The 142,280-nt window shown below is 35.2% G+C and overlaps 13 protein-coding genes and 1 pseudogene across 26 annotated transcripts; 5 read left to right on the plus strand and 9 right to left on the minus strand.

Annotated features, from left to right (window-relative positions):
* The first annotated feature begins 17,861 nt into the window (after positions 1-17,861).
* On the plus strand, positions 17,862-25,716 carry LOC108991206 (plastid-lipid-associated protein 6, chloroplastic). Of its 5 annotated transcripts, none has more exons than XM_018965377.2 (4): positions 17,862-18,379; positions 18,953-19,189; positions 19,601-19,727; positions 19,846-20,208. In XM_018965377.2, the coding sequence occupies exons 1-4, from the start codon at positions 18,110-18,112 to the stop codon at positions 20,058-20,060; spliced, it is 849 nt and encodes a 282-aa protein (XP_018820922.1). In that variant the 5' UTR covers positions 17,862-18,109; the 3' UTR covers positions 20,061-20,208. The 5 variants fall into 5 exon arrangements, with proteins under 5 accessions (XP_018820922.1, XP_018820924.1, XP_018820926.1 ...); XM_018965381.2 differs by lacking the exons at positions 19,601-19,727; positions 19,846-20,208 and adding exons at positions 24,820-24,922; positions 25,618-25,716 and having other exon boundaries at positions 17,930-18,379; XM_018965382.2 differs by lacking the exons at positions 19,601-19,727; positions 19,846-20,208 and adding exons at positions 24,820-24,922; positions 25,528-25,580 and having other exon boundaries at positions 17,931-18,379.
* Positions 25,717-26,693: 977 nt separating this feature from the next.
* On the plus strand, positions 26,694-30,997 carry LOC108991185 (kinesin-like protein KIN-10A). The gene is made up of 6 exons (XM_018965348.2): positions 26,694-27,485; positions 28,184-28,339; positions 28,408-28,515; positions 28,618-28,728; positions 28,818-30,437; positions 30,613-30,997. The coding sequence occupies exons 1-6, from the start codon at positions 26,850-26,852 to the stop codon at positions 30,889-30,891; spliced, it is 2,910 nt and encodes a 969-aa protein (XP_018820893.1). The 5' UTR covers positions 26,694-26,849; the 3' UTR covers positions 30,892-30,997.
* Positions 30,998-33,358: 2,361 nt separating this feature from the next.
* Positions 33,359-36,271, plus strand: LOC108991210 (polyubiquitin 11-like). Its single transcript, XM_035691976.1, has 2 exons — positions 33,359-33,533; positions 34,873-36,271. Exons 1-2 carry the CDS (start codon positions 33,468-33,470, stop codon positions 35,977-35,979), a joined length of 1,173 nt encoding a protein of 390 aa, XP_035547869.1. The 5' UTR covers positions 33,359-33,467; the 3' UTR covers positions 35,980-36,271.
* A 607-nt stretch (positions 36,272-36,878) lies between these two features.
* LOC108991211 (CRIB domain-containing protein RIC7) lies at positions 36,879-38,795 on the minus strand. Its single transcript, XM_018965389.2, has 4 exons — positions 38,254-38,795; positions 37,807-37,904; positions 37,560-37,638; positions 36,879-37,434 (listed from the first exon to the last, which is right to left on the minus strand). The coding sequence occupies exons 1-4, from the start codon at positions 38,309-38,311 to the stop codon at positions 37,052-37,054; spliced, it is 618 nt and encodes a 205-aa protein (XP_018820934.1). The 5' UTR covers positions 38,312-38,795; the 3' UTR covers positions 36,879-37,051.
* Positions 38,796-45,982: 7,187 nt separating this feature from the next.
* On the minus strand, positions 45,983-49,873 carry LOC108991212 (glycolipid transfer protein 1-like). Of its 5 annotated transcripts, none has more exons than XM_018965392.2 (8): positions 49,669-49,873; positions 49,389-49,576; positions 48,914-49,043; positions 48,490-48,545; positions 47,694-47,824; positions 47,081-47,216; positions 46,744-46,875; positions 45,983-46,369 (listed from the first exon to the last, which is right to left on the minus strand). In XM_018965392.2, the coding sequence occupies exons 3-8, from the start codon at positions 49,029-49,031 to the stop codon at positions 46,334-46,336; spliced, it is 609 nt and encodes a 202-aa protein (XP_018820937.1). In that variant the 5' UTR covers positions 49,032-49,043; positions 49,389-49,576; positions 49,669-49,873; the 3' UTR covers positions 45,983-46,333. The 5 variants fall into 5 exon arrangements, with proteins under 5 accessions (XP_018820937.1, XP_018820938.1, XP_018820936.1 ...); XM_018965393.2 differs by having other exon boundaries at positions 45,998-46,369; positions 48,914-49,040; positions 49,553-49,576; XM_018965391.2 differs by having other exon boundaries at positions 45,998-46,369; positions 49,553-49,576.
* A 552-nt stretch (positions 49,874-50,425) lies between these two features.
* On the minus strand, positions 50,426-51,294 carry LOC108991197 (dCTP pyrophosphatase 1-like). Its single transcript, XM_018965363.2, has 2 exons — positions 51,134-51,294; positions 50,426-50,772 (listed from the first exon to the last, which is right to left on the minus strand). The coding sequence occupies exons 1-2, from the start codon at positions 51,266-51,268 to the stop codon at positions 50,548-50,550; spliced, it is 360 nt and encodes a 119-aa protein (XP_018820908.1). The 5' UTR covers positions 51,269-51,294; the 3' UTR covers positions 50,426-50,547.
* Positions 51,295-58,500: 7,206 nt separating this feature from the next.
* Positions 58,501-60,824, plus strand: LOC108991213 (60S ribosomal protein L14-1). Its single transcript, XM_018965394.2, has 5 exons — positions 58,501-58,602; positions 58,750-58,851; positions 59,530-59,659; positions 60,281-60,393; positions 60,529-60,824. Exons 1-5 carry the CDS (start codon positions 58,600-58,602, stop codon positions 60,583-60,585), a joined length of 405 nt encoding a protein of 134 aa, XP_018820939.1. The 5' UTR covers positions 58,501-58,599; the 3' UTR covers positions 60,586-60,824.
* Positions 60,825-65,420: 4,596 nt separating this feature from the next.
* Positions 65,421-67,957, plus strand: LOC108991199 (putative protein phosphatase 2C-like protein 44). 2 transcript variants are annotated; one of them, XM_035691979.1, is made up of 5 exons: positions 65,421-65,595; positions 65,830-66,117; positions 66,383-66,641; positions 67,123-67,256; positions 67,703-67,957. In XM_035691979.1, the coding sequence occupies exons 1-5, from the start codon at positions 65,563-65,565 to the stop codon at positions 67,838-67,840; spliced, it is 852 nt and encodes a 283-aa protein (XP_035547872.1). In that variant the 5' UTR covers positions 65,421-65,562; the 3' UTR covers positions 67,841-67,957. The 2 variants fall into 2 exon arrangements, with proteins under 2 accessions (XP_035547872.1, XP_035547873.1); XM_035691980.1 differs by having other exon boundaries at positions 67,142-67,256; positions 67,703-67,784.
* Positions 67,958-68,423: 466 nt separating this feature from the next.
* Positions 68,424-77,498, minus strand: LOC108991201 (COP1-interacting protein 7-like). Of its 2 annotated transcripts, XM_018965367.2 has the most exons (13): positions 77,086-77,493; positions 76,502-76,681; positions 76,137-76,257; positions 76,018-76,057; positions 75,688-75,740; positions 75,550-75,605; positions 74,814-74,966; positions 74,513-74,721; positions 72,194-73,809; positions 70,875-71,831; positions 69,753-70,158; positions 68,798-68,860; positions 68,424-68,681 (listed from the first exon to the last, which is right to left on the minus strand). In XM_018965367.2, the coding sequence occupies exons 1-13, from the start codon at positions 77,142-77,144 to the stop codon at positions 68,614-68,616; spliced, it is 3,981 nt and encodes a 1,326-aa protein (XP_018820912.2). In that variant the 5' UTR covers positions 77,145-77,493; the 3' UTR covers positions 68,424-68,613. The 2 variants fall into 2 exon arrangements, with proteins under 2 accessions (XP_018820912.2, XP_018820913.2); XM_018965368.2 differs by lacking the exons at positions 68,424-68,681; positions 68,798-68,860 and having other exon boundaries at positions 70,002-70,163; positions 77,086-77,498.
* A 14,828-nt stretch (positions 77,499-92,326) lies between these two features.
* Positions 92,327-94,215, minus strand: LOC108991196 (clathrin interactor 1). Its single transcript, XM_035691981.1, has 3 exons — positions 93,687-94,215; positions 93,364-93,525; positions 92,327-93,134 (listed from the first exon to the last, which is right to left on the minus strand). The coding sequence occupies exons 1-3, from the start codon at positions 93,755-93,757 to the stop codon at positions 92,522-92,524; spliced, it is 846 nt and encodes a 281-aa protein (XP_035547874.1). The 5' UTR covers positions 93,758-94,215; the 3' UTR covers positions 92,327-92,521.
* A 6,188-nt stretch (positions 94,216-100,403) lies between these two features.
* On the minus strand, positions 100,404-110,185 carry LOC108991207 (casein kinase 1-like protein 10). Of its 2 annotated transcripts, XM_035691972.1 has the most exons (15): positions 110,010-110,185; positions 109,395-109,686; positions 109,239-109,279; positions 108,605-108,674; positions 108,306-108,454; positions 108,079-108,174; positions 103,144-103,214; positions 102,523-102,584; positions 102,364-102,427; positions 102,193-102,277; positions 101,870-101,996; positions 101,648-101,721; positions 101,488-101,548; positions 101,064-101,197; positions 100,404-100,967 (listed from the first exon to the last, which is right to left on the minus strand). In XM_035691972.1, exons 2-15 carry the CDS (start codon positions 109,468-109,470, stop codon positions 100,686-100,688), a joined length of 1,392 nt encoding a protein of 463 aa, XP_035547865.1. In that variant the 5' UTR covers positions 109,471-109,686; positions 110,010-110,185; the 3' UTR covers positions 100,404-100,685. The 2 variants fall into 2 exon arrangements, with proteins under 2 accessions (XP_035547865.1, XP_035547866.1); XM_035691973.1 differs by lacking the exon at positions 109,239-109,279 and having other exon boundaries at positions 109,395-110,167.
* A 10,083-nt stretch (positions 110,186-120,268) lies between these two features.
* On the minus strand, positions 120,269-123,183 carry LOC108984696 (uncharacterized protein At4g14342). 2 transcript variants are annotated; one of them, XM_018956737.2, is made up of 4 exons: positions 123,017-123,183; positions 122,593-122,678; positions 122,330-122,453; positions 120,269-120,528 (listed from the first exon to the last, which is right to left on the minus strand). In XM_018956737.2, the coding sequence occupies exons 1-4, from the start codon at positions 123,020-123,022 to the stop codon at positions 120,481-120,483; spliced, it is 264 nt and encodes an 87-aa protein (XP_018812282.1). In that variant the 5' UTR covers positions 123,023-123,183; the 3' UTR covers positions 120,269-120,480. The 2 variants fall into 2 exon arrangements, with proteins under 2 accessions (XP_018812282.1, XP_035547884.1); XM_035691991.1 differs by lacking the exon at positions 120,269-120,528 and adding an exon at positions 121,742-122,026 and having other exon boundaries at positions 123,017-123,174.
* Positions 123,184-124,899: 1,716 nt separating this feature from the next.
* LOC108984697 (putative pentatricopeptide repeat-containing protein At3g23330) lies at positions 124,900-130,094 on the minus strand. 2 transcript variants are annotated; one of them, XM_018956739.2, is made up of 6 exons: positions 129,748-130,094; positions 128,888-128,957; positions 126,197-128,736; positions 125,993-126,106; positions 125,844-125,891; positions 124,900-125,196 (listed from the first exon to the last, which is right to left on the minus strand). In XM_018956739.2, exon 3 carries the CDS (start codon positions 128,682-128,684, stop codon positions 126,411-126,413), a length of 2,274 nt encoding a protein of 757 aa, XP_018812284.2. In that variant the 5' UTR covers positions 128,685-128,736; positions 128,888-128,957; positions 129,748-130,094; the 3' UTR covers positions 124,900-125,196; positions 125,844-125,891; positions 125,993-126,106; positions 126,197-126,410. The 2 variants fall into 2 exon arrangements, with proteins under 2 accessions (XP_018812284.2, XP_035547855.1); XM_035691962.1 differs by having other exon boundaries at positions 126,197-128,957.
* A 7,048-nt stretch (positions 130,095-137,142) lies between these two features.
* The window catches only part of LOC109007172, a 9,904-nt pseudogene continuing 4,766 nt past the window's right edge, over positions 137,143-142,280 (minus strand).

Consider the following 142,280-nt stretch of genomic DNA (forward strand, 5'->3'; position numbering starts at 1 on the left):
AATATTATAATAGAATATAATATTATTAGAATATAATTTTTTTAATATTATTTTTGTTTTAAGATTTGAAAAAATTGAATTATTTTTTATATTTTATTTGAAAGTTTAGAAAATTTATAATAATTAGATGAAAAAATTAACTAATTAAAATTAAAAAGTGTTTATAATGAAACCAGCACATCTTCCATAATCCAAACAACCATTATACTATTTACAAGTTGGGGTGTAATTAGTAAATATATTAATTTATAGTTGGGGACATTGAGGGTGCGTTTGGAACTTAAACCACTCTCAACTCATCTCAACTCATCATTACAACTTTTTCAAATTTCAACACAAAATATAATAAATAATTCAACTTTTTCAAATTTCAAAATAATAATAATATTAAAAAATAATATTCTAACAATATTTTATCATCTCAACTCAACTCAACTCAACTTACTTCAACATCCAAACACAACCTGAATCCCCAAACTTAGACACTCCATGATCCCTGGGGACAAGGGTGGTGCCATTCAGCCCAAGGGTTCATTGGTGCATGGATGACTTTTTCAGCTTGAATAAACTTTGAGATTAAGGTTCGTTTAACAATAATTTGTTCTAAAATATTTTTAGATAGTTCATTTTCAAATATTATTCAAATATAAAATACTTATTTAAAATCTTTAACTTTTTTTTATTTAATCATTACTTAGCTAATCATTATCTAACTAATCATTACAACTTTCTTAAAATGTTTGAGTGAATCTTTTTTAACTTTTTAAGACTCTCATTTTCTAAAATCCAATAAAATATAGAAAATGATAGTATGATTCTCAAAATATGCCCACCAAATGTGTTCAATCATATATTTTTATTTTTATTATTTTTATTTTTTTCTTAATAGTTAAGGAATTGACTATTAGTGAATTTATATATATCTTTATTTTTTCTTAATTATTAAAGATATTTAAAAAATGCTTAAAAAAAGAAAAGAAAAACAAAAAACTAATTTGCACTGGTGTGCATATTTGGTATGCACTCTAGCATTGTTTATAAAATATTTTTACTTAAACAGTACTTTAATTAACTACTATTCACAGACATGTCGGTTTGATATATTCTAAAGTATTCAAACTGGCCTTGGATTACCTAGAAGTAATGTAGTGGACAAATTATGAGTATTTTCCAGCGGTAATGCTTGTTTTAATGTGTAGTGAAGAAATTACTTGAGAAAGGGAACGAAAAAGCCCCGGCCAATCGTAAGGGGATGGGGGAGTGCCTAAGAGGATTAGTGGTGGGAAAAAACATATCTACTATTCGAAGAGTAATACTACATACAATCGTGAAGCATATAAGTATAGTACAATTATTTTGAAAAAGAGTAGAATCTATTATTAAAAAATTAATTTATTTATGTAGATTCTGTATTTATTTATTTTTTTAAAAATAATTAGACGATGTTTATACACTCACAACTACAACTATTATTTGTCATATCCGAATTGTATATCAGTCGGCAAAGTATCATTATTCCTATATATATGATATCCTTCAACAGAGTATCATTGTTGGCTGTCGCAAATAAACAGCATTTGCAACCCAACGCCATTATTAATCATTTATAATTAGGGTAGGTTTGGAGGGTGAGATGAGAATTTTGTGTTTTGTTTTAGTGTTTAAAATATTATGTTTTAGTATTATTATTATATTGGGATTTGAAAAAGTTGAATTGAGATTTTAAAAAGTTAAATTGTTTATTATATTTTGTATGGGGATTTGAAAAATGTGTAATGATGAGATGAGATGAGATGAGATGAGAATTTTGTATCTCATCCCACCCCCAAACCTGCCCTTAGGAAGTATAGTATTTGTGACGAATTGTTAAAAAAGAAAAAACAGCTTAATTTGATCACTATGCGCTATTTTCCACAACTTTCTACAATGTTATTCTTGATCATGGCCGTGAGATGTCCCCAATTAAAACGAGACACGTCAATCAGTAGCACTGAAGATATGATATTTAGAATTGAATAAATATAGATAGAAGTTACTATTGGGAGCATCCATTTTGCACACATGATGTGGCATCATCTAGATCACACATCTCTCCAAGTGAGTGTTGGGAACAATCAACTAGAAGCAGCCACACAGTGAGTGCAAAGTGTGTGTACTGCTACAGTGGTTTCTCTCTAGTATTACTCTTTAGAATTAATAACAATATTTCTCTTCTTAAAAAGAGCAGTACTAGTCTTCGTTATGAATCTTTCATTGCAGTACTCGCACAAACTTAATTCGTAATATATCAGGTCGCACTTATTTTCCGTTTGAATATAAGTAGTGTTTCATCTCATCTAATATCATTTCATATCATTTTATTACTATAATTTTTTTTAAATCTTTACATAAAATATAATAAATAATTCAATTTTTTTCAAATTTAAAAATATTATTACTATTATTAATCTTTAATTAATACCAAGATATAAATTTCGAAAGTATCATCACGCACTACAAGAGAATTATTTATTTGCGATCAGTTAATAACGAAATAACTATTTGAAACTACAATTGATTACAAATAGTCTTTTAGTTGCAATATATTAATTATAAAAGTCTGTTTTTCTTGTAGTAAGGCAGCAATAGATTATGGGATCAAAGACCTCATGCCATTTGATTGTATTCCAACTAATTAATTAGTTAACAAGTGGGGTACGAGCCAACTGAAAGATAGATTGTTGCATAACCTTAATATATAATAACAAAGTTGACAGGTGGAGGTAGCATTACCTCTAATCCTTGAGAGTTGGCTTTAGTGGTAAGGATATTAGTCGACTTAGTGGTATACTCCCACAAAGTTTAAGATTCTAGTCCAAATTAAAAAACTTTTATATTGAATTATTTGATATGCACTTATAAAAATTCTTTATTGAGGACCTATACACCGTCAAAATTAATCAAAATTTTATTCTCAAATACCCAAAGCCAAGAAAAAGACAAAAACCTTGACTAGAACAAGATTATAATAATAGTAATAAACAAGACAACAAATTACAAACTAATTTGCAGCTAAAATTCTCCATAAAAGGGAAGAATGGTGTAGTGTATATGGTGGATATGTTTGTAGATTCAAATTGACATTATTATTTTGATTTAATGATAATAGGGAATGTTGGAATAAATCATTTCCATCTCATATATTCATATCTTTGATGTATCAAATCGTGTTTGCGCGATCGCATCTTAGATTACAATTGTAAATTCATAGAAGTAAAGGATCCGTGGTGTTGGGCGTGCAGCGTGCCCCGTATGATTTGATATAATTTGAGTATCATTAATGTAATTTTAGTAACATTTTCCTTTATAATTAGATTCTTTCCTTTCCAACTAGATATATACATAACTATGTAAATACTTATCTTATATAGATATTAGGTGTTGGAAATCTGGCATCTATTGTATAAAATTCCTTCAATATAATGAAAGCAAACCCTATGGAAAAGGATATTCAGACCAATTTGACATGGTACCAGAGCCCCTACTCTGATATTCATCTTTGTGGTCTTAATCCTTCGTGTGTGACGGGAAAATTTTTTTTTGCCTCTGTTTCTATAACAAAGGAAGTAACAACCCAGGTGTATGAAGAAAGTTCTTAAAGAAGATGACTCAAAATAATACTCTCTGTTTTTCTCATTATCTACTGTACAAGGAGTGACTATATTTATAGGCGTAAAACAGACTGTACCCACACTATGTGCCAGCTCATATTCTCTTACACAGATCTCTTCTTAGGCATCTTTATTTGATTCTTCTAGAGTGTGCTGCCGTAGGCTGTTCTTTGAGTAGTGCTTGCGCATAGTAGCTGTAGATGGTGTGCGCATAGCAGTAGCAGATGGTGCTCCTGTTGCTTCTGTCGATGGTGCGCACATATCAGCAGCAGATGGTGCTCCTGTTGCTCCTGCCTTAACATCCCCCCGCGATGCAAGCGGCACTGGGCTAACGGTGAGGCTTGATCGAAGTTGTGCAAATCTGGCTGCTGACAAGGGCTTGGTCAGAATGTCGGCAATCTGATCTTTGCTTGGAATGAACGACACTTTTAAGGTTTTAGCTACAACCCGCTCCCAGACAAAATGATAGTCCAACTCCACATGTTTTGTACGAGAGTGAAGAACTGGATTAAGAGTCAAATATGTGGCACTTATATTGTCACACCATAATGTAGGGGGTGAAACCAGAAAAATGCCAAGTTCACTTAATAAGGACTGCAACCAAAGAAGCTCACAAGTGGTGTTAGCAACTGATTTATATTCGGCTTCCGTAGAAGACCTAGCAACCGTAGGTTGTTTCTTGGAGCCCCAAGAAATTAAGTGATTACCAAAGTAGACACAATAACCACCCGTGGATTTACGATCATCAGGACACCCGGCCCAATCGGCATCAGAAAAAGCTGATAAGGTAAAAGTAAAAGATGCTGAAAAATGTAAACCAAAATGACAAGTGTGTTTAAGATAACGCAATATGTGTTTGACAGCCTTCCAGTGGGGAAGACGGGGGTTGTGCATATATTGACAAACACGATTCACAGCAAACGAAATATCAGGTCTGGTAAATGCTAAATACTAAAGACTTCCTACAACACTACGATACCAGTGTGGATCCTCAAATGCACAACCATCAAAGGCAGAGAGTTTTTCAGATGTGGACATTGGAGTAGTCACTGACTTGCAATTATTCATATTAGTATGATGAAGAAGATCATTAATGTATTTACATTGAGAGAGAAAAAGACCCTTAGTATTACAAGTGACTTCAATTCCAAAAAAAAAATGAAGAGGACCTAAATCTTTGACAGGGAAGTAGGAACCGAGAGACTGAACAAACTCATAAATTAATTTGGAACAAGAACCGGTAACAATTATATCATCAACATATACCAGAATAAAAATGCTAGTAGAAGCAGTTCGAAGAATAAACAATGAGGAATCAGATGCAGAACACCGAAAACCTAAAGAGAGCAATTTATCACTCAACTTGGCAAACCAAGCTCTAGGAGCCTGTTTTAAACCATAAATCGATTTTTTTAACTTACAGACATAGGAGGGCAGATCAGAATGCACGAACCCGGGAGGCTGCTTCATGTACACATCTTCATCGAGGTCCCCATGTAAGAAGGCGTTCTGTATGTCAAGCTGATGCAAAGGCCAGTTAGAAGAAATGGCAAGAGAGAGTAAAAGTCGAATCGTCACTGGTTTGACAACAAGACTGAACGTCTCTGTGTAGTCAAGACCATGTTGCTGATGAAACCCTTGAGCAACCAGGCGAGCTTTGCGTCGCTCAAGAGAGCCATCAGCCCGACGTTTAGACTTGAGGATCCATTTGGATCCGAGAAGATTATAGGAAGGAGATGGTGGAACAAGATCCCAGGTTTGATAGTGAAGAAGAGCTGTGATTTCGGAGTGCATGGCAAGCCGCCATTCATGATGTTTAGAAGCTTCAGAAAAGGACGAGGGCTCTTCGGGAATAGGAGGGAAGGTCTTTGTTTCTGTGAGAGACGAAGAGAGATTGGACGGAGGCCAAGGGATAGTGCCGTCGAGACGAATTTTCGGACAATGTATCTGAGATTTTGACCGAGTGATCATATGATGATGAGGGACTTCAGTGATCGGTAAAGAGGAAGCTGAAGGTAATTGCTGAATGGAGGAGGCGGCAGATGAAGTAGAACTGGAGCTCGAAGAAGGAGATGAATCCCTAGAAGTAGAAGTTGGGTCGGGCATGGGGTGAGGATTATGGGAAGCTGGGCCGGACGAAGGAGAGGAAATACTTGAGGGGACGCCAGAAGTCAAAATGGGTTGAGGAGAGTGGCTGGAAGGTGGGCCCGATTCATTTAGAGAGGAGAAATATATTGGGCTTGGAGTAAACGTATGCTGAGAGGAAAGGGGGCCTTTGGCGATGGATGGAGGCTAAGAGTGAAATGGGAAAACAGCTTCATCAAATGTTACATCCCTAGAAACATAGGTACGACCAGACTCAATATGAAGACATAAATAGCCCTTGTGATCTGGGCTGTACCCCATGAAGACACAAGGCTTGGAACGATAATCCATTTTATATTTGTTAAATGGGCGCAAGTTAGGCCAACAAAGTGACCCAAAAACTTTTAAGAAATGATAATCTGGAATTCGGCCCATTAGCACTTCATATGGGGATTTATTTTGTAAAATTGGAGTAGGCATGCGATTTATGAGGTATGTGGCCACTTGAAATGCTTCAGCCCAATATTTATGTCCAATATTTATGTGGAACTGAAGCATGAGATAAAAGTGAAAGGCCCGTCTCGACAATATGTCAATGACGTCGTTCAATGCTCCCATTTTGTTGATGAGAATAAGGGCATGTAATTCGATGTGTAATTCCATGAGATTGAAAAATGGGGCAAAGGGGACGAAATTCCCCTCCCCAATCGGATTGAACAGAAATAATATTTTTGAAAAAAGTATTAGCCACAAACCGCATAAAAGCTAGCATGATAGATGTAACATTTGACTTACATTGTATTGGAAACAACCAAAGATACTTTGAGTAATCATCTAAAATAAAAAAATAAAACCGAGAACTATTGGTAGAGAGTAATGGAGCTGGTCCCCAAACATCTAAAAACAAAAGGTGAAATGGACCTTGAGAACGTGAGGGGGAAATGGGGTGGGGTAATACATGAGTTTTTGATTGGGAGCAGGCCGAACATGGATGAAGAGAATTCTTGGAAGATAGAGGTAAATTAAACCGACGAAGCATTAAGGTAGTGGTGCAAAACGACGGATGTCCCAACCATGAATGCCATAGTTGAGGAGATGTACGAGTGCCTATCAAAGCTTGAGGAGATTTGTGAAGAGATGGCTGAGAAGCTATCGGCAATGCATATAGTCCGTCTTCAACAAGGCCCCGAAGAAGATTTTCCCGAGAACATGAATCCTTCACAAGAAAAAAATTAGAGTGAAACTCAAAAAAACACATTATTATCATGACAAAACTGACGAACGGACAGTAAATTGCGAGAAATAGATGGAACATGGAGAATAGAATTTAAGGAGAAATTGCCAGTGGGAGTTGTCATCTGAGAAGAACCGATGTTGTGGATGGGCAGAGTGGAGCCGTCACCAATGCTGACTTGGTCGGGTCCTTGATATGACATAGAATCCATGGTGAGATTATTGGGGTCTGCAGTGAAATGGTGTGTAGCTGCTGTGTCTGGAAACCAAGTATTATTGGTTGGAGGTGGTGAGGGAAGAGAAGTATAGTTGGCAGTAAAAAATGGTGGAGGAGAAGCCTGATATGAATGATCAAAACGATAGTAACAGGTAGTGGCATAATGTCCAGGTTTGCGACAGACTTGACGAACGGGACGTGAGGATGTAGGAGTTGGACCACGAGGACCTGAAAAGGCACCTCGGAAGCCATTGCGCCCACGACGTCCACCCCGAAAATTTCCACGCCCATGAGGAGCAGAGGAGTTAACAGGAGGACGAGGGGCAGAGGTACTATTGGCAGCAAAGGTAGTACCAGAGAGGAGAGAGGTACTTTGATGAGCGAGCCTTGACTCATGATTAAGAAGAAAACTATATAGTTGATGAATGGAGATTGGATCTGGACGAGTGGTGAGAGAAGTAATTAGTGATTCATATTCGGTGCCTAGGCCAGCAAGGAGAAACACAGAGAATTGAGAATCAGAGAGAGCATGGCCACCGACACCAAGAGAAGATGCGAGAGCTTTGGCTTTGTTAAAATATTCTGTGATGGATTCTGAGCCCTTTTTAAGAGTGGCTAGTTGATATTGGGTATGAAAGACATGGGTAGTGGATTTGGCTGAAAATAAAGACTGAAGGGTGGACCAAAGTTCAGCCGAAGATGTGCAATCAAGCACCTGCGCCAACACAGATTCAGCAAGAGATGAATTTATGGCTGAAATGATCAGACTATCTTGTTGAAGCCAACGAGTATAAGCAGGATTTGTCTTACCATCCAAGATGGAAGAAGGTTTAGGAGCAGAGTCATCTACAAACTCAAGAAGATGATGACCACGTAGGAAGGGCACAATATGTGCCTTCCAAAGTAAATAATTATCAATATTTAATTTTACGGTAATGAAGTGAGGAACAGAGGAGACAATGGAGTTGTTGAGAGAAGGGGTGGAGACTGGAGTTTCTGCCATGAGGTAGAGGATGAGAACCTGTTTGTAAAAAAAAAAAAATTGGACGTGAGTCCTTTTAGGCTCTGGATACCATAACAAAGGAAGTAACAACCCAGGTGTATGAAGAAAGTTCTTAAAGAAGATGACTCAAAATAATACTCTTTGTTTTTCTCATTATCTACAGTACAAGGAGTGACTATATTTATAGGCGTAAAACAGACAGTACCCACACTATGTGCCAGCTCATATTCTCTTACACAGATCTCTTCTTAGGCATCTTTATTTGATTCTTCTAGAGTGTGCTGTCGTAGGCTGTTCTTTGAGTAGTGCTTGCGCATAGTAGCTGTAGATGGTGTGCGCATAGCAGCAGCAGATGGTGCTCCTGCTGCTTATGTCGATGGTGCGCACATATCAGCAGCAGATGGTGCTCCTGCTGCTCCTGCCTTAACATTCTGCAAGTTCCATCTTATTGTTGGTGTGCCGGTCCTTTCTGTGGTGACCCACGTTGTGGGTTTACTGTTCTATGGTGGTTGAGTGGTGTTCGACCCTCTCTGTGGTGGTCTTTACTCTGTTTATGGGCAGCTATTCTCTCTTTCAGTGCTTACTTTGTGGAGGCTAGGTTGTTGTGGGCACGTTGGCTCTCTATATGGTAGATGGTAGGTTCTGTGGTGGTTGCGAGGAGGTCGGCAACTTCTATTGACGTCGATGCTGGTGCACATTCATCTCTGCGTGATCTCGACATTTTCGTTTGCTATTTTGTGCTAGGCATGTATCATTATTTGGGTCCTCTTATTTTGTTACTTGGGCCTAATTTAACTATGTTCGTGAGCTTCTATTATTTGCATTGCGTGTTTGGGCCTCTCTTTCACTTGAAGTTGTAACTGATTTGCTTTGGACTTGTTGTTTTTTTTTTTTACTGCTTGGGCTGATTTTATTTTACGTGACTTTCATCATGTCTGGAGAAAATACTATTATTCATTTTATTGGAAATAATTTTCCTACATGGGAATTTCAATTTAAAGTGTTCTTGAAAGGGAAAGAAGTATCAAATCATATTGATAGTTTTGTTCGAGTTTCCACTAATGAAAAGGAATTTACCCAATGGGAGGTCAAGGATGCTAAGGTGATCTCTTGGCTATTGGGAACGATTGAGCCCCAACTTGTCACCAATCTTTGGTATTTTACTACGGCTCAAGCTATATGGGAGTATCTGCATCGTATTTATCACCAAGACCACACAGGGCACGAAAATTTCAAATGGAGTTAGAAATTAGCAATTTCCATCAAGGTAATTTGACCATTGAGCAATTTTATTCTACTTTTATTAATCTTTGGAGCAAGTATTTTGCTATTATTCATGCTAAGGTTCCCTTTGCGACCCTCGTGGCTCTTTAAGCAGCTCATGCTGAGAGTCAACGTGATAAGTTTTTGATGAAGTTTTGACCTGAATTTGAGCATGTTCGAGCAAGTTTATTGAACTGTAATCCAGTTCCTTCTTTGGATACTCGTTTGAGATACTTATTGCGTGAAGAACAACTGTTATCAACTCAGATGAGTATAACTTCTAAAAATGTCTTTTTTGAGGTTGTGAATGTAGCCTATGCAGCACAAGGGAGAGGGAAGCATAAGTTGCAGTGCTTCAGTTGTAAGGAGTTCGGTCATATTTCTCGCAATTGTCCTAATTAAATTTGTAACTACTACAAGAAAGAAGGTCATATCATCAAAAACTGTCGAGTGCGGCCTTAGAATCACCAATCCCAAGCCTTTCAAGCTACTGTCCAGTCCTCGTCTTCTTCTGTGCCCCCCATTGTAAGCTTTGCCTCATCTGTTCTCATACCTGTCATGGTCCAACAGATAATTGTGTCTGCTTTTACTGCTTTAGGCCTGCAAGGTACAGGTCCTAACTCCACTTCTTCTTGGATTGTTGATTCGGGTGATTCTAATCATATGACTGGTAGTAAGACGGGTCTTCATGTTGTTCGTAAGTATGGAGGCATGCAAACTATTTATATTGTTGATGGCAATACACATCCTATTAATGATGTTGGTACTTTAGGATCTTCATTTCGAAATGTTTTTGTCTCTCCTAAATTATCTACCAATTTGATTTATGTTAAACAATTGGTGGATAATAACTATGATGTTTATTTCTCTCGTGGTGGTTGTCTTGTGTAGGATCAGGTGCTGGTGACGGTGATCGCAAATGGGCCTAAAGTGGGACATCTCTTTACTTTACAGTTTTCTATTCCTAATGTCATTTCTCTTGCTTGTACGGCTACTGCCAATAATAATGAAGTCTGGGGTCATCCTAATTTTGTTGTCTTGACTCATCTTTTGAAACATGATTTTTTAGGCAATAAAGATTCATTTCTTCTTCTCCTATATCTTTTGATTGTGCTACTTGTCGTCTTGGTAAAGTTAAAACTTTACCTTTTCCTGAACATGGTAGTCGTGCTTCTAATTGCTTTAAGATTGTGCATACTGATGTTTGAGATGTTAGTCATGTTATTTCTCATGGTCAATATCGTTATTTTGTGACGTTTATCGATGATTATAGTCGACTTACTTGGATCTATTTTCTCTATTCTAAAGCTGAGGTGTTTTTTGTTTTTCAAAAATTTGTTGCGCTCGTCGAGGCATAGTTTAGTACTTGTATCAAAATCTTACGCTCCAACTCAGGGAGGAGTACATGTCTCATTCCTTTTAGACTTATCTTCAACAAAAAAGGATCATTTCCCAGCATTCTTATCCTTATAACTCTCAACAAAATGGAGTCGCTGAACGTAAGAATCATCATCTTTTAGATGTCGTTCGTACTTTGTTGATTGATTCTTCTGTATCTTCTAAATTCTGGGTAGAAGCTTTATTTGCTGTTGATACATTCTGGGTAGAAGCTTTATCTACTATTGTTTATTTAATCAATCGTTTGCCTACTGTCACTCTAAATTATTATTCTTCCTATTTTCGATTATTTGACATATCTCTTGAGTATTAATCATTTCATATTTTTGGATGTATTTATTTTGTTAATCTGCCACCTGTTGATCTTCACAAGCTTGCTGCCCAGTCTGTCACATGTGCTTTTATAGGATATAGCCATACTCTAAAAAGGATTTGTTTGTTATGATGCTCATGCAAACAAATTTTGGATCTCCTGGAATGTGATTTTCTTTGAAAATCAATATTTCTTTCAATATTAGATTATTTCTAATCCTCCTATTGCTCTTCTTCCTGAGTTTGATGATATGTCTTCTTCTATAGAGCGATTTAAACCAGGTATGGTGTATCATCGACGTCTTTCCCCTTCTTCAGCGCTCCTTCCAGACACTGATCTATCATATGATTCTGCGATACTTCAATGCTCTACCCAGGTTATACATCCATCGGATATGTATGATTTTCCTCATACCTCACTTACTGTCATTCTCGACACTGTTTCTATTCATCTTTCTTATACACAGGCAGCCACCCAAGCATATTGGCAGCAAGCCATGCAAGAAGAAATCCAAATTCTTCAAGACAAGCACACTTGGGATATTGTGACCTGTCCATCTGGTGTCAAACCTATTGATTGTAAATGGGTGAATTCAATCAAGTTTTGGTCAGATGGCTCACTGTACAGATATAAGGCTCGTCTCGTGGCTCTTGGGAACTGATAGAAGAATGATATTGATTATGAAGAGACATTTGCACCTCTTACCAAAATGAATACTGTGAGGATTATCTTGGCACTTGCTGCATTGCAAGGGTGGTATCTTCGACAGATGGATGTGAAGAATGTTTTTCTACACAGGGATTTGAATATGTCTCCACCTCCCGGCATGTTTGCTACACCTTCCTGAGAGGTTTGTTGGCTACGTCGATCCTTGTATGGACTGAAACAGGCTCCGCGTGCATGGTTTGATAAATTTTCGCTCTACTCTGCTTGCTTTTCATTTTACTCAAAGTTAGTTTGATTCCTCTCTTTTTCTTGGCAAGACTTCTGGTATATATTGATGACATTGTGATTACTGGTTCTGATATTGAATTAATTCAGCAATTACAACAACATCTCAAGGCCTCTTTTCACATGAAAGATTTTGGTCCCCTGCAATACTTTATTGGCCTTGTGTTGCAGATTATTTCGACTGGTACATTGTTACACTAGCACAAATATACTCAGGAAGTGATTTCATTAGTTGGTCTCCAATCAAGTAAGTCTGTTCTTATTCCTATGGAGGTAAATCTCAAGCTTCATCAGGAAGAAGGCGAGCTTCTCTCAGATCCATCCTTGTATCGGCAGCTTGTTGGGAGTTTGAACTACTTGACAATTACTCATCCTGACATTTCTTTTGCTGTGCAGCAGGTCAGTCAATTTATGCAGGCCCCTCGAGATCTACATTTAGCTGATGTTCGTCGAATTGTCCAATATCTGAAGTGCACCTCTAAACGTGGGTTTTTCTTTCCTAAGGAATCTTCATTATAGTTGGTGGGGTATAGTGATGTTGATTAGGCCGAATGTGCAGATTCTCGTTGCTCTGTTATTGACTGGAGCATGTTCTTAGATAATGCACTCATTTTTTGGAAGAGTAAGAAGTAAGACAGAGTTTCCAAATCCTCCACTAAATCTGAGTATCATGCTATGTCTTCCGCATGCTTTGAGATCACATGGCTTTGTGGGTTATTGGGTGAAATAGGTTTTCCTCAGCTTCATTCCACTCCTCTTCATGTTAATAATACAAGTGTTATTCAAATCATCGCTAATCCTATTTTCCATGAGCGTACAAAACATATAGAAGTCGACTGTCATTCCAAACATGAAGCCTTTGACAAACATGTGATTACTCTTCCTCACATTTCCATCGGACATCAAACTACAGACATATTCACTAAAGCTCTTTCTTAGCATCGGCATCATTTCTTGGTTGACAAATTGATACTTCTCTATCTTCTATCATAAATTTGAGGGGATGTCAAAGAGATATGATTTGAGTATCATTATTGTAATTTTAGTAAAATTTTCCTTTATAGTTAGATACTTTCCTATCTAGCTAGATATATATATATATATATATAACTGTGTAAATATTTATCTTGTATAGATATTAGGTGTTGCATATATGGCATCTATTGTGTAAAATCCCTTCTATATAATGAAAACAATCCCTATGGAAAGGGTATTCAGACCAATTTGACACCGGGAACCCGGATTTCAAATCCGATTCAGAACCCAACCCGAGTTAGCCCAGTATGACCCGGTCCGAAACCCGGGTTGCATCCGGGTTCATGGTTGTAATTTTTGTTTTTTTTTAAACAGCCTATATGTTATGATTTTTTTTAATAAAACAACCTATATGTTATGAATCTGTTTTTTCAAGAAAAAGAAACTACAGATTGTTGGAAAGCATAATTTTTATACATAAAATTCTATATTTAGTTAAGTTTTTTCAAGAAAAAAATTGATGTTGAAAAACATTTTTTTTAAAATATATAAAAGCCTATACTTTATTACAATTTTCTAGAAAAAAGATGATGCTGAAAACCATGATTTTTTTTATATATAAAAGCCTATATATTATTAAATTTTCCAATAAGTATAATACTAATGCATTGAACATTGTACATATAATAAAAATTTATTAAACTGGAAAACTAAATTTATATAAAAAATAACAAAAGCTAGAATCAACTAATTAGATAAATGCATGTAAAATAAAGAATAAAATAATAGATTCATTTCGTAAAATGCATACAACACAATGTAATCTACAACGTACATATTACATTGTTTGGTATTTATACATTAGATTATAAAATACAAAATTACAATTTGAGTTATAACAGCAGCACCTACAAGTTCATATGATACATCCTATCGTCTAGATCCCCAAATCAACCATGCCCCAGGAATCGACAGTTCAAGAAGCAGGATAGCCAAAACTCCAAAAGCCACTGCCCAATAATTTTGTTGCCACCATGTTTAGCAATTCTCCAAAGGATTCCAATTGTGAATATGAAAGGAAAATGCAGGAAATATTTATTGAAATCCAAACTAGTCAAAAGGGAGAGAATGAGTATATAGTATTTCATAAAGAATGTCAACATAATTACAGATATGACAAGTATATAGAAGACTAGTGACCAAAAGCATGTAGCTAACTTGAACCAGGTTGCCAAATATGAAATTAGCATTTCAAAAACTGCAAGCCCACACAAACGTATTTACCAGTTTTTAAAACTTGTAGTTTATAAGTGGGTTTAACAAGAAGAAAAAAACTAGACAAAATGGCCTCAAACAATAAAACTACTTCAATTTAGGTATTTCATTCAAGATTAACACCAGACAAGATGCATAATCATCTTCCTAATATGTCCCTTAAATTGAAACTGCAATATCAAATAGTGACATGATTTGGAAAACATGTAACTATTTTATTGTGCAACTGCAATATCAAATAGTGCATCAGACCATAAATATTCCAGTCACTGAAAAGGAACTGAATGTATTTCATTCATTCGGCAATAAATCTCTCCATCTTATATATCTAAGAATATCTACATGTCACATGAACAACCCAAAACAAGATGTTTTCCTTGAAGGATGACTTCTGTGTGAATCAAAAACCTACCTAAAGTACCTAGAGCTCAAATTCTAGGTATCCTTTTGACAGCCTAAGTAGCAAATAATATTACTGGTACAACACAAATAATCAAGAACAATGGGAAAAAACTCTAAGAAATCACATTGACAGGTTCAATTCCAACCAAGTTAAAACTAGTCATAGAATACATCAAGTAATACTACTTGTAAAATGGTAAGACTATCAGATCCATAGACTGTATTGTTGCTTTATATCCTTCTTTATACATGTAATATTTGTTTTATTATGCGCCTATAACACAACAATATCTCTTTCTCGTATGTCCTCCCCAACTTTCCATTTCTGGAAGTGTATCAATTAATTTGTGGTAGGCATATTTCAAAATATGAATCTAACACAAAAAAAAAAAAAAAATGCATAAAAGAAACGTGAGTATCAAACCCAGAATATGAGTAAATTCAAATCTGGGTTTGAATCATGATTCATCATTCCCAAAACTAGAAGAATGAAAATTTTGGATCTGGGTCTCATAGCCTTTTTCATGTCATATATTAGACAGAAGCTCTACTTCCTCATTCATATTAAGTTTAAATAAACATACACAAACACAAAATAAAATTGGCAGAAAGCAAGCCTTCTCTCATTATCTCAAAGCTGTAGATCTCAGAACAAAGAGCGAGTGAAAAACGAACCATCTTAGGGTCGTCGAATGTAGATAACTAGGCTAACGGCAAAGCTAGTCCTTGCTTGACTAAACCTACAAAAGTACACACACACACACACACACACACACACCAGAACAAAGAGCGAGTAAAAAACGAATCATCTTGGAGTCATCGAAAGTAGATCACTAGGCTAATGGCAAAGCTAGTCCTTGCTTGACTAAACCTGCAAAAGCACGCACGCACACACACACAATCATGAAGAAGAAGGCAACAAAGCTTCATCAACAAAGGATGAATGGCTAGGAGGCTAGGGTTTCAGCACAAGAGAAGAAAGAGAGAGACAGAACAGAGAAATCGAAAGGCCGATGGTGACTCTGGTGCGTGAGAGAGAGAGAGAGAGAGACAGAGAGAGAGAGGGCTGCAAAACTTGAACCTAGAGTTTGTTGGTTCACACAGAGAGAGAGAGAAGGAAAATTTATTTCCTTATAAAACCCAGGTACAAACCCGACACTTGGGTTTAAACCCGTTATCCGGATCCGATATATCCGGATGTTCTTATGCGGGCCGGAACTCGAAACCGAAATCTGATTATCTAGATTTCGGAACGGGCCAGGAAAAAATCCAACCTGGTGGAACAGTCCTATTCCCAACGGATCCTTAAAGTCAAAAATGTCAAAGGTGTGTAATAATTATTTGGAATGCCCGAGTAGTTTCACTGCTGCTACCTTGGAGTATTAGATGACAAACGTCTGCACGCGGTCAACAAATTCAATAGCTCCGAAGATAATAACCACCGTAGACTTTTCAAAATGAGTTGTTGTGTTTTCAAGTCAGTCTATGGAATATATCATCTACGTTATTTAAATTATATCATCTATATTATTTAAATTATAAGATTTAATTTGTGAGATTTAAATTATAAGATTTAAATTTTAAAATTTATCTTTGAAATTAAACTTTATCACATAATAAGGATAATACTACTCCTCTCTCTATTTTACCACTCAACTCTGCCGCTTTGATTTTTTTAATTTTTTTAATAATATTATGAGTTTTTTATTTTTTTTAAACATATTTAAAAATGTTAAAAAATACATGTATCAAAAGTAAAAAAAATAAAAAAATAAAATCCTATAACTAACGATAGCGCCCAATGATAGCTGAGAGGGGTGACTGTAGCAGGATTCTATACATTTTATTAGATGTATTCTACACACCGACTTAATAATAAAATTTTCCTTTCAAAATATGATGGCTATGAAGAACTTACTAGTTGGATTTTATGTAAATTGGATACGAGATTTATTTATTTATTTTTATTTCCTGATTTAAACAATTTATACAATTCAGATAGAATAAATACGGTATACAAACTTCAAAATTCAGAAAACTATAAAGAATCTCAATCTTTTGGGTTATGGTATCAACTGTTGAAGGAAGAGGAAAATGTTATAACTGGGGTAGTCCTAAAGCTATTAAAATGTCTCGTTTATTTTTGCATATGGGATAAAAGTTAAAAGTTAAATAAAATATTATTAAAATATATTTTTTAATATTATTTTTATTTTAAGATTTAAAAAAATTTAATTATTTATTTTATTTTATCTAAAAATTTAAAAAAATTATAATGATTAGATGTTAAGGATTTGATAATTGAGAAGAATTATAAAAATAAATTAGATCAATTAAAGACTTTTCTGTACGGATGTGTTGGCATGACAACCCAACACACTCACGGTCCTGCAATTGTGTATGGCCCAACAGAAGTCCATCACATTGGAACCAAAGTTGTTTATTAGATATCAATTAGTTGGGTTTAGAAAGTGTGGTGATCTTTGATATTTCATGAATAATAATAAAAAAAAATAATAGAATATTAAATAATAATAAAAAGTAAATAATAAATAATAATAATAAAATAATAAATAATAATAAAATATTCTGATACTATAATTGCGTTGAATGTGTATACACAATAGAAGCTCAATGCGGATTTTCTTGAAAACATATAAGAAAATAAAAACAACTTCGGCCTCCCAACACCATAGAACCCAAAATCACATAAGTAAACATTAATAGAGAGAGTGAGAAGGGTTTTTTTGTTTTTTCTTTTCTCTATCTATTTCCAACTACAAGTCTACAAAAGCTGTTTTCTTTTTTTAACATTACCTTCAGTTCTGTTAGATCTGAGAAATATTTTTCATTATATTTTATTCTTTTATTGTATTAAATACTGAGATTAAAAAAAACATTTATTAATAAAAATATAAGCAAATTATAATATATTTTTTTAGAGTAATGCTAGAGAGAAGTCATTATAACAATGCACACTTTACACTCACTGCGTGGAGAGATATATGGTCTAAATGATATCACATCATGTGTACAAATAGATACTCTCAATATTGACTTTTATCTATATTTATTCTTTGTTTTAAACTTGTGTTTAGGAGGGCATTGGCTTCAGAGTGAGTTTAGACCGTTGAATAGAGTCCCCCAATTTCAAAGCATCCAAACAAGAAGATTCTATGACAAAGCAAAGAACACACCAAGATCTACAGAACCGTCCAGAATGAGATGGCAGATAACACTCCCTTCTCCTGATATCATTGGTTGCTCCTTACTTGTCTTCTTTCTATTCCCTGCTCTCAGGCCCAAAGCACGGACTCGCCTGCACCGTGCTAAGCCTCACAGCCATGGCCTCTTTGACTCTGACCTCTCTTCCTCATCTGCAACAGTTTTTTTCTCAATCATCATCTTCATCTTCTTCTATTAGGCATCTAAGTCCAAGCAAAACTCATCGAGTCACGACCCAGTCTCCAAGACGGTCTCGTTTGGGTAAGCTAAGCCCCGTCCCACGATCAGCTCTGGACGAGGTTCCCGTGGTTGACTCTCCACCCCCACTTTCTCCATCGTCTTCGGAGGGCAAGTTTGAGCTCATTTCGTCCTTGAAGCTCAAATTACTGGTAATTAGTTCAATTACTGATTAGCTATTTATGGCTTTTGTTTATTCTTGATCGTATATTGTTTTTTTCTTCTTAATTTCGCGTTTAGGCTGATAAACGGATACTTCGATGGTTTCGTATTTTAAATTGTTTCTTGTTCTGCTTGTGCATGCAATAGATCCCATTTTCGCTATTTGATTGGGTATTTTATTATGGCGGGTTTGGATTAAGATAGTTTTTAGTTCTTATCTCTTCATATTATTATAATTTTTTTTAAAATTCTATATAAAATATAATAAGCAATTTAACTTTTTTAAATTTTAAAATAATAATAATATTAAAAAATAATATTCTAACAATATTTTATTCAACTTTCAATTTTTATATAAAATATCTCATTATTCAAACTAGCCCAAATCTTCCGGTGCTGGGAAATCAAGAGAAGATAGTGTGTACTGTTTAGCCAAGTAGAATTGTTTATTTTTTGTTGCATTGGGTTCAACCAAGAAGTCGGTAATACAATGCAGAGTGCTGTTTTCCATATTCTATGCTTTTAAAATTTGTGCCTAAACATGAATGGGTCATCCAATGCAGAGTGCTGTTTCTGGGCTAAATAGAGGTCTTGCTGCTAATGAAGATGATCTGGAAAAGGCAGATTCTGCTGCCAAGGAGGTTGAAGATGTTGGAGGACTGGTGGACCTTTCAGTTGATCTTGACAAATTACAAGGGAGATGGAAACTGATATATAGCAGTGCATTCTCATCTCGCACTCTTGGTGGGAGTCGTCCTGGACCCCCCACAGGAAGGCTACTCCCTATAACTCTTGGTCAGGTGTGCTATCAAAGCTGCTCTGTTTTATTCTTCATTACTTTGGTATTATTATATATTTTACACCTGATGATAGCATTTACATAATTAGTAATGCCTTTTGGAAGGCCATATTATGAAGTGGCAAGTGACTTTAGGTGAGCCTTAGACCCAAGGCCAGGAATTTTCCCCCTATTGTCATCATAATCTTCAATTGATTAGATGATTAAGCTGAAGGCTGGCATGTTCTGAAAACAAATTACTCAATCAGGTGATTGCGAATCGGTCACATTGGATGCTCCAAAAGCATCTGAACTTATCTATATTTTCTTGGGTCCAATTCTTGAATATCCAAGCATCATGCATAAGGTTAACCTTTTATAGATTTCTAATGTTGTTATCCCTCGTCTAAATTTATGTTTTTGTTCTAATTAGGTTTTCCAACGGATTGACGTTTTAAGTAAAGATTTTGATAATATAGTGGAGCTTCAATTAGGTGCTCCATGGCCCCTACCACCTGTTGAAGTGACTGCCACCTTAGCCCACAAATTTGAGCTCATAGGTTGGTTCCCTTCTTAGCTCTTAACTTGCATTCAACGTATTGCAACTTCTGTATGATTATCTGAGTAGTGAACATGAAAATGGTATGGTGATTAAGCCTCCATTTTGTATGGGAATAGGATCCACAAAGATAAAAATCACATTCGAGAAAACGACTGTAAAGACAACTGGAAGTTTGTCACAACTGCCACCATTAGAGCTACCGCGGATTCCAGATGCTTTAAGGCCTGCATCAAATAGAGGAAGTGGTGAATTTGAGGTCACCTATCTGGATGAAGATACCCGTATCACTAGAGGAGACAGAGGCGAGCTTAGGGTTTTTGTCATCTCATGATACCCTGGCATGCCCACTCTCTTTACTATCCCCTGATATTCAATATTCGTGTGTAATATTCACACTTCCTGCTTCAATATGTTGCTTCACCGTTACTGTTATCTGTCTTATTGGTTTATCTTCAATGTTTCATGTACAAACTTCCTTTTTTGTGTTTTTTTTTTTTTTTTTTTTGGGTTAATGAAGAATTCAACCACCATGGTACAGTTGTAAAAAATCCATCCATAGATTGAAACTGTTTCTTCCATAGTACAGTTAGGAAGAATTCAACCATCAGTGTGCAGTTCAAGTGCACTCAACCTGTCAAATAATGTTGAGAAACTGCAAGATTTGAAGGTCTTTTGTTTTGGAAAATTATATTTTGCATACTTGAACTATCATTGTTTTCTCAATTTGCACCGCACTCTAAACTACTAAAACTGCCAATTCGCATCATAAATTATTAAGTTTTGGCCATTTTCACTTCTAGTTAGATTTAGTCATTAAGACTGTGCCATGTGTTTTAGATATCATCGACCTAAATGGTTACATCTTGAATTATGGTGTAGTAATTTAGAGTGTAAATTTACAGTTTTGGTAGTTTATGGTAAAACTTGGGTAAATGATGACCGTTTGAGGGCGTGAAATAAAATTCCGTCCCATCCCGAAAATGCAGATTTCATTGTTTAATATTTATGCTGCTTGAGTTGGTCAATCCCTGCCAAGTTACTTGAAGAACTAGTTCAGAATCAAAAGCTTTAGCTTTTGAGATGAAGGGTGTACTTCCTTGGTAAGAGGCTTACTACCATGTGTGCAACAATAATAAATGTCATTAGGAAGAGGACATAGAGTTTCAAGGAATGTCAATCCACTTTGTAATGAAAATATTACCTCTAAATTTGCCGTCATTCTCGATGAAAATCTCCTACAATTTTCGATTCGGGTTTACATGCTGCGTTTATTCGTTTTTGCTTGCACAAAATGGTTGTTAGAAGAAAATTATTGGGAATAAACATTCCTGTGATTTTTATACACGTGTCGTATGTACATTTACTTGATTATTTTGTACATAATATAAATACCCTGTATTTTACTTTACCTTTACTTTTATTTTGAATAGTTGATTCAGATCAATAAAATCATTTTCACAATTTCTCTCAACATTAGAGAATCTTCCTCTCCTAGGGTTTCATCTTTACATGGTATTAGACGTATTTTTCCATGGCGCCGACTCCCAAATCTCTCTGACGATGCTACGAGTTCGTTCTTTCTTCATCCTAGTTAAAATATTGGTGTTCTTCTTGTTACTTAGCCTCTCGTCGACGATAACTACCATACCTGGTGTTGCTCCATGACCATGGCTCTTTTGGTGAAGAACAAGCTAGGTTTTGTCGATGGTTCTATTCTCAAGCCTTTGGATTCGAATGATCATCTTCTCTCTCCATGGCTTTGCTGCAACAATATGGTGATCTCTTGGCTTTTAAACTTTGTTCTCTGATATCTCTGCTAGTATTTTGTATATCACTACTGTGCATGAGATTTGGCTAGATCTTAAGGAACGTTTCTCTCAAAAGAACAGTCATCGTATATTTCAACTACAAAAATCTATCTCTGCTCTCTCTCAAGGGAAGCTTTCGGTGAGTACCTATTTTACTCGCCTGAAGGTTTTTTGGGATGAGTTAGCAAATTACAAGCCTATTCTCGCTTGTTCTTGTGGAGATGTACGTACGTTGAACTCTTATGTTCAACATGAGCAGGTCTTACAGTTTTAAATGGGATTGAATTAGTCGTTTTCTTCTGCTCGTGCTCAGATCTTGCTTATGGAGCCCTTGCCCCCTCTTAACAAAGTATTCTCTCTTGTTTTACAAGAAGAACAACAACGAGAATTTTTTGTTATTCCTCTTCCATCTGTTGATTCACATGTGTTTGTTTCTAAGAGTGATGGAGCTAGATTTATTAAATCATTCTTCAAGAAGGAAAGAACAATGTGTAAACATTATGGAATCACTAGTCATGTGATTGAGAAATGTTATAAGTTTCATGGATTTCCACCGAGTTATAAACCAAAGCCGAAGCAACAGTCTATGGCCAATCAGGTTGTTCTTAGTGACAACCATTCCTCGACTACTTCTCCTTTCTCTTTAACTGAGGTTCAGTATCAGCAACCGTTGTCCATGCTTCATCCTCCAAACACTTTTGATAAATCTTCTCATATTGTTAATGTAGTAACTTCGAATTCATCGTTTTCTGGTATATTATTACATCACAATAATAGTCATTTTGTTTTCTCTTCCACTACATTTAATTCTAATTGTCGCATTCTTGATACAGGAGCAACAGATAATATGGTCCCTTATGTTAAGGGTTCGTGTTAGGGTTTGAGATTTTGACACGATAAGCTTAACAAGTCGAGTTAGGGTTGACCCATATAGTATAATAATGTGTCTTGACACGACATGAACATGACCCGTTAACACGATTTGACATCCCTACATCCTTTTACTTCGATGATGCTATTTGTGAATAAATTTGTTCCAAATTTGACTGTCCCAAGCAACCCTTGTATGGTTTGCCCATTAGCTAAAAAAAAAAAAAAATTCATTTTCCTAATAATGTTCATTTATATGATGCTCCTTTTAATCTTGTTCATTGTGATGTTTGAGGGCCATATTCTGTTTTTACTGTTGAATGTTATAGATATTTTTTTTTTATTATTGTTGATGATTCAACACGTGCCACATGAGTTTATCTTTTTTGTTGGAAAGTTTCCAAATTTATCCAATCAACTCTCCTTAGATTATAGAAGAGATTTCTGTAATTATGTAAATATTCTTAGGAGATATTCTAGGAGATATTCTAAGGAGATATAGGAGATTTGTTAGCAATTGTCATTCTTTCTTTTGTTATTCTTTCCTTTATTATTCTTTCATTTTAGTTTATCCTTGTAGTCTATAAGACATACATATTGTACCTTATTTTAAAAAATAAGAAATACTATTCCAATTCTTCTCCACTTCTAGATGGTACCAAGAGCCTGGTTTTCTTTTCCTTTCGGCAGTCATAGCCTATAAACCTAGGCCTTATTGCCTTAACCCTGTTCAGCCTCCATTATGTCTGAAATTTCTGACACTTCCACCATGGCCAGACCTTAACATGTGGTTAACACCAAAACTGAAACCAAAGTAGCCCATATCGAACCCCATTCAGTCCAAATCACAAATATCTGTCTCAATGAAGCCAATTTCTTGAGATGGTCTCAGTCAGTTCAAATGTATATTCGCGGAAAATGTAAGATTGGGTACGTTACTGGTGAAACCAAGGCCCCTGACAGAGCAGGCCCGTCATATGCTATATGGGATGCAAAAAATCCATGATTATGGCTTGGCTTGTGAATGCAATGGATGAAGATATTAGCGTTAATTACACGTGCTATACTATTGCAAAATAACTCTGGGATAATGTTAGTCAGATGTATTCTGACCTTGAAAATTATTCTCAGATTTATGAATTGCAGTAAAAAATCAGCAAGACCCAACAAGGGCAAGCAGTGTGACTAAGTATTTTAATGTTCTAAAGGAACTGTGACAGGACTTGGATCTATTCAATGATTAGGAATGGAATAGCCCTGATGGTTGCAATTACAACAAGAAGATGGTGGAAAATGCAAGAATTTTTAAATTCTTGGTTGGGCTCAATGATGAGTTTGATGAAGTCAGGGGTAGGATTCTTGGTAGACAACCTATGCCTCCAATCAGAGAGGTATTTTCTTAAGTGAAACATGAAGATTGTTGTCGGAATGTTATGCTAAAGAAAAAATGGGTTGTTGGAATAATGGAGAACTTGGCTTTGGCTGCTGCTAATGCCTCTGTACAGTGATCATATCCCGATCAAAAATCTCGAGTATGGTGTGACTATTGTAATAAGCCACACCATGCTCGATAAACTTGCTGGAAACTACGTGGAAAACTAGCAAATTGGAAGAGCATCAAACTAGGACCTAGAAACGACCAAGTGATTCCTATAGTAAATGAAGCCCGTACCAATTTTCTAAGTTCAGAGCATATGGATCAACTTCTTCAACTGTTGAAATCCAATCTGATATCTAGTACTTCTATTGGTTCCTTGGCCCAAACAGGTACTATGTCGAGTGCCTATTCTAGCTCTTTAGCCTTTGGATTATTGATTTAGGTGCATCTGACCATATAATTAGTATATCTCAATTGTTTCAATCTTATTATCCTTATCCGAGTAATAAAAATAGCCTCAGTGTCGGTGTGGGTTGGGATATCAAATTTCCAATAAGCAAATTTGGAATAAGGACGTAAAGTTGCCGCATACTGTTACAATTGAGCAGCAAATCCCACCTAGGAGTGATGTTAGGTTCGTGTATTCGTCCTACACCTGGGTCTATGCTAATGCGGTCATGACAGAGCTCGGTAGCTTCGGGAGTCCCCCCGAAAGAGGGGCATAGCAAGTTTTCAACCTGGCTCGCACTATCGTAGGCACTTGAACCTTATCAAATTCTTACCCTATAAATTCTCTAGAACTTTCTGGCTTACCTCCTTCCATTCCCACTGCAAAGGTGTCCCCATAGAAGGAGTTGGGATCGGATAACAAATGTTTTTCATCCATTGCAGGAACAGATTCAATTAGAATTTTTGGGAATATAGAATTAAAATATGCCTTTCATGTTCCTAAACTTGCAATCTTCTATCTATTAGTAGATTATCTCATGATTCAAATTGTTGTATCATATTCTTTTATTCTAATTGAATTTCAGGACCAGAGCTCGGGGATGATGATTGGCAGTGCTAGGATGATCGATGGCCTTTATTATTTTGATGATACCCTATTCAGCAATAAACAAGCTCAAGGGTTAAGTGGTAGTACTAGTTCAAACCTTGTGCGTGAACAAATAATGCTTTGCCATATTAGATTAGGACATCCTAGTTTTTTTTTATTTATTTAAAATATTTGTTGTCTAATCTGTTTAAAAATTTGGATTGCACTTCTCTTCATCGTGACGTTTGTCATTTATCAAAAAGTCATCAAGTTCCTTATAATTCAAAAGGCCACCATTCATCAAATCCTTTTTATTTTATTTATAGTGATGTTTAGGGTCCTTCTAAGGTTACTACCTTATCTCGAAAAAAATGGTTTGTGCCTTTTATAAATGATCATACTCGAATTTGTTGGATATATTTGATGAATGGAAAATTTGAAGTTGAAATATTATTCAAGAATTTTTATAGTATGATCGAAAATCAATTTCATACAAAAATAAGCACATTTCGTACGGATAATGGTACAAAAACCAAGACCAAGGCCAAGACTAAGAAACAAGAAACAATTTGGTTCTCGTTCTTAAGCAGAAGCTGAATATCGTTTGATGACATCTACTACCTGTGAAATTATCTGGTTCCTTACTCTTCTATCTGATTTTGGTATATCACATCTTAACAATGCTCAATTGTTCTGTGATAGTCAGGCTGCTTTGTACAATGCTGTCAATCTAGTATTTCATGAAATGACAAAACATATTGAGCTAGACTACCATTTCATCTGTGACAAAATTTAGGCGGGGATCATCAAGACTTTACATTTGGCTTCTCATCACCAACTTGTTGATGTTCTGACCAACCCTCTTGGTCATCAACAATTTCACAACTTAATCACCAAGATGTGAGTACATTCTATTTACTCTCCATCTTGAAAGGAGGGGGGTATCACACATATTTTATACACGTGTCATATCAATATGTACATTTACTTGATTATTTTGTACATAATATAAATACATTGTATTTTACTTTACCTTTACTTATATTTTGTACAGTTGATTTAGATCAATATAATCATTTTCACAATTTCTCTCAACATTCGAGAATCTTCTTCTCCTAGGGTTTCATTTTTACACAGTCCATGAATCAAAAATATTTGATTACTTTCGATAGCAATTGCATTTCATGATTCAATAGAGTGGTGATGAATATGGTTGCAGGGTAAATTAATACCATAAAATTGTGATCGGAAAATTCAAGATTAGTATCAATAGATCAAAGTCAAGAATATTAAGTGGTGCAAGTAGGAATTAACAATCCTGATTTAAAAAGTTGTATTTTATTTATTACAACAAGTTATTAGATTTAGCGTCCGAATCATAGAACCGAGATTAGAAAGATTGATCAATGTTCTACGAGAAATGATTTATACAATTATTAAATAGACAAGTTTTGTACAGTTAATTTGTAAAAAAATAAACTCTATTATAAAAAATATGAAATATTATTTTCTTTTTTTTTTAGAAGGATTCACATTTTTATAAAAGGTCTGCAACTTACCTATTTAAAATTCTTACGTAACAAGCTAGCATTATTGATATTGTAAAACTACATAAAACAGTGTGATTGGAAATTACAAAATTAAAAATAAAGAAAATCATTTATCTTCTAAGAATGGCGTCAACTTGGAAAGTTCTTTTTCTTTTGGATGAATGGGTTAAGTTGGAAAGTTGAGAAAGTAAAATCAGGTCAAATGGCTCATTTCAGGAAGAGAATCGTGATCGTCCCAGTACCCTCTGATACGAAAAAACTATACGTTAGAAACATAACGGCTAGATTTTGGTTTAAACTTCAAAGACCTCGTTTCAAATTCCCAGTTGTCTCCTTCTCTTTCCTCCAAGAATTCCCAAACCTAGCTCTCCATTTCTCTCTCATTCTTTTGCAAAACCTCTCATTCCTCATACTTGGCTTATCTCTCTAATTCTCCGAGTCTCAATCTAAATCTTGGACTTTCTGGGTTCTGTTTCATATGGCTCCCACGCCATCTTCTAAAGCAAACCAAACCCACCCGACCCAGATGAAGACCCCGCAATCGAAGCTTCGCATAAATTTCAATGCCGCCAAAACACACCCATCTCCCAATCCTAACGCGGCGCCCAAAGAAACTCCACAAGACCACCCAGTCGAAGTAATCGCCCGGATCCGCGACCACCCGGATCGAAAAGAAAAACCCGTTTCGGTTTTGCAAATCAATCCCAACAACCACTCTATACGGGTCCGAGCAGATTTTGGCTACCGGGACTTTAGCCTCGATGGGGTTTCTTTGTCAGAAGAAGAGGACCTTGATGTATTTTACAAAAAGTTCGTAGAGTCGAGGATTAACAGTGTGAAGCTAGGGGACAAGTGTACGATAATGATGTACGGGCCGACTGGTTCGGGCAAGAGTCACACAATGTTTGGGTGCTTGAAGCAGCCTGGGATTGTGTACCGGTCTTTGAGGGGTATTCTTGGGGATGAGGAGGAAGAAAGTGATTCCAATGGCTCCCGAGGAACGTTCGTGCAAGTTACGGTATTGGAGATTTATAACGAAGAGATTTATGATCTTTTGTCGAGCAATGGTGGGGGAGGATTAGGCCTTGGCTGGCCCAAGGGCAGCGCATCCAAGGTAATATTCTGCTCATTATTTGGGAATAATTGTTGTTGCATTGAAAGCTGTAGTTGCTTGATGATTCTTAAAAGTGTTATTTAACATGAAAAATAGACAATCGACTACGGTTATTGGAGGTTTCTTTAATATAGAAAGCCTTATTGCTGTAATTTTTTAGGCAAAATGAAATGAGAACCATAAGTGTTGCAGATACTAGGTCCGTGTATCTGTTAGAGTTATTGCTTCTTTATGATTTTGCAACAGATTAAATAACTGGGTCAGCTCTTTTTAGCATTTTTTGACCTTTTGTCACTGAATATTTTGCATGCACACCTTCTATCTCATTCTTATATTACTGGTAATGCTTCAGTTGCGGTAATTGGCTTTCAAGTAAGCGAATCCACTTCCATCATTTGAAAAAATGCAGAATGGTAACTATTATACATGTACTCTTGTATTGAACTAGCAACATCTTTATGGTCCATCAAATTTTTTGACCTTATTTGCATTCTTCAGATAACCAAAGAGCAGGCTGATGTCCGCATTATTTTATTTTAAAGCTGATCAACTTTGACGTTTGTGTAGAAGTGACTCACGTGCTTATTCTCATCGCTTTGTGTAGTTTATTGATGTTCATTTTATGCTAATAGCCAATTTCTTGAGCTCTGAGCCTATGAGGACTCTTGTTGGGAGATAAAATAATTATTTATTTGTAGGTGAAACTTGAAGTAATGGGAAAGAAGGCAAAGAATGCAGCTTATATTTCTGGTAATGAAGCTGGAAAGATTTCGAAAGAGATACAAAAAGTGGAGAAGCGAAGGATTGTTAAAAGCACCCTTTGCAATGAGAGAAGCTCTCGAAGTCACTGCATGGTATGGTTCTTTTGGATTTTACTTATCTTGTATGTGGTTGGAGTCACATGCTTTGCAAATTTCTACAGGTAATCCTTGATGTCCCAACAGTGGGTGGACGCCTGATGCTTGTAGACATGGCGGGATCTGAAAATATTGAGCAAGCTGGTCAAATTGGATTTGAGGCCAAAATGCAGGTAAGATTGGTCAAAACTATGTTTTTGTATCTTCACTGTTTGCTCCTCTCTTCCTATGCTTTCTTTAGTAATGATCTCAGAGGTATTCCCTCCCAATCTCAGACAGCAAAGATCAACCAAGGAAACATAGCATTGAAAAGAGTGGTCGAATCCATTGCAAATGGTGATTCTCATGTGCCATTTAGAGATAGCAAATTGACCATGCTTCTGCAGGTAACTACTCTTGATATTATTGTCAGTTACGGCCATTTAGATGGTTTATATGAAGTTTGATTAATGAGGTTTTATGTTCTTCTGTTAAGGATTCTTTTGAGGATGACAAGTCAAAAATTTTAATGATCCTGTGTGCAAGCCCAGATCCAAAGGAGATACATAAGACTATCTCCACCCTTGAATACGGAGCAAAAGCAAAATGCATTGTCCGTGGCCCTCATACACCAATTAAAGATAAAATTGGCACTGAAGATTCTTCATCTGCAGTCATTTTAGGATCAAGGATTGCAGCCATGGACGAATTCATATTTAAGCTACAGAGGGAAAACAAACTCAGAGAGAAAGAGCGAAATGAAGCACACAAAGAGCTCTTGAAGAAAGAAGACGAAGTTGCTGCACTCAGAGCTAGACTTGAACTTATGGAAGGAAGGGGATCCGGGGCAAGCGAGGAGGAGATAAACTCACAGGTGAATGAGCGCACTCGGATTCTGAAAGGTGAGCTAGAAAAGAAATTGGAGGAGTGCCAGAGAATGACCAATGAGTTCTTTGAATTCGAGAGGAGGAGAATGGAAGAAAGAATATTCCAGCAACAGAAGGAAGTTGAAATGCTGAGACAGCGGTTGGAGGAGATTGAGTCTGAGCTATGCCGTTCAAGAGACACAAGTGGTGATGAAAGTGCATTGAAGGATATGGATGGAAGTGGATTTGCCAAAAGGTTATTGGGGATATATACCAATGAGGACCCAGGAATGGTAAAATCAATGGATTTGGTAAAATCAATGGATTTGGACATGGATGACGAAGAACCAGTTATTCGTGAGGTGAAACAAGTTGGCGGGATTATTTATAAACCTGCTGGTATCCAAGGCGTTTTGGATCATTCTCATCAAGTGGATCATGATATTTTTGCAACAAGATTTGGTGACAAGGTTAGTCTGAGCACAGTGTTTGAGGAAGAAGTAGAAGGGGAGGAAGAACAGGAAGAGAGAGTGTTAGGTGAAGTGGACAAAGAAATAATAGAGGAGAAAGTCTGTATGGTTGAACAGTGTAGCCCTGTACACAGAGTTGAGCAGATGCCAAATCTGCATAGCAGAAGTCCAAGGGTGAAAGACTATCTGAAGGAAAGATTAGAGGATGGGTGTATAGGCTCAGAATCAATAAGCGAACCAGAAGATGGTAAGGATTCTGTCTCTTCTAGACGATTGAGAATCCAAAATATATTCACACTTTGTGGCAATCACAGGGAGCTGTCCCAACACATCAGCACCCCAGTACCTGCCAAAAAGAGATCTGGGACCATTGATCCTCAGACATCTCCAGTGATGAGAATTGGGGATACTGCAGTGAACAATTTCAGTAAGGAAAACAGGGAGGCCCCTGAACGTGGAGCAACAAGTCCAGCACTAACTGTGGAGCTATTTGGATCAATCAAAGAAGTGAATGAGCAGAAACTGATAGAATCACAACTGAACAAGAATCCAGTATATAATGAGATGGTTTTGGCTTCAAAGGAGAACTACAACCCCTCATATGATGGTAATGATGAACAGATTGACGTGTACGTGAAATGGGAGGCTTCCAAGGAAAATCCTGGCATTTTCATTACCACCCTAAAGGTTGTAAAGAATGCAAGCCTTGCTGACCTGAGGAAGTTGATTGAAATCTATCTTGGCGCAGACAATCAAGCATTTACTTTTCTTCTGCTTGGGGTATGTTAAATTTAGCTCAGCTTATTATTTAGAGCAATTCCTTTTTCTTAAAATCATTTTAAATTGGATTACTCACAGGATGTAGTTACACTAGTTACACTACTTTCTGGGGGTTTTGTTCTTTCATGCGAAACTCTTCTGCAATGTTACTATAATGTTTTGGATAAATATACAGGACCCCACTGCAGCTCCCGTTCCAAGAGAGAAGGAAGGATTGATACAGGCCATCAAACTTCCTCTTTGCAACAACCAGGCGAATGGCCACTTAGCTTGCTTGAGATCATCAAAGGGAATGCAATGCCCTAGTCATCTTCCACCAAGTCCGCTCCCATTGAGGCCACTGGAAAACAAACAGCCATTCACCCCAAATTCCTGCTGCTTGCAGCCCGGTGACAGTGTATCACCAAACTACACTTCTTCTACCCCCTATATTACTGTTCGAAGGCATATGTAAAATCTTTTTTGACTGGGCTGTATGCATACTTTTGTATTGAAAATATACTATACAGTATATTGATCTTTTGTGGCGCAGTGTGTTTATAGTTACATGTTCTTTTTCCTGTCTTGGCTGCCGCCTCTCTGCCACTACCTTTGAAGTTTGAACTCTTGCTTTCAATTTGGATATTATTAGGATTCCATATTCTTAAAAGAATTCCCAGTTATAGCTTATTGTCCACTAAAGTCCATTCTTGAAAGAAAGAAAAGTCGTCCCAAGTCAGATTCTTCCTTCCACTAGAGAAGTTAATAACTTCTGACAAAAATCACAACTCTTTCTATAATTATTTTACAACTCTTTCAAAGATTGGGGGTGTTTCGGATTTAAAACTCACTTCAATTTATCTCATTTTATCATTATAATTTTTTTAAATTTTTACACAAAATATAATAAATAATTTAACTTTTTTAAATCTCAAAACAATAATAATTTTAAAAAATAATATTCTCACAATATTTTATTCTATTATTCACAAACCATTTTAACTTATTTTTGAATCCAAACTACCCTAAGATGAAGATACAAAATCTGAAATTCAGATCAAATGAAAAACCCAATTTTCTCAAAAAAATATTTTAAACGAAATGACATTGCCACATTTATCGGTTGTAAAATAGTTTTCTTTTAATTTATTTTCATGATTCTCTAAATATAATTTCTTTAAATAAAAACAAATAGAAACTTATCTCTGATTGAAGAAGACATATATGTATGAATGTGTACCTATGTATTCTTTTTACAACGACTTTATAGCTTTATGTTTAGTTTATCCTAGTTTTATTTTTCACGATGTCCTTTTAATAGTCTGTTCAAATATACCGCATTTCATTTTTTGATTTTTTTTTTATATTTTTTTAATATATTTAAATATTTTTAAAAAATAAAAAATATATCAATATATTTAAAATTATTTCTTTTATTATTAAATAAAAAAAATTTGCGGTCAAATAGAGCCGTACATCTGGGACGGCAGAGTAGTCTTTTTATTTTTCTTTTGGGGGGGCATGTCATGTGTTTTAGTTCTCTCCTCTTAAAACAATTGACAAAGCATAATGGCCTTTTCTTTTCTTGGCAACGAAGCATTTGCTTTTGATCTACGCAATCCCACAAAGCACCACCGTCTTCCGGATGGAAAAAGAAAAAAAGAAAAGTCATTTAGTGGACTTGTAATGATTTTTTAAAACTAGATTTTATGAAATTAAATTAATTTCCTCAAATTAATTCTTAAAAATGTATGAGTATTAATGCTGTGTATTAATCATATCGTTCAAAATTTAGTTTTTTATATATAAATTTTTTATAAAAAGAATTCGCGAGACATTGGATCTATAACTACAAATATTCTTTATCAAAATATATATAGTCTGTATTTTATAATTTTTTTAAAATAAAAATTATAATAATATTAAAAATTACTTACTTAATCATTAAAAAAAACCAACAATTAAGATTGAGTCGAACTATTACGATAAAGTTGTCAGTTCAAACTTATCGCTTTCAGTTTTTGGTTTTTTTATTTTATTTTATTTTATTATATATATTTTTAATATATTTAAATATTTAAAAAAAAATCAATACACTTAAATTATTATCTTAATTATTAAATAAAATAAAATAAAAAAATTAGCAACTGGTTCATTTGAGCGGTACAGTTGAAGGCAAAATAGCTTTTTCTTTTTAGGATTTACTTTTCAACGGCTCACTTTACGAAGAGGGTGAATTATGGCCTTTGGATTATTCTTAGGGTAGTGCTACAGCCCCGCTGGGGGCTCCCCTGGGGCTAGTATTATTTAATATATATTTTATTTAAATAATTTTTATATAGATTTTTTAATATTTTTAAATATTTTTAAAAAATTAAATTAAATTAAAATATTATTAAATAAATATTTTTTTAATTCAAAAGTAAAAAAATATTTTTTTATAATTTTTTATTTTACTTCATGATTAAGAAAATATTTTTTAATAATATTATGATTTTTTAAAAATATTTAAAATAATCATATTACAGTCCCATTGGGGGCTCCCATTGAGCTTAACATGTACTTTTTTATGTGTAATTTTTTAATTTATTTTTTATATAGATTTTTTTTACATTTATAAATATTTTTAAAAAATAAAATAAATTTAAAATATTATTAAAAAATACTTCCTTAATCAGAAAGTAAAAAAAAAAACACTTCTTTAATCAGAAAGTAAAATACAAATCATTAAATATTAATTTTTATTCTACTTCATAATTAAAAAAATAATTTTAAATAATATTATAATTTTTATTTTACTTTTTAAAATATTTAAAATTATTAAAAGTATCTATATAAAAATAAATTTAAAAAATATATATAAAAAAATGCTAGAGGCCCCAGCGGAGCCCGCACGTAGCATTTTCCTTACTATAAAATATTGAAAGTAGGAAGAAAAATTTAAAAGGGCGTGCAGAATAGGCAAGCGTGTACAACTCCATGATCGGATACGAGCTCTAGGTTTTTTCATCGGAACGTCTTGCTCTTCTGCTTTACGTAGAATCCTTTTCTATGGAATCCCCGACAAATGGCAGTGGCTGTTTTCCGTCGAGCTCTGTGGACTCCACCGAAGAAGAGGTCCCTATTTTTCTTCTCCAATTCTTTCAGTTGGATTTGTTGTTTCTTATTTTTCTTACTTCTCTATGTCTTTCAGTTAGAATCTAACTTTTTTTAGATTCCTGAACTGCATGGATTGTTGAGAGTCGGAGGGTTTTGTTGGTTTTTTTATGTACCAAAACTGCGTCTAATATGCTGAAATGAAAATGGTTTTTTTTTTTTGGTTTCTTTTTGTTTTGAGGTGTTTTGCTTTGCTAGAAAACATAGAAAAGAGAAGAAACTGTGTAGTTGAATGTAGATGTTTTGAAAATCAATATTTAGTAGAGTTGAAGAGTCCACTTGGGAACGGAAATTTTAATTTATATTTATTTGGTAGAGATTTTCAATTGTGTTTTCCATTATATCATCAGGTAGTCATTTTCCCCCGAAACCCAGATGAAGGGTATTTTGTATAAAAGTGGCTCATATATGAGTTCCCAAACCATGTTAGCCAATGCGTTTTATTTTGAAACAGAGTATTTCAAAGATTCATGAATCAAATTCTAGTATTTTGGCCTTCTCTTTATACGGGCTAGCCAGGAACATTTCATATTTTCTAAGAGGGTAGGTGTATGATATTACTTGGCTATTGCAATGCAAAGGCAAAGTCTGTCTGATAGAAGAGTATGCTTTATGCTCTCAGAGCGAAAGATATATAGACTTCGAATTTCTCTCATCTCTGTGTGCCACGTGATGTGTGGAGGTTCATGGAACTGAGTGGCAGATGGTTAAATCATCCCTGCCACCTGCTTTATTTTTTAGATTATAAAGATCATGAAGTGTGTATATAGGGGGAAAACCAGTTTGAGGTTAGGTTAATATTTAGTTGACATTTTAGGAGAATGGTTAACGTCAGGTGACATGCTATACGGTATGAACAGATTTAAGGCAGTAAATAGACGCATAACCTACTTCCACTTGAATGTATTTGGTGTTTGTTTTCTTTTTACATAAAATACTACTTGGATTTCTGTGTGATGTTTATATTTTCGCTTGAAGTCTCTCCATGAGCCAAATATAATTTTCATATGTTGTGTTGTGTCTCGTAACACATGACATAAAGCTGCTGCTAAGTTTGGCTTCCTAGGTTTGTCAGATACCTATTAAAGACGTGTTTTGTGTTCCTGTTAAGCTCCGATCAACCTTCTATTATCGTTGTCACAGGAGCTTCAGCAGTATACAGTATATCCTTCCCTCCCCCCCCCAAAAACAGAAGAAAATCCTCAATAGCGTCTTGCCATTTTGAAGTTGCATAAAAAAGAAATCACTGCTATACAATTTTTGAGTGCTCTCAATAAATTATATTGGCTTTTGGTCACAGATAAGCATATACTTGAAGACAATAAATACAATATCTTTAAAAGTTAAAAGATATGAGACAATTAGCAATCTCAAATCAATGATATGCGAGAAGGCAGGCATTTCAGAGAATGTCCAGGAGCTCTTTTTTGTTGGTAATCAGCTCAAGAACGACCGGAGGCTAGTTGATTATGGTATCCCGCAAGGCTCCACTCTCCACCTTGTTCTCCAGAATCTAGTTGCAATGAGAATATATGTTAAAATACCATCAGCTCAGAAAATCATTGCAGTTGATTTAAGGACTTATGATACTATCCAAAACGTCAAATCAATCATTCAAGCGAAGGAGGGGATTCAACCAGATCGGTACACTCTTATCCACAATGGAAAAGTACTTGAGGATGACAGGATCCTAGCTGCACTCAATATTCCAAATGAGTCAACCATTCATTTGATCTTTAATACGAAAGATGTCATACCAATTTTTGTCAGAACAGTGACTGGAGAGATTTTGAAACTCAAAGCTAAAGTTTTGTATACAGTCCATGATGTCAAGGCAATAATTGAGAGCATGACAGGTTTCCTGGTGAATGATTTGGATCTGATCTATGCAGGAAAGCGAGTCGAGGATTCCAAGACATTGGCTTCTTATGACATCAAAGAAGAAGCCACCCTAGAGATGTTTCCTGCCATGATGCAGATATTTGTTAAGACATGGAGTGGGAAGACTATTACTCTTGATGTACAAAAAGCTAATACAATCACAGATGTCAAGGACAAGATTTTTCACAAACTGAGGATTTTAGCTGATCGCTTGAGCAATGTGAGCATTGTATTCGCTGGAAAAAGGCTTGATGAGGGCCAAGATTTAGCAAGTTATGGTGTCCAGATGCATTCCACTCTCCACATGGTCTTTTCGCCTTCAGCAAGAATCAGTCGCATGAAATTAGCTGACATCGGGAACCCGATACAAAACTTTACTACCATTCGCATTTTGAAGAGTATGATCGAGAAGAAAATGAAAGCTCCAGTGAAGGAAATCTACTTTCAGGGAAGAGCTTTGCGGGATGATCGTTCACTCGCAGATTACAGGATTAACAGTGATGCATCGGTAGAGGTTATTTTTTGAAGGATGTTAGACGTGTAATGAAATCTAAATGTGTCTGGAAAACATTAGAATAGACATGCAGTGGATTGTCTTTTAATATACCGTGTAATTCTGCAGATATAGAATATGTGACAAAAATGGAGTTGTGAAATAGATGGAATTCACATGGTTTGAAAGGCAATTTAAAGTTGGCCCAAATAGAACTTGATACTGCAGGGTCATAGAGTTACTACATGGATTATTTAGAAAATGGTCTACTCTAATTGGTAAATGAATCTCAGGGCTGTGTCGTCCTATGTGGTTTGGTTTGAAAGTATAATTTTCCTCACCGTACCACCTAATTTGTTTGGCATCGAATAAGGCATGTCTAGTTCCCCTAGTTAGAAACTTTTTTGTTTTTTTTTCCTCGAGTCATCTTTATTGTTTTTCTCTATAATATGTTCCTTACGAATTTTTCAGAGCCTGATATCAACATGCTAATTACTAAAGGAAAAAAAAAAAAAAAAACAGCAGTTTTTCATGTGCTACCCTTTTATATTGGTCAACGTTTCAGAAAGTTTCTGGAATTCGAGTTACGTTTTTATTACAGCTCTAAAATGTATCTCCAGGTGGAAAAGCTCCTCAGTCTTTTGAGCCTGCAGTGTCCGATATCATTCGTATAGGTATGGACATCAGTTCTCTTCTTTGAGTTCCCACCGCATGCAGCTTGAGAGGAACTTCTGAATTTGTAGGATATGGATATACTACCATTCGCATTTTGAAGAGGCATCCATGGAATTTGAATGTTGTTGGATTTATCGTTTTGGACATTCCATTCCATAATGCTTCTTCCTATTTCCTGGATGAGAAAGCCATGAATCTTTCGACTGCCGATCCATCATTAGCCCTTAAAAATCTAGCTACCAGCGTGAGAAGGAAACCAAAAATCCAAAGAAGAATATAATGACAAATAAGATCATTTGAGTCACATCTTCAACTAGAAGATCAGGTTAAAACCTCTAACTTACACAAATCACACTTTCCCTCTTGAGTTCCCATCAAACCCTCTACTCTTCCAAAATCTAATTTAGGCGTTTCTAAATGTTTTTCAGTCTTACACAGATCCAGAACCGGATCCCATATCTATGAAAGGGATGTCAGGTGAAGCATTATGGTCTTTTGGCCTCTGTGACTTTGATGAACCACCACCAGATGACCCCTTTGACTTCCTACGGCGAGATTGTTTGGGGACAGTAGGTAGATCTGGTGTTAGCGAGTCATTTCCAAGTTTCATATGTCTGCTCCGTCTTGCGTGTCGTGAACTGCCTGATGAATCTCGATTAGGGGAATCTGATGACACATCCGTCGAGTGGTGGCGCCTGGAGTGCTTTGGTGCATCACAACTCCATTGAGAGGAGTTAGCAGATGAGTCAGTTCCGGTTGATTTAGCATGTCGTAGCAGGGATTCTTCAATTCCAGTGCCAGTTTTTTTTATATCTATCAATAGTGGCAATAATACAACACTTGAGTGTTCTTACAGAAGATGTTCTAATAGATGATTAATCATCCTAACTAATACCAGCTCCAAATGTGTCATAGACATGATTTTAGAAGAATCAAACCTTTGGATGATAATTTATCTTCTCCAAAAGAGTCCAAAGACCTGGATGAAACTTCCCCTGAAGATTCAAACTCTCTCATCTGCACAAATCATATCATCACAATCATAGTTACCTAAACAACGCTCATAAATATGGTAGCTTGGTACGTAATCTTGGTGTCTATGAGGCTTGGCAACATTGATGAATTGGTTTACTTAATAACAAGAAATTGAGGAGGCAGAGAATTCAGAAAATGAGTGGGAGATACCCAGCTCGGCGTATTGGCAGAGGGGCCGTCCCATCCAATGTGCGCAACATGCTTTACATCAGTGGGATAACCAATTTGCATGTCCTGTTCTTTCTCATCTGCAAAATTGGCACTTTTGTCACCTCAAATCTCTTAAACCCAGATTGAGTAAATTACTCACTCATTGTTGCTGGATAAATGGAAGTGTACAAGACAATTACAATGGAAGCGCTTTGAATTTGTACACATTTTTCTCTGCAACCGCATGAAACATGGATGTGCCAACAAAAAATATAGGATTCAAAAGAGAATGCTAGTTTTGAGAAGAGCATATAAAGGATATAGAAAAATTGAAGAGTTCTTAGTTTTGAAAGCATAATAATCAAGACCAGAAGAAATTGATGATAGACCAAGTAATTTTAAACTTGTGGCAAAATAATGTAATCCATGAAAGGAAGCCTTGATTACCAAATATTTGTGAAATATATCTTAGGCCTTTCAAAAGACCCTTCACCTTCGTCGCCATTTGGGCTGAAGCACTTGGCTATATGCACCAGAAGAAACCTTACCCTGCGAAAGAGCATGAGGTGCGCGTTAATTTGGGCACCTCCTGATAAATCATGAGAAAGAAGCTTTCGACTGGGATTATGTTTTCTTTTACAAATGAGAAATGCTGGTGGGGTTTTGAGTTTTTGAATCTTCCAAAACTCTCTCAAAAAGGTTTAGATTAAAATTTAGGAATAAGGAAGAAACAGAAAAGGTTTTGTGGGGAAAGCATGCCTCGAGATCAAAAATGGAGAGATGAACAAAAATTGCTAAAAGTGCCAAATGTTGCATGCATGGGATGCTGAAATCAGATCACATCTTCCGACCGAATTTGATGACAAAAACCTCATTTCATCGGTATTACAGAGACAATCAAAATTTTCAAAGTAGTAAGAAAACCAAGAAAATATGTACTGAAAATCATTGATCTCTAGCGATATTGAATCAAGAAGAAGAGAAGAGAAAAGGAGGGGGGGACACTTATGAGGTTGAATTTGTTCGACGACGCGGTGTCGGTTTGGATTGTGATAGGTGAAATCAAAACCAGTAGCTTTAGCGGATTTTCAGGTACTAGAGCTAAGAAAATTAGAGAAAGAAAGAAGAAAAAACCATGGCCATAGGCTAAATATGGGCGGATCTCTTAAGTCTTAACGGTCATTCAGGGAGCGCGGGAAAAACGGTTGGAAGAAGGAAACGTATGGCAATTGTGGAACGACTTTTTTTTTTTTTTTTTAAGGCCTATATCAAGAATTTTGACTCGAGAGATATTTATAAATCTGTGTAAGAGCAATGCTATGTACAGTCTCCATTTTGGAGACTGCAATGTAAGTCTAGACAATTTTTTTTTTAAAATTTTTTAAAATTACAAAAATATCACTCTTAAAATAATATTTTTTCTCTTCTATTTAATTAGAATATGAGAATCCAAGAAATATGAATTTCAAGAAAAAATAATTATAAACGAAAGAGTTTTACTATCCAAGTATCATCATACAACTTATTATAGACCCATTACAGTTATCAAAACACTCATATATTTTCAACATTACTTCAATTGTGTGTTAAGTATATAACATAAGGAAGACTTTCACACATCAAGCTTTAACTGGTTCAACGGATAAGTCTTCTCTCTCGTTTTCTCTTTACTTGTGTGAGAATACAGAGGTGGAGTGCGTTATTGCCTTCTACGAAGGAAGTTACATTCGTGTAGGATGGTAGCGAATGGTGCAAACGGGGAAATAATGGAAGAATTAGAAAAGAGATGCAATCAACTGCAATTAACAAAAGAGGAAGAAGTCTCTTTGGAATTAAGTGGGAAGGAATTAGAGGATGTCCTCGAACGGTTGAAAAACGTTTGATAGGAAAAATCTGCATGGATCGAATAATCAACAAAGAAACTATTGAATCTACAATGGCCAAGATTTGGCGAGTGAGTCGGGCTACAACTTTCAAAGAAGCAGGGAAGAATGTCTTTATCATTACCTTTGCTACACATGTTGACAAACAAAGGATACTAGATGGTAAACCTTGGTTGTTTGATAATGCAGTTTTTGTTCTGCAACACTTTGAAGGTCTCACACAGGTTTCAAAGGTTAATTTTGATTATGAATGGTTTTGGGTACAAATTTTTAACTTGCCTTTAGGCTGGATGACAAGGGAGTATGGCATACAGATTGGTAGTTCTATTGGTGCTTGGAGGAGGTGGACGTTTAGGATGATGGGGTGGGATGGGGACCTTTTTAAGAGTTAAGGTGAAACTGGATTTATCTAAGCTTTTGGCTAGGGGACGAACTGTACTATAATGGATAAGAAGGAATGGCTCCCTTTGAAGTATGAAAAGTTACCCAAGTTCTGTTTTTTATGTGGTCGACTAGTTCATGGTGTTGAATCTTACCAAGAAAAAGCCAAAGGTAAATTGGGCGAGAAGATGGATGCCATGTAGTTTGGACCTTGGCTTAGAGCGGTACCAACTTTGAAGAGAAAGTTCCAGCCTCAAGATATGAAGTTATCTACAAGATGTAGTGAAGAAAAAGATGGAGTTTCCGATAGATAGCAATGGGTGGCAAGGAATAGCTCTGACATCGGTGCTAGTCTAGATTTTTCACAGTTCAATGAACCAGAACGATGGTTTTGGTTGGACAAGATGCTAGGCGAGAATGTAGGGGTGGTTGGGAAACGGAAGGAAGGTGGGGGAGAAACTATCAAAAGAGATGATGTTGTTTCTATGGCAGTTGAGGGGGAGGCAGCAGTTACACGGTTTCTCACAAATATAAAGGATAAGGCGAAATTGGACTTGACTGAGGATATGTTTCTAACTGATGGGCCCAATAAGAAGACGAGCCCAGTGTCAGTGAAGCCCATAGAAGAGGGTGTCCAAAAATATGTTGGGAAATTTGAGTATAGAAGGGAGTTGCCTCTTAATCTAACAACCATAAGTCCGTTGAGGGAGGAAAAATTGTTATAGAGGTTTGTCAGACCTTGGTCGAGGAACATGCTGCCGATTTAATTCAAGGAAGTTATGTCGTAGATTCAAACCCAGTGTTAAGGTTCCACATTGAAACAGAAGGCATTTCAGTGCAGTTGGCAGGTTTGGTGGATTCAACTGATGCTACATCCATCTAGGAGATATTGCCATCGGGCAGGTGGAAACGGCAAGCGAGGGACAAAGATGAGTGTTTTTATTCTGTTCAATTTGGGGTGGATAAAAAGAAGGTTTAAAAGGGAAAGATGGAGGTTAGGGATGCAGTGGTGTTTTAAAAAAATAGAAAGGTTCAGGGAAGAGGGCTGATATTAGAGATAATCATGAAGAGGCAGAGGCTTCTAGACAGCCCTACCTAGAGCAATGAGGATCTTAAGTTAGAACTGTCGGAGGCTTGAGAACCCTCAAACAATTTAAGACCTTTGCTTGTTAGTGAAGGAGAAGTGCCCCAATGTTGTCTTTTTTATGGAATCTAAGCTTAAATAAAAAAGACTTTAATTTCTGAAACGAAGAATTGGTTTTGAATATTATTTTGTAGTGGAATCTGTTGGAAGGAGTGGTGGGCTAGTGATGTTATGGCAATAGGCAGTACAGTTAGAAATTTTGAATTTCTCGTAGAGCCATATTAATGCTTGGGTGTGGGAAGGTAATGGGTAGTCAAGGTGGCTACTTACAAGGTTCTATGGACACCCAGAAACTTGTAAGAGAAGGGAGTCGTGGGACTTACTTGTATCGTTTAAGCCTTCAATTGAATGTGGTTGTTGTGTTCTTGGAGATTTTAATGAGATTGTATCACAAGATGAGAAACAATGGGGTGTCAAAGAGCAGAATCTCAAATGGAGGCTTTTAGGGATGTTTGATTTAGAAGTTAGTTATTTGATGTTGGCTGGTCCAAGGAAAACATTACCTGGAGTAATAATCATATGGGTCACTCTCATACTAAAGAGAGGCTAGATAAGGTGGTAGCAGATGTTCCATAGTCTGAACTTTATGGTGAAGTAAGTGTGGAGAGTTTGGTGGCAAGAACTTCTGACCACAAGCCACTAATTTGTCAGTTTCATACAATTACTGATAAACTATGCTTAAGGCGGAATAAATTCAAGTATGAGGTAGTTTGGGCTTTGGAGGAGGATTGTGGGCAAATTATTGGTGATGAGTGACAAGGGACTTCACACAATTATGATGCTATAGGTGTTGTGCTAAGTGGTATGAATAGGTGTCAAAAAGGGTTAACAAAATGGAATAAGGCACATTTCAGAAATAGAAATCAAGATCTAATATTGAAAGCTGAAGATCTTAAGATGTTAGAAGAAACAATAATGCAAGAAATTGGGTGGAAATCAAGAGAGTAAGGAAAGCTATTAATATTATGCTGGAACAAGAAGACTGGAAGTGGAGACAAAGGGCTAAAACATACTGGTATCGGTTGGGAGATCAAAACACTAAATACTTCCATGCATGTGCAAATCAGAGACAAAGGAGAAATATGATCAAGTCTATTTCAGATTCTAATGGAAGAGTACTAACAGATCTACATGAAATAGGAAGGGCTATTGTTAATCATTTTGAAACTGTTTTTACTTCCAGTAATCCAACACTCGCTAATATGGAGGGTTTTGCAAGCAAGTCAAAGAAAAGTTACAATTCAAATGAATGATGAATTGTGCAAGGATATCTCTATAACAAAAGTTGAAGAAGCCTTGAAACAGGTGTCTCCACTGAAATCTCATGGGCCAGATGGGTTCGGTGTTGGATTCTTTCAAGATCATTAGAGCATTGTTAGATCTGAGGTTTGCAAAGTTGTTCAAGAATTTTTTTTAATAACACATCTGGGTATGATGCTTTAAATTTCACTTTTATAGCATTGATTCCAAAGGTAACTAATCATCTGTCTGTGCATGAGCATAAGCCTATAAGTTTATGTAATGTGCTATATAAAATTATTGCCAAGATCTTAGCAAACAGGCAGAAGAGAGTTCTTCCTGTGATTATATGAAATACCCAAAGTGCTTTTATACCTGATAGGTTAATCACGGATAATATTATGGTAGCTTATGAAGTGTTGCATACTATGAAGACCAGACAAAAGGGAGTGATGGGAAGTATGGCTTTGAAATTAGATATGTCCAAAGCTTATGAAAGGATTGAGTGGTGTTTTTTGGAGGCAAGGATGGTGAAGATGGGTTTTCATGTGAAGTGGATTTATGTGATTATGAGGTGTGTTAGATCAGTTTCATATTCAGTTTTGGTTAATGGTATGCCTAGTGAAAAGTTTTTTCCAAAACGAGTGCTTCGACAAGGGGATCCACTATCTCCCTATTTGTTTATACTTTGTGCAGAAGGATTAAACTCTCTATTACAGTTAGCTGAAAGAAATAGGGAGATAAAGGGGTGGCAATGGCAAGAGGTGGGCCTAGAGTAAATCATTTATTGTTTGCGGACGATTGTGCTATCTTTTGTAGGGCTCAGAGGTCTGATTGGAAGAAACTTTAGTCCATTTTGCAACTTTATGAAAGATCCTCAGGGCAAGTTCTTAATAGCCACAAAAATTCCATTTTTTCAGTTCTAACACATCAAAAAATTTTAAAGGGTACATCATGGAGGAATTTGGTGGAGAAGCTTGTGGAACTTATGAAAAGTACTTGGGTCTTCCAGCCATGGTTGGTAAATCCAAATATAATATTTTTAGGGGGATAAAGGACAAAGTTTGGTGCAAAATTCAAAATTGGAAAAATAATTTATTATATAAAGCCGGAAAGGAAGTCCTTATTAAATCAATTTTGCAGGCAATCCCAACTTATACAATGTCAGTGTTTATGCTGCCACGAAATCTATGTAGAGAGATCACTACTTTGCTGGCAAAATTTTGGTAGGATAAAAACAAGAAGGAAATAGGTATTCATTAGAGTAAGTGGAGTAAGTTAGGGTCTTCAAAATCGAGAGGGTGTCTAGGATTTAGGGACATTGAAGACTTTAACATGGCTTTGCTTGCAAGACAGAGCTGGAGATTTTTACAGAAACCTAACACCTTGGTAGCTAGAGTGTACAAAGCCAAATATTTCAAACATGTTCAACTGCTAGATGCTAGGTTGGGACAGCAACATTTTCTAGTCTGGAAAAGCATTTGGAGGTCTTTTAGTCTGTTGAAAGAATGGTTGATTTGGAGAGTTGGGAATGGTAAACTAATTAAAATTTTGGGGGATAAATGGATACTACCATCTTCCTTCGCTATTCAATCTACAGTTAAGTTTTTGAATCCTAATGCACATGTGGATAGTTTGATCACAGAAGATTCACAAACTTGAGATGAGGATGTCATTGAAGCTGTTTTTAATCTGGAAGAGTCTCAACTTATTTGTTCCTTACCACTAAGTAAACTGGGAGGGGAGGACAGATTGATATGGAATTGCACCAGAAATGGGGTTTTCAGTGTGAAGAGTGTGTATAATTTGGCTCAAACTATGAAGAAAATGGATAAAGGGGAAAATTCTATGTGCAGAGAAATGGGTGATTTTTGGAAGAATCTATGGTATATGAATGTGGCCCTTGCAGTGAAATTTTTCTTATGGAAAGCTGCAAATGATATATTACCTACAAGATCAAACTTATATAGTCAAAAGGTTACTGATTCACCACACTGTAGGATATGTATGAGGGAAGTAGAAACTGTGATGCATGCAATCTGGTCTTGTCCTGCTGCAGGAGATGTATAGGCAGATAATGGTAGCCTTATCCACAAGATGGCTAGTCAAGGTGAAGATTTCATGGAGCTTTGGAGAATTATGTCTAGTACATTGAAGATGGAACAACTTGAGGTGACAACCACAATTATGAAAGGGATCTGGTTTAGAAGAAATAGATATTTATTTGAAGATTTTTTTTTAAGCCCCAGCTTGGTGATGAGAGCTGCACTAAATTCTTTGATGGATTATAAAGAGGCTCAAGAGGCTCAGGTGCTGAAGAAGATGACTAGAAGTACTTAAGAAAGGGCAATAGCTTGTACCTGAAGATGGTGTCTACAAAGCAAACTTTGATGTTGCAGTGCAGCGTAAGGAGAACAAGATAGGCATTGGTATCATCATCAGAGATAGCAAAGGAGAGTTTATGGCCTCAGCATATGCACAACAATCTGGTGGATACCAACCTGTTGTAGCTGAATGTTTGGCTATGTGGCAGGCTGTTAAATTGTGTTTAAAGCTAGGTTTTTCAAAAGTGAAGGGGATGCTCTTTCAGTGATTAATGCTATAAGCCAAGAGGGACTTAATATGGCGTATTATGGACAGCTTGTGGAAGATATCAAAGGGGTTGTTAGATCCAAAACAGGATGGTATGTTAAGTTTGTTCATAGAGAATGTAATGAATTGGCTCACTGCTTAGCTAAGATGGCTATGGGAAAACAGGGTTTTCCTTGTTGAATTGAAGATGTTCATCAATCTATTCAAAGTCTAGTGTTGAAAGAACAATCTTGTAATAGTTCTAATTAATGATATGATCTGTGTTCCTTTCAAAAAGGAAGACTTTCACACATATTTCCCCAATTCCTAGATAGGTTTAGATGACCGTTTGTACGAAACGCTAAGCATGGATCTTCTACACAGATGTGAATGTGCTACTCTAGCACCTGGGCTAAATGTCTATTTGAAATTGCATTAAGGGCAATAAAAAGTATTTAAATAGCCTCAAAAAGCTCTTTACTGATGAAATTAGATTGTTTAGTTATTACTTATTAAACTACTTTTTAATCTAAAAAAACTAAAAAATACTGTTAAAGAAAATTTCTTCAAACACAATTTTTTGGATAATGTATAACGTAGTTTCAATTTTAAAGAAGACTATTATATAGTGAAAATATCTTTACAACTTTAAGATAATTACATCATTGTCTTGTGATCTTATCACAAGCACGATACTACCTCAAATGACCTTTTATGTCATTTATAACTCAAAAGCCAATTTTTTATATTGTTTCCTAATAAATATAACATGTTTAAAAGTGGTTTAGACATATAGTTACCAAATAGTAAATAACTTTTTCAATATACTAGTGTGTTTGGTTGTTGAATCCATTTCAACTTATCTCAAACTAATCGTTGATGTGACTCATTACTTTTTCAACTTCTCATAAAAATAGTTAAACTCATCTCAACCTAAAAAGTTAAACCCATCTCAATGGGATCCACAAAATACTACCATTCACAACTCAACTCTTCATCTCAATATCTAAACGCAGCAGTAAATCTTCATGCCACTCTTAAGTACATACTGAATTTCTAGAGAATCGTTCAAAGAAAAATTAATGTTAAAAAAAAAATACAAGATTCAAAGGAGTAATTTGCGTAATGGTTTGAAGTAACTTATTAGTAATTACTTCCCCGCCTGCCCCAATTAAAAAAAAAACTACTTGGAATTTATGAAGTCTTAAACTTTAGAACCCAAGACAAATTATCCAATAACTAAAAGAAAAGGATGGTAAACAAGACAGGGTAGCCTGAAGCAAGAGCCACTCATCCAGAGACATTTTCCTCATGAAGCCTTCAGATCGTCCAAGCCAACACTAGCCTGTGTCAAGAGAGGAACTTTCATGAGCCTCTATAGCTATCTAAAATTCGTAGTAATCTTTTTTTGTGAAAAAATCATGGTTATTAAAATTCAATGCCACCATTGATGCTCAAAATTCTGTCCCTCTCGGCCCCATTAATTTAGACCCATCCCTCAAAATTCTCAATCTCACAGTTGCTTTCTTCCTTTATCCAGAAGAAGCTTGAACATCGTTTCAAAAGTTACTAAGGATATTATGACCAGCCTCATCACTAAGGATTCTTTTTTCCTCTACCTTCTTCTCAAGTTTTTACAATCAGTCACAAACCACAAATTTTGCAAACAAAATATGGCGAGGCTCAAAGCAACAATTCCAATGTTACAAGACATCTTACCAGAAACTTGTGATTCTCTTCAAGAAGAGGGGAAAAACTTGTGCAAAATTTCTCTATGTCAGCATAAATATCACCGCTGCCCCCTAGCACCTCCATGAACTTCTTTCTATCTGGAGCAAGTTTCATTGCAACCTGCAAAGTATTTAATAAGTCAAAACGAAATTACTCCTGTTAGCTAATATGTAATTCAAAATGTCTGAATTAAAGGTCAGACCAAACAAAGAAAAAAGTCTGCAAAGGAAAATCAGAACTTATTCTAAGAATCCGAGTGAATTTTCCATTTCCATCAATAATTTAAGAATTATTGGGGTGAGGGGGTGGGCATTGAAGACATTACAGTGAAACTTGAACCAGCAAGCCAGCCATGCCATTTCTTCAGGGTCTTTCCATAGGCATCTGCACAGGCCTGTGACATTGTCCAATCCTTGTGCTCAAGTAAGTTGTGAAACAAAGCCACCAAGAAATCCATTGCTCTGAAGATTTATTGTATTAACATCATAAGTACAAAGGAATCACATTTTCAAAGCAAATAAACGATAAACATTCCCGATAACAACATTATTAAGCATTACATTTCTCATTTAAGCCAATACTCTTTGGTTAGAACATGATTACAATTTTATCACTAAGGAAAATTACAACTTGCTGTCAGATTCATAGAGCACATTGACAAAGTAGACATGCAAATACCTCAAAGTGGGCAAGGACACGCATTACACAGAGAGAAAGAGAGTAATGTTCCAATGAATTTCCCTATTCTGCTTCATACCTATAAAAAAATCCATATTCTGCTTCTTTTACTTTCCTCTATTTTATTTTTGATGCAATCCATGTGTTAGATTGAGTTTAGTGATATCTTTGAAGTACTTTTCTGGAGATTGAATGCTATAATTTTCCAAATAAATTATTTTTTTCTAACCCTATGACATACTACAGTTAGCATCATTTACCTTGTCAACCAAAGAAGTCCGTTGGTGCAACTGGATGATGCTTTTGCTGTTTTAGCTTCAACCTCTGCTCTCACCATGTTATACAAGTGGTTGAAGTCGGATGGATTTGACGAATGTTTAGATTCCAATCTCTACAAGAAAAAATATCACAGGCGGAATGGGAACACAAAAAATACTTTTAAGTATATATTTTAAAAATTAAAAAAAAATATTTAGAAAATAGAAATTTAAAAAATCTTTTTTTTCAGTTTTTTGGGAAAATCATTTTTTTAGTTTTTAAAAATTTTTAAAGTAATTTTTGAATTTTTAAAATTTTATCAAGGGTATTTATGTCAAGTTTTTATACAGGGTTACATTGCAATTTTTTGTTAGTTTGAAAGGCAATTGCCAAAATTGATAGTTTAAAGGGTGATTGCAAATTAAGTGGTAGTTTGAGGGGGCATTGTGTATTTATCTCAGATTATACTATTCAACTCATTTTGATGTACTTTGGAAGATCACTTTTATTTATACATGTTTAATAACATAACAGTGATATCCAACATTACACAAACAAATTTACTAGTTAAGCTAGAACTAGATAAGCAAAAGTAACTCAATAAAAATATTTAGCTCACTAGCAGAAATAGAAGTACAGCTCACAATCTCCATCTTCACAGCTTCTTACAGTTTAATATCACAGACATGCATTGTATGACATATCATAAAGACATCTTCACAAGCAAGAGAAAATAATTTGTCTCAAACACAAACTAGTGAGCTTGACTGTGGAAAATACACAATGAGGACATCTTACCGATATGTTTCCTCCAATATCAGATTTAACAAGGATCATAGAAGCTCCAAACTTATCTGCCATCAGAAAGAATTAATTAATAAAGTAATTAATCAAGGAAACAAGCCCAGATTAGCATGCTGTAATATTGATATTTTACAACAATACTTTATTACTATATCATGAAAAAACACTAACACCATAACATTGAGTGAAAATCGCATGGGGCGTGAAGTTGCACAAGTTCATATTCTAGAATAGTCACGGTACCTAATTCAAATCGAGGATGGGTTTTGAAAGTTTGAAAACCCGGCTACAATGGATTAGCAACATTTAAGACCAAGTATGCATTTGCCACAGTATCCATGAGGACGCTGCCGCCGATGGATATAGTTTCATGATCCATCCATTACTGTATTCAAATAATGGAGGCAAGAGAATGCACCTATTACAGGCAGTATGTGCTTGCAGACTTCCAAGAAAGGAGTGGTTAGCATGTCCCCCTCCTCAAGCTTCACATGCTGTATTCCTTCCAAAGCGGGAGTGAACGCTGTTCCCTCCATTTCTATGCTCTACTGCATAAAGCACCCGAAGTAAATAAATTTGTCTCAGATTTCAGAGTGAAAGAGGGAAAAAAATTATCAAGCGAGGTTAAAAGTGTTAAAATTCATAAACTCAATTTTTTGAAAATAAAGCTTAAAGATGGGAAATTAACCAATCCCTATCAATACTAGCTGAATTATACCCGTTTATATACTGGGAAAAATTATATACATATTTTTCAATATCTCATACATGGAAATGAATCAATCCATGCGAAGTATATAATTCAAAGCTATAATCACAAGTGAAGCATCTCATTATGAAACACACACGCATTTGACAGGCATCAGGATATAAGATCTTCCCATATTTCGTACATCGTATAAATCTCAAACAGAGAGAGAGGAAAGCAATTCGATCAGATCCACCAACAATCACAAGGATCGGAAAAGCAACAAATTTGGAGAGGAGGGGGGGGATCCAAATGTAAATGGATATTGTGGATAAAATTCGTGCGATTCAGGAGCTCGGAGACGCTTACTGAGCTGCTTAAAGGCGATCTGAACTGCAGAGAGAGAAACAACAATGAATTCGGTAAGAGAAAAAAGCAAAATAGAGTAGAGGAAAGTGAAGGTTGGATCCGACAGAGGAACGAACCTTTTGGTGATGATGATCAATGGTCGGAGACTGACTGATCGACAACGCATCAGATTCGATCCGTTAACGATTGAGCTTTTTTATTTTTTTGGTGGGACGCGAATTGACGCTGCACTTTACTAATGGCAATCGGAGGAAGCGAGAAACGGCTCCCGTCGGTGACTCCGTTTGATTCCGTTTCCAACGGATTACTAGGCTTTTATTTTTTAGTTCTTTTTACTCGTAATTCGTAAAGCACACTATTCTACACTTATTCTGTATGACAAGATTACAAAAAAATGTAAATCTATAATTATTTTTTACTTTACATATTAGTATAACAAAATTAATTAATTTTCACCTCCAACAATTAAAAGTGAAAATTTTCATTTATTTAAAGGTTGAAATATCAATTATAAATAAAAATTATTATATATATAAATAGATTATATAAAATAAATTTATAAATTGATATGATTTCATGGGATCTATTAGATCTATTTTAGAATATAAATAATTTTACAATCTGACGAACCGTATCAATTTATAAATTTATTTTTATGTAATTTATTTATAATGAAAATATTTCTCACTATAAATAATCTTTTTTGTATAGTTCACGATGTAAAGTCAAATTAAGCGGTGGTATATACGTTAAAAAATGCCAGCTTTGATAGTCATGACTCCTGATTTTTTTTTTTTTTTTTAACATCTTTCTATTGCACCTCTAGGCCTCAGTAGTTGTTGAAAAAGAAAAAGAACTGTCAATATAGCATTAATCATAATAATTCTAGAACGGAAAAGGTTAATTTATTGTAAACTCTTCATGGGAGTTTCATTGTCATAATGTTTACTCTAGCTCGGGAAACAAAAAGAAAATGACCTAGAAAAACAGCTTTTTCATAGGATTTTGGGTGGGTATTTGGTTGCATTCTTGACAATTTTCTTGGTGGCAGCATCACCAAGATCAATGCCACATATATCAGCCAGCCTGATGAGGTATAGCAGGACATCAGACAGCTCCTCTCCCAGATGCTCCTTATCTGATTCCTCCCAATTTGGCAAACCTCTGTCCACCTCTCCCCTCCATTGGAATATTTCTGATAGCTCTCCCACTTCTCCAACCTACACTTGAGATTTGAAGAGTTCAGAGAATCATAAGGGAAAAATTTTAACATTTTTGTTAAATTACTGAGACCCAAAATCAAGAGGATGGTAGAAAAAGAAAACACATGTGTGAGCATTAAGGGATCATGATGGCTCAGGCAAAATAGCATTTCAGATATAAATACTTTTCACATTCAAAAGAAAGAGTGCTTGTCTCTTCAAGGGCCTCTGATCAAATTGGACAGAAAAGATATTTTTGCATGGATGGGACCCAGAAACTGATAGGAGTATTCCTGTAAAATAGGATTGGCAAGATTTTTGCAAAGGAAACATCGATGAATGAATCAGCATTGGATACATATATGCATGCTCAGATTACCATAGCAAGGAGTAGATTCCGGGGACTATGGTACTTCTCCCAATCTCTGGCCTTTGCAAATTCCTCGAGCTTTACTGACAGATCTTTCAGACTGATGTCCGTGGTTTTCTCTTCCAGCACGTCTTCTCCACCCATGATTCAGTTTCTTGGAGTGTCTGCATGGAGAGGAAGAGGAGGGGTTCTTATATATATATATATATATAGCTTTAAAGAGACCTAAATGCATATTGCTTAAGAAGGAATTTTGTATCTAATATGGCATGAAATTGAGAGTAATTAAGGGATGATAGTGGGAGAAAATACCTTTCTTATGGTAAATATAGGAGATTCCTCACGGCCACCACCATGCAAAATGGCCAACTTCAACTCATTAAAAATTGATAAAGAAGATTCCATTTTTACCATTCCAAATTGGTTATCTTTGAAACACAGCAACCGAATCCAGCCATAGGGTATAAATTTGCTACCATATACACTCCCACTGTATCAGAATGACTATCTTGGAGTGAGAAATGCCCATCAATGTGAATTGAGGAGATACACGCATTTAGTGATCTAACAACTCATTGATTAGGTGGCTCAATGAGTTGGCCATTTAAGGATAATTACAGTTTCAAATTTCAGCACAGAATGAATTAATAAGTTGATCCTAGAAGAATACTGATTATTGATGGCACAAAACAAGCACACAACCTCAATCTGGGAAAATATACTATACCGTTCTCTCTTTTTTACCTTTTTTTGATACTATTCCTTTTCAATGGCTGCTGCACATGAATGCCCCCCTTGCCAATTTTTTGGTTTATAAAGACAAGGCTGAAAAGTTACTAACTTTGCAACTGCAAATTAGAAAACAGAAACATATATGGGCCATGAAATCCATCAGTATACCGACCATATCACGGGCATTCACATCCAAGTCAAATGGAAATATGCCTGATTCCTCTCTCTCTCTCTCTCTCTCTCTCTCTCTCTCTCTCTCTCTCTCTCTCTCTCTCCTCGTATGCATATCAAAGATTCTAAACGAAGTGCCACCCATTCTGTGATTGCTGCATATAAAATATCTAGAATCAAAGAGGACCAGATGTCATCCAACTGGACTCAGCAGTGTGTATCATGCAAATGATTGTCATGGCAAATTAGAAGTGGCATACAAAAAATTATTGTGTAGAACATATGTTAAGATAGACATCAGAGAATATTTACTTTTCAGATTGTGATGAAATTTGGACTAAAGGAAGGGAAAAAAGAGATCACTATATGGTACTGTATAAAAAGAAAATTCATTAGTGTCGGATGATAAAATATAAAATGGACTTCTAGTTACAGCAGGCATAGATTCTCCATGTTAATGACAGACAGATGATGCCGTAGCTAACCCCACAGCCCATTAAGAAAAACGCCCATAAAGAGAAATACCTGTGCCTTTTAGCAAGTGGATATGGGCATATCTAGAGCATTAGACCAACAAAAGATTTAAGATTTATTTTGATGTAGTAATCGACAGAAATACCCACTTGTTAAAACAAAATTAAATTGACATTAGTGAACTTAGTAAGATGAATTTATATATAAAACCTTAGTGTCATGGGATACAATGAGTAAAAATAAGTAATGGCTTAGTCCCACCATGTTTGTGGTATTGTGTTTTATTTTAAAAAAATTATATTTATAAGTCGGCGTGGAGAACACATCCTCTACAATGTTGATATGAAAAATTCGATTCGTAAAAGAACTCAATTGTATAACTTTAATGCAAATCAAATCTTAAAAAATTTCCTCCCTCAACTCACGAGTAGGGGCTCTCTGTTTTGCAAACTCTGTTTTGCTAACTCTATTTTGAAAAATTCGATTCGTATAGGCTTTTAGCAAACTCTATTTTGCTAAATTTTCGTTGCTATGGATGATGAGTTGGAGCAAATGTATGGATCTTTCTCTGACGGAGACTAAGCAGGAAGCTATTCATGTTGAGGTTGAGGTGCTACAGGATAGCATCGTTAGAGGGGAGAAATGTTTGATGGTTCAACTGCTAACAAACCAGTACTATAAGAGGGAAGCCTTCAAACAAACATAGAAGAAAATTTGGCGTCCAGTGAAATTTGTAAAGATTCAAGATTTGGATTCAAAATTTACTATTGCTGAATTTGAAGATGTTCGAGATAAAGAGATGGTCATTTGTGAAGGGTCGTGGTCATTTGATAAGCAATTGGTGTTAGTCAAAAATTTTGACGGATTTCAACAAATTCATCATATACAATTGACTGAGGCCTCTTTCTGGGTAAGGATTCATGATTACCATTATTGGCTCGAAATGAGTATATTGGTAAACTAATTGGCAGTGCAATCGGACGGGTTGAGCAAGTGGATCTTGTTAAGGGGGAGATGGCTTGGGGTGAATTCATGAGAGTTTGAGTATGCATGGATATTACCAAACCATTGTTGAGGGGGAAGAAGTTGTGTATTGGATCCAGTGTACCATACTAGGTTTGATTTTTATATGAAAGATTGTCGGATTTTTGTTATGGGTGTGGTAAAATAGGACATGGTCTTCGGGAGTGTGAACATGCTTTGAAAGTTTTCGAGAAGGACGGGAATTTTCCATATGGTCAGTGGTTTCGTGGTGAGGGTCGAGGATGAAGATTTGGGAAAAGTAGGAACAGTGCTACAAAATAAAGAAAGAAAGAAGACGAAGAAGAAGTCGTTGGAAACAGTCACCGAAAGGGACGCACAACCACCAATTGGTGGCAAGTTGGTTACAGCAAAAAATCAAGAAAATATTATGGATGAATCACACCCAACAATAACCGTTATACTAGACGTGAATAGTGGATTAGATTCAAGGAGCGGATGTGATAATGGACGAATTGCAGTTATGGAAGATTCTTTGCAGGAATCATGGGATTTACGGTTCGACAAGGAATTTTGAACGAAGGTTGGAGATAAGGACCTGGATGGTATGATGGGCCAACGTAGCAGGAAGGAGGTTATGGGCCAGGAGAATGGGGGCTTGGTAGATGGGCAGCAGACAAAAGGTTGGCCTGATAAAACTATTGTAGGCCCATGCAAATGGAAAAGGAAACTGAAGAAAGTCTCTGCTAATCCGTCAAACAAGAAAGAGGGTGTTAGTGCAGAGAAGAGGAAATTGTTGAGTCTAGAGGTGGAAAGGGAGACGAAGTTGGATTTTCATGGCTGGCAAATCCAACCCTACTGACAACCATGAAAATCCTTTGTTGAAATTCCTGTGGGCTTGGGAGCCACAGGAAATTCGATCCCTTCACGATTTGATCAAGAAGGAAAATCATGACCTAGAGTTCCTCTAGGAGACGAAGTTGAAGGCATGAGCTATGGAAAAATGTAAGTCTAGTACTGGTTTTGTTAACTGTCTTTCGATTGATTGTATTGGGCGAAGTGGAGGTTTAGCTTTGCTTTGGAAGAAGTAAATAAATATGTTTGTTGAATCTTTCAGTAGATTTCATATTGATGCAGTGATTAGAGAGGGTGTTTCAAATGAATGGTTTTTTACGGAAATTAATGGGAACCCTGATACAGTTTGTAGAGCTCAAACATGGAATTTGATTAGGTCCTTAAATTCGGGAGAAGGATATCCTTGGTTGTTATGTGGGGATTTCAATGAGATACTGGACCTATCAGAAAATAGAGGTGGAAGACTAAAACCTAAGACACAAATGGTGGAATTTAGAGTAGTGTTACAAGATTGTTCTCTGCGAGATATGGGCTATAGAGGTCCTAAGTTTACTTGGAGTAATGGGCATGGTGGTGGTTACGAAATTAGTGAAAGGTTGGACAAGTTCTTAGGAAATTACCAACTGAATCACTCATTTCCACAAGTTGTGGTTACACATGGGGTTGCAGCATATTCAGACCATTTACCAATATGGTTTGATACTGAGGTGAGTGATGTCATGGTGAGGAGGAAAAAACCTTTTAGGTTTGAGACTATGTGAGTAGGGGATAGGAAAGTTGCTGGAAATAGTATAATGGAAGTTATGAGGTTGATTAAAGGTTGCAATGAGAAATTGGAAGTGTGAATAAGTCAAGTTTTGGACATGTAAGACAACAATTGAATAATGCAAGGAAGAGATTAGAGCAGTTGCATGAAATGGAGCCATTACAGTCTAACCCTGCGAGAATGAATTCAGCTAGAGAATAGGTTCAAATCTGGCTGGAAATTGAAGAAGTTATGTGGAGGCAAAGATCCAAGTGCATTGGCTTCAAGAAAGTGATTAGAATACAAGATACTTCCATAGGCCTCTCAGAGAAGGAAGAAAAATTCCATTAAAAGATGACGGAAGGTTATGGTATGAGGGTGATTAAATGAATGAACTTATTGTAGATTATTTTAGATCCCTCTTTACTGCTTTTGAATGAAGGGGACAATTGAATATTCTGGAGAATATAGAGCAGAGGGTTACTGATGAGATGAATAAGGAACTTACTAAGATTTATACTACTGATAAAGTTGATGCTACTCTACAATAAATGCACCCCACAAAGGCACCAGGACCAGATGGGATGGCACCAATTTTCTACCAAAAGTACTGGCATGTCGTGGACAATTCAGTTACCTCAGCTGTGCTTCAGACTTTAAATTCAGGTATGCTGCCTACTGAACTCAATCATACCTCGATTAGTTTGATTCTGAAAAAGAAATGTTGTGAAATGATTGCTAATTTTCGCCTTATTAGTCTTTGTAACGTGATCTATAAGTTGGTATATAAAGTAATTGCAAATAGACTTAAAAGGGTGCTGTCTTCTGTTATTTTTGAGTCACAATGAGCTTTTGTTTCTGAGAGGTTGATAACTAATAATATGTTAGTGGCTTATGAGCTTGTGAACTACTTGAGAAATAAGAGGAAAGGGAAAACAGGGTATATGTCTTTAAAATTGGATATGAGCAAGGTCTATGATAGGGTGAAATGGGGTTTTATAGAAAAGATTATGTTGAAACTTAGTTTTGCTCGCAGCTTTGTGAAGTTGATTATGGAGTGTGTTAAAATTGTTTCCTTTTCAGTTTTGGTGAATGGTTTACCATATAATCCTATTTTTCCTAGTAGAGGGATAAGAATCCACCATCCTCTTACCTTTTTCTTCTATACACAAAGGGCTTAATTGGTTTTTTATAATCTGTTGAGAGGGATAGCACAGTCGGGGGGATGCATGTTTGTAGAGGAGCTCCTAAGATTAATCATCTTCTTTTTGCAGATAATAGCATCATTTGCTGTAAGGCTGATGTTTGTACAACAAGAAACATTCAGTCTATTTTGGAAAAGTATGAGTTTGCTTCAAGTCAGAAAATTAATAGAGAAAAAACTACTATGGTTTTTTCTAGAAATGTGAGAAAGGAGAATCAAAGAGAGCTTCTGAGTTTGTGGGGTGTTAGCTTATTTTAGCTGTATGAAAAGTACCTAGGCTTGCCTAACATGGTAGGTAAGTCAAAATCAAGGGCCTTTGCTGAGATCAAGAATAGAGTTTGGAATAAATTACAAAGTTGGAAGGAACAGTTGTTGTCTCGGGGGGAAGAGAGGTGCTGATCAAAGTTGTTGCTTTATCCATACCCACATATGTAATGAGTTGTTTTAAACTACCGGCTAGCTTTTGTAAAGACTTGGAGAGGATGATGGCCAGTTTTTAGTAGGGTAAGATAAATAATGAGAAAAAATTACACTAGATGAGTTGGAGTCGTATGTGTCAGTCTAACTTTAGAGGAGGGATGGGTTTTAAGAATTTACAGTTTTTTAATATGGTGTTATTGGCTAATCAAGGATGGAGGATATTACAAACTGAGGGTTCCCTTTTACACAAAATTTTTAAAGCGAGATACTTTTCACAGGGGAATTTTTTTGAATCTAAGCTAGGATCAAATCCCTCTTATGCATGGAGATGGATATGGGAAGTTAAAAAATGGTTGATGCAAGGGTGCAGATGGAGAGTAGGGACAAGATAAAACATTAATATCTAGAAGGATACATGGATTCCTGGCCATAAGGCTTTGGTGCAGGAACTGATATTGAGGGAAGATACTCACCTGGAAGAGATGGTGGATAATCTCATTGACTCAAAAACAAAAGGGTGGAAGGTGAATTATATTAGAGCTCTCTTTAATCTAATTGTAGCAGTTGACATTTTGAAAATAAGGCTGTCATCAAACCAATATGAGGATAAATGGATATAGACACAAGAGAAGAATGTGATTTTCAGTTTTAAAAGTACTTATCGACCGATCCAAGACCTAAGTAACAGTAATGCTAGGGAGAGTTCAAGTGCTACAGGTCAGAAGAAACTATGGAAAATGTTGTGGAAGATGCAGGTCCCAAAGAGAATTCAAACTTTTGCATGGAGAGCCTGTAGAGATATATTGCCAACTCTTACAAATCTGAAAAAGAAGAGAGTAGAGGTGGAATATAGATGTTGTTTTTGCAAGTCAGTCCCAAAAGATGTTCATCATGTCATAGTTTCTTGTCCATCATTTAGAGGCTTATGGAAGCATTATGTGCCTATTATGTGATAGATGCCTCCATACATGGATTTTTTGGATGAGAGTAAATTTATTCTTGATAAAGGAACAAATTCAGACTTTACCATGTTTTTTCTCATTACATGGGGCTTGTGGTTTTGACGTAATAAGATGCAAATGGAATAGATATTGCTTCAGCCCGAGCAAGTTATAAACCATTCTCTATCTCTACATAAAACTTTTACTGATCTAAGAAGCTCTTCAATTCAAATTACTAAAAGAATATGTTGTTGGAATCCTCCACCAAGAGGTTTTCTAAAATTGAATGTTGATGAAGCTATATTTTCAGAGTTGAGAAATGATGGTGTGGGTGTGGTACTTGGAGATGACAAAGGTAAACTAGTGATGGTTGCAAGCAAGATTGAAAATGAGGTTGAGAATCTAACTACTATTGAACTGTTGGCTTTACTACGAGATTTACAGCTGAGTGTCCATTTGAGATTTTTAAAACTAGTTGTTGAGAGTGATTGTATGTTGCTGGTTCAAGAGTTAAAAGATGAGCAAGATTCTTTTTATGAATGAATTAATGTTTGATTAAAAAAAAAAAACCTTAATTATTCCAACTATACGAGGATTGTGTTCTATATATCAATTTACAAAGCGGTTTTTTTAGTTAATAAAGAATCTCTTAGAATGAGCTGGACTTGCACTTTTGTAAGACCTGATATTTTGGATATAGTTTGGGCTCAAGGCCCAGGCATACAGTTTGGGTTGGACTTTACGGCACGTCTAAAGTTAGGCCCAACTTTGTTAAATCACACCTGCTTCCGTAGCCGGTTCGTTTATATCCAGAAAACCGAAAAACCGGAACTCCGAATCGGGCGGGCAAAAAACCTCTATAAAGACACTCTTAAAAGAAAAACCCTAGTTCCTACCCTCCCCTCATTTTTCTCCTTCAAGCTCAGCCTCCGGCCTCTCTGACGATCCCAAAATGGTGAGCTTCTTTCTTCATCTCTTCACACTACTGTTCGCACCAACTAGTCATCCTTTGAGATCTCTCTCTCTCTTTCTCTTTTCCTTACGACGTCGTCATCGTGCGCTTGTTCTGATCTTTTTTGTTTATTTTTTCTGTGATTCGCAGCCTTTCAAGAGATACGTTGAGATCGGGAGGGTCGCCCTCGTCAACTACGGCGAAGACTATGGCAAACTCGTTGTCATCGTCGATGTCATCGACCAGAACCGAGTACGCCCTTTTTAATGTTATTTCTTTAGTTGGACTCTTGTAGATTTACGCCCGTCTAACCTGTTTGTGAATTTAAATTTTAAAAATTATGCGGTTTATTATCCTATGCTTTACTTGAGATCATATTTTGTATGCTGTTAAATGTATGTCTCAATTTGATTTATTTTTTTGCTTGCAATTTGGAGAATGGATTTAGTGTCGTATAAACTTTCGTTTCAAAAGGTATACTTGCTGTCCAAAATGTTTAAGTAAAGTTAGAATTATCAATTAAGTAAAGTTAGAATTATCAATTAAGTAAAGTTAGAATTATCGATTAAATAGCAATACGCGATTTTATTTTGGTTATACTTGTATGTAGTCAGCCATGTTAGCTTCAACTCTTTGAAAAGAATTAGTTTAAATGTTTGAGCTCGCTATCCTTGCTGAAAATTAAGTCCATGGTACAATCCGTCTGAAATTTGTTTCCGTTAGTGTTAGATTTTGACCTAAAAATGCCTCACGAAGATTTTCTTTTGAAGTTTTGGACTTTGGAGGGAATACTACCTTTCTTTCATAAATTGTGGTAAATCTATGGATTCTGATGCATTGTTTCACATCATTTTTAGACTTTTTCACTTTGTGTGTGAAATGTTTGTTAATTATTATCCATCTTATGATATGCTTTATCTACTGTTATAGGCTCTTGTGGATGCCCCTGATATGGAAAGATTCCAAATGAATTTCAAGAGGCTCTCTCTGACTGACATTAAAATTGACATTAAGAGGGTTCCTAAGAAGAAGGAATTGCTTGATGCGATGGAGAAAGCTGGTAGGGGCTGCTAGTTGTTGAATAGGGTGATCCTTATTTTTATATTGGAAAACACTATAGACACAAAGGGATCCCACACACTGATGTGGCACATCTCTTTTCTTTTTTTTCCTTTCTTTTTTTCCTCCTCCTGTGCGTCTCCCCTCCCCTCCCCTCCTCCCCCTGTCCCTTTGCCTCTGCCTGCCTCCGCCCTCCCTGTGGCCACCATGGTGGTCGGAACCACCACCTCAAGGCCGGCAAAAGCCGTCGGCAGTCCAAGCAGCATCGTCCAGCAAGGGGATGGGAGGTGCCGTGCATTCCCGACCACCATGGCAGCCACTAGGAGGGCGGAGGCAGGCAGAGGCAAAGGGACAAGGGGAGGAGGGGAGAGGCACTGCCGTGAATGACGGTGCCGCTTGGACTGACGGCGGCTTCTGCCGACCCTAAGGCGGTCCTCGACCACTATGGCAGCCATGGAGAGGGCGGAGACTTACAAGAAGAGGGGAAAAAAAGAAGAAAAAAAAAAAGAGTGGGGAGACGTGGCACACCACATCAGTTTGTGGCATCCCTTTGTGTCTGTAGCAGCCCTCTTTTATAGTTGGTGATTTCCTTGTTGTTATACTGTTGTTTATGTATTGGCAGATGTTAAGAAGAAGTGGGAGAATAGTTCCTGGGGCAGAAAGTTAATTGTTCAGAAGAGAAGGGCTTCTCTAACTGACTTTGATAGGTTCAAACTTATGTTGGCAAAGATTAAGGTCAGTTGTAGTATGCCTCTACATACTTGTATTGTAACTTATTAATGATTTTCTTTCTCAATTCTCCACATTTGGAAACCATTGGAATTTTATGATTGTGTATGCTAATGGACCTCTTAAATGTTGTTTGTGCAGAGGGCTGGACTGGTAAGGCAAGAGCTCGCAAAACTGAAAAAGGAGAATGCTTCTTAAGCATAGTTTTTATATCTGTTTCCCAATTTTGTTATGAATTTTCTGCTGTTGTACTTTAGGATGGTGAGATTGTTTCAATCAAATCAGAGTTTCAGAGCAGCTTGAGTTTTTATATATTTCCGACAAGACTTAATTGATAGTCAGTTTTGTTGGTTGACCTTTTCTTATCTGGATGTTCATGTTACTCAATATTTTAATCTTAATATGGGTATTCATCTTTGGATGGTTGCATATCGTTATTTTATGTGGTCCTGTATATGCCCAACTAAGAATATTATGGTTGCATATCGCTGCTTTATTGAATTTGTACCTTCGTTCCTCCTTACTTGGTGTTTTAAAAGCACTACCATACACTGATAATTGAGATTTATCTAATTGGTTTATCAAAATTAGACGGTTCAAGGTAAACACCATTAAATTCTATGTTTGTGTAATCCGGGATTGTCTGGGTTTTATATTTGAGGCATTGCTTGGGTTCTGATCAAAGGTTTCGGCAGATGTTATATTAAAGAGTTTGATATTAAAGGAATCGAGAGAAGACCCGTAATGAAATACAAGTAGCCTTCTCGAATAGCGTCCAAAAATCGCATAAAAAAGTATTCTCATAAGTACGAGAAAGATGTTAGGCCAGAGAATAAACGTCATGCGGAAAATAATAGTATGATTATTAAATATGTTGACCAAATGTGTCAACTCAAATATTTTTATTTTTTTTAAAATTTTTTAATAATTAAAAATTGACTATTGGTGAATTTATATTTTTTTTTTTTTTTTCTTATTGATTAAGGATGTTTAAAAAATAAATAAAGAAAAAAGTTTTATTTGAACTAGTGTGCACATTAGTGTGAACATTTGATAGTCATCCTAACATTGTCCAACATCATATATAGAGGACCTGGTGACTCGTGATTGTTGGATGTGAGCAATGAGAAGGGTGCAATAACCCTTGTAAAGTCTTCGTTGACAAATGTACTAATTCGAGCTTAGTCCATTTGTTTTATTTGACACATTCGAATCAAATCAGAATTTACTTTATTAATTTCGTTTGGATTCAGAAATGAATTAAATAAAATATTGGTAGAAGTTGAGCCTTTTGCACTCTTCCTGCTTTCTCTTAGGAGACGTTTGGATTCGTAAATCATCTCAGCTCATCTCATCTCAACTCATCCCACTACTATTCATTACTATTCAGTAACTTTAACTCACAAATCTCACTACTATTCACAACTCATCTCATTACTATTCACAATCCATCTCAATTCATCTCAACTCATCTCAAATCATCTCAAGTCATCTTCGTCAACACGTGCTGTGAACTACCATGAAATGCAAATGCTTCCACTCAATTCATGAAACTCCATTGAACGTATATATGTATATATTGTTTTTGGGAAAATGCTGAGTTCTCCCCCAAGTTGCCTCCTAGTTTATTTTGATTTTTTTTCTTTTGTTTTTTAAATGTTACAAAAAGTTACCACTAGTGAATTTGTGTATTTTTTTAACATTTAAAAAAAAATAAAAAAGCACTTGAGGCAACTTGGGAACAACATAGCATCACCTTATTTTATTTTTTTTATTCAATTTAGTTGCAAAGTTCATCCACGAAGAAGAATTAATTATGCAAAAGATGATACATTAATTATATTTATTTCTATTACCATATATTCCTCTTTCCAAGGGCATTAAGTTCCAACTATAGATCTACAAAGCGTCTCAAAGAGTTTTTTTCCCCATGCATTTGAATTCAAACAGAAAGAGAGAGAGAGAGAGAGACCACCAAAATGAGAAATAATTCCATTTCACTACACTTCACTTCATGAACATTAAAAGCTCCTTCAATGGTTTCATCCACTTAATCGGCAGGCAGTTTCATGATGAGAAGTCATGGAGCAAGATGAGCTACTTGGCATAATATAGTGCAACTGGTGGCTTGTAATTTTGCAGCATGGAAAGCCATTTATGCATCCTGGCGGGGGTTAGAAGCCATAAACCACCAATATGTATGGGGAGCTTGAATGGTTCTAATCCCAAGCTGTTCACCTATATATCTCACCAAAGCTCCATTTATTACTCTCCAAACTTTATTGCTTCAATTTATTTCATTGGCAAACACAACCCCACAACTGGGTTGAGCTCAAAAACAGTTCTCTTTTGAATTATTATGAGCTCTGAACCATGACTGTAGGAAACCCAACCACCTTCTTCCAATATCATCATGTACGTGTCTTTTTATTTCATGTTGCGCGCAACAATGGCTTTCAATACCCTACAGAATCTTATCGACAAGATGTTGTCAGTCCCAAATAGACAAACAAGTCTCCGAATTTGAAGAAAATTAGTTAGCTTATATATTGCAAGGCATAAGATCTAGGTCCCTATAGATGTGAAACACAATTGAATACGAATTCGAATTCATTCTTCTTCGTGGATGACCTTCAATATTTCAAGTTTGTTAAAAAGAAAAATTCTAAACATAAGTCTCACATCCTGCACTCATTTAAAAATATATCATTTTACTTTTTTACCCACATAATGAAAATGATTCTAAACATGTTTGTAAATAAAATAGAATAAAAAAGTAAAATGACATATTTTTAAGTGAGTGTGCAGGATGTAAGGCTTATGGGTAGCACTGCTCTTATTAAAAATCCAACTCTCTTGTTAACTTCCAATATTCAAAGTCCACCCCCAATCATATTTGAATGCAATTTCCTGTCTCACTTATATTTGAATGCGCCTTCATTATCATTTCAATTCTTAGGGTCTATTTAGGATTGTGATAGGAGTCTTAAAAAGTTTTTAAATAATTTTAAAGTTCTTTAATGAAAAAAATTAGGCTATAATTTAAGTGTTACATATTAAACTATTAAAGCATTTTTAATCTCAAATAAGCTAAAAAGTATGTTTGATGATTTTCCTCAAATGTGTTTTTCCAGATAATGCAGAATATAATTCAAATTTTAAAAGACTGTCAATAGATGAAAATATCCATACAATTTTTAGTTATTTACAACTTTCAAACTCTCAAGAATATGGTCATAATCTTTAAAAATTCAAATAATCGTAATTTCTAACTAAAAAAATCACTTGTTTAATTTGTTTCCAAACAAACGTAACATATTAGAAAGTACTTGAAACATAAGATTACCAAATAGTAAATAATTTTTAAAAGTAAAACTTATTACTTAAGTTATAAGTTATAAATCTTAAAACTAAAAGTTCTATTTCTCACAACAATTTCAAATATGCACTAATTTTAGGATGTGCAAGTTCTGTAGAGTTATTTTGAAAAAAGTATAGCACATTATAAAAAATAAAAAATAGATTTTTCATTTAAATTCTTGATTTATAAATTTTTTTTAAAATAAGTACGCAAGACTTGTAAAAGACCGTAAAATCATTTCTCTTTGAACCATTACTTTCAAATAGAATGAAAAGGAACCTTTCCGGTTACTATAATACTCCTACATATTCCAGTCTCAAAACCTGAGCAAATTCACCCCAAAACTCCAAGAAATCCTTTTACACCAAATGCTATGAAAAGCAAAATGATATTTCATTTTATTTCCTTTATGGAACATTAAACTCCTTTGATGGTAGCATCCACCTAAATCAATCAGGACAGTTACCAAGTCATGGACCAAAACAATTTGGTGGTGGCTTAAATTTTGAAGCATGTATGCAATCATGCATACGTGGCTTTGGGAGCTATAAACCAATATGGAAAATTTTACAGCTCTAATCAAGTTGTCACCAAAATTTAATTTATTACCCTGCAAATTTATTGGTCAAGTTTTTTGAGTGGTTTGATTTCAGAAATGAGATGAGATGATTTGTAAATAGTAAAATAAAAGTTGAATTATTTATTATATTTTGTGTAAAAATTTAAAAAAGTTATTTTGTGATTTAAAAAAATTGAATTGTTTGTTATATTTTGTGTGTGAATTTGAGAAAGTTATAATGATGAGATGAAATGAGTTGAGATGAGTTTTGAATTCAAATAAGAGTAGTGCTACATCTCCCGAAAGATGTAGCCCGAAAGTCCATCGAACAGGCAAAAAGTATTTTTTTTATTTTTTATTTCATTTATTTTTTTAATCATCATAAAAATTTATGAAAAAAATAAAAAATTCACAACATCATTAAAAAATACTTCATTAATCACTAAGTAAAAAAAAAAAAAAAATTCGAAACACATCTTCAAAATACATTTTGAGACATTTAGCATTTCTGTTCAAACAATATCTAATCTGCCAAAACAAATACTACAACTGTTTGAACTAATAAAAAAAATCAAATCAAATCAAAAGGGTGATTGGATTCCTCTAAAATCGTTCTAACTTCCGAGACTTGTTTTTTCTTTTTCCTTCCTTATTTTTCAAAGAGCTATCGTGCCCAGCAAGACTGCCAGTTTTCTCTCATTTCTATGTTCATAATTAAAAAAATAAAAAATAAAAATAAATAAAAATAAAAATAAAACATGCATTGCTAAATATTATTAGATACTTTCATCCCTTCATATCATGTTGCCTTAATTAAAATTGCTTACATAAGAACCACAATTAATTAATTGAACGTTACGGGTTTAATTTTCTTTGTAACAAACAATTAAAAGTAAATTCGTTTGGATTTGAAAAGAGTTGAGATGAATTGAGATGAATTGTGAATAGCAGTGAGATGAGTTGTGAATAGTAATAAGATTTGTGAATTAAAGTTACTGAATAGTAATAAGATGAATTGAGATGGACTGTGAATACAAACGAGACCTAAAATTTTTACTTTTAATGCGTTGACCGAAAAAATAGCAATTAGCAAGTGCAGGAGAAAGTCTGGTTTTTTGTACTTCTCGGTCTCCCCATTCCTCTCTATTTTGAAAAGTTTCCGTTTCTTGTGATTATCTTCCAGATGTTGTAGTTTTGTGTGTTTATCTTTTTCTATACTCAAAAAGGCTTTCCTTATCAAATTTCAGAGACAGACATGGGACTGCAGGATCTTCATCTCAAGCTCAAGGTAAGCCCATAATTTTCTGGTTGTTTTTTTTCCTCCTCTTTCAATAACATATATTGTTTCATTAGCCTTTTATCTTGGAGTTCTTGCCCCAATCGGATAATTTGATTACTGGGATTTTGAGTTCTGTTTGATATCTTCTTCGGGGTATAAGAAACATTCGTATGCAAATGTGACAAAAATGAATGTAAAAGCTCTTATTTTTAGTGTGACTAACTCGTTTGCTGAATGGTCTAGGCATTCAGGCTGAAACGCTTTCTGATAGGAGATGGCGGGAGCACCAAAAGAGAGCCTCAGACTACAAGGAAACCTTCATGGATGATACCAGTATCGCACGGGTATTATGTCGTCGAGGATCAATCATACAGAACTGGTTCAGGGGAGTCCGAGTCTGACTCAGTCGTGGTACAGAGAGAGCAAATCGAAGAGCTTGAGCTGTGGTTTTTCGGAGTTTTCGATGCTCAAGTTGGAGATGGAGTTACCAAGTACATGCAATCCCATTTGTTTAACAGGAACCTCAAAGGGGTAACAGATTCGACATTACTATATCCCCTTTAAGCTTAAATTGAATGAAAATGAATGTCCACAGTCGAGGAGTATAACAAGATTTTGTAAATAGTGGGTGTTTTTAAAAAAGGCAATTCCTTCAGGAAAAGTTACATTTGGGAGACACCCACCCAATTTGGCCGATCGGCTTGTACATCAAAGATTTTAAAGGACAAATTGTAGTTGTTCCCTTTTTCTGTGTTCTAACTTGTATCTTTATAATTTTACATGTTGCGGATAGCAGTCTCAGATAAGAAGAAAGAGCAAGGAGACAATGAGAAAGGCGCTCCTTGGTGCAAGAGCAAAGGTAAGAGAAACGCAGAAAGAAGAGGAGACATTGAGAGTGGGGTCAGTATCAGTGTTGGTAACCAATGCAGAAAAGCTGGTGACAGCTTACATGGGAGACTATAGAGCTGTTGTCTGCAGAGATGGTGTGGCTCATCAGATCAGCAGCACCGCCCACCAATCATCCAAAAGACATTGGCCTCGCAGACTCATTTCAGGTTTGGAACACTTCCCTACTTTATCTGTGTTACTCTAAATCCGGATACATTCAATTTATTATTGGCACAAGAGAGTGTTTTAAAGCAAAAATAGTGTTTCTGTGGCCCTAACTTTGCTGCATCTATGTCACTGAAATCAGAATGCTGGGGTGGTGCAGTGCATGATGGCACCAGATTATCCCCAAAAGAAATTTTATCCCTTGAATTAATTCCTTAAATATTTTCAAGCTAAAAAATAGTTGAAAATTTACCCCCAGAGACATTTTGTGTGAGATTTTAACAAGTCCACCTTACGGAGACTAAAAAATCCTGGTGGGAGCCAGACAGTGGAACAGAACCGAAATGATAGCGACTCTTCGGAGTTTGAATACTTTGAAAGAGACACAGCTAAACAATTACACAAGTACTTGGGTGACTGGGTCCTCATACTTCATTCAAATGTACCATATAACTAACACTGCGATATTTCTTGCGCATAAAGTACGCATATTTGGATACAGTTTGGGCAAATCTGCAGGCAGTAAACAAACCAAAAGCTCTGAGCTTGTCGTTGGTTCTGAAAGAATTGATTCCAGTACTGAATTTGTCGTCTTGGCAAGCACTGGCATATGGGAGGTACGATGCATTTTTCAGTACACCATTTAGCACTAGAGACTCTGTTTCCAATATGTATACATCTATTTCACCACTTAAAAAAAAAAACCCAAATCCAGGTCCAATTTTACATGGTGTTTCCAATTGGTTTCACGCTGATTGGCATCAGACACTCCTGCTTCCAAGTTCCATGCATGCATTTTTCACAACAAAGATGGTTTCTTGCTTATTGTTGGGTCGTACTAAGAGCTTTGCTACTGAAAACGCCATTACTTTTTTAGGCCCATTACAGTTATTTAAAAAAAAAAAAAAGTTCAAAAAGCCATTTTTTTTTTTTTTTTTGTTTTTTATGATGCCTTACTGATAATATTAGTGGTGTCTTGGGTGTGTTAATAAACGGACTTGCAAATAGTAATTATTTTCTTGGACAAATGCGCACACAACACTTACTTGTCTTGTTTATTTAGGTTATGAAGAACCAAGAGGCCGTGAATCTCATCAGGCACTTAGAAGACCCACAAGAAGCAGCTGAGTGCTTGGCAAAGGAGGCTTTAACCAGAATGAGCAAAAGCAATGTTTCTTGCTTAATCATTCGTTTTGACTAATTGCTACCATTTTCCTAATTGCAGAGATTTTTAAAAAGTTTTTCCGGGGATTTTTTTTTTTTTTTACTGCAACTTTTTTGCTAGATGCGCAATGAGAGTTTGCTTTATAGTATAAATGAATGGTATTGATATTTACACGCGGAGTCTATTTTACTTTGAGAAATGTTATAGGCACAAAGGAATTATATAAAAACAAATTCACAAATTGACGTATTTTCATGTAATCTATCATATCTATTTTATGATAAAATTAAATTTACAATCTGATGCATCACATCAAGCAACGTCACTTTGTAAGATTATTTTTATGTATTTACATTGACTAAAGTATTTCTCATTTTACAATATGTCTGTCTGTGATGCAATATCGATCTGAGGTAAATATAGTAGAATATTAGCATATTAGAGCTCTACTCTTTCTCGTCAACCAAACAGAATTAAAAACTCGGATGGATACGCAATCATTTGTAATGATTTTAGCTTAGTCTAGCCATTTTACACGTCCCGATATGATCCACATGTCCCAAAAAAATTTATGTAGAGCTTACAGCTAATGTTGATTTAATAATTTCACACGAGGAGCTCCAGAATAATTCACCATTCAAACATTTAAAACATGAATGTGATGTACAATGACCTTTTGACAATAACGTGACTAATAATTATGTTTTTTTTCACATTACAACAATTATTTTTGTAAAACTCACAATCCAGATAGTGCGAAATATACAATTACAAACTGGTTCCTCACCTTCAGATACATGATCCACTTCTCATGATGCAAGTTTCTTTTCGCTAGTCTTGCCCCGGAAGGGTGATAACAAGGAGAAAGAGCGAGGACCTGCAGGCAGACAAATTAAATCCTCAATCTCACATCCAGCCGGCAGGGGAAGAAGAGCCAGAATTAAAGAAACAAGTGGAGTTTGGCAAGTACATTGCATCATAAATAGCACTTACCCTTTTGAGTAGACCCAGCTGTGGGCGTTTCGTCTTGAGAGATCAAATTCTTCAATGTATGTACTAATGACATCAACAAAAATAAAATTGGTGGTTAGCACTCGTGCTGTAAAACAAGATCTCATTATTAAGCTCCCATTTGAGAACTTACATCACCGAAAATTTTGATCTTCAAGCATTTGAGTAAGAAAACTTTGTATACTTTTTAGCCAAGTCAATAATTGATATATGCCCACTTTTTTTTTTTTTTTTTGAATAATTTGATTTATTTGTATATTTCCTGTGTGCTTGAAGTGCATCTTTTGCAACTTCGAAGGAAGGAAGGTTTTTTTTTTTTTTAACAGAAAAGTCTTTAGCTTTAAAAAAATCGTAAAAGAATCTGCATTACTTAAAAAGGAAATAGGGAAGGTCAGACTGCCTTATAATAAGTGGAAAATGAATGAATATATATGCAATAACCTCTAACAAAACAAGCACTTCTGATTGAAAACTAAAATTTTCTTACTAAAAAATGGAAATGTAGTCAATGTAGGAATATAGAACATTTAATGATTCAGAACATAGATCATGGAAGAGAGTTTCATAAATTTCACACAATCGAAATAGACAAAAATTTTAACTGGGTTTTTATATCTAAAAAGTAGTGGAGTAGAAATAAAATCTTAACACTTTCTTTGTGGTGCTGTGATAACTCGATTTCTCACTCTCATACAAATCTTTAGAACATCACACATACGAGCACAAACAAGAACCTTACCATTGTTGAATGGTTTAATTCTTTTCATTATATAATCATTTGCACAAATGGGATTCTGAGAAATGTCACTTTTTTTTTAAACTTACGTGTGAGCATAATCTCTTAGCCATAGTCAGTAGACTTCAAATGTTTCAAATGTACGTCAATCATGCATTTCTAAATTGCTCAACAAAGTGAAAGAAGGTGTACTGGAACTACCTTCACTAGTAGAAACAGAGTTTGGCCCAGCATCATCTGCCTCAGATCCATTGACACAGGCATTATCAAATTCCATACTACGTTCCCCTGTAGCTGAGCTATGATTCTTTCTTCCAAACTTCAACAGCCGTCTAAGCCCTTTAGGCGAGTCCTTTACTTGAGGTTTCTCCAATGATTCTGAAATCTTTTCCAGTCTCAAGTTTCTAGAATCAGATATGAGTGCTGTGACAGACTCTGTGCCTGTTGTCACAATCTCCGAGCTTGGTGGAGTTCTGCCATACTCAGAATTCCCAGTACATCGATCTTCCAAAGAAGAAACCTGAGCATAGGGGGCTAGATATGGTTTTTTAGCAATACTGGTGCTTAAAAACTGTGGAGGTTCTTTGTCTGCATTTTTTGTCGTGACCTAACCTCAGATGATGTTAAAAAATAAGCAAAAGAGAGAAAATCAGATTATTGTGAAAAACTCTCATCTTTGCCAAAGAAATTAAAGAATTAAAATGTATCCCAAATCAAAGATATTTTAATTATTATTCATTTTGAAGGGAAAGAAAGAAAAAAAAATAACTTCAAAAATATAACAGAGCATGGGACCAAGACTGCCATTACTACGACTAGGACAATTATTCAACAATAAGGCAACGTGCTTATCAAGTTTAACCATAGATGATAGAACAAAATTTTCACCAAGCTCTGCTAGTAGTAGCTAACCACTTTTCTTAACATACATAAAGATACATATCGTATAAATACAATAAACCGTTGAACTGGCAAGGTAACAACATCAAGGATTGCTGGTGTAAGAAATTGCCTGAAACTACTTGTTACTTCTATTATTTGGAAATATTACATTGTAGAAAGTACAGCAATAAGGTCAAGATATGATGAACCAACACTGAGTTGGTGAATCACACATCGCAACGTGTTTTATCCTCTAGCAAGGAGTGCAACAATCAAGAGAATATAATTTAAGCTTACTTCTTAAACAATGTTGATGCATGTTATATTCATCAAAGTTCCAAGACAACGAAATATATTTAGACCCATAAAAAAATATATTTATGAGAGAAAAACCAAAAAAAGTTACCCATGATCAAAGCCCTTTCATTTGACCAATCATACCTCAAAAGAAGTGTGTTGCCCTTGGGATTGGTGTTCCGAAGATTCTCCATCAATTTTATCCATCTTAAGTGGTGAAGCTGGAGCACGTATAACAGCATAATCAGACACCAACTCAACTTTCTTCCCTATCTTAAAGTTATCATATTGTCCATTTTGTGCCCCCAAATTTCCTTCCTTTGCATGTGCAGTGGGAACGGACGGCTTCTCACATTCTAGCATCAGAACCGTCTTTTCAATTACTGGGTTGTCATCTCCGTCACTATGATGAGAATTATTTTCATGGTTCCTCTTCACTTCAGCACCTTCTGAAGTTGTAGAAGACTTATTTCTATTAACCTTCTGTGCCGTATCTTTCGCTCCTGATTTGCTCTGGGCAACATCAGGTCCTTTGGATGTCCTAATTTTCAGTTCTGGAAGGGTTGCAGCTTTGCTTCTATCATGATTCATAATTGCAGATATTTTCTTACTCTCAGGCGCAACAGATATCTTTGCCTTTGATACTGATTCAGCACTTTGTGACTTCACTGAAGTACCATGATGGCTGCCACCCATTTTAGGTTCAGATAATCTTCTAATCCGTGCCAGGGATGCCTTAGAATCAGCTATAACACTGCTGTTCTCTTTCTTTGGTTCAGGCAGTGGAGACACAGTGTGGTTTAACCTATTTCCAACCGAGTGACTTCCAGTACTTAATCTGCTGGGTTTAGAGGCTTCTTGAGAATCACTGGCTACGAGGGCAGTTCTGATGGAGGACCTTTTTAGAGGTGACGATGATCCTGGTTCTGAGTCACTAAACTTTGATCCTTTGTGAGAGCTTGGGGAAAGTTTTGTTGGCAATGGTTTCCTGGCTTGATGTGACGTAAGTGGTGACTTAGCTGGGATGGAACTCCCTCTTGCAGCAATTCTCTTTTGTCTCTCTATCTTTAAAGCTTCCAATCGTTTTAACTCTTCGTCTTCCTGAGAAAATGGACAATGAGCAAGCGTGGTGAGCTGGAAAAAGTCTTCACCAGAATGAAAAAATAACATAGCTGATGAACAAGAATACAAAACTGAATCAAGAGGTGTAACTAGGTGTTCTCTTGTATACATCCGGTGTACTCGGGCTTTGCGTAGTCTTCTATTTACAAAAGGTTTACTCATATAAAAAAAAAAAAAAAAACTAGTATACAAAACTGAATGGATAGGTTGTAGCCTAGATCACTGGCCACTAATTATGCTACTTTTTTATTTGAAGATAAGCAACACCCCCCCCCCCCGGGGGGCGCGGCTCCAGGTTGCTGCTTTCCCCCAAAATTTTACGCATAGAATGAAAAACAAACCTTCTCTTTCTTCATTTTCTGAAGATCAGCTTTGAAGGTTCTTAGCCTCTCTGCACGTGCTCGTGCTTCTTCCAAAGGACTTGACTTCGAAGGTTTTCCTTTCCTTATTGGTCCCCCAGTCTTCTTTTTATCTAAATTATCTGGCACAAGTCTTGATTTACGGTCGTTGCTTAACCTTTTAGACCCTTGCTTGACATCCACCTCCATATTTTTTTTATCTAGAGAAGCACCATCTTGAACACGAATCTGCATTTCATAATCTAAAGCAGGGTCATAACCAATTGACTCCTTTTCTATTCCACGTTCAGGCATCAAACTCAATTCATCTGGCTCATGATTGACTTGGCTCCCAACTCTATTAGACGAGTTCTCTGACAACTGAGATGCCAATGGGAATTCAGAATCCATGTCAATAGCATTTCTGACATTGTTTCTAACTTGATCTAGTGAATTTTCCCTTAGTGCAACAATGTAAGAATCATCATCCATATCATGTGATGATCTTCTGTCCAAGTTATTGGCTACACGATCAAATCCATTTACAAGTACATCCGAGGGCAAATTTGTATACCCAGACTGGCCTCCTTGTCTATGTACCATAAAATCATCACTGCCACCCCTCCTATATCCACCTCGTCTTCCATCTATTTCTGCAGACTGTATATCCATATGCCTTCTACCATCACCAGATCGACCGTCTCTTCTAGAGCTCAACAATTCATCATTTGATGCCTTGGACTTGTAGGTCATGTTTCCACTAAATTTATGCATGTCCATCACATTATCTTCTTGTGTTTCACCCTTTTCTTGCCCACTAAAAACTAAAGGATCATCACCTACAGTATTTTGTCTCCTTTTCACTTGAACCTCCTTTTCCATTGCAAACATGCCTTGGTCAACTGCACGTTTGTCCTCATCAGCATCTCTCAGTAAATAATTTTGAAATGCTTGCCAATGTCCACCATCTACATCCTTACCATGAGTCATTTCTTCTTTGTCAGATGAATTCCATTTATCCATGGATTTTGCATGGCTTCCTTTTCTCTTGGAAGATCTCTGGGAGTCCATATGCCTTGTCTCCAGAGTACTAGCCTGTAAATCTCCACCTTCATCAGTTTCAGAGTCAGAAGCTGATTGTGATTCACTACCAGAAGAGTTCTGCCTCTTTGAAGTGATGTAATTAATGTTCCGGATGACAACCATGCCTGATTGCTTTTTACCTGATCGGCTAGCCTTCTTCCGCGAATCTCGAGTTTGTAAAGCTTCCTTGTCCAACTCTACTTCATCTTGTGATACTGTTTTTAAAGCATCCGTCTCCCAAGTTTCTATTTCAGCATTGCTGTTCCTACTATCCATAGAATGCCTCCTGTGTCCCATTCTTGGATCAGTATTAAGTCTAGGGTCCGACACTGATGGATACGGTGGCTGAAAAAATGGGCCATTTCCTGGATAATTCTGATAATATGGCAGGCCTTGCATGGGATACGCTTGATAGAGTGGGGGAGCACCAGGAGGAGAATGAACAGGCCAGGGAGGGAACATATGAGGAGGAAACTGCCCCTGAAAGTATTCTTGATGCCCTGATGGTGTTTTGTGATCCACAGGAGGCTTGTCATCTGGGCAAATAAGGAGAAAATTTTTCTAACTGAAAATTATAAATATATTCATACATACAACACCACATTTAGGGTTAGTAGAGGAATAATATTGAAAAGAATCCATGCAATCAGTAAGCACCTTTAAGGCCCTAACAATTGTACATAGTCCAATTGTCTTGAGCTATGTGGACACCTCATGGTTTTGACACCAATACCAGTGCCAGACTTACTTATTTTTTACCCTTCTCAAGAGTTTCAGGGATGCTGCCAGAAAATAGATATTACCCCCTGAATCTTTCAGAAAGTTCTGAAGCTATAAGCCCAGAACATAGCCAACATAAGGGTTCACTGTTTAATTCAATTAGTTAGTTATACAAACACTGTTTACTTTGAAAAGTCATACATAAAATTTTGGGGCCATTATTCTAACCTGTGCATGTCACTTGAAACTCTCTTTTCCAAACAATGAAATATGATTAGACCATAAGTAATAGTTATGGAATAAATGATTGAGTGGTCCCTTTTGTATTTGCAAGTCAAACTTCATCATGCAAACACATTCATCCATCTAATGAAATACCACTGAAACCTTTCTCCATTTTCAGAAATGGAAATTAGCAATTCAGGCAAACATTTCAAGAAAAAAGAAAAATGGGGACCCGACATATTACTAATGATAGCACCATAATTATGTATTTAAAGGGTAGCTATGAGAATATACCTGCACTTACGGCACTAGCTTTCCCGTTATTTTCTAAAGCCAACTCATAGTCTTTGGGCTTGTTGTCCACATTTGCTAGCATAATGCCTGATGCATTTATGGTAGAGAAGTCTGATCGGCTAGACATTGCTTCAGCTGCTTCGATTTCAAGCCACTGACCAGTTTCATGCTTTCTTCTCCATAACTCCATAAACTTTATACATGCATCCCTGTTACATTGATAAGTGGTTGATTTGCTGAAAAAATATGAAATCTCCACCAAAAAATGATAAAGATGATCCCTCAAAGACAAGCTGCTTACATTAAACGCAAGGCTCCAAAGCATTCAGCAAATGAGACCAATGGTGACATGTGATCAATGTCAAAACCGGCAGCTACAGCACGTGCAAAGGCCATGCCTTGCTCTTTCTGCAGCACAGTTTTGCGTGTCTCCAGAACTTTCAAAAGTTGAACCCTAATACAAACCGGTCATAAATATGTGACAAAAAAGACATTAAGATCATGGCAATCTCAAAGTTAGGCACGACATGAGGAGTTTCCACCCATTACTTCCTTTTTTTTCTTTTTTCCTTTTCTTGGAGACAAGTTATGCTTGCATTATTCTCAACCCAAATGTGGCTCCCCTCAAAACAAACATTTCTTAGTAGTGGAAGAATAGAAGTCCATGCATACTTGGGCAGAATTTTCTAAGCAACTCATCTGCCTGTTAGAAATTGGTGTGTAAATAAACAACATACATTCAAAAAATGGAATTTCATTGATAAAGGATACAATAAACTTTTTGTACAGCTTATAAGCGTAAATAGGATTGCACTTGGACATATTTATGACATCCATAACTTACTCACCACAAGCAGAAACTTGTAAGAGGCTAAAAAATGTAAAATGTAATCACAACAAACCCGATAGTTTTCTGTGAATAGTGAAAACCATATATTATCCCTCACACGCAACAACTCTGAATAAGCAGTTTAGTTTTCTGATAATTTTATTACTCATGGCAGAAATGTTTAGGACATATAAGCAAGAAAAGATACTTTGAATTTCCCTCCTGTGTGGTGGATACATTCACTTCAGTTGGATTTGCTGCAGGCTGCCAGAGACCAAAAGAAACCCACTTAAACTAATAGGCTAAAATGTCGATTGTATTGCAAGAGTAATCAGTGAGGACTCACTTTGTAAAGGACAATTGCTTTATCCTCATTAGAATCAAGCACAGGCCTGCTACCTGTCAAAAATGTTGACAAAAAAATACAAAACCCATTAAAGTTCGCAAGTGAGGTAGCGTCTATTAACCAAAGCTGATGGTTGACAGAAGCCAAATTTCATAGTATGACAGAAGCTAAATTCCCCCCCCCCCCCCCAAAAAAAAAAAAAACTCTCTCCCTGCGCCAATGCAAAAAAACAAAAATAGGAGGAAGAAGAAGAAGAAGAAGACACTCTATGAAGCCAAAGACGGGGATGATCAAATCGTGTCACAACACAAAATTAGTGCAAAAATGCACCTTCATTGACTTCTCCAGGTTTAGCTTGATAATCTTCTACCTGCAACATGGAAAAAAACTGAAATTGACCCTTCTCAATTTGACCTTGAAATAATAGAGAGCTGATAAAATTTACTTACAGTAGTCAGCCCCATATCATTGTTGCCTTGAATCACAATTGCCTCGTCAATTTGCAAGATCTCTGACTCGAGAGTGTAGACCCTTTCTAAGACCTCTGGAGTGCTTACAAAACGAACAAACCTATAGAAAGCATCACATTTTAGTCAAACATGCAATTTACTGGTAAAAAGTGTTAATGTAGCAAATTACAAGTTCGATGTGTGTAGCAACACCAATGGTCAGAAGGCACGACATCAGTATGACTACATGTGTAACCAACAAGATATGGTTCGGGTAGCTGTAAGGAAAAACTTCCCCTTTCTCGTGAGAGGGGGAAAAAGTCGATAACAATTTTTGCAAGTAAAATAGAAAAGTCACACAACACCTTTCGATCGTGTCCTTTGTAAACCATGTGTCGTCACTTCCAGACTCCGGCTCTAGAACAATCGAATAACCTCCCTTTGCCATCTGCTCTTGTGCAGCCTTCAAGTGTGCAAGGAATGGATTCAGCAAACCTGAAGCTATTTTTTCTTCCTTCCCATTTGCAGATATAACCAAATCACACCTAAGAAAAATCCAAAATTAGGTTACTATAGTTTAATCTCAAAGTAGCCAAGGAAAATTTCACATAGTTTCCCTACAGCTCTACCAAAATCACAGTCAATTCTCAGGAAGAAAGCTTTTAAATTTTTATAGAATACGCTACAAAGAATTGCCGCAAGATTTAAACTTCCAACTACGTAAAGCACGGCTATTCAGACCGCTTGAGAAACAAGTAAATTTCTCATGAAGAGATAAAAATGTAACCAAAAATCAGCCGTTTGTTTTAACTAAAACTTATTTCGAAATAGTAAAACAAACCGAAAGGAACAAGCAGTATACGCTATTGATTCAAGATTATTACCTTTCTATTCATCAAGAAGAAGAGAAAACGAACAATAAAAAAGAAGAAGAAGAAGAAGAAAAAACCTGGTTCGAGTGGGCGTTAGCTGAAACACAGCCGAGTCGAGCCGAGTCGAAGACTTCATTTTTAAGAAGACAAAGAGGAGAAACGGTGAGAGAAGCTGTAACTGAACAGGTCCAGGTCTACGAAGAAGAGCAAAAGGAAAAAGTTGGATCAGAGAAGTTAAAAAATCCGTAAAACCCGTGAAAAAGCGGATTTATCACTCGGCGAATAGGTTCTGCTTGGAAATGAGGGCGTTTCTTCTTTTTTTTTTTTTCTTTATATATTTTCTTTCTTTTACAGCTCAGAGAAAAAGTTTCCTGCAGAACACAAAAAGAGGAAAGCCATAGCTCCGAAAGATGAGCTTTCAATGGCCACCAGACAGAGTGTGATTACTGACTAGAGAGAGTGAGAACTAAAAGAAAGAAATAAAAGGATCTGTAAGACAGTTTGGCATAGGATGCCAACCAGAAACTCCTGCAAAATAAACTATATTTCACATCAAAATTAATAATTAAAAATCGTATTTTGCTTTGCGTCGTTGAGTTTTGCCTAGAGTGGATATAGCCCATAGGTGAAAAAGGTAAGGACTTTCTGGTAAATTGATAGTGGAGGTGACCAACGGCACGGGAAACGCTGTAGCGAAGGGGAAGGACAAAAATATCATACAGTACACTGGAGGTGTCCCGCACTTCAGGGTTTTTTTTATTCAGAAATCACTGAAATGCCACTTTCTAGGCTTTTTTGAGAATCTAAACTCATTTAAATTTATTATTATAATTTTTTAAAATTTTAACATAAAATATAATAAATAATTTAATTTTTTTTAATTTTAAAATAATAATAATAATATTTTATCATCTCAATTCAATTCAACTCAACTTAATTCAATATATAATATTAAGATAGTCAAGATCTGTATTGGATTAATTAGAAATTTTTAACCTTTTAAGCTCAATAATTCTGAAAGAACTTTTAAAGTTGGAAAGTCTTTATTTATTCATAAATAATCAACAAGAATTTATTAAATTATTTTTAAAACTTTTATTAATAAACAAGATTATAATTTTTCAAGAAATATTTTTTATAAATAATATTATAATATGTTGGATAATTAAATTGATATAAAAAATAATTAAAAAATAATAATTTTAAGTAAAAATTAAATTACTAATTAATATATAGAGTGTATTTGTAAAATTATTAAAAAATTATTATTAAAATATATAATATTATATTATTATTTTAACTTTAAAATAGATAATTTAATATAAATTAATATCCTTAAAGACTTAGTCAAAATCTTAACTTTTAGCCCAAATTTTAAACCAGTGCCAATGCTCACAAATTCTTCCGGTGAAAGATGAATGAGAATGGACCTTTTGAACTAAATTATTGACATCATTACTACGTTCTTTCATATAAAAATATTTGTATTTTTAATATTTTATGATTAACGTGATTTTACAATAAGCGACGAATTTATACGTTAACTTATAAATAGTAAAAAGTTTATCAATAAATATGATATATTTATTTCCAAACTTCCTCTTTGGCCTGTCTAAACCCATAGAATTTCCAAACTATCTAATTAATATCTCTTGATTGAAAATAAAATATCCAATTTTTACCCTAAAAAAATCATCCCTAAAAACAGCAGGAGATGGAGAAGATTACAAATCTGCCAACATAAACTAAAGACGGTGCGGTGAATTGAAATAAAGATGGTGGTCCAAATTGGGATTGGTAACGGAGATTCCTCTTCTTTATAATAATAATAAATGTCTGTTCTCACTCGTTTATTACAGGCAAGCACAATGACTAGCATGCCCTTCTCGCCTCCCTCTGTATGACTTGGCTCGTTCGTGTGCTCGAGGCACTGGCACTGGGATACACCTCGCCAATTGAATTGTTATGTTATTCAAATTAAGTCCCCCACCTACCTACTACGCCATCCAATAGAATTATTCTATTTGTTACAAGTAGAAGTAATCTTTAATTTACTCTTTAAATAACTCCAATAAACTTTGTCCTCTTTTCCCTTTTCTCGGACCGAGTACAATTGTCTGATACCTAACTCAAATTCGTAAATAATTTTTCTTTTATTTCATATGAGTTGTTATTTATAATCATTTTTGTTATTAGTTTTTTTTATCATTTTTTTTAAAATTTATAAGAGTAGAGAGAACATACAATATTGCATATTTGAATTGGGAAAAAAAAAATATTACCTTTAGTTTTCTCAACAACCACAACCAAAAAGATTCAAATTAAAAGAACATTTATAGATACAATAATTGAATTCTTGAAGATGTTCTCTTATGGTTATGGGCATTATAAAATCTCTCTCTCTCTCTCTCTCTCTCTCCTCGGTAGGAAAAAAAGCCTGGCAATGTTATAATTGTTGGTGATAATTTGCACCAACTGTTATTGGAATGCATATGTAGTAAATTCAGCTCTCCCCAAGTCTACGTATTCTTTTTTTAAAAACACACACGCAGGTATAAATATATATATATATATTTATATTTGCTTGATTTTCACCCTTCTTCCTTTCATTATTTAATTGTTTTCAAGTTAATTAATTTCGAGACCGTTAACGTCCAAAAATGACGTAGCTCAAAAGGAGAGAAAGATCTATTCTCAAATGCATTGAGGTGGGTTGGGCCTCGATCAATGAGGTGTGGAGCTCCCAGCGGTCATCCGGTATAGTTGTATGTTGTCTGTACATACATACATGGTGATAAACAGTATTTAAATACAAATAAAATAAGGAGAGATAAAATACAGATTTACGTAATTTGGTATTGGACGTAGCGTCAACGAGAGTTTGGGGAGGGAATATTCTACTATAATATACTTATTTACAATCTCTCATAACTTCTCATTTTTCACTGTATAATGGGAACTAAAAATCTACTTGCTAGAGAAGAGGTTCTCTTTGGATCTCTCTGTCTAGAGGTTGAAGAAGAAGTCAAAGAAGAACTCTCTTGAGTAGTCTGGTTGCTTGTTTTTATCTAGCCCTCTTCACGCATGCTCCTCAGTAGTGGTGAGGTATGTCTGTTTTAATTGTTTGACCATCTTTTCTCTTCCTACTTTCTCCTGACACCTCCCTGCCTCCTAACGCTCTCACTCCTTTGTCCCTTCTTGTCCCATCTCCCTCTCTCTTGTTTTGTATCTTAGTGATGGTCTCTTGATGAGCTTGATCTTGAAAATCATTTTAGGTCTGATATGTTTTACCCCCTCATAAAGACAATGAGATTTCAAAAAAGAAAAAAATGGAGATAGTGCACCTAAATTAAAAACGGCAATCCTCACTCAGCCAATAATAATAATTTCAAAAGTGAAAGAAGGATGGTTTTTAAGTTCATGAAAAAGAAAAAACCTAGTGAAAAGTAAAAAAGAAAGAAACTCCTTGCCCGGCCATCATTGTAGTTAGAATAATACTCTTACCGATCATGCATAAGATAATTGGAAATTTGCAACCACTCAAAACCCACTCAAGGGTGTATGTGTAGAGCAGTAATCCAAGCCTCCATATATATATATATATATATATATATATATATTATAGTATATGAAAATTATTATAAGAAAGTCTTACAACTTATATTTCTATTAACTGCTTTGTGATTTGTCATTTTTATATTTTTATTTAAACACATACGTATTTAAATATTAAGATAAAATGTCATTAAGATATCAAATGACTATTTTAATGTAATTTTATCAAATGACATTAAGATAAAATAGAAATGTGTGGTGGAAGTCGTGCTATGCCTTTCTTTTCTTCCTTCTCATTAATTTTTAGCTTTGGGCAGCATCATGACATGATTACGACTATTTTGACTTCTCTCCTCCATCCAGATATATTTTAATGGAAGTGACAGAATGTGCCAATTATCTAATTAAACATATGTAAGATTCTACTATCATTTTCACATTAAACATTATATATAATTTTTTAATTTTTATTTTTTTATTAAATATGTAATATATAAATAATGAGTAGAAGAATTTAATTAATTTAAAATAAATATAATGTGTGAGAACAATGAGTAATAAAACTCTAAAAACACACACATATATATAAAAATAAGAGGCTTGCCAATTACAACTTATGAATAAACACGGTATATATAATATATATAGTAAAACTTATTATAAGTATTATAAAAAAAATTAAAACACGAATATTTTTTTTATTAACTTACGTTGCAGGCTTTCATATCAGTTGTGTTTAGTCTATAATTAAGGATAATCATACACCTACAATTCTTTTACAACTATTTTATTATAATTATGTAATTTTATTAAAAAACATTCTCAATTTTACATAATTACCATTCATTTTAAATAGAATTATAAAATAATTGTAGGTTTATCATTTTCCTATAATTGATGAAAAAAGCTACTTGCACATGGGAGGGGTACCTCGCGTACACGGGCCTCCACGTGGATGCCAGAAGAAACGCTGCATTTCAACTAGTGAAATCCAAGCCTCCCCTTTGTGTGAACACTTCCCGTTTCAACTTATGAAACCCTATCCTCCCCTTCGTGCAAACACTCCCCTTCGTCACAAGCGGGCGACCTCTCTACTTCCCGCCCATGAAATCCTTCCCATCCTCCACTAAATCATTCGCGAAACAAATCTCTCTTCGACTTTCGCTTTTCACAAATCAACAACTCTCTCTCTCTCTCTCTGGCTTTTGTTCTTTATCAGATTGTTTTTTTATCTGAATCTCAAAATTATATGACATCCATGTCTTTTCTGGATTTTTTTGGTAAAATATGTTTGTGCTTATTTGATCTGTTATCTATGATATATATTGCGGTTTTGGTTATTCGATTTTTATGTATAGCTGGCATCTGCATATGGGTTTTTTTGGATTTGATGAATTTTAGAAACCCCTAATCTGTACAAAGATTTTTTTTTTTGTAAGAAAATTGATTCATTGAGTTATGGCTAATCTTTTAATCTTGAGGTTCTAGTTGTGATAGTTTTGGTTTTAATGTCCTGTTTGGCTGTCGAGAAAGTGGAAGAGAATGGAAAGAAAAATTTGTTTTTTTATTTGTAAAAATAGAATTTCTCCTTCTAGTATGTTACCTAAAATTTTTCGATGAGAATATCTTTTATTGCAACAACCGAGCTAAAATGCATGAGCTATCTGAGCATTTGGGTAAGGAATGAAGACGATGAATACAAGTTCTGAGATGTAAAATATCATGGATGAGTTATGAGTTGTGGAGGAGAAGAAAATTTATCAACTTCTTGTTGTGCTGATGAATTGTCGGGAAGAAGTTTGATAAAATAAAAGATAATTGAGATTTGTAAGAGTCACTTGCTGAACCCGTACTACTATTGGTACTACTACCACTGAAAATGTTGATGAACCAAGGAGAGGCAGAGTTGGACGAGGGATTGAAGGCTAAAAACAATGAAAGCAACAAAAGCGAACACAAACCCACATACTAAAACAACGGTTCTTCTGGTTTTGAGGATGGGGAAGAGGATCTTGAAGTCTGAGATCAAGTTCTTGCTTGCGATGATGATGTACTTTTTAGCCTCGGCCATGGCGGAGGGTTTTTCTTGTTTTTACGTATTTTGCCTAAGACCTTAGAGTGGAAGACACAGAGTTCTTCCTTCAAAGTGATGCAAGTTGTACCCTTTTTTTTTAATAATATAAAGGTTAACGTGGCCAGCCGATTCCGCAATAGATACCCAACGGCGGGTACATATAGCATAATAGATAATTAATAAAGCAACTATATATCTATAAATATATTTTTTAATATATAGTATCCTAAGAGATCTGTACGTACATTGATTATATCATATATATTATATATCAAGATGCAGTAAGGGTTAGTCGTCTCCCCTTCCGATAGACAAGTAATGAACAAGCAGACTCTTAGGCTGCAAATCGTTTGAAGGAAAGTGACGGTTTTGTAGAAATCATCACAAGTGGTCCTCACACGTCATCTTTTCAGGCAACTCTTAGTGTCACACGTGCCAGATCACCAGACTTTCCACCACCAGATCTTTTAAATTTGAGCTTTGTGGTTGAAAATATACAAGTGTGTTACCTTCACACGTCGTCACAAATTTTGAAGTCTACCGAAATTGATCCAAACTGTAGTTTGTCATTTCTTACATCTATCTTACTATTTTCTTTTTTTATTTTCTTATTTTGAATTAAAATTAAAAAAGAATTCGTCCTCAGACTTTAGGTTGAGTCATCTCCTTCTATGAATGATGAGATTGGACTGTCTTTTGGACGTTTGTTTGTAGTGAGTATCAGTAGTAATAAAGATCAGATCAGTCACAAAATAAATAGTATATTAGTGGATCTCCAAATATATTATTTTGATTTATAATATTATGTTTGATATAAGAATATCTCCTAATGTATCTGTTTATAAATGTAAATTTTTTAATGAATAAATGATGAAAGTTTTCTTTAAAATACAATGAAGCAAGGAACTGCAGGTCCACTTGAGTCCGAGTGAGTCCTCCAACTTCAAGGCATGGAGTGGCTCCGATTCCCTCCGCCAACCGATAGATGAACTCTTGTTTTATTTAATTTGACGTTGTCTTTAATAAATAAAAATAAATTAATGCAACTTCTATTTTTTATTTCTGTCAGCATGGTAGAATAATGTGAATTAGTACTATTTTATATTAATTTTATAGTTGTACATAAAATACTATATTTACCATGGGTTTATAACTTAATGGCCTTTATATTTTTCGTATATAAGATAGTTAAATACATAAATTACATATTTATTGAAATTATTTAGATACATATCATATTTTTATTGTAGCTATTCAATGAATTTTTATTTTATATTTTTTTTTATAGATAATATAACATGCTTGAATTACATCAAATATGATTTTTAATAATTTTTCTTAATATTGAGATATTCGATTCAAAATTATCATGATTACCAATTCAATCAATCGGAGCTTATCGAATTCCGAAATACCTGATTCCTTTTCTCGAGCCGTGGCATGATATAGCTTCGTGTTGTTATAATAAATGTCGTGTGCCTGCACTGCACAGACATTATAGTAAAAAATATTTATAATATATCCTGATGATCACTCCGATAAATTAATAGATAAAATAATACAGTCACGAGATCATAGGACAAACTTCTTTCAGTTTGGACTGAATATATATATATATTTAATTTGGTGAATATATATAGTATTATATTTTCTATGCAATCTTATTTTTTTTATTTTCCTTTTACTTTTATATGTATAGTCTCATGTGATCTTTTAACACTGATCTTATATTCGTAATCGTCAATTAATGTCTTGATATAAATAACAGGGCCGTATGTGTAAAGCCAATAATTAAAGCCAGCTAGTCAATTACAGAAAAGCAAAAATAAACCAAACCCTACCCATAAAGGAAATTAATTGCCAGCCCAAACTAGCTGGGATTAATTAGTAATTTGCAGGTGGTTTTTTCTTTAATTTCTTTACTCTGTTCGTGTGGAAGAGTCGTGTGAATAATCCAGTTAAATCTCTTGAGCAATTCTGTTACAAACAATCACTTAAGCGTAATTTGTTATTTTATATTAAAAAAATGATACAATCAATCACGTCGACTTGTGAGTAAAAAAATACGAAAAAGAATATACAAAAATGACTATACATAAAAAAAATTTTCAAAAACAAAATTATAGGTATTAGTCTCTGATTAATCTGGGGCAACACTTTAAAATAATAATAATAATAATTTTATGTACAGTTACTTTTTAATCAAAATTGTTAATTTTTTTTTTTATCAAAATTAGTGAGATCCTAGCCTCCTTTCTTTTATCTTGACATGACAGATCTTGTTTGTCTAAGCTTTATTTGTTTTTGCATATAAGATAATATGAGATGAGTTGAGATTAAAATCTCGTTTGATTATGCAGTTCAGATAAAATGAGATGAGATATTTTATTGAAAGTTGAATAAACTATTGTTATAATATAATTTTTATTTTGAGATTTAAAAAAGTTGAATAGTTTATTATATTTTGTATGGGAGTTTGAGAAAGTTATAATGATTATATGAGATGAGATGTGATGAGATAGTTTGGTTTTGTGTAACCAAACCAACAAACTAAAAGTTGAATAAAATATTATTAGAATATATTTTTTAATTTTATTTTTGTTTTGAGATTTGAAAAAAGTTAAATTATTTATTTTATTTTATATGAAATTTAATAAAGTTGTAATGATTAGATGAGATGAAATGAAATAAATTGAGAGAAGTTGTGAAAATAAACGTGATCAAGAAAGTTACTCCCAATCAACCAATTACCTCCTAGGATCAGTTCCATCAGTTGCCGTACTGGAACAACATTGTCTAGCTCAAATCATGGTTAGCAGAAGTTAAATTGTTTTAATTTTATTTTTGTTTTGAGATTTGAAAAAAATTAAGTTATTTATTTTATTTTATATGAAATTTAATAAAATTTTAATTATTAAATGAGATGAAATGAAATAAATTGAAAGAAGTTATAAAAATAAATGTGATCAAGAAAGTTACTCCTAATCAACCAATTACCTCCTAGGCTCAGTTCCATTAGTTGCCGTACTAGAACAACATTGTTTAGCTCAAATCATGGTTAGCAAAAGTTAAATTGTTTTAATTTTATTTTTGTTTTGATATTTGAAAAAAGTTAAATTATTTATTTTATTTTATTTGAAATTTAAAAAAAATTGTAATGATTAGATGAGATTAAATCAAATAAATTGAGAGAAATTGTGAAAATAAACGTGGTCATGAAAGTTACTCCCAATCAACCAATTACCTCCTAGGATCAGTTCCATCAGTTGCCGTACTGGAACAACATTGTCTAGCTCAAATCATGATTAGCTGGCAGTTTGGGGGGTGGGATGAATCATGAGTCACAAAATTCTCCTATCATCTCGTCTCATCATTACACATTTTTTAAATCTCCATACAAAATGTAATAAACAATTCAACTTTATCAAATCTCAATTCACATTGTTCAAATTCCAAAATAATAATAATATTAAAACACAATATTTTAAACTCTCAAACAAAACATAAAATTCTCGTCTCACCCCAAACTTTATCGTTTTTTTTTTTCCATTAATACCTCAAAACTAGAAAAAAAAAAAAAAAAACTTTCTTTTCATAAAATATTAATGATACCATAACAAAAATGTTGTGTGAATTAAATATCAACAAGAACTAATTAGATCTTATCTAGAGATCATCAAGATAAGGCCAGCAGTTTATACCATCAAATGGCGTCAAGTGAAAAAGGCAATGGCATAAATAAGAACCCACATCTTCATGATCAGACAGTGACGAGTCAAGAATTTATAGTGACACCACACCATACTTTGCATTAAAAAAACATAATTAGGAAAGAAATTAACAAAGACCCTGAGACGTGAGAAAATGACCACATTGAATCAGCACACTCAAGACAGCTCAACTACATAATTGATTAATCTGCATCCCAGTCAATCATTTTATACATACACAAACTAATTGCTTACCATTCATAACTTTATGTTTTAATTAAGTCATTTCCTTTCTTCTTCTTTTTTTTTTCTAGAAAGTTTCCTGCATAGCATGGTACTCATTTTCTAGACTCCAACTTCAATTCAATGTTTATTGCAAGTAGCTTGGGTATATAAGGCTTGCAGATGCAGGCCATCACTTAAGAGATTAAAGCCCAACAAGACTACCGTTTAGACCACTTCATGCATGGGAAATCAAGTACCTTCAAGTTATTAAGGCTGATCTCACTAGTGCTCCTGGAGCACGGACTGAACAGTTTGCCCGTTTAGATATTGAGATGAGTTAATTTTTGTTATAAATAATAGTGAATTGAAATAATAGAATAAATTTCAGAAGACTCATCTAAAATAAATTTAGATGTGTTTAAATATTAAGATGAGTTTGATATATTTATGGAAAGTTAAAAAAAGTTATGGGTCTCGCATGTAAAAATATGCTTAGTTGAAAAAGGTCGTGAGTTTCACATGTAAAGAAGTTTTGAATTGAGATGAATTTAGTGATTTGAAATTTGAGTATTTGAATGTTAAACTTAACTTAAAATTAGACTGAAGTGAGATCAAATTCCAAACGGGCCTTATTCGACTCTTCTTTGAAGGCTGGCTTGCATGACTCAAGACTGTAAAACCGGCCGAACTGATCTGTGTACTGACTACTGATCTATTCATTTACTGCATAGGCGCGCATCTCACTTAATAGTAAACTGCCGAGCAAAAAATATAATATATAGTAATTGATAAGGATAAAGTTCAATCTATAATAACTGATATTCAAATTACGTAACTTACCGAAGATATCGTACGTAATTTGGTGGTCGAAGTGGTTCTCTGTTTTACTTTTTCACGTTGTTCTGCAGCAGTTACCTTTTACACTTAAGTTTAAATTCTTGTAAATCTTATCCTTTGTAACAACTTTACTTATATATATGAATACGAATGCATACGTATTTGGTAAGCAATTCTAGATTTATTTTAGTTCTTTCATGGTATCAGAAACTCCTATAGCTAACGCTTCCTTTGATCCTATGGCTGCTACTACGGACTCTTCGTCATCTTTTGCTACATTTCACCTTCCAGCTCAAGTTATTTCCATAAAACTTGATGGAACTAACTTCCTTGCCTGGAGTGCTCAATTGCTTCCTCTGTTTCGAAGCTATGGACTCATGGGAATCATTGATGGTTCCGATCTTTGTCCACCTCGTTTTTCCAGCAATGAACAAAAGGCCCAAAGTATTCTTAACCCTGCTTATATGGCTTGGCAGTATAAGGACCAAACGGTACTTGGCTGGATTATTTCTTCTTTGTCTCTTGCAGTGGTCTCCACCATTTATGGACTTGACACTTCTCGGCTTGCTTGGCAAGCTCTTGGCGCACAATTTGCTGCGCCCTCGACATCTCGTATCTCTCTTATCAAGAGAAAGCTGCAAACTTTACAGCAAGGCTCCTTGTCTTGCCAAAATTTTTTGGATGACGTTAAGTCTCTTGCTGATGAATTATCTGCTGTTGGAAAATTGATTGATGATTCTGATTTAATTCTCTCTGTTCTCAATGGTCTCAATTCCTCTTTTCACTCATTTGTGACAACATATATGCTTCTCACAAAAGAGAAATCTATGTCTTTTTCAAATTTCCATGCAGAGTTACTAAACCATGATCTAATGCAAAAATTTCATAACCAGTCTCTCCACTCTAAGGCAGTTCCCTATGCTCTCTACTCGCATAAACCTGGTTCTAAATCAGGTTCTCGGCACAACAGTAACAAATCTCGTTTCTCAGGAATATCTAAAGGCTCGAGTAATTCTTCTAGCCAGTTTCGACAGCCATTACCTCACCTTCCATCCTCACCTTCAACTGCCCGTGTTCCGTCTGAGTCGCGTTCCCGATCCCCATGTCAGATCTGCAAATGCGAGGGACATCAGGCCTTGGATTGCTTTAATCGCATGAACTACTCCTTCCAGGGACGTCATCCTCCTACTGAATTAGCTGCTATGGTTGCTGAGGCAAATACGACTTATTTAAATCAGCATCAATGGTATGCCGACAATGGTGCTAATATTCATGTTACCTCCGATATTGCCAATCTTGCGACTTCTCAACCTTATGAAGGTGATGACTCCGTGGGTGTAGGTAACGGGACAAGTTTGCTTATATCTCGTACTGGCAATGCTTCCATTAAAACATCTTCATCTACGCTTGCCTTGAATAATGTTGCTTATTGTCCTAAAGCTTCCGCTCATCTTCTCTCTATCAATAAATTTTGTAATGATAATAATGTTCATTTTGAACTTACTGGTTCTGATTTTTCTGTGAAGGATATCCTGACGGGGAACACGCTACTGACGAGACCAAGTGATAATGGATTGTACCCAATCAACCTTCGTCAACTATCATCACCAAAATTGCATGCTCTCACAATGACTGTTGGCGTCAAGGCTTCTACCTCCACTGGGCATTGTCGCTAGGGACATCCTTCCACATCAATTCTTCATCGTGTCATTTCTAATTTTTCTCTTCCAGTTAGTGATTCAATAAATAAATCATCCATTTGTGTGTCTTGTCAACTTAGAAAGTCCAAACAGTTGCCATTCTCTGATTCTTCAAGAGAATCAACTACTCATTTAGAACTAATTCATTCTGATGTTTGGTCCACATCCACTCCTTATTTGAGTGGTTGTCGCTATTATATAATTTTCATTGATGACTTCACCCGTTTTTGTTGGATGTTTCCTATTTCAAATAAATCCGATATTTACTCTACATTTGTTAAATTCAAGCTTTTAGTGGAAAAACAATTTAATTCCACCATTAAACAATTTCAAATCGATAATGGTGGTGAATATTGTTCTACTATCTTTAAGCAATTTCTGAGTGCTAATGGAATTTTTCATCGATTATCATGCCCTCATACGTCTCAACAAAATGACATCGTCGAGAGGAAACATCGTCATATTATAGAAATGGGACTTACTCTTCTCTCTCAATCAGGATTATCTAAGAAATTTTGGGTTGATGCGTTCTTAACCGCTACTTATATAATTAATCGCTTACCTACGAAGGTTCTTGATTATTTATCACCTTATGAACGAATTTTTCATCTCCCTCCCGACTTCACATATTTTCGAGCATTTGGCTGTCAATGTTTTCCATGCCTTCGTCCTTATACAAATGATAAATTATCATATCGTAGCACACCTTGCATTTTCATTGAGTATTTTTCTAATCATAAAGGTTTTCGGTGTTTTGACCCTTCCTTTAGACGAGTTTATATATCTCGCAACGTGATTTTTGACGAAGGTAAGTTTCTAGCTCATGTACAATCCACTGTCACGGGTCCTGCCAGCTGTGTACACCCTTCAGGTAATTCTCCAAGTTTACTTTTTGCCCCTCATTCATTTCCTTTTACTTTTTTCCCTGTTTCATCTAATATTCCAAAGACTTCTTCCCCAAATATCTCACACGATATTGACTCACCCGATACCCATTTCCCCTCTTCTCTCCCATCTCTCAATTCTGACCAAACCGAAACTCAGATTACCTCTCCCACTTCCACTGCACCTTCTTCTTCTCATCTCCCTGAACCACAAAACAATGTATCTCCTAAACCCCAAATTGATGGCTCACCTGTTCTTGTGCCTCCCTCGCATCGAGTTACTAGATCCCAAACCGGTCCTTAAGCCACGTAGCTTTCCCGATTTTAAGCTATATTCTACTCGTCATCCTCTTCAAGCATTACATACAGGTGTAGTTATCTCTGAACCTCGTTCCTATGCTCACGCGGCGTCTCAACCCGAATGGCTTGCAGCAATGGAAAGTGAGTTTTAGGCCTTATTAAAGAATGAAACATGGTCATTGTGTTCTCCACCACATGGTAAAAATGTGGTCCCTTGCAAATGGGTCTTTAAGCTCAAGCGGTGACCTGATGGCAGTATTGAACGTCACAAGGCCAGACTAGTTGCTGTTGGTTATCTTCAGAGAAGTGGTATTGATTTTCATGGTACATTTAGCTCGGTCATTAAACCTTCCACTGTTCGTATGGTTCTTGCACTTGCCGTTTCTTTCAATTGGGAAATTCGACAACTTGATGTTTCTAATGCTTTTCTCCATGGCATTTTAGAAGAAGAGGTCTATATGAGTCAACCGAAAGGCTTTGAAGATCCGGTCCATCCTCAGTTTGTTTGTAAGCTTCATAAATCTCTCTATGGGTTGAAACAAGCCCCTCGGGCTTTGTTTAATCGACTATCCACGGCTCTGTTGGCACTTGGCTTTCAAAATTCACAAGTTGATCCTTCTTTATTTACGTATCATCTTGGAACAGTCCATGTGTTTTTATTAGTATATGTGGATGATATTCTTGTTACCTCAAATGATCGGGACTTCAGTACCTCTCTTATTTCTCAACTACAACTTGAGTTTGCTATGAAGGATCTCGGCTGACGTATTTCTTGGGTATTGAAGCCACACGCAATCCTTCAGGATTACATCTTCGGCAAACACGGTACATTATTGATCTTTTGGACCGTGTGAAACTGCTTGGTATCCGACCATATCGAGCACCCTGTGTCTCGGGGACCAAACTGTCCAAGTATGACGGAGAAACTCTTTAGGATCCTTCTGAATATTGGCAAACAGTGGGGGTTTTACAATATGTTACTCTCACACGGCCCAACATCTCGTACTCAGTGAATCAACTCTGTCAACACATGCAAGATCCAACCACGGCTCATTGGACAGCAGCCAAACGTGTGCTGCGATACTTGAAGAATACACTTGATTATGGTCTTTTCTACAAGCCTGGTTCCTTTGATATTATTGTTTATTGTGACTCTGATTGGGCTGATGATCCTGATGATAGAAGATCAACATGTGGTTATGGTGTTTACGTTGGACCCAATCTCATATCTTGGTCGGCTAAGAAACAACCTGTGGTGTCTAAATCAAGTACTGAAGTGGAATACTGGTGTTTAGCTTTCGTTACGGCTGAAGTTTATTGGTTGCACATGCTTTTGTGTGAGCTAAAGATTTCTCTTGATTCTGCTCCCGTTGCTTGGTGTGATAATATCAGTACTTTAGCTCTTGCCTTCAATCTAATTTTTCATGCACGATCTAAACATATTGAAGTGGACTACCATTTTGTCCGTGAAAAGGTGGCTAATCGAGATATTATTCTTCAACACGTTCCCAGTTCTCTCCAACCTGCAAATATCTTTACCAAGGGCCACACAGCTGATCGGTTCTGTTATCTCCGGGAGAAGCTCTCTGTTTCAGATCTCCCTGCTAGTTTACGGGGGAATGATAAGGATAAAGTTCAATCTATAATAACCGATATTCAAACTACGTAACTTACCGAAGATATCGTACGTAGTTTGGTGGTTAAAGTGGTTCTCTGTTTTACTTCTTCACGTTGTTCTGCAACAGTTACCTTTTACATGACTTAAGTTTAAATTCTTGTAAATCTTATCCTTTGTAACAACTTTACTCTTATATATGAATACGAATGCATACGTATCTGGTAAGCAATTCCAGATTTATTTTAGTTCTTTCAGTAATTAACTAGGGTACAGTATTTATGCATGATAGAGTTTAGATGGGGATTGGTGTGAGCACGATGTACAATAATAATATTGAACTCGGTTGGAAAGCATGACGTTTAAGGCCTTTGGCTTAGGGATTAGCTCCCTTCCTTTTCAAGCATCAAAAAGTGCGTTGGGTGAAACAAAAATCTTATATGATCATTGCTGTTTTGAGATGTTTTAAGAAATGTGTTTATTACAAAACCATGCATATTCCAGGCTCTGGCTAGCATATATGGTACTACGCACGTAACACTGATCATGTGCACACGAAAAATAAGTACTAGAAATATCCAGACCAAAAATAATTTATATCCCCATGACTCTTTCAATACCAGAGTGAATACTGGCGATCAAACTTTTTCTTCGTCACTGAGGATGATCTTCCAGCATCAGAAACACTCCTAAATCCAAATCCCTGATCATCATTGCCTCCAGAGGGACTAATGCCAGCAAGCTTTGAGCAAATTCCACTAATAAAACCATCCGCCTTTTCATCTTCAGAATCAAGCAAAAAACCCGTTTCTAGAACCTCAGGGCTATCCCATTGGTGTGATCCTACTGCATTAACATTCTTGTTTTTAAATGTGAAATATTTGCTACTCTCCTCATGATTGCGTGTTCCTTCTTCTGAATTAGAATCTTTTGTAGGTGATCGCAGTTGATCATGTTTGTTCAGCTCATATGTATCATTCCATGTGGGAGTACTTGTGGTAGAACACGACGAGAGAATTGAAGAAAACCTTGACGTTTCGGAGGAAGATGAGGGAGTAGTACTAGCAGTACTAGAGGAAGGAGAAGCCGTGTTTGGACTTCCAAATCCTTGGATTTCTTTTGTTATTTTGAGAGCTTTCAGACGCGCTTCTTTGAGTGCTATTCCTCCTCCTAGAAGTTTAAGTATCTCCTCTGATTTCTTCTGCATGCTGACGCCCCAGTTGAACCTAACATCATTCACCAGGATTTTGAAAATGAAAGCAAGCATATGATATAAAGCTAGTGCTATGCTAATGGCCTGTCGGCCAATATTATTGGCAATCCCTTAAAAGGAACAGTGCTCTAACGCCCTCAAATTTCCTGGAAAAGAAAAAAATAGCTCGTGCTATGTGTGTGTGTGTGTGTGTGTACATACATTTTACCAGAGAAACCTGAGGATTTTAAGGAATTACGTACCCCTTCTCATCTATGTGTTTAAATGTTCCAAGCTCTTGAATAATATCAGCATCACGTTGGAATTCTTCAGCCAAATCTTCAGGACCATGAGTTAGTAAGAACGCAAGAAGTACCAGTGATTTGTAGGATTGTCTCCATCGCTTCCAATCAATGCTATAGAACCTGCATTATTTCTATTTAACATTTAAGAATCGGTAGCAATTGGGGTCTTAACAGAACAAGCTGGGAATGTTGATGTATGCGTACGTGCGAATAAAGACTGTAAAATGGTCATGTAATGTTCAATAAAATCAACGTTTTTAGGCTAAAGTAAACAAACCCACCTTCTATGAAGAACATCAATAATTCTCCAATAATCATCCACCTCAAAGGATGCTTCAGCTATTCTTGTCATTGATCTAGCATCAGGGCTACATGGATCGTTATTTGTAGCTTCTTCGGCCAACCTTGAGAAACGAACATCAATCTGATACGTTATCGCAATGCAGGCCAGACAGACAAAACGGCGAATATACGTGTGTGTGTCTCTGAATCGAAACTAAAAAAAAAAAAAACCTTTTTGTATTGCTTTTAATGTCGTAACACAAGGGATAACTTTTCAGTACCAAACTATAGATCTCTACTTTAATTTTCCCTCTTTTCTATAAGGAAAAGTACCCTTCTGAAAAGAAAAAAAAAAAAAAAAAATCGTTTGGTTCGCAACAAATGACCTCTTTCATGCTTGGTGATCGATCTAACCATTCTCCCTCCCTCCCTCTGAGCTCTCTCTCTCTAGCTCTCTCTCTCTCCCTCTCTTGAATTCAAACGTCTCTCGTATATATAACAGACGAAAACAAGAAAGTTAGGGTTTATAACTAACTGATCATAATATTTAATTTTATAAGCGAACAAAAGGTATATATAGGCACTGTCAATCGGTAGTCTTGCATTACGCATGATCGATCACATGATGCACGCATGCTTCTTTTAGTCCTGTTCAGAAAGATATATAATTTATTTGCTATACATGCATGTATATGTGCGCGCGCGTGTTTATGAGTGTGATGAAAAGAAAAGGAGAAAATTAAGATCACTCACAGTTCAGCTTCACTAACATCAGTGAAGACCAGCCTGGCAGTTCTGTATTTCTGTTGTAGGAAAAAAGATGCTTGCCTTTTAAACTGGCCTAGCAACAAGGACCCCATAAGAAGGCAGAAGTCACTTCTTCGATCGACAAAATTTAATTATATATATATGAACCCTAGCTAGTTTGAACCCTTATTTGATTAACGAAACCCAATTCTGATTACTTTTCGGTGAAAAATATAAACCATGATCAGCCAGACAAGCTGAATGCAAGAGTTTCCCTTGAAAGCAAATATAGTTAAACTTTAAAAGGAGTTTAATTTTCGAACACCACAACATCATGAGAAGTAAAAGTCATCCACACGGCCACTACATGATGAGCTCCTTAAACAGGAAAAAAAGCTTATCCAAAGAAAACCCATGCACTATTTTGAGACGAGAATTAGACCACAACCATTGTACTTGGGTAGCCCTGATTCTAGCTCAGATAATAAAGGACATGTATTTTCATGGAAAGGGAATACAAAATTGGCTAATATTAGAATTTGACCAATTATAATCCATATAATTTTTCTCTCCAATCTGAATATATGTGTGTGCGTATGTATATGGACTGAACTGAAGCTTAGGACCATCAAAAGTACCATCATGCCCAGAAATATGCAGTATATATCCTTCTTAATTTCATGTTCTTTATGATCAAGTATTTGTGTTTGATTGTTGAACTCATCTCAATCCAATCATTAATGGGATCCACTACTTTTTTAACTTTTTATAAAAAAGTTAAACTCATCTCAACCCACTTTATATATTTAAACACATATTTAAATATATTTACATTCAAACACATTTTAATGAAACTCATAAAATATTACTATTCATAGATCAACTTAGATCATCTCATCATCCAAACGTAGTGTTTGCATAAATGTCTTCCATTTTAGTGAACATAGTTTCGGGTTATCACTATTTGTATTTATGTTTTGCTAGTTTTTTTAGGGTATCATATGTAATAAATATTGTTATGTTCAGTTTGGTCTCCAAAATTTTATGGATCTCAAACTATATTAGTATATAAAGTAGTACTATATGTACTTACAATTTTACGCATAACATTATACGTATTGAGTAAAAGACAGCATGTTTTATCAGTTTTTTTCTTTTTTAATTGGAATTTTGAATTTTGAATTTCAAATTTTATAATGTTAATATATCAATAGCTAACACGTCAGCATATATGGTTATGTAAGTAAAAGCTATAAGTGTAAATAACATTTTCCTGGTATATATAAACATCTCAGACTTCAGACGTTATATAATATATGCTTCGAATTATGATGATGCGGTTTTTGCATTTGGCCGGTAGATCATTAAGGTATAATCCATCTAAAGTTCATTCCCAACCATAGGACAATAAATACTCTAAATTTCCATTGCAAGATGAAGACATTTATTATATATCACTAATCTTTTTTTATTTCCTTCACAGATTATATAATTCTAGAACTTATTGAGAAAAAAGAAAACTAAAATATCGGCGAAAACTTGGGGATTAAGTTTTTTTCCCACTGGGAAAATCAGAACAATAAAAATTGAAAGGGGTGAGATACCCAACAACCATGTCAAACCAAACATTGCAGTGCTGAAAATAAAAAAAATAAACTGAAAAATAGAATATATGAATTCTAGTCCCATAACTTCTCGACTGATCATGTTCAAGGAAAAGTTGTCATAAATACGGTTTTGCTGGTTGGAGGAGAGTCCATCAGCACTAGGGTACTGTGAACTGTAACTGTTTGTATATTGAGGATCTCATTTCCTACGTTGTTAGATAGTGGAGCATACGAAGTAACGGATGGCAGAATCATAGGTACTAGCGAAACATGGAGGCAGATGTGGCCCACACGCCGATCAAAATGTAGCGCTTGGAAGGAAGATGGAGCTAGATACGAGAAGACTTTTCGGTGGGGCACATGTACGGTGGCCGGTGATGGTTGGACACAAATATGTAGTTGAAAGTCCCTAAAAAAAGGGGAAAATCAATATAACAAGGTTGCAGATCACCGATGAGTTAGAAGTGTTGGGCAACGTACAAGCTGAGGAGGCTCAAATTCGAGATGAGCTAGCGGCCGCCACATGCTGACTTCGGAGGTGGGGACGTTGGTGTAGTGATTTTGTAGATAAAAAACCTAAATCTAGCCTTTAATGACTTGACAAAAAGAGAAAAATGAGAAGAAAAGGAAAGAAAATTGAAAGGGCAAAGGGGACGAGTGAGGGTGGACCTCCGGCCTGGTTTGGGGCTGGGGTAGTTGGTTAAGTTTTGGGAAAAGGAGGCGCCGGAGAGAAAAGAAAGAAACCCTAGTGAGTTTTTGGTGTTGGGACAATAAAAGAAAGAAACCCTAGAGGTAACTCCCTCATGCATGACTCTTGTCCTTGGGATTAACTCATCAATGGTAAAGAAAACCATGAAATTAAGAAAAGATCAAAAGATAAACTCTTTTGCACCTCTTTATATATCTTTCTTAAAATTACTTGATTTAATGCATTATCTCCTAGATAAAAGATTCAGCTTAAAAGAAAAAAAAAATCACGATCTCTTAAATTTCAATTTGAATTGACCAAATCCAAAAGGGCAAGAACAAAAAATCAATTCCAAAAGAGTCATTGGTTTTATAAAATGAAATAGATCAGACAACATGAATACTAGTAATACATGAATAGAGCTAGCATAGCAAGATTGTTGGGAGAATATATTCTTCACCCTTTTAAACTAATGAACATTCTACACTCTGCAATTTGCACCTTAAACTATATCAAAATTGACACATGACTAGTGCACCACCGGCACCCATTTTCTAATCTCTACGTATTGTCCAATGCCTTTGTCAATTTTTAATAATTGGACGTCATACTGTCTCAATTTTGATTATTTAGAGTATAAATTATAGAGTATAAGGTGTTTCTTAGTTAAAGGATCACAAAAAGAGAATTTATCCCTTATTATTTAGAATATAAAAAACTTATGCCTAACTAAACCGTACTAAAGTAGGCCGTTTTACAGCTTCAAGGCCAAATCAAGCTTGTTTAAGCCAGAAATTGTGCAGTTGTCATTGTTGCTGTCAACAACTTCAACTATTGCCGTGATGGGGTGCTCCAACTGATTAAGATACGGCTGAGTGCTATCGGTAGGCCGAGTCTCTTCCGGTTCCAACGCACTCGTTTGCGCTTGCGGGGCAGCAGCAGGTGTCAACCGTGACGACGTAAGCTGTGAGGAGTCATGACGCCTTGCCATCGGAGAAGAAACTTGCAGTGGTGGGGCTGGCCTTGGCCGCTGGGCAACGATCGGGTTAACACCAAGAAAAGGGTGTCTTTCTGGCAGCACTGCAGAGGGTAATTGCACCGGCGGCCGTAACCTGTTCACGAAAAGTGGAACAGTAGTTCCTCGTGGTGGTGTTGGCAAAGAAAAGTAATTGGCGGTTACGAAAGAATTAAAGATAGCTCTTTGGGAGGGCATGCGGTTTGATCTTCTATGTTGCCTTCTTCTCGAGGAAGACTCTTCTTCCACCATGTGAGACTCCACGTGACGTATGAAGGCTTGGGTGTTCATAAACACAAGGTCACAAAATCGACATGCAATCTGCGTTCGATTAAGAGGCCGTAGTAGTACTTGTCGACCACGGTTTAACCCATTAGCACTGTATCTATGCCTCCTAATGTTCCATCCATACTCGGCCATGGTGAGGGAACCCTAGCTAGACAAGGATCAGAGATCAGTTTAAGAAGAAAAGGATTGGACTTTAGGATGATTTGCTTCGCAAGATCTGGTGGGCAGGCACTGGACCAGGACAAGGAAAGATGCGATGAGAGCCTTAGACAAGTGAGCAATTTATAGGTAAATTTCTAACCATTTTAGGTGCTGAAATGGAATGGGATGCAGGTTATTTATGTTGCCATAATTGTGTTTGACTGATATAATATTGCTCATCAAGTTGTTGTCATAATAAAGCACAAGTGTGACACCAAAAATGGAAGGGAATTTAATTTATGGGTGTATAGTTAGGATGGATGATAGTGCTGTGGTTCCAGAATCTATTTGCATGGCAGCATGGTTTGTCGCTCCGTCGTTAAATAGAAAGTTCATAATATTAATTTAAAGCTAATTTCCAAAAAAGTAGCAGTAATTTATAAAACCATTTGTGTGATCCATGAATGATATCTCTTCTGTTCATTTTTGGTGGCACTATTAATTAAATTTCTTCTGTTTTAATGATATTCATATGATCATCATCACGTGAATTTTAATGATCATCAGGTGATCCCCATATATATATATATATATATATATATATATATATATATAATCGCCTCAATTCTCAAACAAAGAAGCTGATGAGTAACTTTTCCCTTTTTACATGATTCATTGTCATAATACGATGTTCCATAATATCTAGCCTTAAGATATTATTCCATAACCGAAGAAAACGACCGACTTTGCAATAATTATTACACTTATTTGAATTCACGTTTCATTAATTAGAAGTATTAGTGATTTTGAGTATAAACAATTAGTAATATTATTACTCATTAATAAGGTCTGCGCACGTTTCAAGGGGAAAATATTTGATTTCTGAAAAAAAAAAAAAAAAATTATTGGCTTTCCATTGATTGGTGGGAATTAAAACTCGAAAAATAATGTTGAAACATTTTCGGATGTTTTAAGTTGGGATAAAAATATTTATCCCTTACAGCCAGAAACCATCCAGAATTCGGACACAGCAAAGAATTAATTAATTGATGCGTCACAAAACACAAGAAAGGCATATAATGAAATATAGTTTCCTTTTGCGGAAAACTGAAATTCTATAATTGATTGAAAACCAGACATGACAGTAGAACTGTAAATGAATAAATCTGTTTGATAGTCTACTCAATATTCGCTCGGTTAAATTTGAATCAAACTCGACTCATGAAAAAAATACTCACCCGTTAAAGCAGATATAGACTCGCTCAATTAGTAAATAAGACATATTCGACTAAATTCGATTTGACTCGACTAAGGTTCATTGAGGCCAGCTCTCGTTTATGCCCGAGTTGACTTGTTAGCTCGACTCAATTAAAACTCATTCATATATTAATAAATATATATACACCTATGTATATATACATATATGTGTAACATATCACTTTTATAATTAAATATATGATATGTATAACCTAATTATTTATGCCTAGACACTTATGCCTATATATTGAATATGTTTCATAATTATAGTTTATAATTTGTATAATAGTTAGTCGCTAAGACTTAATAATTTCATATACTAGTATGTGAAAATCATATATGAAATAGATATATACTATCATATTATATGTATGTATTAATAATTTATGTAGCCATATAACATATTATTATTATAGATAAATATCAACTAGTTATATATTAATTATTTATAAATTTATAAAATCTTATAATTTAATAGAAGTTCTATTTGTTAGATGTACAAATTCATTATTAGTTTTTTTTATCTAATTTATTAATTATTAAATCTCATTCAAAAAGTAGAAAAATAAATAAACAACTCGAGCTCATTTTTGGATCGAGCTCGAACTCAAATAAAGATTAAATAAAAATCTTGAGCTCAGACTCGAGCTCAGCAAGTCAAAAACTGACTGGGCACAGCTCGATTACAGCTCTACGGCGGTCATCAATGCTGAAAATTCGATGCTGTCATAAGAAGTAGATTTGTCAAAACAATAAAAGAAAAGAAGATTGGGCTAATTTAATTGCATGCAAGCATGCATCACAAGAAATCATATAATTTTTTAAAGTCTAATATTAATTGGTGAAGTTCAAGATATCTAATTAATGTGGTGATCAAATTAATATATATATATATATATATTTATATGATAACTTAGTTTACTCCAACTGAAGCTCGATGAAAGATGATAAATATATTATGAAACGCACTACAAGAAAACAAAGGACGCATTCGTTGACAAAGCAAGGTTTTGAGTTTTGGACGAGTCTAAAGAGCCATCTCATTATAAAGGCTTGAGACCCAGTGGGGTACAAGCGTCTGGACGTGTTTATGGGAGAAATTTCAGTGAGCTTTTAGCTGTGAATTGAACCCAACAATTGATACACATATACAAAGTAACCGAGGCAAAACCATAACATTACTGACATCGTCACAAACTGAAAAGAGTCGTCTTGAGCCTTGAATTAGGCACTCTTTCCCACATGGGTTCGTGCTTTATTTCCTCTTTCCTGTGCCGATCGACAGGAGCTCAAAGCTCCGAAGAGCATCATCTCGACCACCTCTGGTGGCTGCACTACGGTTAAAAGATGATGTCTTGGATTCAAACCCAGGTTGAATCCTCTGGGTGGAGGACAGCCGACCACTGCTTGAAACCAGCCGACTTGACCGATTCTCACTGGGCTCACCAGAGGAGCTAGGCCGGCTGCTTGATTTTACAGGCCTTTTTGAGGTACTGCCATTACGAGAAGAACTGCGTCCCCTTTCAGAATCAGGTTGCTGCAAAGTGGAAAACAAACAAAAAAATGACTTTAAAAGGATAAACTGATGGAACCAATGCAGAAAAATTGCAAAACGCAACCTGCAACTACATACCACATCCTTGGACGATGGCACATCATCTGAAGATCTGTGCCGCGAGTGATCACCATGCAAACCGTGCCCTGAGCCATTCCTTCTAGAAAAGGCCTCAACAGCACCTGAGAACCTATCTCGAATTTCTTGTCCCACTAGAAGAAATATACAATGGTACGTGCCATACATTAAAAATTTGTTCATCTTCTTATTTTTATTAACTGCGTATATAAATTTACAATTTAAACAAAGAATTCCCCAAACGATCAAAGATGGAATCCAGCAAATGAAAATGAAAATAGATATCTTAGGCCACGTCACAGAACAGGCTAAGCACTTGAAGCTCAAAGTGTTCATTACATATTAGTTGAATTCTAATCATCTATGGAACTTGATTGTTCAAAAACAATTTGTTACAATCCTAGGATGTGAAAGGGAAACAGACCTGAAGGCTTCTCTATTTTTTCAGCAGATGTTCCTGGGTTCAATGCAGGTTTCCCACTTGGCTGTTGGAAAATTGACAAGAAAAGATAGTAAGATCATTTACTATCCATGTATAGAATAGTCTTTAATAAGAAATAAACAACAACAAATTATTTACTGACTCGCGCTCTAGAACTGGAGCCAATTTGAGGATACTTTAATATCGTCCAATCAAATACATAGTCAAACTGATAACCTGCACCAATTACAACTTACTGAATTCCAAGTTATGTGAAACCCTTTGATCAGATACAAGATGAGCATTGGAGAAAGAATCATTCAACACTTATTGAATAAAATAAGTGAACAATCTCAAGGCTGGGGCATAATAATCTGCAAGTAACCTTCTCGAATAAATAGATCCCGGAAAAGCCTCTTCAGATATGAATAATCTGGTTTGTCTTCAAACCTTAGCGATCGGCAGTAATGAAAGTATGAGGTGAACTCTGATGGATACGATTTGCAAAGGACCTGTCAAATAGCATATATGTTTTTATATGCCTCTAGTTTACAAATGTTTGGAGCACTTGAAAAATAGAACGAGGACTGGATATTAGACTCCTGATAGCATAAACTGGTGATTTTTTCCTGTTATGAACTCAAACCATGTCTCATCATAAAATTAAGTGTCTTGGCATAAGCTGCTTGCAGGAGCAAGTGATGATACCTCTATGGGAGTAAGCATCTTCTTTTCACTGATCTTGTCATACTTCTGCTTCTTAGTACCCGCTTTTAATCCTTGCCAAGGAAGGCTGAAACAGAATTTATATGCAGTGAGTTAAAAATATGAATAAGCTTAATCAAACTAGGAAAAGTAACAAAAAATTAAGTGATCAACCTTCCCCTCAGAAAGTACATGAGCAAATAACCAAGAGACTCCAGATCATCTCTTCTGCTTTGTTCTGCAAGTAGAATCATTGTCCCATCTAAATACATGACAGGAAGAATACAAAACCATCTCAAATTACATTAGCTGCATAAACAGAAGTTCACTCACCAACTCCAAGGTGAGTATTAACACTTGCATAACGAGCAGTTCCTGTGAGATTTTTGTTTTCCCTGAACCAAAAGAAAATCTCACAAAACAATAGCACAAAGACTTGAAGAGGGAGAAGAAGAGGGGCTTTGTATTAAAATATGGTGACATACTAAACATGTGAAAGACATGTAGCATATAGATACATCAGGAAGCCACTAATTCACTTGTGATTGGAGCTTAAACATAACAAAAAGAAAGGGTATGATGAAACGCTCAACAGCCTGTATTATAAGTAGACTCATCGAAGCATACATAGACACCTACAGGATCATGTCAGCACTTGCTAAAGCTCCCATTCCACTTATAATATACGTTAAAATTAGTGCTTCAAGGTTGTCGAAATTCTTGCATGACATTTATATGCAAGAAGCTTTCAGTGAGGGTTTTATTTTATATAAGTTAAGATAATTTCATTACTAAGAAAAAAAATACATAAGGGGGTGGGGACCCCAACAAAAACCACAAAGCAGTAAATACAGCGTAGAAATTACAACCTAATTGGGAAATGGTACCAATGAGGTTCTCTAGTGCTGAGAATAACTTGATCAGAAGTTACAAGAAACAATAATGCTGGATTACCTGTACGGTATGTGCTTGTGTGTTTGAAGATCCCTGTACTTTTTTGCCAGACCATAATCAATTATATATACCTGTTGTTCAAAATAAACCTAGTTAAAGCAAGGAAATGCCAAGCAATGCATGTAAGGACACATCTAAAACAGCCAAAACTATTAGTTTCAGAGGGAGTTTGGTAATGTACACGAGCCTAAGCATGCATCAATCAAACAGATAAGTGCTGCCAAGGCCAATACAATATGCCATTCAACATTATTAGGTGAAATCTGTCAAGTGAGTGCTTGGCAAAGTAGCCAGGTTATACTTATCAAAAATCAAAACCCCTATCTCTCCCATGATATCGTACTTTACCGATCTGCCTCTGGATACGAGGTTGAGATATTTTCACTTCAGAAGAAAACAAATAGGTAGCAAATGGGATCCCACGTTGCTTAGGAATGAGAAATTATTGCTCTTTATAATAATTCTATTTCAATTGTTTCCGTGCAAGGAAACTTCCGAGGGTGCGATGCAAGGGACCGGAGTTTACTCTGCAGGGGTGGGTTTGAAGGGCCATGCCTTGGAGAGGTTCCCCGACATAAAAAATAATAATAACAATTCTACTTCAATTGTATCAATGACTAGTCCTTTTGGAGTATATGATCTAGATGTGACCTGGGCCCTCCCTTGGGCCATTACATATAGCATCATCAAAGTCAATCCCAAACCAAAATTGACTTGAGCCGTGCCACCTATGATGAAATGGCACGACGAGTTTTTTTTTTTTTTTTTTTTTGGGGGGGGGGGGGAATTGTGATACCCCCCATATTTAGTGAGTATAGGTCGTGAATGGGATCTCATATTGTTTGGGAGGGAGAAGTTATTTTCTTGATTGGCAGAACAGCATCCCGACTAATCCCAGGGCTGCAGAGACCCTCGATGAGGAGTTTCCTGCAAGTGCACCTCGAATAATTCAAGAAAAAAATCTCCCAATCCGATGGCCCCTAGAGATTTTTTCACCCAAGGAGATTTGAACCTTAGACCTGGGGGGAGCATACCCCAAGCCCAAGGTCTTTAACACTTGAGCCAACCCCTAGGCCTTTATCATTGGGCTCTTAGCTTGGGAGGGACAAGTTCTTGCTCTATCTAAGGATTCTAAAATACTCCAATCGTACCATTGACTAGTCTTTTGGAGCATGTTTTAGTTGTGGCTTGGGCCTCCCTTGGATCTTTACAATCAGGCTCAACCAACTTGGGATTAGCCATATGGGAGATCTTCAAGTTCCCATAGTTGATCATCGTATCATTACTCAATAAAGTTTACATATTCTAATGATTCTATTCGCAACTATGGGGAGTAAACTACAAGACATTGATCCATCATTTGTAAACTCTCTTGTGGCTAGGTGAAGCATGGGGATCATGGATCACTAACACCGTTATACATACATATATATATATATATAAAAGGGTAAAGAAGACTCTTAGGAGCATTTAGTCGTTTATGTGTAACATACGGGTCTAAATTTAGGATTTAAAACTAGTATTTTATTTATTTATTTATTGGTATTTTATTTTAGATTTGTGTGATAACAAATAGATCGTTTTAGTGATTCCTTTCCTTTTAAAACTTCAAATATTCTATCCACTTAGTCCCCGTACTAGTTTCGGTTTCCAGAGTTTGCGAGCAACACCAAGTCAAACTTTTCAAACTCTCTCAGAAAACGGTATCCACGTGAGATTAGGTTCCTAATGTCTAGGCAATTTCAATTTCAGCCAATCTCTAAGTGTTCACATTGCCTCCTCCCATCGCCTATAAAAGACTCTCAAGCCTCTGTGTTTCCCACGTTGATATATCAAGAGAAACCACTTTCCCGCATAACACATACCTCTGCCCAACCATCGTCGACAACCCCGGGACGTCGGAGCCCTACCCACGGCGCCAGAAAACGCCGGCCAACTCAACAACGTTGAACCCACCCCCTCAGGTAAGCCCCTGCCGCCGCGCGCCACCTTCCTTCCTTTCGGTTGCTTGAGTTTCAAACCCATCTCTCTCTGAACTCTCACTGTTTCTCTCTCTCTCCCTCTCTCGGTGTCGCACCACCGTAGGGACCCCCCACTCACATCGCCGGTCGCTTCTAGCCACCTAGAACCGCCGACGCACTCTGCTCTCCCTCGGTGAGCATCGCGCTACTCTCTCTCCCGTAAGCCTTGTTTTTACTTCTTGTTCTTTTTATTTTAGTTTCTTTATTTTCTTTATTTTCCTTTCTTTCTTCTTTCTTTTCTTTCTTTCTTCTTGTTTATTCTGTGTGCTTCAGTTTCCCAAAAAGCCCTCCATTAATTCTGTAATTCCATGCATGCCCTTTTGACCCGTGAGGGTGTAATCTCCTGAGCCTCTACTTCTTGGGGCCTTAAGTCAGTCAGATAGTTTTTCTTTAAGTGGTTAATCTCTGGGTCGACAGAAACTGGTTTACAATTTTAAAGAAGGCTAGTAAATTTTCAGAAATACATTAATTTTACATGGGCTTCATCTACTAGAATAAATATCAGCATTTAGACTCAATTTTTATAAAAGATTTTTAACGGACTTCAAAGCGTTTGTTGGAGTCTATTAGTAGTTAAATTCCTTATACGTATTTAAATTACGTAAAGTATTACGACACGTTTTGCTAGGAAGTCATTAACGTCTAGAATCCCGTTTAGGTAACGCTCTACAAGTTGGAAACCAGAAGGCAGCGCTAAGAGGTAAATAGTATGATCGTATTAATAAATACGTATGGTGAATATTATTATTATGTATAAAAATGTGATGTGCTTATGATTGTTAACTACGCTACACTAAGAGGCAAGTCAAGGTTAGTTTACTTTTCGATCTTGATGAAATATGAGATTATGCTTGAGTGAATGAATTTATTGTTGATTGATTTAATGTTATTAAATTCACATGAAAGCCATGAGATGTTCAAAGTCAAGTATGCCATGTAATAGTCAGATTACGCAAGCCATGTTCATGAAATACTTAGGTTATATATGCCATGTTTGTGTAATACTTAAACCATGTATGCCATGTTCAAGTAGTGCCTGGATCATGTATGCCTTGGAACGTCATAAAACATTCATAACATGTTATGTAATATCACGATATACTATGCCATGCTAAATCAGACAAGAATATGCCATGTACAAAGATATGCCATGCTAAATCATACAAGAATATGTCATGTACAAGAATATGCCATGCCATGTCATGTTACGCTATACCATGTACAAGATTATGCCATGTTAGAGATGTTCATGAAGCCTAATCAAATCTCATGCATTAAGAAAGATAAGAAATGTAACGGTACCACGGACTCAAGCGTGGTTAACCACAAGTTAAATGAAACGCGGACTCAAGCGTGTTTCATTTCATGATATGCAAGTTTAGTGAAACACGGATTCAAGCGTGTTTCACTCCATGTTATGCAAGTTAAGTGAAACACGGATTCAAGCGTGTTTCACTCCATGTTATGCAAGTTAAGTGGAACACGGATTCAAGCGTGTTTCACTCCATGTCATGCAAGTTAAGTGTAACACGGACTCAAGCGTGTTTCACTCCATGTCATGCAAGTTAAGTGTAACACGGACTCAAGCGTGTTTCACTCCATGTCATGCCAGATAAGTGGAAACACGGACACAAGCGTATTTCACTTCATGTTAATACAAGATAACCAAGATGTTATGCATTCACAATGACATGTTTTGTTTATATATGCTTCCGCTTATGTTAATAATGAAAATGTGTGCCATGTAAATCTGTGATGATATATGTATGTAAAGTCTTTCAGAAGATCATGTTACGTATTTGATTGTAATTCATGAAGTTGTATGTACGTTCTGAAGGGTATCCTAGAAATGAATTGTATGTTAGGCAAGGACTATATTTTACGATACGATGTACTACTTACTGAGTATTCAACTCATTATTTTTGTGTGTTTCTTGTTTTCTTCCATGTCTGATTCTCGCAGATGATGTCTATGATGATGAAGAGCTGGATGGCCAGGAATAGATCTAGTACCAAGACTTAGGAATGAATAAGTGATTTTATCACCAGAATTAGATTTCTTTTATGTCATGCATAGGATTAGTTTATGTTTCTTTATATTTCGTTCAGTTTCCAAAAACAATCATGTTCAATTTAGTTTTCGCGTTTTGATGAATTTCAATAAATGAGGTAATTCAGGATATGAATCTTTTTACCGGGCATTATGTTATAAATGTTAATAACATCTCTATCCTACGGGAACGGGGTGTTACATTATGAATTGCTACTGCCACTCGTATTAGTCTTTTTCACATATCTTGTCATGACAAAAGACGTCAAATTTTTAATGGAGCCCTTTGGAATCATTATAAAGAGTAAAAGCTTCTCTTTTCCAAGGAATGTGGGATCTCATTCACCCTCCACCTATACTCAGTCTAGGAGATTAGATGCCCTTAGGACTTAAAACAGAACCAAAAGCAGCAAGCCAATGCATAATTGCTCATAATGCAAGTATTATTCCCTAACACAATATTTAACATAAGAGTTATTTTTAACCCATGAACGCACATGAAATACATAAACTCCTCAAATCAACTAAAAGATTCCCATACACAACATATTATAACCTATACACATTTTGGTCTCACTAATTGAAGTGTTATAACAGGCAGTTGGAAATCAGACTTCTTTAGAATTTGAGATGAAATTTGTTGTCCTTGATCCCCAATATTAAGCATTGAATCTTCTAAATCAGCAACAAGACACTTGGATTGGGATAGAATACAAACTGAGAATATTGTCACGAAAAATGATATTTCTAACAAAATCCATACACAGACATTTATGGAATAATTAAGATCCAATGTGTACATAATTCAAAGTAATGCAAGTTGAAAGCATATATAAAGAAATCAACACCATATGGAAAAATTACCTGATTAGCTTTGCGCCCTAAACCCATTAAAAAGTTATCAGGCTTTATGTCACGGTGAAGAAAACCCCGTGAGTGCATATACTCAACTCTGTTTATCTACATTAAATTAAAAGGAAAAGAAAAGGCATCAGCATGGAAGCCACTCAACCATAGATACCTCCATTTTTTCTGGATAAGTAACAACATATTAACAAAATACCAAACATATTAACAATCAATTGACTTACTAACTGATCTGCAAGCATCAAAACTGTTTTTAAAGTAAACTTCCGGTTGCAATAGTTGAATAGGTCTTCTAGGCTTGGTCCAAGAAGGTCAATAACCATAACATTGTACTCACCCTCAACACCAAACCATTTCAGATGGGGAATACCCGCTTCATACAGAGAAAATACAATAGCTACATAAGTTGACTTGAACTCACTATAAACAAGATGAAAAGAGGACCAATAAACAATAAACACATGATAAATGCGGCTTTCCATATCAACTCATATAAACAAGAGGACTACAATGGAAAACTTACTTCCTCCTTGCAGAAGCATGTATAATTTTGACTCATAGTGAAGCTGAGGGTGCTTGGTCTTCACAGACTCCTGGGGAAACAGGTAAAATATAGGTTCCCAATAAAAGTTATTGACTTTAATAAGGTCAATCCATAAAACCAAAATAATAGATTCCTAAGATATAAGAAAACAATAAAAACTTCAATTGAAGTACACGACCTTGTATCAACACCATTCAAGCATACAACAATGTATTAACACCAAATACACAGTCAACATACAAGTTTAAATGGGTATTAAGATTATCAAAAAAATATGGGTATTGATAGTAATATATGGAGGATGCTGGAGGAAAGAGACTTCGCTTGCAAACGAAAATGCGTTTCCGACAAATTTAAGGCGTTTTTAGGCATCCTTACAAAAACGTTAACTGAGAGAGGCAACCAATAATATATAGTAGGATCTTCACAGTACAACTCAACATGTTGATCTACTGAATTAAAAAGAAAAACTGTTCCACTTATAACAATTTTCCGAAAAATCGAACACAAAAATAATTCACCGTCATCCGACACCAAAAGGGCGAAAAGATCAAACTCCCAGAACAAAATTTAAGTGGAACAAAGAAAATGAACCTCCCCCCTCTCCACATACCAGCTTGACAGCCACTTCCTCTCCACTTTGTACATTAACCCCTGAAACACCCACATCAAGCCAAAGCATTACGAACCCTACTAATTCTCAACAAAAAATACAAAGCCATAAAGTGAAACGAGTAAATAATGCTACTTTACAGCCTGAGTTGCATACCCAAATAGAGCTCGCCAAACGATCCGCTACCGATCTTCCGCCCGAGCTTAAACTTTCCACCAATCACATGCTCCATGATTCAGCTCCCAATCAAACAAAGACAAGCAGTAAGCTCAGCCCCTTCACCGTCTTAGCTGGAAATCCAATACAATCTGGTAATACAATGATCTAAAAGCTTTTGTTCATCGCCGACAGATCTTCGATTTCAATCCAGTCTCAGATCCATCGCGTCCCAACACAAACACAACGATCAAATAACCTTTTCTATACATCAAAAACCAAACTAAAGCATCTGGACTTCCACAAAAAAAAAAAAAAAAAAAAGTCTAAGCGATATATGTAGAGAGAGCTCTAGCATCTAGCTGTACTAGAAAATTAAAAATCAGGGAACCCCATTAATAACCGAATTAAACTCGGGTTTTAGGGTCATCACACGGGAGTTTTTTCTTGGGTAATCGGGATGAGAAAAAGAACGTGAAGGAAAAGAGAGCGAGAAAAAAGGCCTTCTTTTTTAATGGAAATTGGTAGTGGGTAAAGAATATTGTTGTGAGAAAAAAGAATGGGATTGGGACTTCGTAGTCGGAGAATAAATCCTAATCTGCTAAAGATTCTCACCGTCAAGACAAATGAAGGTAGACTCCGAAGGGGTCTTTCGGATCTGGGTTTGGGACCGGGATTGGTTTTTTCTGACGGAAAATTCTTCAGATTCTCTGGAAAGGAATACTGGGAGAGAGGCAGAGAGAGAGTTTTGGGGCCGGGGGGGGGGGTTGGTTTTGAGGAAGATGGACGAGAAAGTGGACGATTGATGAAGCAAAAGCTAGATGATATTATTGAATTTGGTTTTATTTTTTTTACGTTTTATTATTGTAATAGTATTTATTTGGTTGAACTGAGAAAATTATACGAATTATAACCCGAATGCTGCCCTACGCTACTCATGAACTCTCGACTTTTTATTCAACTTCCGTACAGTTTACCAGCATGTTTAGGAAGGAAAGTGTTCCTATTTAAAATATGTGAAGTCATTGCATGTTTATTTAAAGGGTGATGCTACAGCCCCGCTTAGCTCCGCTGGAGCTGTAGTATTATTATTTTATATGTATTTTATTTAAATAATTTTTTAATATTTTTTAATATTTTTAAAAAATAAAATAAATTTAAAATATTATTAAGAACAGAAAGTAAAAAAATCTATATTAAAAAATATTTTCTTAATCACAAAGTAAAATAAAAAATTATAGAAAAATTAAAAAATATTTTTTTATAATTTTTTATTTTACTTTATGATTAATAAAGTATTTTTTAATAATATTATGATTTTTTTTAAATATTTAAAATGGACATGCTACAGTCCTGCTGGACTCCCGTTGGACTTAGTATGTATTTTTCTATGTGTATTTTTTTAATTTATTTTTTATATAAATTTTTTTTACACTTTTAAATATTTTTAAAAAAGAAAATAAATTTAAAATATTATTAAAAAACACTTCCTTAATTAGAAAGTAAAAAAAATCATTAAAATATATTTCCTTAATCACATAGTAGAATAAATATTATTTTTATTCTATTTCATAATTAAAAAATTATTTTTTAATAATATTATAATTTTTATTTTATTTTTTAAAATATTAAAAATTATTAAAAATATCTATATAAAAAAAATTAAAAAAAATAGATAAAAAAAAATGCTACAGCCCAGCTGGAGTCCCTAGCAGGCCATGTAGCATTTTCCTTATTTAAAAAAAAAAGAGAGAGAAATAATAATTAAATATTACAACCAGACTTTTATGTATGAACTTTGAAGTGAATTTTTTATGAGCCCTTGTATTATTGTTCTAAACAATTGATGCATACTTGTGTTCACTATATACCTTATTATTTAATGAGTTGTGCTACACAGAAGCCTCACACTCTACACACCCACTTAAATTCAATATGAAATATGAGGATAAAAAAGTAAAATCACATATTTTTAAGTGGGTGTGTAGAGTATGGGACTTATATTTAAAATTTTTCATATTTAATGTATAATTAATATCATTAAATTTAAAAAAACTACAAATTCTCTCACTTTCATTTTCTCACCTGCATAATTTTTAATTAAAAATAAAGTGGTGGAACTCTCTCTTAACTTCTTGACCTTGGTATAATATCTCATTGAAAAAAGAGCAATGCATGGTAGAAATTATTTTTTACTGTCAATTATGTCTCAGCAGAAAGAATAATGTTATATATAATCGTAGAATGTACAAGTGACGTATAATCGTTTTGAAAAAAAATAAAATTTATTATTAAAAAATTAATTTCTTTTGATTTAGATCTTGTATTTATTTTTTATTTTTTAAATAATTATATGATACTTACACACTCACGATTGTAACTAACATTTATACAACAGAAAAGTTGGACATAACAACATCGGACGTTTAATTTGCAATTTGAACTTCAAACAAATTAACTAAAAAGAATAAAAAAAAACCCAAAAAGATGTCAATGGAAGGCATCATTTAAGATTGTCCCCACCGGTGGGTGGTAATGTTGTCTTAAAAGTTCCTGATTATGGTGAGCAAAACAAAACAAATAAAAGATGGATACCTAGGTGAAGTTTTGAGTGGTGTTAACCTTAAACTTGTCTTTAAAAAAATTTAAAAAAAAAAAGAAAAAAGAAAAAAGGAGAAGAGGAAAATGAAAACCATTCTAATGTCATTGCAACCAAAAAGTGAGAAGGTGGGATATATTTGGTAGTGACAATGGTGGGTGAAGGATAATATATTAAATCCAACCCTGTCTAAACTTTAATTGCTGAACAGACCCTCCATGACTCGACACCTTTGTAGCAAACGTCCACTTTCTTTTTCTTTTCAAGTCTCTCAAAAGGCTTAAAGACGATGATGAAGTCCTCCTCCCACTCCTTTTCTTTTTTCTTTCTTGATCTTTTTTTTTTTTGTGTCTCTGGGAGAGGTTCTCTCTCCAAGTCATAAAACACAGAACCAAAAAAAAGCATCTCCTAGTAATAAGAATATCCAAAGGCAGCTTTGTCGAGGGGAGATGAATTTTAAATAGTAATATTTTATAAATTTTATTAAGATAGGTTTATTTTTTATTTTTTAAATTGAAACGTATTTAATTTTTTAAATTAAAATATATAAATTAAGTTGAAATGAATTTATATATTTTTTATAAAAAATAATAAATTTTGTTAATAATTAATTCGAGAATATCTCAAACTCTAAAGCGTAGCTTTCGGTAGTATACATTGCGACAAATGGATGGCAGCTGATTTGACCTTTACATTGTTAATTGGGTCTTGTCCACAAAGTTGATTTCTTTTAATTTCCCCTTTGGGACAGAAAACCAAATGTATACTGCATATGGGTTTAGGATTGAACCTATCGTTTATGAGGGCTGACTGGATGGACTTTGTTTAAAGTCTACGTAATTAAAAATTAAATAAAATATTATTATAATATTATTTTTATTTTAAAATATAAAAAAATTAAAATTATTTATTATATTTTATATAAGAGTTTGAAAAAATTATAATAATTATATAAGATAAAATAATTTAATTTTATATATCTAAATTAGTCTTTAGTTTTATCGTTTTGGCCTAGGTAGCCAATCTTCAAATAAATTAGAGTGCATTAGGAAACAATTGCTTCCGCAAAAATGATGAACTTGTAATTATATTATAACTCTTTATAAGCAATCAACGTGATTACGTCACCTTATCAACAATGTAAATGTTTTCTTTACTTAGAATCTTTTCATTTTGCATAGTCTTTTATAAGATAAGTAAAAGTAAAACTTTATTGATGGTAAAAGGCATAGCTGCTAGTACTAGTAACACAAGAAGTATTACAGAATATACTTAAAAACCACTAAGCACCAGTAATGAATACAAGCAAATTATGAAAACTATCTTCGTTACAAACAATGACCAAAACTCGAGAAAATAGTGTGTTAAAAAAGAATCTCTTCAATCCGTCCAACCTATGTTTCCAGTCTTCAAAGCACTCATCATTTCTCTCTATTCACATACACCACATAATATCAGTGTATTTTACATAATTTCTATTGATCTTATAAAATAGTTATATAAGTGTATTATATTACTCATAGCTTCATGTTACTAATTATTTCGATGAACAAGTACCATCAATTTGGGCATATTTGAGTAGTTCTCAAAGTAGATTAATCAATGATTTATAAGACAGTAGAAACACCACTTTTCGATGATAAACTGTTGCAAAAGAAGGTTTCATGAGAGTTTTTGATAAAACTAATCACATATATACCAATCAATGGAATCAAAACTTGTGTAGCAATCAATGTCTTTGACATGCTTAAAATTGCATTCTGATGAATAAAATGACACAATCTCGTTATGCCGAGTCACCAATAATCACCACAAAAGTATTTTCCATCCTTGAAATGGTGAAATCCGCTATTATATTTATCCCTCACAATGATCACTCTCCCAACAATCTTTGATATAGACTTAGACACGAATGTTCTTTGTTACTCGAATTTGTGTTCTCGCAGGAGTGCTAATTATGTCGAATGCTATAGCGAGCATTTCACTGTCACTACAAAGTTTTTCTTCTGCTCCTCTTTAACATCATGAAGTCATTTGTGTTGGGAACATTTCCTTTCGCTCCATCAGCACTAGTAAAACTTCCAGGCCTCATTTATTTTGTTATAATATGGATGTGATTTATCTCCGAACACAAAAGCATGCACCTTCCTGAGAGAAATATGATTTTAAATAACAAAACATATTTTAAACAATAAAATAATTTCTGATTTCGTTTTCTAATATATTCTATTAAGACTAATTCTTTTTAAAGATAAAATGTTGTCACAAAAGTAATGTGTTCCAATATGTCTTGACATGGGGGGGTTGTATCCAGCCAAACTCAACACACTTGGCTAGGTAGCCACTGTGGCACAATGATACAGAGTTTATAAAATGTCATGAGCAATCCTAGGAATCGAAGAGAAAAGGGAGAAGAATGAGGGAGGCATAGAGGGTTACATAGATCAGAGTAATACACTAATGATAAGTGGGCTGAGACTTGAAGTGAAAGTTGGGCTTAAGTGAAGAGTTGAAGACCCAATAACTTAGATTAAAATAAGAGATGGGCATTGACCCAGTCTAGTATGAGTTAATCTAGTATTAGTCTATTACACACATGTTATATCTTCTGTTATTTATATTATGTTATGCTGAGGTATCTAGTTAGTATCATGTTAGGAAATATTCCTGCAAAATGGCAAAGTTTGTTATGCATGTTTGTTCATATACTCTGTAATTCCCTTTGAAAAGATCATTGATGAATGCATAACTTTTCTACAATTTCTCTTTTACGAGAGGATGCTTCTCCTCTAAGTGAGTGTATAAGTCCAAGTACCCTATAGAGTGTTACAAATATGGTATTAGAGATACCCTCATTCCCTTTCATACAAAAGCGTGCTAATGGCTGAAGGAACAAGATTTTCTCAGCTATAGGAGGGCTTCAATTTCTTGAAGAAGACCTCTGAGTCACAATACAAAAGTTTGGAGATTGAGGCTTCATTTGGAAGTTGACCTCATCTCAACTCATCTCAATTCATCGTTACAATTTTTTCAAATCCCAACATAAAATATAATAAACAATTCAATTTTTTTAAATTCCAAAATAATAATAATAATAAATAATAATATTCTAATAATATTTTATCATCTCAACTCAACTCACTTCAACATCCAAACTCACCCTGAGATGCTGGCTTTGAAGAGACAGCTATCGATTCTGACAGTGGAGTTTCAGAAGAAAAACTAGGAGCAGGCTAACCATCCTCTAGGCCAAAAGGACAACAAGATCTTCAGATGGTGCAAATGGATGAGGTGAAGACCCACTCGATAAGGCTTGATTTTCCTGTGTTCAATGGTGGTGACCCTATGAAGTGGCTATACAAGGTACAACAATTCTTTACCTTCCACGATACGCTGCCACAACACAAATTAAGGTTAGCATCCTTTCATATGGAAGGTAGGGCTTTGGTTTGGTTTCAGGAATTGGATGAAACTAGACAATTAATGGACTGGGAGCACTTTGTAAGGGCCCTACTCATTAGGTTTGGTCCAAGCTGTTATGATGACCTCATGAAGGCCTTAACAAGGTTAAGACAAACAGGGTCTGTAGAGGACTATAAGACCCACTTCGAGTCATTATCTAATAGGCTAAGGGGTTTGTTAGATCCCTATAAGCTAAGCTATTTTTTGAGTGGACTTAAAGATGACATCCGCCTACCTATGAGGATGTTCAACCCTCCAAACCTTATCTCAGCCTATAGCCTAGCTAAGATACAAGAATATAATTTAACCCTTACCAAGAAAACCTAGAAAGGAACTTCCCTTTACCCAAACGAACCAACCCCGCCAAGAAAATTTCCATTCCCAAACTAATACCCAGAAACCTAATAAAAAACAGACCTTACCAATACATAAAATCAGCCAAACCCAAATGCAAGATCCTAGGGACAAAGGCCTGTGCTATTATTGTGAAGCTAGGTGGAGCCCTGACCACAAATTTCATAAACCTAAGTTTCGTTTAACTGAGGAGATCTATGATATTTTAGATGAAGAAGAGGCTATGATGGGACTTAAATGGGAAGGAGTCTGAAGAACAGCTGTTATTACTAACCACTATAAAAGGGGGACCATCAATCTCCCCGCATGTTATCACTGGTACCTTAAAACCATGAGAGTCAAAGGGAAGATTAGGGATTGTTGGATAGTCATACTTATTGACTCAAGCATCAACCATAATTTTATTGACCATGTTATAGTGACTAAAACCAAGGCAATGGTGCTTGAAGATGAAAAAGCTCAAGTTAAGGTGGCTAATGGAAACTGGTTTATAGTGTTGGGAGAGTGAATGATTTGCCCCTAGTTTTACAAAATACCCCATCCAAGGTTTGGGCTTCAAACCTTGGGGTCTATTTTATAGAATTTCCAAGAGCTAATTATGCAGTTTGCTAGAAGCTAGTGGTGTTTAAGGGGAAGGGTACCTAAGACCCACAGCATGGGGAACAATGGAATATTGTTACACTACTTGAAATCCCAGCATCCCTCCTAAAACTCCTAAACCAATATCTTGACATATTTACTAAACCCACAAGGTTACCACCCCAAAGATCTCATGATCATGTCATTTCCTTACAACTTGAAACCAACCTTATTTGTGTGAGACCCTATAGATACACTTACTATAAAAAAATATGAGATATAAAAGATTGTGAGGGAACTGCTGACTTCAAAGGTTATTCAACCAAGTTGGAGCCCCTGTTCCTCACCAGTGCTGTTGGTAAGGAAAGCCGATGGCTCCTGGCGCCTCTATGTAGACTATAGAGCTTAAACAAAATCACTGTTAAGGACAAATATCCCATACCAATAGTGGATGAGCTACTGGATGAACTTAATGACTCGATTATATTCTTGAATCTGGATCTCAGATTTGGCTATCACCAGATTAGAGTCGAAACAAAAGATATTCCCAAAACAACCTCGCACCCCCAAAAGCCATTATGAATTCCTAGTCATGCAATTTGGCTTGACTAATGCCCCCATCAACTTTTCAAAATCTAATGAATCTGATTTTCCTTCCTAAGAAGATTCATACTTGTTTTTTCTATGACATTTTGATTTACAGCCACAGTGAAGAGGAATATGGAAGAAATTTGAAAATTAGACTGGACACTCTAAGATAGCATCAACTATATGCAAAAAGATCCAAATATACAATTGGATGTGTTGAGGTGGCTTACCTAGGACATTTGATCTTTGCCTAGGGGATCAAAACTGACCCTGAGAAGCTTAGAGCCATGTGTGAATGGCATATTCCTACCACGGTGAGATCCTTAAAGGGCTTCTCAAGACTGACTAGTTATTATATGAGGTTTATCAAGAAGTATGGTGGGTGGCTGCTCCGTTTACTGACTTACTCAAGAAGGAAGGGTTCAAATGGTCTATTGCAGCAGAGAAGGCCTTTTATGACCTCAAGGAGGCAATAACCAACCCTCCACTGTTAGCCCTACCAAATTTTTTCATTCTCTTTGAAGTAGAGTGTGATGCATCTGGAAAGGTTGTGGGTGTTGTCCTCATGCAAAATGGGCACGCCATTGCCTTCTTTAGTCAAGCCTTGAAGGGTAAGGCCTTGAATATGTCGACTTATGAAAAAGAACTTTTAGCACTAGTCTTATCAGTGCAAAAGTGGAGACATTACCTCTTGGGCAGGCCATTCATTGTTAAAACAGACCATCAAAGTTTGAAATTCCTGTTAGATCAGAAGGTGGGATCTACCATGTAGCAGAAATGGATTAGCAAGCTCCTAGACTATGACTTTTTGGTGGAGTATAGAAAAGGACCTAAAAATGGAGCAATAGATGCTCTCTCCAAGAAGGGTGATGATGAAGGTCAAGTGGCACTTTCAGTGATTTATGTCCCTACTTGGGACTTATTGGAAGATGTGCAACTCTATTATACAGATGACTCTAAGGTAGAAGCTCTTGTAGAAGGTGGATAAGGGAGAAGCTAATCCCCAATTATCAGTAAAGGAGGGATGCCTGCCTATACTATAAAAACAGGCTCTACATTCTTAATAACTATGGCCTCAAGACTAAACTACTCTACCTATTACACAACAGTCCCTCAAGTGGACACTCTAGGCTGAATAAAATCCTACACAGGGTTAAAAGGGAGATTTACTGGCCAGGCCTAAGATCTAAAGTTGGCGACTATGTGAGAAGTTGTGATGTATGCCAACGGGTTAAACCTGAGAACTCCCTCCATGGAGGCCTTTTGAACCCTCTACCCATACCATATAAACCTTGGACCCACATCACTATGGACTTCATTGAAGGCCTCCCTACCTCACAAGCATTTAACTGCTTATGGGTGGTGGTAGATCGCCTAACTAAGTACTCTCATTTCAACCCCCCCTCTCTCACCCTTACACTGCCTCTACCCTAGCCCACTCCTTCCTCAAAAACATTTTTCAGACTTCATGACATGCCCAATTCAATTATTTCTGATAGGGACAAGAGCTTCACCAGCAAATTTTGGAGGGAGCTATTCAAACAATAGGACATGAAATTGGCCTTTAGTACGGCCTACCATCCTCATACAGATAGTCAGTCTGAGGCGAACCAACAAAATTCTTGAAAATTACCCACGCTAGTTTGTAGGTGAAAGGCCCAAAGATTGGGCCTTGTGGATCCCATTGGCAAAGTGGTGGTATAATACCACTAAACACTCATCAACACAGATGACCCCTTTTGAAGCCCTATATGGCTACCCCTACCTCGCCTACCGAGTTACTTATCGAGATCATCACCAGTGGAAGCAGTGGACTCCACACTTCGTTCTAGGAAATAAATCAAGTCATTATTGTATTGCTCTGATCCATGTAACCCATGATGCCTCCTTCGTTCTTTCCCCTTTTCTCTTCGATTCCTAGGGTTGCTCGTGACAATGCCCTGCAGTTTTGAACACCTTGCCCACAAGGTGTGGGTAGGCATCCTTCAGATAGTGGTAGGGCTCCCAGGACACCGTTCCAGAATCTCTTCGGGCTCGGGTTTGCACACCCCCATGGCGTTGACGGGAGGCAATTGGGCCATAGGGACTTCTGAGTGGCCCAACTTCATCTTCAACAGAGACACGTGGAACACCTGATGAATCATGGTAGATTCAGGAAGCTTCAAACGGTAGGCAATGGATCTGAAATGCTCAGTCATAGGAAATGGTCCATAGAACCTCGTGGCTAGCTTTGCATTCCTCTGTTGGGCCATCGAAAGTTGACAATACAGCTGCAACCTCAAGTAAACCATGTCCGCTACCACGAATTCCCTTTCCTCCCTTTTCAAATCTATTGGCCAAAGGTATGTTTGGCAAGTGAAAGTACCTCAAGTACTCTCACTACTATTATTTACTTTATTATTACGTTTTACCTACTTTTCTACTATTCATTACTTTTCACTTACTTTTTACTACTATTCAATATTTTATTATTACTTTTTCATTACTTTTTCACTATTATTCACAAACATTTTCAACATTTCTCAACACTTCTCACTATCCAAACGTACCCTAAAGTGGAAGTTGAGCTTAAGCGAAGAGTTTGAAATCCAATACTACTTAGGTTAAAATAAGAGACAGGCCTTGGCCCAGTGGCACAGTCCAGTATGAGTCAATTTAGTATTAGTCTATTATGCACATGTTATATCTTTTGTATACTGAGGTGTCTAGTCAGTATCATGTTAGAGAATATTCCTACAGGATGACATAGTTTCTTATGCGTGTTTGTTCATATACTATGTAATTCCCTTTGAAACGATCATTGATGAATGCATAACTTTTTTACAATTTCTCCTTCCGGAGAGGATGCTCCTCCTCTAAGTGAGTGTATAAGCCCAAGTACCCAAGAGTGTTACCAAGCCATTTCTTTCTTGAGTGGTTAACCCGATGTCTCTTGTCATTGACTGTTGATATCCTACTTGGTTCCATATTCTAACTTCATTCGAGAAATAATATACATACAACAATTTTTACATCTCTTTATATAACTATATTTTAAATAAAAGATATTTGTATAAAATAATGTTAGTTTTATAAATTATTTTATAAAAATACTCATTTGAAACAGAGTCGTAAAAAAAAAAAATGTATGTCTATCATTTCCATTTAATCAATGCACCAGGACCGGGTCTGTCATGAAGACATGAAGGAATTGAACGTGTGAGCTGATTCGATAGCAAGAACTTTCTTTAATAAAATTTGGATGCGTGCTTCAATTGAAATTTAAAAGAAGCTGAGAGATCAGATAAAGCCATAACCAGATCAAGACTAAAAAATCCAAGCCTGACAATAATGACTGATGTTTTACACGCCCAAAAACACAAAGTTAGATGAGCACTCGATTCATTGGTCTTACAAACGATAATAGTTCCCAATAAGCATGCAAAACACATATGGGGACATAAACATTCAGCCTGCCGGACCAAGAGTTTGACATGTTTCAGATTTTGGTTTAAATGGCAGTTCTCAATCGTCTTCTCTTTCAGGGGGGAGACCACAAGGCAAAAGCATTTTCTGCACAACCAAAATCAAGTGGCAGAGAGGATTAGGCGATTTATCAGTAAGGTTTTAAAAAGAAAAAAATTGATAAGTCAGTACGGTTTTAAAAATAACTGAGCCGTCATCCAAAATCAGGGATGTTTGGAAAAAATTTTCATCTCATCCCATTACATTCCATCTCATTTCCTTCCCAAATATCATTCAAACACAAACACTTTCAAACTAATCATTATAACTTTTTAAAACTATTTATTATAACTTTTCCAAACTTTAAACAAAAACAAAAAACAATTCAGTTTTTTCAAATTCAAAAAAAAAAATTATAGTAAAAAATTATATTCTAACAATATTTTAACTTTATAATATTTTTTATTCAACTTTTTCTCTCTCATTTCCCAAAACCCAATAAATATTTAACTTAAACATCTTACTACTATTCACTAACCATCTTACTACTATTCACAAAATTCTCATCCCATCTCATCCTCCAAGCATTTTTAGATTAAAATTCAAAGGAAAGTGTTTAGATGGTTCAATACGAACCAAGAATAGCGTTAATTGAATAAGAAATAGTTGGTGATCATCACTCAAACATAAAGCTTTAGATTGAAAACTAGAGTGTAGAATATGTCATCTATAAGGAAATATGCGTGGATTATAGAAACCGCATCATCTGCACAGTGTTCAAAAGCAGGATATATAACAAATAAAAATTAATACCAGTTTTAAGAGGAGAAAGAGGGAGGGGGGAGGGGGCAATGAACCTCTATCTTGAAGGAAAAAGACAACATAATACAATGGTTAAAACCTCAATACAATAAAAGAGAGTCATTTCCTTACTCCTGTGTCAGTTCTTTGTGCTTGGGCTATGCCTTCAACTTCTTTCGATAAAATTTTTTATTATTTATCAAAAAATAAAAGAATATCAGCTCTATTAAATGAAAAAAAAAATGTGAAGCAGTAGAAAGAGATATTCTATTAAAGTTGTGCATATGAAATACCAAGAAAATACGTGAAAAGTTTCAGCTTCCTTCAGTCATCTTTTTAACCCAGCAAAACCAACCCCAATCCCTCATATTTAGCCACTACAGAAAGTTCGGGTAACCAGATTCCCTCATGTTCACACCCCTGCCTTCATAACCTAGTCCTCCATCCCCATGATCAATCTAATTAAAAACTTAAGTTCTTTCAATCACAATCACAAGCCATCCTGACTTATCTTAATGTCAACCAAACAAATAAGCAATCTTAAACAGCTTTTCCAAATATGTCATATGACAGTGAGTAAACAGACTTGGCGAACTTTACAGTTTTTTCAACCACAATCACAAGCCATCCTGACTTATCATGACGTCAACCAAATAAGCAATCTTAAACAGCATTTCGAAATATGTCATATGACAGTGAGTAAACAAACTAGGCATAACTCGGCGAACTTATTATCTGGCTAAAGCAAAAAACAAAGCCAAGTGTCTTCCCCCCTGTGAAGTATATCATATCAAGTCCTTCAGATCTACAAAAAGAAATCTTTGATGGTTCAGGAAAACCTTATAGCACGAGATTGAGCTTCAAGCCACATCATAGCTTTGGTACAGACTGAGTATGTAAGTATAACATTGGCCTTGTAAAATTTCAACATGTAAACTGTTACCTAACCTACGTATACAAAAACTCACGAGAAGTGATAGGTGCAAAATGGAAAAATTGCCACCCCAAACTAAAGCCTAAGATCATTATACAGGTATAAAGAAAATATCCAGAATACAGGTATAAACAAAATATCAAGTAGAGAAAAAGACAAGAAGTTAGACAATACCTGCATGAAGTTGTAGTGCTCTCTCCCAATTGATTCATTTTCTGCAATAGCGAAGTACGCTAGTATGGGGTAATGGCCAACGTATGATGCATAGCTATCTCGTTGAATGTTCACTGCCCATTCACTGCCCATCCAAAGTACGTGTATATACACATTCAAATGAAGAACAACAAACTAACAAGTAAACTTCACTTAAAAAAAAAAAAAAGAAGAAGAAGAAGAAGAAGATAAAACATGGGTTTTCAAAGAATTGGCAGCCTCACAATCTATTCAAATCTGCATGCCCAGTACCGACATATTTAGCTTGAAGGTGCTCAAGCTGGGAATTGATGTTAAACCTGTCGCTGGCCTGCACAGTCAAACGTAGCAAGCTTATCGATTTTTCAAGCGACTGAAGAAATTAAAATATAAAGATTTTAGTATCAAAGGATGTAAAAATTCAAAATTCCAGCAACGATTTTAAAGACAAAAGTCAAGCTAAATCGAATAGCTAATAATTTCAAAGTATGACACTTGTAGAAAATGAAAGACAAACAAAAAGTGTTCCACAAGGCAGCACCGATAGTGTATTAGGTTTTTGACGAGCAACGGGAGTGAGAAGGAATAGGGGATTAGGGTTTACGGCTTCGATTGTACCGTCGTAAGGGGTTCAGAATGCAAGAAGTTAAACTCGAGAGAGAGACTTACCTGCATATTGACGTCTGGGGGAATTGAACTGCAGTAACGAGGAACGAGCAACGGAAGAACGAGCAAACTTTCCCCGCGCAGATAGAATGCGACAGACCGATTTTGTTGGGCATACGATATTGGATGGGATTCCTAACCCCGTTTCGTTTGGATGGGGAATCTTACCCGTTTGAATTTAGGGCTGGTTTGGTAATTAAAATAAAATATAAAATTTTTATCTCATCTCATATTATTTTATTATTATATTTTTTTTAAATTTTTATATAAAATATAAACTATAATAAATAATTTAATTTTTTTAAATTTTAATACACTTTTTATAAATTTTAAAATAATAATAATATTAAAATATAATATTTTAAACTTCAAAATAAAATATAAAATTCTCATATCACCCCCAAACCTGTAGAGATGGATATCGATCGTCTCATCTCAATATCTAAAATTTTAAATATTATTTAAATATAAATACTTTTTAATTTTATTTTAATTTTAATTTTTCATTTAATCAATACTTAATTATTATATTTTTTCAAATTTTTAGATAAAATATAAAAAATAATTCAATTTTTTTAAATTTTAAAATAAAAATTAAAAAAATTCTACTAATTATCCTCACACACCACGTACCATATATTATTTTTTATTTTTTATTTTTTAGACTTATCAAATATATAGTATATGGATTATAGGTAGAAGAACTCAATTAGTTTAAAAAGAATAAAATCAACAAAATAAAAATTTAAAATATATTTTTTAAAATAAATAAATAAATAATGTGATATGTGGTGTGTGGGATCATGAGTAGTAAATCTCAAAAAATTATATTATAAAAATATTTTAATTTTATAATCTTTTTATTTAATCTTTTTTCTGGACAATTGAATTAAATTATTTTTTTTAGAAATTATTATTCCTTGTTTTAATTTTTGTTATTATAAATTTTATTGAAATGAGATTGATTTATGAAACTTTTAAAAAATCTTCTATGATTAATGTAATTAAACATAATAAAAAGAGTAACAATTTTTGTTATAATTGATAAGACAAACACATCATTATATATCGATTAATCAACGTCCCCTAAAATACACCAGAGTTCTGTTTTTCTAAAAATATATCTAAAATATTAATCAATGCAATCAAATATATAGTTTACAGCATCTATATTACTTATATAATAAGATTTAATTTATAAGATTTAAATTATTATTTATATGATAAAATTTAATTTATTAGAATTTAATTTTAAATTTTATTAATAAAATCAAATCGTATCATATATAATCGATTTGCTAAGTGTGTATGTGTGTACCGACTTATATATTAGAATTTTCTTTTATTTATTAATTTTGAAAAGCAAAGAAATATCTCTCTCACCCTTAAAATGTACTCTCATAAATCTCAAACCCAAACCTCACTTATGAAATGCTACTGACCGTCGTATTTGGCATTAGGCTTTGCCTTTGAACCGTAATATCCCAGTCGCGCCCACTCATTCAAATAGAGAGAGATCACAAACCTAATTTCAATGATTAATTTACTCTTTTTTCACATATAAGTAATACAACTATCACCACCAAAATGGTAGCTCAGTTAGTTCGAGCTGATATTTCATGACTTCGAAGTTAGGAGTTCAAGTCATGACATAAATTGAAACCACTTGTAGTAGTAAAACCTGACATTTGGGTCATGAGATGGACTTTGGACTAACTGGATACTCTGGAGGTGTTGTGATGACAGACTCATCCTTGGAGTAGTAGCTATGGCTCAAACCGAATATTTCACAATAGGGAGGAGCTCCTATAGTCATGCTCAAGGAAGGTTGCTGCGCTGGTCACCCCAGCCTCCCCTTTTGCGAAGGGAAAAAATAGTAGTACAACTATCATCAAGAGTATCAAGGAATATATATTTCCAGACAATATTTGGTAGACATTTCAGCACGTTTGGGGCCTTTGCCCCCAAAAACTTTCACCCTAGAACAACCAAATCCAGGAAGCAATAAAACAAAAGCCATTCAAAATGGAACAAAGCACTCTTTTGTGGCCATCTGATGTTATTAGAAATATTGGTGTAGCTCGATAGGATTGACTCTGTTTCTCCGGGACTTCTAGTTGGGAGGCAAGAGGTCAGAAAGCTCCCTTGAACAGGTTGACTGGCAGCCTTGGCTGACTCATCACCTGTCATATAGATGAGCCAAATTAATAACATATGCAGAAACTGGTCGGCTATATTTAAAGCAGAAACATATGCTAAACAGAATCACTCTGAAGATGCTTCATTAATAGAAGAAAACTACTAATAAACTATATCTAGCAAAATAGAAGATTTTTTTTTTATAAGTAAAATAGAAGAAAAATTAATCATCCCGTCAGTGCCCTATTACTCCAAATGAGCTCATTGCAAAGTAACCAAATAGATTCCTTTTTTCATTAGTAATTAACTGCATTCTAAAAGTACCTGCTGCTATATCAGCGAGTAATTATCAACAGCTAAAACAGCAATGGGTTTATAGGAAAAACACAGTACCAACAATTCTCGTAGTCAGTATTATAAATACACAAACTACAAACAGGACTTCGTTCCGTAAAGAGTGTACTGTATATTGAGATACTAGCCAAGCTGAGGATAAAACAGTCCCCAGGTACTTGGGCTAAGATTTTGCATTGGTTAATAAAATTTTCCGACTACCCATTGAGAAAAAGGGACCCTGGCTTACTGTGAAACGGCACAAGCAGAAAAAGCATATATGTGGGATACTGGTGAAGATACTACCATACCAAGTCTTTAGGCTTGGAATGCATCAACTCAAATTATGTATACCAACCTTTCTCCATGGACCTGCTTTTGATGAAGTCTGAATTTCCTTATCAGCCTAAAGAATCAATGATGAATCATGAGAAAGAACATAAACATTAGGTCTATGTATTCTCATACAATTACAAAATGAAAAAAAAAAAATACAAACTAATTTACCTCTTCAAACTTGACGAAGTTTTGAGTATCCAACTCATCAATGACCTCAGGAATAAATGCAGCTTTCATTTGATACAATCTGTCCCATTCAGTGCCTTTGAACCATGGATGAGCCTAAAAATAACCAGGTCAACAAGCAAATTAGTTAATTAACAACACAAAGTTAAAATGCAAACCAATATAATAGAACACATCATACAACACCTTTATTTCATCTGCGCCTTTTGTTCCAAGACGATAGAAACACCACTTTTCGAATGATAAACTGTTAAAAAAAGAAGGTTTCATAACAGTTTTTGATAAAACTAATCACAGATATACCAATCAATGGAATCAAAACTTGTGTAGCAATCAATGTCTTCGACATGCTTAAAACTGTGTTCTGACAACCAAAATGGCATGATCTCTTTATGCCGAGTCACCAATAATCACCACAAGAGCACTTTCCATCCTTGAAATGGTGAAATCGGCTATTATCCCTCACAATGATCTCTCTCCCCACAATCTTTGATATAAACTTGGTTGCTGTGTGGCAGTCCATGCAGACACGAATGTTCTTTGTTACTCGAATTGTTGTTCCCGCAGGAGTGCTAATGATGCCGAATGCTATAGCGAGCCTTTCACTGTGTCTACAAAGTAAGTTTTTCTTCTGCTCCTCTTCAACATCATGGAGCACCTCCTTTGTGTTGGGAACATACCCTTCTCGCTCCATCTGCTCTAGTAAAACTTCCAGGGCCTCGTTTATTCTGTCATAATATGGATGGGATTTATCTCCGGACACAAAAGCATGCACCTTGTTCTTAACTTCGATCCAGCTGCAAGCTGGTTTCTTTTTCATGCCCTTATTTCTCATGAAGATTCTCAACTTCTCTACATCTTTCCATCTCCTGGCAGCAGAATATATGTTTGACAATAGAATGTAAGCTCCCATATTTTCCGGATCAACCCTGAATATTCTCTCAGCCACCTTTTCTGCCAATTCAACATTCTTCTGAACTCTACAAGCTGACAAAAGTGTTGACCATACGCTTCCTGTTGGTCCTATATGCATGTCAGATATAAACTTGAAAGCTTCATCCAGCCTTCCTGCCCGACTCAGAAGGTCTGCAACAGCAGCATAGTGCTCCAAGCCAGGAGCAATTCCAAAATCCTCAGTCATACTATTGAAATATTTCCAAGCTTCATCTACCAATCCAGCATGGCTGCAGGCAGTCAACACAGCCACAAAAGCCACATCATTTGGTTTTACTCCCTCCATTTCCATCTGCTCAAATAAGGAAATGGCATCATGGGCATGCCCATGCAAAGCATATCCCATGATCATGGCCGTCCATGACACCATGTCATGTAGCTCCATCTTATCAAAAATCCATCTAGCTATCCTAATGTTCCCACATTTGGCATACATGTCAACAAGGGAGCTAGCTATAAAAACATTATCATCGAATCCACACCTAATTATATATCCATGTAGCTGCTTCCCCAAATGTAGGGTCGTCAAGTGAGCACAAGCTGGCATGATACTTGAAAAGGAAACATGCATTGGCTTGATTTTAGCCTTCAACATCTGTCGAAAGAATCTCAGGCCTTCATCAAACAGACCATTTTGCACACACCCTGCAATTATAGAGTTCCATGAGATGCCATCGTGCCAAGGTAAGAGATTGAAGAGCCGGCATGAATCTTCCACGCAAGTACACTTTGCATACATGTCAATTAAGCTACTTCCAACGAACAAATCCGCATCCAACCCATGTCTGATGGCATACCCATGTATTTCCTTTCCCTTAATAACATCCACATATTCTGCAAAGATAGGAAGGACACTCGACAAAGTGAAGGAATCCGGCTTCATGTTGTCATTCCCCATCTCTCTGACTATTGTTAAAGCATCTTCATACATTCCATTTTGTGCATTTCCTGCAATCACTGTATTCCAAGAAACAAGATCCTTTTTTGGCATCATATCAAATATCTTTCTCACACTGCTTTGATTCGAGTTACTATTATTCTTATAATTATTCAAACCCTCACCACCACCCATCTGTCTCTTTGATTTCTCGTCAAAGCATAGCATCCGTCCTTGGTCTACTAACTCCCCAGTCACAATTCTTCCACTCAATTCCCTAACAGTAACCACAACATTTTCACCTTCGCCTTTTCCCCGTTCCTCAGGCATTCCATCAAGCACTTTGGGCGCACCAGACAGTGTCCCACTCTCACCCAAGCTCTGAAATTTTGAGTACATATTCATAAGCGCATTGCCCGTATACAAATCGAAATCCATACCGAGCCTTATAATGCAGGCATGTAGCGACTCGCCTAACTTCAAGTCCATCATCAATGTGCAAGATTTCAGCACAGAAGGGAACACATGGCGGTCCGGGTGCTCACCAGCAGCCCTCATTTCTATGAAAGAAGCCAAGGATTTGTGAAAAAAGCCATGGAAAGTGTAACATTTGATGAGTGACTTCCAAGCAAGAGCGGGAGGGGAATGAATGGTGTTGAAGACCAGCAGTAACTCATGCAAGAGATTAAGGTTTGAGTATACCGATAAGAGGACAGACAAGTGAGTGGAACATGTGCCTTTGGTTGTGAGGATATGGGCGTGAAGCTGTTTTGCCTGGGACTTGGTTCTGATCGTTGTGGGATTTCTGAGGAGGGTGCTGAGCAGGGTTTTGGGGGAAGACATTGATAAGACGGGTCTTGGACATGGGTTTTGGTCAACAAATGCGGAAAACCCGCTTCATACAGAGAAAAGATAATAGCCACATAAGTCGATTTGAACTCACTATAAAAAAGGCGAAAAGAGGACTAATAAACAATAAACATATAAGAAATCTGACTTTCTATATCAACTCACTATAAACAAGAGGACTACATTGGGAAACTTACTTCCTCCTTGAGGAAGCATGTATAATTTTGACTCATAGTGAAGCTGAGGGTGCTTGGTCTTCACAGACTCCTGGGGAAAAGAGAAAAATATAGGTTTCCAATAAAAGTTACCGACTTTAATAAGGTAAATCCATAAAACCAAAATAATAGATTCCAAAGATACAATAAAACAATAAAAACTTCAATTGAAGTACACGACCTTGTATCAACACCATTCAAACATACAACAAGAAATATCAATTAAAACAATGTATTAACACCAGATGCACAGTCAACATACAGGTTAAAATGGGTATTAAGACCAACATAAGAGAAGATAGTGTAATATAAGGAGAATGCTGGAGGAAAAAGTCTTCGCTTGCAAACGAAAATGCGTTTCCTAAAATTAAGGTGTTTTTAGGCATAGCAAAATCCTCCTTACAAAAAAGTTAACCGAGAGAGGCAACCAATAAATAATACAAAAATATATGGCAGGATACCATCGCCATGCTTTTTCGCTTATTCAATCAATGACGGGATCTTCACAGTACAACTCAACACGTCGATCTACTAAATTACGGCAAAGAAAAAGAAAAACTGTTCCACTTAAACAATTTTCCGAAAAATCCAACACAAGATAATTCACCGTCATCCAACGCCAAAAGGGCGAAAAGATAAAACTCCCAGAACAAAATTTATGTGGAACAAAGAAAATGAACCTCCCCCCTCTCCACATACCACTTTGTACATTAACCCCTGAAACACCCACATCAAGCCAAAGCATTATGAAGTATAAAACCCCATACTAATTCTCAACAAAAAATAGAAAACCAAAAAGTGAAACGAGGAAACAATGCTACTTTACAGCATGAATTGCATACCCAAATAAAGCTCGCCAAACCATCCGCTACCGATCTTCCGCCCAAGCTTAAACTTTCCACCAATCACATGCTCCATGATTCAGTTCCCAATCAAACAAAGACAAGCAGCAAGCTCAGCCCCTTCACCGTCTTGGCTTACAATCCAATCCAATCCAATCCTAAGGGAACCCCATTAATCACCGGGGTAATCGGGATGAGAAAAGGAATGTGAAGGAAAGAGAGCGAGAAAAAAGGCCTTATTTTTTAATGGAAATTGGTAGTGTGTGAAGATTATTGATGTGAGAAAAAAAGAATAGGATTGGGAAGTCGTAGTCGGGGAAGAAATCCTAATCTGTGTTATGAACTCAGAAGAGGAGGAATTGCGTAGTTGTGGTCAGTATAATGTATATACCTGATGAAAAAGAAAAATTCTATAAAAAAATTATGTACACAAACTTCACGTTGTTGCACACAATTTAAAAATATATGAATTTATTTTTTAATAATATATTTTATGAAATATAAAATATAAAATATGAAGATAAAAGAATAAAATCACATATTTTTTAAATAATATGTAGAATATGAGACTTATGTGTAATATAACTCAATTCTATAATCTCACTCCACATGTTATTTAACAACCTTTTTATCCACGAAATAAAAATAATTCCGTTTGTAAGTAAAATAGGATAAAAAAATAAAATAATATATTTTTAAATAGATGTACAAAATGTGATTTTTATAAATAGTACGACTCGATGAAAAATAATAAACATATATCATTTTTCATAACATATTACACAATTATGTTTTAAAAATAACATCACTTTATAAAAATACCCTCATTTTAAAAGATATATTATAAAATATATTGTGAAATGTGTTATATGAGTATCATTGCTCATACCTGATTATTTAATGTATAATTAATATCTTTCAATTTTTTTTAAAAAAAATGGTGCAACTCGAGGCCTCGTTAATTTTCACAACTCTTCTCAGCTCATTTTATCTCATCTAATCATTATAACTTTCTCAAATCTCCACACAAAATAAAATAAACAATTCAACTTTTTCAAATCCTAAAACAAAAATAATATTAAAAATATATATTCTAATAATATTTTATTCAACTTTTAACTTTAATCTCAATTCATCTTATCTGTAAAAACAAACGAAACCACCTTGGAACGATGAACAAGCTAAGGGTGGATATGATTCATGAATTTAATATGAATACCATGCAAAATTGACGAGTCTAAATTTGATGTTAATGGATTCAGATCAACATAAATTGACTTGTCAAGATACGATTTATATACGAGTTAATTCGCTTAATTCGAAATCTAACTCATTTTCACCCATATAATTTTTATTTTTAAATTATAATTTTATTATTGTTAAGTTGTAATATTAGTATTTCTCAATATGTGTTTTAAAAAAAAAATATTTCTCAATATGTTTATGTTTATATTATTTGAATTATAATTATGGACCTATACTTATATTTATTACTATATAGTCTGTAATATTAGTTTTATTATATATTAAAATTTAAAAAATATTGATATTTTTTTATTAATAGGTTGTCTTATAATTTTTAAGATAATGTGGCTACTAATAAATATATATTTTAACTTTATGTGAAATTATATTAATTAGGTCAAGTATGTTATACATGTTAGTTCAATCCGTTTACATGAAATGAGTTTAAATGAATCGTATTATATTAACTTATTTCTAATTAATTATTAAACAGGTCAAAATGAGAAATACAATTACGATAAGTTATCTAAATGAATTGGGTTAAAATTTAAAAATTTAATGTTAGTATTTTTTAATAATATATATTTATCTCTTACTGTTGCTTGACTTTTCCTTTTGGTCTTTTACGTTATGTTTAATGGGGGCTGGTCATTAAATTGCCGTTGGGGAGAGTTTTGGTCTTTAAGTGTTCAAAACCGTTTTTTTTTTTTTATCTCAAGTGGTTTTATGCCTTAGACGTTTGAAGATTAATTTCATTAACGTTCTGAAGGTTTTATTTCTTTTAATTTCAGTTGCCGTTTGGTATCTTTATTATTGATGTTGGTGGGCTGCTTGTGTTTTATTTTTGTTGTTTTTTGCCTGTTAGTCCTTTAACCTCCTTGGACGTTTATGGTCTATTTATGTATATATTTGGGTAGTCTTACGGGGTGTACATGTGTGAAATATTTGACAAAAAAGTGTGATAAACAAAAATATACTTAGTGAGTATATATTTTTAAGAGATTTTTCAGATAAAAGAAATGTGTTCTTTGAGAGGAGCTTTGGGCTCAACCACTTGTGCAGAGTAGGCTTGAGTCATACGACGATCAGTTGGGCTGTTGTATCCTGGAGGAGTCAAGTCAAGAAGATTTCTGCTGCACCGGTTAATTTGAGACTTTGTACACTGCAGAGGGCTTGAATCTCCTTAAAGAGAGCGATATTTCTATGCCTCAGTCCAAACTGGCTTCGTCTTAATTTTTATTTTAATTGTAATTTTTATTATATTATTGTGAATTTCACCAACAATTTTAAGGAGATTTCAATCATGGAGCCTACGACTGAAAAATCCATGGAAAGCATTGGAGATCTTAACAAGCCCTTCCGGTTCAAAGGAGCTTCTTTCAAGAGATAGAAGTGCAAGGTGCTCTTCTATCTAAGCCTTCTCAACGTCTCCTATGTTCTCACTGCAAAGAATCCTAGCAAAATTACTACCGAGAACATGACTGAAGCACAAGTGAAAGTTCATGAAGAAAAGATTAAGAAATATACCAAAGATGAGTATAACTGTCGATGCTATCTTTTAAATTGTCTTGCTGATCAATTTTATGAATACTACAATACTACTTACACATCTGCGAAGAAAATTTGGAAAGCTTTACAGAGTAAATACGATACGGAAGAAGCCGGAGAGAAGAAATATGCAGCAAGTCGCTTCTTTCGATATCAAATGGTAGATGGAAAATCCGTTGCGGAGCAAGCACAAGATTTTTAAATGGTTGTAGCTGAAGTTCGATCCGAAGGTATCAAGATTGGAGATAATCTAATTGTTTGTGGCATCATCGACAAATTACCACCTTCGTGGAGAGAGTTTCAAAAGTCGATGCGCCATAAACAAAATGAGACCTCTTTGGAGACATTAATCACACGTATTCGTGTAGAGGAGGAAGCAAGAGGCCAAGATGATTTGGTATTTCAAAATGGTAATGAGGATACCATGACAAAGGTAAATTTAATTTCTGAAAATGATAGCTTGCCCAAAGGTCAAAATTCAAGAAATAGTTTTTTGAAGCCGCAAAGAAAAAATTTCAAAAAATTTAGTAGACCTCACAAAAAAGGTTTTCAAAACCAAAATGATAAGAACCAAAGACTCCCTTCACAAAATCAAGCATGTTTTGTCTGTGGCAAATTTGGGCACTTTGCTCGAATTTGTAAGTTTCGAAAGCGAGATAATGATCCTCAAGTTAATGTAACTGAGGAGCTGTTTGTAGCAATGGTCACAGACATTAACATGGTTCAATTTGTTGAAGGGTGGTGGGCAGATTCTGGTGCCAATAGGCATGTCTGCTATGATAAAGATTGGTTCAAAAAATTTACTCCCTTTGAAGAAGAAAAGACTATAATACTTGGTGATTCAAGTAAAATCGAAATTCTTGAGAGTGGTGAGGTTGAGTTGAAATTCACCTCTGGACTTATATTGATGCTAAAAGATGTTCTCTATACATCGTCTATGAGGAAGAATTTGATGTCGAGTTTTTTACTCAACAAAGCGGGCTTCAAACAAACTATTAAATCTGATCAGTATGTTATTACAAAAAATAGAATTTTTGTGGGTAAAGGCTATGCTTGTGATGTGATGTTTAAATTGAATATTGAGAATAAAGCATAGTATGTTTCTTTTATGTGCATTTTTTTTGGCACAATTGCTTATGTACTTCTCAGATTTGGAATAAAAAATAGCAGTTTATTTTTCTTCATTTTGAAATAAAGTGATTTTTGAGTAAGTTGTATTCTTTTATGAAAATAAAATTTCTGTTTAAATCTAAAAATTAGTGGGGGTCAAGTTTTTAGAAAATAATATTTTTTTTTAAAACATTTGGCTCTAACGTTTTTTTTTTTTTTCTATTCTTTGAGTTTTTGAGAAAAGCCATAAATGGTGACCTCTTTGGTAACTGATGCATGTTTACGGAAAAATCTTTTCAAGCGGCAAACAATTTAGTATATATTAAAATCGGATGCTTTTATGTTTGTTGCCGTTTGGTTTGTTTAAAACGTACATGTCATTAATTCTTTGGTATTAAGTTTACGTTCAGTGCATTTAGATGCATGGAAAAACTTTTCCAAACGGTTTATATTTACATCGGCTGCCTCTGTTTTTGTTACCGTTAGCTTTCTTTAGAAACGTATGGTATTAATTTGGGTTTTAGTGCCGTAAATGAAAGTTTTAATGTTGAGATGTGATTTTATTACGAGGAAATTTGGATGCATATATTATTATTACTTCAAGCTGACGTATTATTGCCAAGTCAACTATATATGGAGTTGAATTGCTTTGGCTTTAATAGAGAAGCAAATTTGTTGAGAGATTTATTTCCTTGTGAAAAAATCAATTAATTTATTGTGATAGTACTACTATAATTGATAGAGTACAAAACCGTTATTATAATAGTAAATTTAGATCATTTAGAAGAAAAATACAGTACTGTGAGATTTCTTTACTGATGGTGTTATTAATGTGGATCCACTATACAAAACTTTGACAAGAGAAATGATCTGAAATACATCGAGGGGAATGAGATTAAAACCCATAATTCAAGAGCCATGTATGAGGATACCCAACCCGGGGACCAGAGATCCTGAGAACTGGGTTCAATGGAAAAAACGAATCATATGATGGTCGTAAGAAATGCACTATTGTTTTTATTTCTCATTCCTATGATGTGAGTGCATTTATCCTGTAATGTTGTGGAGGATGAGTTTTTGAAAGAAACTCTTAATGAAATTCTGTAGCTCTTATGAGTAGGGTGTAAGAATTACAGGAACACATTTGACAGATTTCACCTATATGAGTGTGAGAGTGGGGCCGCTCTCTATGAGATTTGAGTTTATTCTCAAATACACTCATGAAACCGGGATGAGCACAAGGACGTAATGTGCTGGCTAATAAAGCTTATGTCAACACCTGAATTTTTATGTGTGAGTAATAATTCTTTATTTCCCCTAAGCAGTCATAGTTCAAGTCTGAGACCACTACTGACTCTGGAGTAAAGGTTGTTATTTCACTAAGTGAGGGTTCAATGCAGAGTACACCTTCATGATGCATAATAATTCTTCTTCATTGGAAGTATTTCTCTCATATTATTATTTATATTATTTTTAAAAAATAGTGAGGGAAAGGTTAGTATTTTTTAATAATATATATTTATCTCTTACTGTTGCTTGACTTTTCCTTTTAGTCTTTTACGTTATGTTTAATGGGGGCTGGTCATTAAATTGCCGTTGGGGAGAGTTTTGGTCTTTAAGTGTTCAAAACCGTTTTTTTTTTTTTTTTTATCTCAAGTGGTTTTATGCCTTAGACGTTTGAAGATTAATTTCATTAACGTTCTGAAGGTTTTATTTCTTTTAATTTCAGTTGCCGTTTGGTATCTTTATTATTGACGTTGGTGGGCTGCTTGTGTTTTATTTTTGTTGTTTTTTGCCTGTTAGTCCTTTAACCTCCTTGGACGTTTATGGTCTATTTATGTATATATTTGGGTAGTCTTACGGGGTGTACATGTGTGAAATATTTGACAAAAAAGTGTGATAAACAAAAATATACTTAGTGGGTATATATTTTTGAGAGATTTTTCAGATAAAAGAAATGTGTTATTTGAGAGGAGCTTTGGGCTCAACCACTTATGCAGAGTAGGCTTAAGTCATACGACGATCAGTTGGGCTGTTGTATCCTGGAGGAGTCAAGTCAAGAAGATTTCTGCTACACCGGTTAATTTGAGACTTTGTACACTGCAGAGGGCTTGAATCTCCTTAAAGAGAGCGATATTTCCCTCAGTCCAAACTGGCTTCGTCTTAATTTTTATTTTAATTGTAATTTTTATTATATTATTGTGAATTTAACCAACATTTAACACATTTAATTTATAATCAAATATTCTTAACTTGATACGACATTAACATCGACACGTTCCGAAAACACAAATTACAACCGAACGAGCAGTTCAGCAACTAGGAACGAGCAATGGAAGAACGAGCCAACTTTCATCGCGCTGAGGGACTGCGATTTACCGATTTGTTGGGCTTACGGAATTGGATGGGATTCGCAAGTGTAGAGACACTCAAATTCCCTAGTGTAAAATTCGCAAGTAACTATAACGTAATAGGCAGTTGAATTGCAATAAAAAAAAAAAAAAAGAGAGAGAGTAGTTGAATTAAATTTGTTTTTTAATTATTATTCCTTATTTTAATTTTTGTCATTATATATTCTAAATAATTTTTATTGAAATGGGATTGATTTATGAAACTTTTAAAATATCTTATATTAATCAATGTATTTAAACATAATAAAAAAAAAGTAACGAATTTTTGTTTATGATTGATAAGACAAAGCACATCATTATATGTCAATTGATCAACGCCCTCTAAGATATACCAGGGTGTTTTCTTTAAGTAAAACCAGCATTTATTTATTTATTCATCAGTTTTTCTATTTACAAGTCACATTCTTTATTAAATACATTATCTATATCAACTTATAAATAAAATTGTTATTTATTTGTTTGTTTTGAAAAGCAAAGCCATACCTTTCTCAACCTTAAAATGTACCGTCATAGATCTCATACCCAACCCTCACTTGTGAAATGTTATATTTATTTTTATTGATAAACAAAATTTTATTGAGTGTCAAATAGAATTGAGTATTAAATAGATTATGGTTCAAATATATGGAACATATACAAAAATATCGCCTATGCAAGCAAGTTTAGCGATACAAGAAAATCATGAAAAGACATGCCATTAAAGTCAATGACAATTGACCAATAAAGTAAAATAGTGAAAAAAAAACTTGTTATCTTATCCATTGACCATTCTCAATCTTTCAAATCTTCTTGCATTCCTTTATCTCTAAATACACTATCATAGGCAAATTGAGACCATCTTCCACATTGTAGCAATAAGAGGATTGCCCCGGATGCCTCGCCAAAAAGCTATAAAATGTTATTGACCGTCATTGTCGGCATTAGGCTTTGCCTTTGAACCGTAATAACCCAGCAGCGCCCACTTATCCAAATCTCAAGTGAAAATGTGTGTGTGAGAGAGAGAGAGAGAGAGAGAGAGAGACCTAATTTTAAAGAAATTGAGTAATTTACTCTTTTTCACATATAAGTGGTACAACTATCATCAACAGTATCAGTAAGTTAATTACAAAAACAATGATGCTGGGTATTATACAGGGATTTTTTCACAGCATTACAAAGGGAGGAGGAAAAAAAGTTGAATACACGAGTTTTCAAAGAATATATATTTCCAGAAAATATTTGGTAGAGACCAAACAGCTCGTTTGGGGCCTTTGCCCCCAAAAACTTTCACCCTAAAACAACCAAATCCAGGAAGCAATAAAACAAAAGCCATTCAAAATGGAACAAAGCACTCTTTTGTGGCCATCTGATGTTATTAGAAATATTAGTGTGGCTCAGTAGGATTGACTCTGTTTCTCCGGGACTTCTAGTTGGGAGGCAAGAGGTTCAGAAAGCTCCCTTGAACAGGTTGACTGGCAGCCTTGGCTGACTCATCATCTGTCATATAGATGAGCCAAATTAATAACAAATGCAGAAACTGGTGGGCTATACTTAAAGCTGAAACTTAGCCAATTCAACTGATAGCACCCATATCCAAAAACCTAGCACCCTTTGACAAAAACTTCAACTATCCTTTCAAATTTTATATCACAAACAATGGTGGCATCTAAAAATTATGTGACTTCACTGTGCATTCTTGAATCTTCCTTGCCTTATTATTGTTGATATAGGCAAGCATGAATACCAAAGTCTACAAAATTGCAGAAAGACGGGCCTACAGATATCTAAAGGTTCTATCATTCATGCGAATTTGCAAAAGCATTTTGGTTCTTGCACAAAATCATAAACTCGATGGCATAATAAGAAATTGAAAAAAAAAAAAACAGCTGGGAAATTTCTGAAAAGCTTACCAAAGAGGGACTTGATGGAGGGCCTCTTAGTTTTAGTGCTCTTCTTCTTTAATTCGGCTGTAAATATGAATGCATGAGAAATGGTCACATAAAAGATCACTGCCAAGGACAATTGTTGCACTAGATGAAGTAATGTTCCAAAAAGACATCGTATGCACATATAGAGTAGTTATAACCTTATAATAATTGCAACCTCTGTTTTATATGTTATAATGATCACCTACCTCATTGTATAAACGTCACACTTTTTTGTTTTGATACAACTTAGGGCATCAGGTGTGGTAAGTACAAAAATGAAAACTCCCACTCAGGCCACAATCCACAACAGATATTGCCACCACTTGAGGAATTGCCTTGAAAAGGGGTTAAAACAAGTAACCATTGTTTGAATAAAGCTCACAATAAAATAAAGAGGCAGGTTGACTAAGAATATTCAAAAATAGCTTTTCCTTTACCCACATATAGTCAGAAAACAGTGTACAATTTAAAACAACTCAGCTTAGCCGTAGAGCCCTGTTCCCAATATATTGGGTCGGTTGCATAAATTCCAAATGCTGAAAAACAGAGGGTCGTGATAAGTTAACCAGACAGCACATTAAACTATGGGCAGATCTAGGGCTGAACAAAAATCTGAAAATCCAACTCCTTACCGGCTCCACTCTGACTCCAATAAGTCGGAGTTTTTTTAACCAAAAAAAGTCAGAATCAGAATCGGAGGTGGCGATGTACCGACTCCGACTCCTATATTATACATATTTTATAAAAATATATGTATATTTTATATATTAATCATATATATTTTATATAACTATAACTTATATTGTTAATTAAATTCAATAATATACTAGTATGAGCAAATTATTATAAAATAATGTGCTTATAATATAATATAAATAGAATAAATTGAGTAATAATAGTTTAGTATATGTAAACACTATACTATTAACTATTACTACCATGTAACACTAATGTATAATAACATGTAATACTAATATATAATAATTTAAGTATAATAACATGTACTAGTAATGTATAATAATCAATGTATAATAATATGTAATACTAATGTATAAACATTAACATATAATAACATATAATACTAATGTATAATAACATTAATTTGTGCAATGACTTATTTTTTCAGTTTTGGTTATGTTTTAATAAAATTGAAATAGAAAAAGTATTTTCAAAAAAACTGAAATCTAGAAGCCCAAATCCGATTAGTGAGAGCACAAGATTGTCAAATTAAAATTTCAAATGGGCTAAGAAAAAAAACCCAATAAAAAAGTCCAAATCCGACTCCGCTCCAACAAGTCGGATCGGAGGCTATGTGAATCGGAGTCGGAGTTGGAGGTCAAATCCGACCTCCAACAAAGTCGGAGTCGGAGGTAGGGCACTCCAACTTCGACATTGTCGGTGCTCAACCCTAGGTAGATCCACAATAGAGTGATTCCTCAAAACTATGTCTACATCATAAATTATACAAACGGCAAAATGGACCGAACATAGATATAAAAAAAAGCACTAGGTGCTTTTAAAGTTACCAAGGCAAACAACAAATAAAGAAGCTCAACTAAAAATATTAAAGTAGACATCCATTGAGAAAGGAAGGTACATACCAATCCCAGGTAACTGGTGATCATTTACAATCTCAAAGTTCTTGTATGTATAACCAACAAAGTTAACATCCTTAGATGACAGCATCTACAGCATAGGAGAAAACAGCAACATAAATATTGTCAATCAATACCACCCTCTTTCAGTAAGAAATTTAAACTGTGTGATTCTTAGATCACACGGTAAATGGCTAATATGTAATGCTAGCATAGTATCAATAAAAGGGACCTAAAAAAGCATCAGCAAACAAAAAGGAAACTTCTCGTCAGATTTTAAGATTAATTGAATATGAGAAAAATAAAAGTTTGCAGACCCAAGCCACCAAGGAGAAGCAAAACACTTAACGATTCACTTTCTCCCTAAAAAGACCATAGTGGAAACTACATTTCTATGAACATACTAATTAAAATATTATTTTTCTGGACACGCTAAATAGAATCACTCTGAAGATGCTTCATTAATAGAAGAAAACTACTAATAAACTATATCTAGCAAAATAGAAGTTTTTTTTTATAAGTATAATAGAAGAAAAATTAATCATGTGCCCTATTACTCCAAATGAGCTCATTGCATAGTAACCAAAATAGATTCCTTTTTTCATTAGTAATTAACTGCATTCTAAAAGTACCTGATGCTGTATCTATAGAAGAAACTCAACTGTACAACTATAAATAATATAAATAAACCAAATTCGAGTTGAAAAAATGCAAACTGAGCAATGGTTCAATTATCAGTGAGTAATTATCAACAGCTAAAACAGCAATATGTTTATAGGAAAAACACAGTACCAACAATTCTCGTAGTCAATATTATAAATACACAAAACTACAAACAGGACTTTGTTCGAAGAGTGTACTGTATACTGAGATACTAGCCAAGCTGAGGATAGAACAGTCACCAGGTACTTGGGCTAAGACTTTGAATTGGTTAATAAAATTTTCCGACTACCTACTGAGAAAAAGGGACCCTGGCTTAGCTGTGAAACAGCTCAAGCAGAAAAAGCATATATGTGGGATACTAGTGAAGATACTACCATACCAAATCTTTAGGCTTGGAATGCATCAACTCAAATTATGTATACCAACCTTTCTCCATGGACCTGCTTTTGATGAAGTTTGAATTTCCTTATCAGCCTACAGAATCAACGATGAATCATGAGAAAGAACATAAACATTATATCTATGTATTCTCATACAATTAAGAAATGAAAAAAAAAATACAAACTAATTTACCTCTTCAAACTTCTCAAAGTTTTGAGTATCCAACTCATCATTGACCTCAGGAATAAATGCTGCTTTCATTTGATACAATTTGTCCCATTCGATGCCTTTGAACCATGGATGAGACTAAAAAGAACCAGGTCAACAAGTCAATTAGTTAATTAGCAATTCTAAGTTAAAATGCAAACCAATATAACAGAACACATCATACAACACCTTTATTTCATCTGCGCCTTTTGTTCCAAGTCTCTGGTCTACATTACATAACATTTTACTAATAAGATCCTTTGCTTTTGGAGACAGGTTTGCTTCTTCTGGAAATTTCAAATGAGTTCTCCAATTAACTATCTGCATAATTGATAAAGAGGAACCATGTTCCATCATAAATGACAAAGATAAGAAAGGCCATGGAAAAGAAAACCAAGCAGATGTAAGCCCCCAGAAAAAAGTATGTGGGATTAAATTTTATAGTAGTCCAAGGTCATTGTAGGTATGAGGTAACAAAAGGCAGAAAGGAAATTGCATTAAAGTTCCCAGGAGTAAGAAAATTTGGCTTCAACCAAGAAAAAGCACAAATCTAAGATATAAAAGAGAGAATTTAAACTAAGTCACATAATAGTTTTACAAATGGCAGATATCCAATAGATGTATCTCAGAAATGAGTTGTCTTGATCGAATCTCTTTAGAAAGAAATTTTAGAAATAGATAGCATATTACAGTAAAGGTCTTAAATAAAGGTTGATTGATATTTGGACACTCAAGTCACATAATTTTCAAAACAAACTGTCAAGCACCAAAATGTTGATTTGTAAAGATGGACAAAGAAACTTAATTTTGGAGACCCTTCTAAACAATATGGAAACTAATAAACTGGGGGTGAAAGAATCCCTACTACAAACTTTTATTCATTATGATGCCTATTTCATACACACTGCCACATAAAAACAAAAACAAAAAAAAAATTAACTCTATATGAGCACCATTGCATTGCAGAGTATGTATGCAACATGGTTGCAGAATATACGACGAGCAAATGGTAAGTTGCGACCATGATAGGCAACCCTCACACACTTAATGCGAACAGGATCTCATGTGCACAATTAAGCATATTTTCAAAGTACAAATTGAAGAGTTCAATTTGCAGTCTATAGATTTTATGTTTATATGTAATCGAAGATTTTAAAAAAAATGCAAAAGGCATTGCCCAAGTACACAGGTAGTATATACAAGAGGGACATCTCATTACAAATAGGCAAAGCAGTTAATACAAATTGTCATCTTAAATCTTTTAGGAACACTCAGCTCTAGATACTCAACATAAAAATAATAATAAAAATATTCCATGATACTCTATTAGCTAGAAAGATTAACTGTGCAAGAAATCTCTAAAAGGTTTAAGGAATAAATACATTTTTAAAAACTTGTGATTGAGGAATTAAAAATGAAAAAAGAACCGTAATTGAAGAAAATGCATTTTATTATAATTATGCATA

Source organism: Juglans regia, chromosome 7, assembly GCF_001411555.2.
Source record: "Juglans regia cultivar Chandler chromosome 7, Walnut 2.0, whole genome shotgun sequence".
NCBI lineage: Eukaryota > Viridiplantae > Streptophyta > Magnoliopsida > Fagales > Juglandaceae > Juglans > Juglans regia.

Bases quoted from the DNA above. Each gene is read 5' to 3' on its own strand.
- LOC108991210 (XM_035691976.1), top strand. From the start codon at position 33,468: ATGGAATCCCCGACAAATGGCAGTGGCTGTTTTCCGTCGAGCTCTGTG. The intron at 33,534-34,872 runs GTCCCTATTTTT...TTTTGGTCACAG, and splicing joins TGGACTCCACCGAAGAAGAG to ATAAGCATATACTTGAAGAC.
- LOC108991197 (XM_018965363.2), bottom strand. From the start codon at position 51,268: ATGGGTGGAGAAGACGTGCTGGAAGAGAAAACCACGGACATCAGTCTG. The intron at 50,773-51,133 runs GTAATCTGAGCA...TCTCAAGTGTAG, and splicing joins GGAATCTACTCCTTGCTATG to GTTGGAGAAGTGGGAGAGCT.
- LOC108991212 (XM_018965392.2), bottom strand. From the start codon at position 49,031: ATGGAGGGAACAGCGTTCACTCCCGCTTTGGAAGGAATACAGCATGTG. The intron at 48,546-48,913 runs GTGCATTCTCTT...TTCTGATGGCAG, and splicing joins GCACATACTGCCTGTAATAG to ATAAGTTTGGAGCTTCTATG. The intron at 46,370-46,743 runs GTAAGATGTCTT...CTCTTGACACAG, and splicing joins AAGAGAATCACAAGTTTCTG to GCTAGTGTTGGCTTGGACGA.
- LOC108991206 (XM_018965377.2), top strand. From the start codon at position 18,110: ATGGCCTCTTTGACTCTGACCTCTCTTCCTCATCTGCAACAGTTTTTT. The intron at 18,380-18,952 runs GTAATTAGTTCA...CATCCAATGCAG, and splicing joins CCTTGAAGCTCAAATTACTG to AGTGCTGTTTCTGGGCTAAA. The intron at 19,728-19,845 runs GTTGGTTCCCTT...GTATGGGAATAG, and splicing joins CCACAAATTTGAGCTCATAG to GATCCACAAAGATAAAAATC.
- LOC108991213 (XM_018965394.2), top strand. The intron at 59,660-60,280 runs GTAGGGGCTGCT...ATGTATTGGCAG, and splicing joins TGATGCGATGGAGAAAGCTG to ATGTTAAGAAGAAGTGGGAG. The intron at 60,394-60,528 runs GTCAGTTGTAGT...TTGTTTGTGCAG, and splicing joins TTATGTTGGCAAAGATTAAG to AGGGCTGGACTGGTAAGGCA.
- LOC108984696 (XM_018956737.2), bottom strand. The intron at 122,454-122,592 runs GTGAGGCTGCCA...TTGGATGGGCAG, and splicing joins CATGCAGATTTGAATAGATT to TGAATGGGCAGTGAACATTC. The intron at 120,529-122,329 runs GTATTGTCTAAC...TTGGTTGTGCAG, and splicing joins AGCACTACAACTTCATGCAG to AAAATGCTTTTGCCTTGTGG.
- LOC108991199 (XM_035691979.1), top strand. From the start codon at position 65,563: ATGGGACTGCAGGATCTTCATCTCAAGCTCAAG. The intron at 66,642-67,122 runs GTTTGGAACACT...TTGCGCATAAAG, and splicing joins GCCTCGCAGACTCATTTCAG to TACGCATATTTGGATACAGT. The intron at 67,257-67,702 runs GTACGATGCATT...TTGTTTATTTAG, and splicing joins CAAGCACTGGCATATGGGAG to GTTATGAAGAACCAAGAGGC.
- LOC108991201 (XM_018965367.2), bottom strand. From the start codon at position 77,144: ATGAAGTCTTCGACTCGGCTCGACTCGGCTGTGTTTCAGCTAACGCCC. The intron at 76,258-76,501 runs GTGTTGTGTGAC...TGCTTTCTATAG, and splicing joins ACAAAGGACACGATCGAAAG to GTTTGTTCGTTTTGTAAGCA. The intron at 76,058-76,136 runs GTAAGTAAATTT...TCCATGTTGCAG, and splicing joins ATGATATGGGGCTGACTACT to GTAGAAGATTATCAAGCTAA.
- LOC108991211 (XM_018965389.2), bottom strand. From the start codon at position 38,311: ATGGCGACGAAGGTGAAGGGTCTTTTGAAAGGCCTAAGATATATTTCA. The intron at 37,905-38,253 runs GTAATCAAGGCT...CCAATTTTGCAG, and splicing joins ATATATTTCACAAATATTTG to ATGAGAAAGAACAGGACATG. The intron at 37,639-37,806 runs GTATCTCCCACT...TGATTTGTGCAG, and splicing joins CTGCCAATACGCCGAGCTGG to ATGAGAGAGTTTGAATCTTC.
- LOC108991185 (XM_018965348.2), top strand. From the start codon at position 26,850: ATGGCTCCCACGCCATCTTCTAAAGCAAACCAAACCCACCCGACCCAG. The intron at 27,486-28,183 runs GTAATATTCTGC...ATTTATTTGTAG, and splicing joins CCAAGGGCAGCGCATCCAAG to GTGAAACTTGAAGTAATGGG. The intron at 28,729-28,817 runs GTAACTACTCTT...TCTTCTGTTAAG, and splicing joins AATTGACCATGCTTCTGCAG to GATTCTTTTGAGGATGACAA.
- LOC108991196 (XM_035691981.1), bottom strand. From the start codon at position 93,757: ATGACAAGAATAGCTGAAGCATCCTTTGAGGTGGATGATTATTGGAGA. The intron at 93,526-93,686 runs GTGGGTTTGTTT...GAAATAATGCAG, and splicing joins ATTGATGTTCTTCATAGAAG to GTTCTATAGCATTGATTGGA. The intron at 93,135-93,363 runs GTACGTAATTCC...GAATGATGTTAG, and splicing joins AAACACATAGATGAGAAGGG to GTTCAACTGGGGCGTCAGCA.
- LOC108984697 (XM_018956739.2), bottom strand. From the start codon at position 128,684: ATGTCTTCCCCCAAAACCCTGCTCAGCACCCTCCTCAGAAATCCCACA.
- LOC108991207 (XM_035691972.1), bottom strand. From the start codon at position 109,470: ATGGAGCATGTGATTGGTGGAAAGTTTAAGCTCGGGCGGAAGATCGGT. The intron at 108,455-108,604 runs GTAAGTTTTCCA...CTCTGTATGAAG, and splicing joins CATGCTTCTGCAAGGAGGAA to CGGGTATTCCCCATCTGAAA. The intron at 103,215-108,078 runs GTAATTTTTCCA...TTTGAACAACAG, and splicing joins TAGGGCGCAAAGCTAATCAG to GTATATATAATTGATTATGG.